This window comes from Parasteatoda tepidariorum, chromosome 1, assembly GCF_982258835.1.
Source record: "Parasteatoda tepidariorum strain Cologne lab strain chromosome 1, Ptep-v5.0, whole genome shotgun sequence".
Lineage (NCBI taxonomy): Eukaryota > Metazoa > Arthropoda > Arachnida > Araneae > Theridiidae > Parasteatoda > Parasteatoda tepidariorum.
Genome location: NC_141755.1, coordinates 83945890 through 84090068, shown reverse-complemented (window position 1 = coordinate 84090068; position 144179 = coordinate 83945890). Strand labels below are relative to the sequence as shown.

Genomic DNA, 144179 nt, shown 5'->3' with positions numbered 1-144179 from the left:
AAACCCCGTTTAATTCTCAAAAATGGAAAAAAAGCAAAAATACCAATTCAATTAGCTTTTTTGTAATTATTAGAATGAATAATGTGGCAGTAATTGGTGTCGACAAATTATCTTACCAAAGAGGAAAACAAACTGCCAATTAGCTAAATTACAGTAGCCACGAGGAAGGTTAATTTACGTACGCAAGAGAGTACTTTGAAAGATTTTTATCGTTTTTGAAATGTTACTTTTACAACAGTGTAATAATAATAAAACGAATCGCAACCAACCCGAAAAAAAGGGATTTTCGCTCTTATCTTTAAGATGTATTCATAATAGAACTCTTGTTAGAGCTGACTACTAAATAATGAATGCTAAATAATGAAAACAAAAAATTAAATGGTAAGAAAGAAAATGAAATAAAATTTTTAAAAACACTGTTTTTCTTAGGAAAAAAAAATATAGTGTTTAACGAAAAACAGTTCTTTTTTTGTGACACCTAAAACGAAGAACGTATGACGAATAGCAAAAGACGTGTCGGGAATTTTTTTTTTTTATGATAAAAGTTTATTACGAAAGTTATGTGCCATACTTTTTTTGCTTAGAGTGTGACAAAAAGTGAGTCATTTTCTCCTTTTTAAATGTTTTTGAAAAACGTTATTTAATTTTTTTTCTGTTTTATTCTATTATTATAATTTTTGTTTTGTTTTTGTGCCAGTCTGTTTGTTTATGTCAGAAAGTGCTCGAAATTTCGGTTAATAGAAAGACATTTTCTTGTTATATTCAGCAAACAGTTGCAACTTGAAGTTGTCATCAATCACAGGTCTTCAGTTATAACAGGGGCTTCCAACTTACATGAGGCCGGGGGCCGCAATTAAAAACACCAGTCAAATGACGGACCGCAACTTTATCAAAAATTTATATAGAACTCTTTTATGTTTGAAGGAACATTAAATATTACTGATAGATATTTATCAAGCTGTACAAAACAGAAGCATTGAATTACAAATTAAAATAAGAAGTAGATTTTTACCTGAGAAATAAATTTTTTTGCACCGTTGGTATGCTAAATTTCACAGAAACAAAGAAATTAGGTTTTTTTAACGAAAGAAAAGTATTTTAAAACCATATAGATTATTTACGAAAATTGTCCCTCAAAAAATGACAACTAATATATTTTAGTTCGCGGGCCGCAAAAAAGGCTTCACTGGCCGGATGTGGCCCGAGGGCCGTCAGTTAGTAACCACTAAGTTATAATTTATGCACTCTATTTAATGGGCAGGAATCGGCATAAATTTCAGTTATCGGTAATTTCTATTTAGCGGTAAAATAACGATATAAATTCTGGTCAAGATATGATTAAAATTTTTATCATCATTCACCGCATACATCCAGTTGAAATTTGAATACATTAATTACTAATTCGAAATAACTCGACATTTTGATAGAAAATAAACTTCTTTTTGGCAGTAATATAGAGATAAATTTTATTTATAATGATCACGGGACTATCAAAATGAATATTGATACAAGACACAGAGTTACAGATAAGAGATTTGAGTACTGATGTTAGTTGGAAAGTGGTCAGTATTTGGTCATCATCAAACAAAGAGATCCAGTAGAGATCTGTGAACTCTAGCTAATAGGAAAGTGATCAAAATTTTCATTGGGAGATTTCACCCTCACAGACATCAAAGTGAATTAATTAAAACTTAATTAAAAAAAAAGAATTATTGTTCCTTAATCCACCCTCTGTTTTGAGAATCTTGGAAATATGGGGAGGTCTAGGCCGAGTTCTCTCAAAACCTTATGATAAATCAGATAGTATTGTTGAAAAGTAATAAAACTTTAACTTAGCTGTTCTATATAAACAATTAACAGATATCTATTATTAAAAAATGAGCATTTATTACGTTTCCAAAGAAAATCTTACGTTGTAAGCGATTGAAAACAAAACAGTAGCTTACCTTGTGAGCAGTAAAACAAAACAAAGACTGAACTATATCAATTTTTAACTAGAATTCTATTAAAGATTAAGAATAATGCAAACAATATAATTATTGACATAAAAATAAAAAATAATAATTATGTTTAAAATATGCAAACGATAGTTTTTTGATGCAATATTTTACAAGCGTTCTCCAATTGCCTGCCTTGCTTAGGGTTAACAAACAATGCAAAAAAGGAGAATTATTCTTTGGATTAGGTATTTGAACTTCAAGAAGAAAAAGATCACGGATACCTACGCACGTGACCTATGACGACAGTACCAGTTGATTATTTATAAGCAAAATGGCTTACTAAAATTGAGCTAAATTTCTCCTCGTAAATTAGAAAGTTAATTAACGTAAAGTTAATAAAATGAAGCGCCGTTCAGCACATCGAATTTATTGAAATATAATTGGGTATTTACACTTCAAAAAGACGAAGCAGAAGAAGAAGTAGAAGAAGAAGAAGAAGTAGATGAAGAAGAAGAAGATATCATATACCCCCATGTGACCTATGAAGACAGCGCTATCTAATCTTTATCAGCAAAATGACGTATTAAAGTTGAGCTACGTTTCTCTACATAAGCTATAATGTTAATTAACGTTAAGTTAATAAAATACAGAACCGAGCATCGAATTTAATGAAATATAATTGGGTATTTACACTTCAAGAAGACGAAACAGAAGAAGAAGTAGATGAAGAAGAAGACGAAGAAGAAGATATCCTATATCCCCATGTGACCTATGACGACAGCGCTATCTAATCTTTATCAGCAAAATGACGTATTAAAGTTGAGCTACGTTTCTCTACATAAGTTATAATGTTAATTAACGTTAAGTCAATAAAATACAGAACCGAGCATCGAATTTAATGAAATATAATTGGGTATTTACACTTCAAGAAGACGAAACAGAAGAAGAAGTAGATGAAGAAGAAGACGAAGAAGAAGATATCCTATATCCCCATGTGACCTATGACGACAGCGCTATCTAATCTTTATCAGCAAAATGACGTATTAAAGTTGAGCTACGTTTCTCTACATAAGTTATAATGTTAATTAACGTTAAGTCAATAAAATACAGAACCGAGCATCGAATTTAATGAAATATAATTGGGTATTTACACTTCAAGAAGACGAAACAGAAGAAGAAGTAGATGAAGAAGAAGACGAAGAAGAAGATATCCTATATCCCCATGTGACCTATGACGACAGCGCTATCGAATCTTTATCAGCAAAATGACGTATTAAAGTTGAGCTAAGTTTCTCTACATAAGTTATAATGTTAATTAACGTTAAGTCAATAAAATACAGAACCGTATCGCACATCGAATTTAATGAAATATAATTCTTTCTCGTCTACTTAGTTTACTTAACTTAGATTTATTATTTGTTTATGTATTTTACTGTAACCGTGATAGATTTTTGTTTTGTGTACCTGGCAACTTCGATGCATAATTAGTTTGTTTATGTTCTACATGGCATCATTCCTGCCTTTGTGTCAAGTAAGAAATAAATAGTGAAAGATATTAGAAAAACTGTCAATTAAGAAAATTGACATTTAACGGGCTTGGCTTACTCGAAATGGAATGTGAAGAACAGTGACTAACGTAAACAAATGCTGCGTTTCAACAACCAATCAGGATCGAGATGCCCACACTACGTCACTTGCAGGTATTCTATTCAACTGTTTTCATCTAGGTGAAAAATGTCGCCAAATTTAATTAAGAAAAGAAAGAAATTAATATTTTTTTTAAGAACTTTCAACGCATTTCTTTCACTAATAGAGCATGCATAAAAATTGTGAAATTTAGGCTTCGATTCTAGTTTAAATGACGCAAAATGTAAAATTTTATTTAATTTAAAGAAATTGTTTTGAGCAATATAATTAAAGAATTCCATGTTATATTTTTTCATGCAATTTCGAAGACGAAATGTGACATTTACTTTAATATTCATAAACAAAAAGTGATTAAAACTATTAATGTATGAAAGGTTTTATCTCTAGATTTTTGTTTATCATTATAAAGTGTGTTAATTTGATTCCCAATAGAAAATGCATACAATAAACAGTCTACATCAAGTTTTAGTTTTTTAACTTGATTTTTCAAACGAAAGTAATATTTAAAAATTTAAACAGCCTGAATCAAATTTACAGTAAGAAAAGTCTTATTTCAAAATTTCATTTTATTTATTATTATTTTAATATGATGAGGCAGTATTTTTTATACGGAAAGAAATTCTATTGATGTTTAATAAAGCTTTTTCAAACTTAACGCTTTGGTAGTTTAGAGAAATAATTTCATAATTTTTCAAAATAATTCGAACTGACATAGAAAAATTTAAATATTTATGAGGCCTTCATCCTTTGATAATTTTATGAACTAATTTAAAATCAGACGCTTTTTTTTAAAACATTAAAGAATAAAACAAAATTAGGAGGAATAATTAATTATATTAGAGCTACTCCGTGTTTGGTGACAGATGTAGTTTTTTAGAAATTTGTTGCATAATTTAATATGATTTATTAGACAGAAGTGTTTAACGTGCTTCTTTTAACTTATTAGTTTTTAACTTTTCGCCTACGAAATTAGTTTTAAAACAGACTACTATTCATAAACTTTTAATATTTTGACGATTTATAAGAATAACTTCTTTTAAACTATTATTTCTTGTAATAGGGATTGGTGAAGTAAAATGGGCATGACGTTATATATAGTATCACAAAGTAAAATATTTTACTGAAATCTTTGGATTTAATAAGATAAGATTAGATACTTTTTCCTTAAGATTAGATACTTAAGATATGATTAGAAACCTTTAGCCATTTTTCTCGAGGAGCGAGAACAAATTCCGGCCTCCAGACATGAAGAAAAATTTTTCCGCGAAATAAAAATATTTTTTAACCCAGCCATTTGAGCATGGATCGGGTGTAATTTCAAAATTAACCAAATACATTCTCAGAACTTTTACAGAAGAAAACAAAAACAATTTATTATTGAATACTTGTAAATGCGATTGGCATCGAGGAGGAATATCAATGGTAAGATAAATCGATAAGTCAGTGCATACAAAAAAAAGTGCGGATATTCTTCTTCAGAATTGGAGCACATTTTTCAAGTAAAATGAAAAACACTTTCGAACCTGACAATTTCAGTAGAAATTATGTAGAAAAAAAAATGCGTTTAAATTCATTCGAATCTCAGCGATAGCTGGTCGATACGAATTCTACATTTGGCTTTTACCAACCAGAGTGCTGACGTAAAATATTCTCAGTGGTAGACGGTTCATGGATTGGAGTCCCCTTGTCGTCAGACTAACCGTGGGAGGTATTCGTAGTTTTCCTCGTCATTTAACGCAAATGTGGGTTAATTCCATCAAAAAGTCCTCCACAAAGACAAATTTCTTCCAATACTTTATCTAGGAGTTCCCTTGTTTTCCGGATTAGGTTCAAAATTACAAGACTACGGAGTGGAACTTAAACTCAAAATTGAATCTAATCCTAAACTCAAAATTGGATCGGCTGCTTAACGACTGTTATATATTAAAAAAAATACATACATTTTCAGAATTTCTCAGAAGAAAACAGAAACATTTATTATTTAATGCCAGTAAATGCCGTCGAGAATAAATATCAATGGTAAGATAAATCGGTAAGTCAATAGCTACAGGAAAAAAAGTGTACGGATACTCATCCCCAGAGTTAGAGCACATGTTGCAAATAAAATGAACGACAATTTCAGTAAAAATTAAATAGAAAAAATGGCGATTAAATTCAAATTCATCCCATTACAGTTTTACAATTTTTATAGAAGAAAACAAAGACATTTAGGGAAAAGAAATTTGAAACAAAAACATTATTTAAACATTAGAAAGTATTTATTTATGATTGGTAATAAAAAAAAAATTATTTTAATTCTCTTACACTTTCAAGAAAAACATTTTTTTCAGTGTCAAATGTATGAATACAAACGGTCACATACACGGAATAAACAGTGTAGGAATCTCGGACAAGTGTTTTCCAATGACCCTTAACCTTAAAGGCAATGACCCTTAACCTTAAAAGACATTAGTGCAGAAATGCCGGGTAATGTCTTATCTTTATCTAGGTATTTGTGGTGTATATTTTTAGATATACACAACATATTTTTGCATACACTAGAACTTTACATAGCATATTATTACATTTTTAGAGGTCCTGGACGAAACATTGAGGCATGTTATCAGAGTTGATCAAAATCATGTTTTATTTAAAAATGTATATACTAAGCATTGCATTTTTTTTTTATTTCAATCAATTTTTTTTAAAAACTTCTTTTATTTAATTCTTTTCTCATTTAACGATCAAAACTCTCATAAAGTGCAGAAATAATCTTTAATATAATTTGACAACAATATTATAACTAAAATTTTTTACATCACCAATAATAAAAAGGTTAATAATATTATTTAATGATGTCAAACTAATTACTGAATAAATGAAGTCAGTTACTTTTTTTCTCTCAAACTCAAAACCTTAGTGAATTGTAAAGACGGAGAACAAATTCGCCAAATGAAAAGTAAATTAATTTAGATCAGAAAGCATTTTTAAATTTAATTATTCTTGGCAGAACAAGTCTTTATTCTTTAATTACGAGTAGATACATGAACTATATATTTAATTAGATTTACAATTACTTGTATTGAAATAAATATGCATAAAACGATTAAAAGAACAGTAAGAAAGATTCTTAAAGCAATCACAAATTTTGGCATAGCATCAACAAAATTGCTTTTGTATTGTAAGGTTGTTTTACTATAGTATTCACTGTTCTTCTTGAAACTAGAATTCATTGACAGTAACTTAATAGCAAGATGAGTGAAGAGGACAATGGCAATGTCTTCTTCACAATCCTTAGTGGTAAGATCTACTAACGTGCTTACACAATACACATGCAACACAAAAACTGGCTATAAGATAAATAACCTTTTCTACTGGGAAAGATATAGAACTAGGAGTTTAATTTATAGAGTTAAAGTAATTTTCTCAAAGTGGTAAGAAAATGAAGAGAGAAAAGAAAAACTTCGATTTAACGAACTTCCATTTTGCGAATTCTACAATTTTTTTCCTTGGAAACCAAGGACATTTCTGAAATTCATTCGTAAAATAATTTCCAAATAGCGAAGTGAATTTTCTATTTAACGAACTTTTCTTCGAGATCCTCTTTCCCGATTTCCCAGAATATTTCAGAACATTTCAAACTTGTTAACGCATTTTATGGGGGTAATTACCTTGAATTGATTTTCGCAGTCACTTAACCTTTAGAGGAAAGGAATTAATTTATCACACTTTTACTGTTTAAAATTTTATCTTGTTACACACCATGTTCTTAACTCGACCCTTATACACCTTCTACTGTCTTGTTTTTAATCATTTTCGCTGTAAAATTTACAACTGGATCACTTTTGACCCAGTTGGTTTTAACTCACGGTTTTAACTATACTGGCTTCAGCGTTATATTTACCTTTTAGATTGTTTCAATTTTACATTTGTCTTCGTCAATCCTTTTACGGTTTTACTTTTTAATCATCTGCATCACGCTTTCGGCCAGTCCCAGCTCAGAAGTAGGGGTCCGACCAATATTTGTATTTACCCGTTCGTAACTAGGGCATGTGCCTGGTTTTTATTTGTTTCAAATCAAGGTTGAATTCCTGTGTTCTGTCAGTCTAACACTCATTCGGGTCCCTTTTTGGAGTTGTATAAGGTTGGTTTGTATAAGGGTCTGTTGCCCTGTTAATAAGAGTCTGTTGATCTAATCCAACCACCCAGTACCGTAAACCGGGGCGAGTCTACCCATCCAGGGGCGAGTCCACCCATTTTAGTTTTATTTAATTTTCACTATTTTAAATTGCAAATAAAAAAATTTTTACCGACGGAGGACTTAGTTCAGACTCTAAGGAAGATGGCGCTGTAGTAGTTTGATCCGTTTTTATTTATTTGGTGTCTTTTTAACCGACCTGTTCAAACGTCTTTTGAGAGATTTGTATTGAAAATCAGTAAACTTTTAGTTGGTGCTCCGTAAGTATATTATTATTATTACTATTTTCACTTTGGTTAAGTGATAAACTTATCTAAGACTAAGATTACATTAATTTTATATGAAAAAAAACAAAAAGAATGTAAGTTTTGCTGTTGTAAACAAAAAGCCAGAATTCGCGGGGCGAGTCTACCCATTCGTATTTAGTTTTAATAAAGCATAATAATATAATTTAGAACTTTGTTTATATTAAAATTAAGTCATTTTAAATGAGTTTGAGTATATTATTTTAATTCTGCATTGATAAATTTATCATTAATAAGAAAATTTATAGGTTAAATATAAATGTAAATATAAAATATGTTTATTTTACCTATTTTTTCAATTTTTATATTAAAAAATTAACTTCTCTTTATTTAGTGCAAGTTAAAAAAATTATTATTTATAAATTATTATTACATCCCAAAAGAATGGGAAAATGATTTTTCATGATTCCCAATGTTTGAATTTCGATTTTGTTAATAATCTTTTATTATTATTATTTATTAATTATTTAATTGTAAATTTATATTATTTTAATTTATTTTTATCAACAATTATCAGAAAAAAATGTTATTTTATAATGTAAATGATTATAAAAACAAAACTGTGATCAAAATGTGATAATCGATCAAATACTCAATTTGTGTTATTTTATGAATAAAAAAATGGAATATATAATAAAGTTATGAATTTTACTTCATAAATATCCTATATAGTAACTAAAATAACAATTTAGTAGTAAAATTTGCTTATTTACAATGTTAACATTCATTTTAGTAGAATGGGTAGACTCGCCCCATACGAGAGATTTGTCAGCAGTTCTATAAAAATATACAGTAACAGCGTTACTGTTAATATTTTCTAAAATAGATTTCACAGCTTTAAAGAGGGATAAATAGCGATTCCGAAACACCTATTAAAAGCCTTTTTTCTTTAATATTTACAAAAGTTTGACCACTTGAAAGTTGGCAAACTGAAAAAATGGGTAGACTCGCCCCGGTTTACGGTAATACTTTTATGCCCTTTTATTGTTCCTTTTTATTCTTTTGTTCAAACTGTGTAATAAGTTTTCTGTTCATGGCCTGTTGCCATCAATTTTTTTGTAATATTTTTGTGTTATTTTGTAATATTTTTGTGTTTTTAAATAGATGCCATGGGGGGACTTCGCCGGGTCCTTCGGCCGGCGCATGTGCCGGTTGATAACTGCTCCTCTCCTTCGCGGCGACGAGTCCATACACTCCATTTCACGCATACCCACATTTGGGGGGGGGCGGGATAAATTCCACCTTAACCTTTAAAGGAAGTAGTAAAATCTCTTTCCCTTTTTGTTTGCATTTCATACAGGAATCCATGCCAAAAATCAATTTGCGAGAAAGCATACCAGAAATTTCTAAAGCATGGAATTATGATGTTACAGATCGTGCTATTCGTAACAGTCTTGCTAAAGCTGGATTCTTAGCCAGAGCGGAGAATTTGGAAAGTGCGGAGGACTAGGATCATATTCCTTTAGATGAACTTAAAAAAAATGCTGGTGCAACTAAGAGAAAACCACGAAATGAACGATGATGCACTGATGAATGATTTTATTTTCATTGATTCTGAAGCTGCAACCACAGAAACATTAACTGAATCGGATATTTTGGACAGTGCGAAAAATAAAAACAGTACTGCAATAAATCGTGAGGAAGACGAAGAAGATGAAGACAGAAAAATTGAAGAAATCATCAAACCTTCAAATGATGAAATGCTAAAATCATTTGAAACAATTCGATAGTCGATAATAATTTACAAGATAAAGGTGTATCAATCGCTGTTACAATTATGTCAAGTGTTTATGAATTTAAAACCTGTTTTTATGTTGTTTAAGTATTTCAAATCATGATTTTTTATTCAACGAATTTTCCAGATGAGGAGCTTTTTATCGGGATTTAGCGATTTCGTTAAATAGAGGTCCGACTGTATATTAACAAGTTTTGATATTTTAATGGCCTGACTCTTAGCGGCCCTGAGATTTCACCCAGTTCTCCCACCCTTAAGCATGGCCCTATACAAAATAATAAAACGGTTTCTTTTAAAATTTAGGGGAGAAAATATTCAAACTGCGAATGGTGTTTAATATTTTTCTCCCTTCCTCACAGCATACTCTAATAAATTGAATGCTCCAAACAATGCACTAAAATCTTTAAACACTATCCAAAAGATCCGTATATTATTTGAAAGGTTCGTTTAAATTCAACTCATAAAATAGAGAGAATTGGGCATTCCAGTTTATTGGGTTACGCCCCTTACAGCATTAAATTCAATAGACGCTCTAAATATAAAAGAGAGGACTTCTAAATTCAATCTTTTGTTTGAATGGTTGGCGCATGTTTTACATCTCAATTTTGTTTGAGTAAGATGGATGATTTTCATCACATTAAGTTTAACGACTCGAAGAATTTTTTATTATCGATTATTTGGCATGGCATTATAATTTATTTATTTGGTATTTGGGAATTTAAAATTATCACGCGTACCTATTTAGTTCAATTTTTACACTAATAGGGGCAGCATCGAATCATAATATGGTTAATACGGCCCAGAAAATGTATCTTAATGTGCAATATTATTATTTTACAAAATTATTGGATTTTGCACCGAGTGTCCAATTTGAATCATTTTTCGTACAATGTTTGAAATAGATAACACGCTCGTAAAATGACCAACAAGATATGAGATATTCAATATAAAAAAAAAACTTAAGAAAAATGGATCGAAGTAAAAACAGACCAGCTTGCCACATTGGGTTCGTCCCGCAGTGGACTGATCGTTAAGACACGATTCCCAGCAGATCACCGAAGTCAAGCACCACTGCGGTCAGTGTGCGGGTGGGTGACCACTTGGATTAGTCTGCGTAGGGACCGAGGGTGTGCGATATTGGTCCTCGTTAAACTGTTCTACCGTAAAGTGCTCAACTTCACGTCGGGCTACCGAAGCGGGGGTGCCATTCCTTCTGCAGAGGATCAAATTACGATGGCATGTCATCGGATCATCCTCAGGGATGTTCCGAAGGATTACAACAACAAGATACATTCGGTTCAAATTTAGCTATCACTAATTTCCCCCAAATTTCAAATTTAGTTACAAAATTCGTTAAGAGATGACACAACTAACCTTGAAAAAAAGGGAAAATAATGTTTTTGAAATAACTTCTGCAACTTACTACTGATAGCAGTCTGAGAACAAATTCAACTGATCCTACTGCAAAAATTTAAGTTATGAGTTTGACATGCAGCAAAAAACGTTGTTTTATAGTTTTCTAAGTTCTATCGACGAATTTTTTAGCATAAATAACCCCATTTCCTAAGAAGAACGCAGTGATTGTACATCAGTGTGGTTCATGGTGTATATTTTGGGGCTATGGTTGCAACGATTTGAAAGATTTTAGTTGAAACAACTAAAAAAAAAAAAAATTTAGCATATAATAATATTTTTAGCAAAGATTATCAGTCATTTGAAAAGTAATTTTACAAATTATCGGACAATAAAATAAATTTTATATGTCACTACTATTTTCAATCAAATTTCAGACTTTTACGTTTATATATTTAAAAGTATATTCCCGGTGTAATATATAATCACCATTTCTAATATATATTTCTAAAATCTTTATCATAACTGAAATAATGAAGGGGGCGTAAATTAATATTCAAGCGAAGGGAAAAACGAAAACACTAATGAAATCTAACAATGAATGTTGATGGAAGCAAAAAGAAAAAAGAAACCAACAAACTTTTGATTTCTGAAAGAGATTTGTAGATATTTCTAATAATGCTTTTCGGCTCCCCTCTGTTTCCTCCGGCAATCAAGGAGATTTTGAGGTTTTTATTCACGTTTTCCTCATAAATAATCGATAGGTTTCAGTGCTTCTCTTTTATTCTTTTTTCGTTTTAAAAACCACAAAGGGTTTATTTTACTACATTTTCTTTTAACTTCATTTTTGACAAGGGTTCTAAAAATGTGTGTATTGAGAGTGGTGATTAGGTCTTGCGTAGTTAGATGCCTTGCCTAGGGTAAGACAGGATTTTATGCAGTATAAAGTCTAAAAATATTAAAGAAATAACGGGCTAGCAAAAGCATGAATAAAATAAACTAAACACATAAAAAGATAAATAAAAAAATAAAAGCAGGTGATAAATATAGAACATCAGAGAGTCGTTGTTTTTCAGAAGATAGTTTTTTTGGTTTTTGAATTTGAAGTTTATACTAACCCGTTACGGGTTTTTCTAAGTTTTTTTTTGTAAGTTTATTCTAACCCGTTACGGGATTTTCTATGTTTTTTTTTCGTAAGTTTATTCTAACCCGTTACGGGTTTTTCTATGTTTTTTTTGTAAGTTTATTCTAACCCGTTACGCGTTTTTCTATGTTTTTTCTGTAGCTTCATTCTAACCCGTTACGGGATTTTCTATATTTTATTGGAAGATTAATATTAACCCGTTACGGGTAATTTAATGTTGTTACTGTATTTGTTGTGGTGTGAAATAAATGTTTTTTTAAATAAAACAAGGAACTGTTTCTTAACATAGCTTGATACGTTACAGCAGTAATGATAAATAAACAAATGTCCCGTTATTTTTAATGAATATACACCATTATATTAGCAATGTTAAAAAATATTGTAATATAATAAACAATGTTAAAATATATAGTATAAATATTTCCTTTGTGAAGGATGTTGACCCACATTCCTTTCTTAAGGACGTTGACACGCGTTGCACACACTGAGAAAAAAAGTAAGATCAAAACTATGAGAATATTTTAAATTTTACCGTGCTCCTGGCTCTTTGAGAGCAGCAAAAAGCTCGAAAATTTTTACCGAAGCGCTCTGGTCCCAATCAACAGTAATTGATAATAATCTTGGCAAAATTAACAATAAAATTCTGGTTTTATAATAGGTGATAAAAACTGTTAAATGCCTTATCTTGATACTTTACAACAGTGGTTCCCAAATCATGGTCTGCGGAACCGTAGGGTTCCGCAGAAGGGTCCCATCGGTTCTGAATGCTTGAATTTTCAAATCAGTAATATTTTTTGAAACTTGTAATTATATTTATATTAAAACAATAAACCACAATTTCTTTGATGGTTTGGTTATTTTTATAAATTTATTTAAGTAAAATGCCAGTAAAAAAAAAGAAATGGCGAAATTTATAAAAGTTTTCTTCAGCATTTCTCGTCGAACTTTTCATTTTAAAATAAATTGACCAAATTCAAGAGTAACGAATTATGTCTCTCTGATAACTATTTGTAACGTTTATAAGAGTTCTTTTTCGAAAACTATGATTCAGCTTTATTAATTCATTTTCAGCTAATGTTATAGCTATAAAAATGATTCCAGAAGTAGACTATATACTACTCCAAGCCTGCAAATTCAACTGTTAGACATAAAATCTATTATTTTAAGAGTTCTATCGATAAAATGATTATTGAAAATTTTTTATTCCTCACTTTAAATATTATCAAAGTAATTAGTAGTCTTTTTTTGGTTAATATCTTCACGGCTGCTAATATATTTTATTTATATATTTGATGCCGCCGAAAGATGCTCGATCATTTAGGGTTCCGTAGTCGTAAAATACTGGGAACTGTTGCCTAAGAGCATGTCAAATAAAAACATTTATTTGGTTAAATTTAGTATGAAGGTATTTAATTTTTACTAACTGTGTGATAATAAGAACAACAGTTTTGAAAAACCAGAAATTTATGTTCACCATTACCATATAAAAAGAAAAATTACCAAATCATTGGTTTAAATACTGTGCATTTTGGTTTTATTGATCCAAATTGTGTATTCTTTTTTTTACTAAAAATGTCATTACCAGAAGTTAAATTTTACTTTAAAAGAAGCACTGTTAAAAAAAGTCGAGTATAATCACTTTTATTAAAGACGCTTCTTATTTCTTTACGACCGTACACATTAAAAGTGAATTGTGAAAGAAGAGGTTAATATTATTACTTTCTTTATTAAGAACGTTTCTTTATTTTTTACGACTATTCGCACTAAAGGAACCACTATGAAGAAATACGCGAGCATAACTACTTTATTTTTTATGACGTTTCTTTATTTTTTTACGGCTATTCGCATTAAAAGAACCACTATGAAGAAATACTCGAGCATAACTACTTTATTTTCATGACGTTTCTTTATTTTTTTACGATTATTCGTATTAAAAGACCACTATGAAGAAGTACTCGAGCATAACTACTTCATTTTTTTATGACGTTTCTTTATTTTTTTACGACTATTCGCATTAAAAGAACCACTATGAAGAAATACTCGAGCAAAACTACTTTATACTTTATGACGTTTTTTTTTATATTTTACAACTATTCGCATTAAAAGAAGCACTATGAAGAAATACTCGAGCATAACTACTTTATTTTTTATGACGTTTCTTTATATTTTACGTTTCTTTATTTTTATATTTTACAACTATTCGCATTAAAAGAAGCACTATGAAGAAATACTCGAGCATAACTACTTTATATTTTACAACTATTCACATTAAAAGAACCACTATGAAGAAATACTAGAGGATAACTACTTTATATTTTATGACGTTTTTTTATATTTTACAACTATTCGCATTAAAAGAAGCACTATGAAGAAATACTCGAGCATAACTGCTTTATATTTTACAACTATTCGCATTAAAAGAAGCACTATGAAGAAATACTCGAGCATAACTACTTTATTTTTTATGACGTTTCTTTATATTTTACGTTTCTTTATTTTTATATTTTACAACTATTCGCATTAAAAGAAGCACTATGAAGAAATACTCGAGCATAACTACTTTATTTTTTATGACGTTTCTTTATATTTTACGTTTCTTTATTTTTATATTTTACAACTATTCGCATTAAAAGAAGCACTATGAAGAAATACTCGAGCATAACTACTTTATATTTTACAACTATTCACATTAAAAGAACCACTATGAAGAAATACTAGAGGATAACTACTTTATATTTTATGAAGTTTTTTTATATTTTACAACTATTCGCATTAAAAGAAGCACTATGAAGAAATACTCGAGCATAACTGCTTTATATTTTACAACTATTCGCATTAAAAGAAGCACTATGAAGAAATACTCGAGCATAACTACTTTATTTTTTATGACGTTTCTTTATATTTTACGTTTCTTTATTTTTATATTTTACAACTATTCGCATTAAAAGAAGCACTATGAAGAAATACTCGAGCATAACTACTTTATTTTTTACAACTATTCACATTAAAAGAACCACTATGAAGAAATACTAGAGGATAACTACTTTATATTTTATGACGTTTTTTTATATTTTACAACTATTCGCATTAAAAGAAGCACTATGAAGAAATACTCGAGCATAACTGCTTTATATTTTACAACTATTCGCATTAAAAGAAGCACTATGAAGAAATACTCGAGCATAACTACTTTATTTTTTATGACGTTTCTTTATATTTTACGTTTCTTTATTTTTATATTTTACAACTATTCGCATTAAAAGAAGCACTATGAAGAAATACTCGAGCATAACTACTTTATTTTTTATGACGTTTCTTTATATTTTACGTTTCTTTATTTTTATATTTTACAACTATTCGCATTAAAAGAAGCACTATGAAGAAATACTCGAGCATAACTACTTTATTTTTTATGACGTTTCTTTATATTTTACGTTTCTTTATTTTTATATTTTACAACTATTCGCATTAAAAGAAGCACTATGAAGAAATACTCGAGCATAACTACTTTATTTTTTATGACGTTTCTTTATACTTTACGTTTCTTTATTTTTATATTTTACAACTATTCGCATTAAAAGAAGCACTATGAAGAAATACTCGAGCATAACTACTTTATTTTTTATGACGTTTCTTTATATTTTACGTTTCTTTATTTTTATATTTTACAACTATTCGCATTAAAAGAAGCACTATGAAGAAATACTCGAGCATAACTACTTTATTTTTTATGACGTTTCTTTATATTTTACGTTTCTTTATTTTTATATTTTACAACTATTCGCATTAAAAGAAGCACTATGAAGAAATACTCGAGCATAACTACTTTATTTTTTATGACGTTTCTTTATATTTTACGTTTCTTTATTTTTATATTTTACAACTATTCGCATTAAAAGAAGCACTATGAAGAAAAACTCGAGCATAACTACTTTATTTTTTATGACGTTTCTTTATATTTTACGTTTCTTTATTTTTATATTTTACAACTATTCGCATTAAAAGAAGCACTATGAAGAAATACTCGAGCATAACTACTTTATATTTTATGACGTTTCTTTATATTTTACGTTTCTTTATTTTTATATTTTACAACTATTCGCATTAAAAGAAGCACTATGAAGAAATACTCGAGCATAACTACTTTATTTTTTATGACGTTTCTTTATATTTTACGTTTCTTTATTTTTATATTTTACAACTATTCGCATTAAAAGAAGCACTATGAAGAAATACTCGAGCATAACTACTTTATTTTTTATGACGTTTCTTTATATTTTACGTTTCTTTATTTTTATATTTTACAACTATTCGCATTAAAAGAAGCACTATGAAGAAATACTCGAGCATAACTACTTTATTTTTTACAACTATTCGCATTAAAAGAAGCACTATGAAGAAATACTCGAGCATAACTACTTTATTTTTTATGACGTTTCTTTATATTTTACGTTTCTTTATTTTTATATTTTACAACTATTCGCATTAAAAGAAGCACTATGAAGAAATACTCGAGCATAACTACTTTATATTTTACAACTATTCGCATTAAAAGAAGCACTATGAAGAAATACTCGAGCATAACTACTTTATTTTTTATGACGTTTCTTTATATTTTACGTTTCTTTATTTTTATATTTTACAACTATTCGCATTAAAAGAAGCACTATGAAGAAATACTCGAGCATAACTACTTTATTTTTTATGACGTTTCTTTATATTTTACGTTTCTTTATTTTTATATTTTACAACTATTCGCATTAAAAGAAGCACTATGAAGAAATACTCGAGCATAACTACTTTATTTTTTATGACGTTTCTTTATATTTTACGTTTCTTTATTTTTATATTTTACAACTATTCGCATTAAAAGAAGCACTATGAAGAAATACTCGAGCATAACTACTTTATTTTTTATGACGTTTCTTTATATTTTACGTTTCTTTATTTTTATATTTTACAACTATTCGCATTAAAAGAAGCACTATGAAGAAATACTCGAGCATAACTACTTTATTTTTTATGACGTTTCTTTATATTTTACGTTTCTTTATTTTTATATTTTACAACTATTCGCATTAAAAGAAGCACTATGAAGAAATACTCGAGCATAACTACTTTATATTTTATGACGTTTCTTTATATTTTACGTTTCTTTATTTTTATATTTTACAACTATTCGCATTTAAAGAAGCACTATGAAGAAATACTCGAGCATAACTACTTTATTTTTTATGACGTTTCTTTATATTTTACGTTTCTTTATTTTTATATTTTACAACTATTCGCATTAAAAGAAGCACTATGAAGAAATACTCGAGCATAACTACTTTATTTTTTATGACGTTTCTTTATATTTTACGTTTCTTTATTTTTATATTTTACAACTATTCGCATTAAAAGAAGCACTATGAAGAAATACTCGAGCATAACTACTTTATTTTTTACAACTATTCGCATTAAAAGAAGCACTATGAAGAAATACTCGAGCATAACTACTTTATTTTTTATGACGTTTCTTTATATTTTACGTTTCTTTATTTTTATATTTTACAACTATTCGCATTAAAAGAAGCACTATGAAGAAATACTCGAGCATAACTACTTTATATTTTACAACTATTCGCATTAAAAGAAGCACTATGAAGAAATACTCGAGCATAACTACTTTATTTTTTATGACGTTTCTTTATATTTTACGTTTCTTTATTTTTATATTTTACAACTATTCGCATTAAAAGAAGCACTATGAAGAGATACTCGAGCATAACTACTTTATTTTTTATGACGTTTCTTTATATTTTACGTTTCTTTATTTTTATATTTTACAACTATTCGCATTAAAAGAAGCACTATGAAGAAATACTCGAGCATAACTACTTTATTTTTTATGACGTTTCTTTATATTTTACGTTTCTTTATTTTTATATTTTACAACTATTCGCATTAAAAGAAGCACTATGAAGAAATACTCGAGCATAACTACTTTATTTTTTATGACGTTTCTTTATATTTTACGTTTCTTTATTTTTATATTTTACAACTATTCGCATTAAAAGAAGCACTATGAAGAAATACTCGAGCATAACTACTTTATTTTTTATGACGTTTCTTTATATTTTACGTTTCTTTATTTTTATATTTTACAACTATTCGCATTAAAAGAAGCACTATGAAGAAATACTCGAGCATAACTACTTTATTTTTTATGACGTTTCTTTATATTTTACGTTTCTTTATTTTTATATTTTACAACTATTCGCATTAAAAGAAGCACTATGAAGAAATACTCGAGCATAACTACTTTATTTTTTATGACGTTTCTTTATATTTTACGTTTCTTTATTTTTATATTTTACAACTATTCGCATTAAAAGAAGCACTATGAAGAAATACTCGAGCATAACTACTTTATATTTTACAACTATTCGCATTAAAAGAACCACTATGAAGAAATACTAGAGGATAACTACTTTATATTTTATGACGTTTTTTTATATTTTACAACTATTCGCATTAAAAGAACCACTATGAAGAAATACTAGAGCATAACTACTTTATTTTTTATGACGTTTCTTTATTTTTTTACGGCTATTCGCATTAAAAGAAGCGCTATGAAGCATAACTACTTTATTTTTTATGACGCTTCTTAATTTTTTTTACTGCTATTCGCATTAAAAGAACCACTATGAAGAAATACTCGAGCATAAGTACTTTATCTTTTTATGGTGTTTCCTTATATTATTACGGCTATTCGCATTTAAAAAAGCACTATTAAGAAATAGTCAAGATTAAGTACTTTATTTTCTTATGACGTTTCTTTATGTTTTACGACTATTCGCATTTAAAAAACCACTATGAAGAAATAGTCAAGCTTAAATACTTTATTTTCTTATGACGTTTCTTTATGTTTTACGACTATTCGCATTAAAAGGACCACTATGAAGAAATACTCGAGCATAAGTACTTTATCTTTTTATGGTGTTTCCTTATATTATTACGGCTATTCGCATTTAAAAAAGCACTATTAAGAAATAGTCAAGATTAAGTACTTTATTTTCTTATGACGTTTCTTTATGTTTTACGACTATTCGCATTAAAAGAACCACTATGAAAAACACTCGAGCTTAACTACTTTGTATTTTATGACGTTTCTTTATATTTTACGACTATTCGCATTAAAAGAACCACTGTGAAGAAATACTCGAGCATAACTACTTTATTTTTTATGACGTTTCTTTATTTTTTTTACTGCTATTCGCATTAAAAGAAGCACTATGAAAAAATACTCGAGCATAAGAACTTTATCTTTTTATGGTGTTTCTTTATATTATTACGACTATTCGCATTAAAAAAAAAGCACTATTAAGAAACAGTCAAGGCTAAATACTTTATTTTCTTATGACGTTTCTTTATTTTATTATGACAGTAGTAATAGCCGATGTACGTGAGACGGAAGTGACGTCATCGCTCAAAGTCAACCGGAGCTTATTTCTGCCCCAACCGGAAGTTGCTTATTTCTGCCCGCCTATTAACCGGAAGTTGCTTATTTCTGCCCGTCTTAAATCGAAACTTCGTCTGCAGCGTCATGGGGAGCTTATTTCTTTTTTTCTTAAGCCTAAAATATTTTTAGTTTCGGTTTCTGTTTTTATATAGTTTCGTTTTTAAAATATTATTTTCATTTATTACTTTTTTGAGGGTGGCAACACATAATAATTTTAATATTAGTTTCTTGCGGTGGCAACACTTATAAACTTTGTTATTTGAGGTGAAATATTTTATATTATGAAGTAATGACGTCATCTTTTTATTACTTAATACATAAATGATATTATGATTTTCACTCTAGTGGCGCCATCTATGAGGGAATGTTAGAAATAAAATAACTTTAAATCTATTTTATTATTTAATTTAAATATAATTATTACTGAGGATTGAACTCATCATGTGGCGATAAGAGATAATGATAAGTAGAGATGACAAAAGGTTTATTACGAGAGGTTTATTAATACTATAAAATAGTATTCATCGAGTTTTTAAAAAATAATTAAGGAATATCTTCTTTTAATCTTACGAATATATTTATCCTAAAATTTATAAATGACGAATGTTAATGAGAGAAGAAAATCTTGTGCAGTTTCATAATAAAAATGAAGGAATCCTTTATATAGAACGGTTTCAAAATTATTTAATTATAATATTCGTATGTTAAGAGTATTATTTTATATTAGATATTTCTAACTTAACATAAATTGAATAAATAATTAAATTTATAAAAAATATTTTTCACAATTAGTTCTATTTTATAATATTTATATTTTAAGTTTTTGAATTGTATTTAACAGTATGAAATATGTTTAAAATTAAGCATTACGAATGGATTTACATTTTGTCCAGAGTGTGGGGATCGAACCCACGCCATCTAAAACTACCGGTGGGGTAGTTGTATCTGGCGCTTAGACAACTACCCCACCGATGGTTGATAATTTTAGTATTAATAAGTTTAACATTCATATTCTGAATACACGAATCGCTGATGCGAGCCATGAGGTATGATGGGTGGGGGGAGTACCGGTTTTAGCCCGACGTCACTTGGGTTGAGTCATCAACATGCTGGGATCGCACTCGGACAAGATTCATCTTGACCAGGGGGGGGGGAGTACCGGTTTTTAGCCCGACGTCACTTGGGTTGAGTCATCAACATGTTGGGATCGCACTCGGACAAGATTCATCTTGACCAGTGACGTATAGGTATTGAACTCCGTTCTCTTCACTTGCGCAGTTGCACGTGATGTAATTAATATTTTCTCATTGGTTGAACTGTCTTTTGAAGTAATTCCTTCCGAATTTTGGCAACGGCAAGGCATAGCTTATAATAAACTTTCTTGCATTTCTTTTCCTTGCTCTTACTTGAATGTGTTTTCGGTAGCGTTGCTCGCTTTTCTTATTTGCGGCTGCACGTGGTGTGTATTTATGAATATGGATAAACGACGAAGTTCTTCTTCAGAAAGCAATGTAAGTAACTTTAAAAAAGTTTATTATTATTATTATTAATTTGTAATAAGTTATATATTTCTAAAATATATTCTCCATATTTTTAGATTATTTTTGAGGATTCTGAAATACCTTTGCAAAATTCTGATGATGAGGTATTAATATAGCATAATTTATTCATTTTTATTGTTTTTCATAGTTTTATTTTGATTTTGTTAACGATTACTTTTTTTAATTTTAATTTTATTCTGTAGTGGTGTTCACGGGTATCGTGCGACGAATCTTCGTATACGTTATTTGACGATCCAGACATTCCACTCAATGATAGTGATGATTACCTTGTAGGTATTCTTTTTATAAATTTGAAAAACACTTTGATTTATTAATTACTTTATTCATTACTTAATATTAATTTTATTTCAATTATTAGTTTCGTGGAGCACTTACTCAGAGTTATGTAGACAGCTCACAATTTTTTGGGAGATTAAATTTTATTCAAGATGGGTTAGGTTTACAGGTAATTAAATTTTTTTCTTGCTTTAGATACAATTTATATTTTTAATAATGTTTTATTACAGTGATGATTATCTTTATTTTTATAGGATAACCCCGGACCGTCCGGAGTTCCGTCATTCAATGTATGTATGATACTTATTTATATTAGTAATTCAATTGAATAATTGCAACATTAATTGTTTTATTTTTCTTATTAGTTGAACGATGCCATTATATTGGTGCCACTTCGTCAGCGTGATTACAATACATACCGGGCGAATGAAATTACCTACCGTGCCAGAATCGATGATGATAGGATACCAGGATATTTAAGAGAAAGACCGTTGATAACAGCCGTGGAGATTGTTAGAGAACTATTCACGCTGTTAATAGAGCGCACTTTTGTTGGGTTGAGACCCACGGATCTAGTGAGATTCTGTATCCAGGCAGATGGATTGGATAAGCCAATATCATCCACTTTGCAACAAGTCAGAGATTTCACCCTAGAGAAGCTTCTTGGGATCGTTCTCAAAGTTTTGCAATCGAAGGACAAAATAAAATTGTCGGATGGATTTACCGTCGATGTGATAACAGTGAAACGGGATGTCGGAGCAGGAGGCGGTACTAGGAGAGTAATCAACGCTGAGATTGACCAGCTTCGAAAACGATCAATTATCTTCATACCAAGAGATGACATTGGGCTATGTTGTGCAAAGGCTATTGTCAGGGCAATTGCTTTGAATGATGGGGATACAAGATCCACAAATGCTTTTCGCAAAGCATGTCGTCCAGCGTTAATGATGAGGGCAAAACAATTGCATGAAGACGCCGATGTTCCACTAGGTCCATGCACATATTCTGAAATTGCAAGGTTTGAGGAATTTTTAGACACACAAATAGTGGTATTTTCCTCCACAAATGGAAACGGGGTAAGTTTTTTAAGTATAATTTAATCATATAAAATTGTTAGTTACATGCTTGTTTCTTCGTAATATTTATATATTGTTTTTTCTTCTTCTAAATTTGGTATCAAAAAAAAGAAAGATTAGCTTTTCTTTAAAATTTAAAGAATATAATTTATTATATTGATTTCTTCGATTTCGACTTCAATGAATTTAAACTGTTGTTTAAATAAAATAATGTTTTTTTTCTATTTTGACTGTTTTATGATCAACTTATTATTTTATTTATTTAATTAAAGAAAATAGACCTATTAGCATTAATTAACATTTAAAGGAGAAAAAAAGTAATTTTTTTTTTTTGCTGTGTTATTTTTTTTTAATGTTAACAATATATTTTTTTATGAGAAATAAATATTTTAACTGTTCTCATATAATTTTCAGCTATCGTACAAGAGTGATACTCCAAGGCGGAAACGAATTAACTTATGGTTACATAAGGAGCATTATAGTCCTATTACAACCATGACAGGGTTCTATGCGTCCAATTTTTATTGTATCGGATGCGAGAAGGCTTATGATCACGAGGAAAATCACGCTTGCAAATATGTTTGCCCCGTTTGCCGAAAACTAGAGTGCCAACCTACACAAAACCCTAAAAGATGCAAGGACTGCGACCGATTGTGTAGATCTGAACAGTGTTATGATTCGCACAAAGCGAAACAGAATAGGCAAAAATTTTCCATTTGCGATAAAGTAAGATTGATATTTTTTAATCTATTTTTTACCTACAATCTTAACACTTCATTTATTTTATTTATTTATTTATTTTAGTTATACCAATGCCCTCGTTGTTCCAAAGTTATTCTGAGGAAGTATTGCCCACGTGAGGCTCATCGCTGCGACACTTCAAAATGCGTCTCTTGTGGTAAATTTGAAAATGAACATCATCTTTGCTATTTGAAGAAAGTTGATGCTAAAAAGCAAACAGAAAAGTTAATATATTTCGACTTCGAAACAGACCAGAGTTCAGGCGAACACAGGGTGAATTTTGCTGTAGCTCAAGATTTTCAGGGAAACGAGAAAGTTTTTAAAGGTTACACAGCTCTCCAAGAATTTTGTGCTTGGTTGTTCTCACCAGACCACAAACAATATACAGCAATCGCCCATAATATGAAGGGGTAAATTGTATGTCTATTAAGTCATCTATGCAAATTTCATCATTAATTTTTTAAAAATATTAAATTTATGAGTATTGCTTTTGATTTTAGGTTCGACGGTCAATTCATTACAGCATGGCTTTTAGAGCAAGGCACTACTCCTGACGTTATTCCTTGCGGCTCAAAAGTCATGAGCATCACTCATCCGAATTTGCGAATCACAATTATTGAGTCATAAAATTTTTTACCGATGGCCTTAGCAAAATTACCCTCTTGTTTTGCGATTCCTGAGATTAAGAAAGGTTTTTTCCCCCACTTATTCAACACGGTGGAAAACCAAAGCTATGTAGGACCACTGCCGGACCGATCTTTTTTTTGCCCAGACACAATGTCTGCCAATAATCGAACTGAATTTTTAAAGTGGTATGATGATCACAAGGAAGATGAATTTGATTTTCAAAAAGAAATGAAGGAATATTGCAGGTAATTATTATCTTTTTTTAATTTCTTAAAGTGCAACCGTATTATGAATTGGTGTTTAAAAATTATTTCCTTCTTTTTAGTTCCGATGTAGACATATTAAGAAGATGTTGCAATGTATTCCGATCGGAGATGATACAAATTTCAGGGGTCGATCCTTTTCGGTAAGCTCTTTTAATTTTCTGAATAAAAAATCTGAAATGGTACTGCTTTTAAATAAAAATCTTAATTATGTTTTTTTTTTCTCCCAGTTATATTACAATTGCTTCGTCTTGCATGGCTGTCTATAGAAGCAAACACATTGTAGAAGGGACTATTGCTATGGTTCCAATGAATGGATATATCAATGCAACCAATTTCAGTGCAGACGCTGTTAGATGGTTGGATTTTGTAGCTCGTCAGGAGCATATCCAAATTCAACATGCTCTTACAGGATGTGGAGAAGTCAAAATCAATAATGTCAGTGTTGATGGGTTCTGTAGTGCTACAAATACAATTTATCAATACCATGTAAGTTTTATTCTTATGTATATACATATATATTTTAATTTTTTGTCGAGCGTTTTACGTCATTATAATTTTTTCAATGCTAGGGATGCTTCTACCATGGGTGCCTAGAGTGCTACGAAGGAGATGCTGTGCACCCTTTAAAGAAAATAACGATGTCAGCTCTAAGAAAAAAGACAAGAGAGTTAACCGAAAAGTTGTGCTCCTCAGGCTACAGAGTTATTGAGATGTGGGAGCATCAGTTTCAAAAAATGAAGAAGGATTGTCCAGAGCTGAACGAATTCATTAAGAATCATGAAGTGCAAGATAGACTGAAACCCAGAGATTCCTTCTTTGGCGGTAGGACTAATGCCATACGACTGTACTACGAAGGTGAAGCAAAATATGTCGACTTCACCTCGCTATACCCATGGGTAAGTAATTTTTTTTTTCAGGGGTGAAATTCCTGAGCAAATTTTATTAATATGTTATAAGTATTATGTTATTTGCTTAATATTATCGCCTCTTATTTTTCAGGTAAACAAATATTGTGACTACCCAGTTGGTCATCCGGAAATCATAACATCGGATTTTCAGGATGTAAATAATTACTTTGGGTTAATAAAATGCAAAGTCTTACCACCAAGAGGACTGTACTTACCTGTTCTGCCGTACAGATCTAATCAGAAACTGATGTTCCCGCTATGTAGAAAGTGCACTGACAATTTGGCTCAAACAGTCTGCCAGCACACAGATGAAGAACGCTCATTAATTGGAACCTGGGTATCCGAGGAGGTTAAACTTGCCATTAAGAAGGGATATAGAATCGTTAAGGTGGTTATTCAATTTTTTTAATTCTTATGTTTTCAAATAATCATAAAAATGTTGTGTATGTATATTTATCTTTATTATTTCTTGCTTTTTTAGATATACGAAGTGTATAACTTCAAGGAGAAATCCAACCGTCTCTTCCGTTCATATATCGATCTCTTCCTAAAGATCAAACAAGAGAGTAGTGGCTGGCCAGCAAATTGTGTGAGTCCAGAAGATAAACTACAATACATTCAAGATTATAAAAACAGAGAAGGAATAGATTTGGACCCAACAAGAATTGAAAAAAATCCTGGTCGACGGGCAGTATCCAAAGCATTTCTTAACAATTTTTGGGGAAGGTGGGTTGCTTTTTTCTTTTTTTCTTTAGTTAAAAGAATGTTTTGAATTGTTTTTTTCTCTTGTGTTACAAAAAAAAATTATTATTTTCAGATGGGCAATGAACCTCTTCAAACCCCATTTAACATACGTAAATGACCTACCGAAATTTAATAAGATGCTGGCTGATTCTACGAAAAAGGTATCTTTTTTGTGCGTATTTAAGTAAAATATATGTTTAATTTCAATATAATTTAACTCAAATATAATTTAAATTTTATTTTGCTTTAATTATAGGTTAAAGATATATATTTTCCAAGTTACGAAGTTGCTGCAATACAGTGGGAAGCTGTGAAGGAATTTATCGACCAAGACACAACAACAAACATATTTATAGCGTCTTTTACTACTGCGTGGGCCAGATTAAAACTCTATGAAGAGATGGATAAACTTGGTGATTCCGTCCTATACCATGACACGGATTCCATTATTTATGCAAGCACAGGAGATAATGACCCACCTTTGGGAAACTTCTTGGGCGAATTCACAGATGAGCTTGACGGAGATGTGATTACATCCTTTGTTTCTGGTAAATATATTTTTAATTTCATATTTTTCAGTTATTAATATAATTACTTAGAAATTTAAAGAAGCATTGCTTTTTTTTTCACAGGCGGAGCAAAAAACTACGCTTATAGAACAGCGTCGGGCAAAACATGCTGTAAAGTTAGAGGTTTCTCTTTGAATTTTAGAAACTCTGAAATCCTGAATTTCGATTCAGTTAAACATCTTGTGTGTTCTTTGGACAGAGAAACCACAATACCTCTCTGCAATCCTTCAAAAATTGTCCGCCAGCCAAAGAAGAGGAAGGTTGTGAACATGACGGAAACAAAGAAGTATCGTATGGTTTACGACAAGAGGATAATTAACGAGGCTGATTACACAACTCTCCCTTATGGATTTTAAAGGATCAAAATGTCTAGTGGATGCGACCCACTCATAAAAAAAGCGTGCCTAGTGGATGCGACCCACTCATAAAAAAGCGTGCCTAGTGGATGCGACCCACTCAAAAGAAAAAAGCGTGCCTAGTGGCGACGCCCACTTAAAAAACCGCGGAGTGCCATAGGAGAAGGGTCCTCGTCCCGCACTCTGGAAGGTCTCCTTGAGAGGGACCTACGGATGTCTCCTTGTTTGTATTGTGTGTGTGTGTGAATGAAAAAAGAATTTAATGAAAGTAGAAAAAATACAAGTTTATATTTTAAAATCATTTATTAATACGACTAATGGTTTACAGAATATTTTAGTATTTTAGCCATCTGTTTTTTCTAGCAAACAATACTGGTGCTGCAGAAGATGATACAGGTAACAGTTTTTTATTAATGACAAATTCTTCGGGAGTTTTCATTTCTTTTAAAGCTTCGAAGAATACTTTTTGTCCTTTGGGCTGTTTCTTTTCATTTCTCATTACACTATTTATCAGATGAAGAATATTGGTTCCAGGTAAGAGTTTATGTTTATACATTATTTCACCTTTTTCAGTCCACGATAACAGTTTTTTATGAGTTTGTAGGAATTGTAAAAACTCTTTCGCTCGTTCCTTTTGACCCTTAGGTACAATATTCATGAGCTGCGTTTCTATTAAATGGCTCGAAGCATTTTCTTCTTCTTTAATATCTTTAGTCTTTTCTTCCACTTCTTCAGATTTTTCTTCCACTTCTTCAGATTTTTCTTCCACTTTATTTGAGAGCTCATCCACTGGTTCGTTTTTATTCTCCATAAAAGTTGGAAATTTAACATACTTTTGGAGAATTTGTAAATATAAATCTGCTTTTTCATTTTCAGTAATATTTTTGTTTTTTAAAATATCATGCATTTGCTTGTCCAATTCAGATAGATATTCGACAGTATTATTTTGTAACCTATCTTCCGGTACAAGAATAAATTTTTTAGCGTGATCCATTGATTAAAGATGTTAAAGCTGTAATGGCTGCTGGTATCAGAAATCCTAAAAATCCGTCACCTCGTTGAACAAGAACTTTTCTCTTGCGGAATAAAGGTACTTTTTTGTCTGCAATTTTTCGTAAACTTCTTTTAAAGGGTGAAAGTTTTTTCTTCTGATTTTTATTAAGAGGAATATTACCTTTTAACAAATTAAGTACGCATTCACAAATATGCTTAATAGATTTAGATGAACAATGTTTCAAAAAGTGCCGCTTCGATTTGGATTTAGCCACAGCTTTTAAGACCTCGAGACAACAGTGCTTAGGGGAGAGTGGGGTCAATTGTAACATTTTTTACTTAACTATTTTTAACTAACAAAAAATCCCATATATTATTAGTATTAATTGACAGACGAGTCAAGTAGACTATCCTCTACTAGAAAAAAAAATAAATACCTGATTTTAAATGTTATTATATTAGTTATTAAAAATTTTTGACAGTCGTGCACTTGTTACAATTGTCCCCACTTACGGGGTCAATTGTAACAGTTCATAAATTCAACTAAAACATAGTTAATTATACATATTATCATAGTTGTGATATATTTTTTTATTGATCAAAATAGTAGTGATATTTTAGGAGTAAAAATAATAATGAGCAGAGACCTAAAGGGTTAAACTTTTAACTTTAAGGGGTTAAAAATTTTAATTTATGCTGTGAAGGTGACAAATAAAATAATGCACATGCAACATAATATGAATGATATAGGAAACTATTGGTGGTTCTTAAAGAGTTAAGTAATGGTTTGTAAACATAAGATTATTTATTTTCAGCTGTTACATTCGTCCCTTTACTTATTGTTACAATTGTCCCCAAGACGCCATTTCAGCTTCATTTGTTAAAAACAATGCTAGTTAATTAGCAAAACTAATCTTTTTTTTTATTGAAATGTTAATTAAGGTGTCCACTTACATATTCAGTTACTAATTTTTATTTGTTTAAACAAAATTACTTTGTTACAATATAATATTCTAATACCAAAAAAAGTACTTTCGGGGCGTGAAAATATCTTTTGTGATGTAACTCTTTCAAAAGTACATAAAAATGGTTGCCATCAGGGGTGTACATGTAGATTTATTAAATACACCTTGTGTGCCACCTAGGAACCAAATCTAGAACCCGATACTCGAAATTTTTGCTCTGTTACAATCGTACCCTGTTACAATTGACCCCACTCTCCCCTACTGTCCGACATTCTAATCGCATTTGATTGTTTCAATCGTTGTGAGATTTAATTTATACTTCAGGAAACGACCAAATGATTCAGCTTTGATAATGGTACAATGATTTCTATCCAAGTGTTTAAAGTTACAGTTAACGCGAAAAGGAGCCAAATCATTGATTTTTGGACATCCTATATTTTCTAAATTAATGCAAGAGGTAAAGTGTTGAATAAATTTTGTTTTTTCAACTCCTTTTATATAAATAATTTCATACTTCTGAAATATCTCTTCTAAAATATAATATAACGCACTATACGACATTTTACCTAAACACCAATTATATCCATGTGTATTATTTTTGATCCTAAAATATTGCCGTACTTCGTTAGGTTTATAAACTTAAAAGGTGATTGAAATGCCCAATGACTCAAAGATTCAGACTTTATATCAAAAATAGCAAGTTCTTTTATAATCATTCGATTTTGACTAAATAAAAATCCTTCGAAATCTAAAACGATACATCTTCACGGAGGTTAAAGAACAAATGATTAACGAGGCTGGTACACAATCATTTTATCAGTCGGAGTTATACCTGTGCGCAGGCGCATATTATTGTTAGTATCCGGTTTTAAATCAACTAATAAATACCCATAAGGCTTTGAAGTTGCATCCTGGTACACTTCTTGAAAAAACTTTACTTTTGCTGGATAGAGTTGTCTCCCCAAATGAGTGATTTGACTTTGATCTCTGAGATTTTTGAAAAGAATAAGATAATGAGAATTTAACGAAATTTCTCTCATTTCTCTTCCTTTATGAAAAATGTTCTGCACAATAAAAATGACGGAGACATTACGGTGATGACTATGTTTTGTAAATAATTGAGTTAATTTGGAATTGCTTCCTAATTCAGACATAAGATCATCTAGAATAATGAGTGCATTTGAAATATTATTTAAATCGGAGGGAACGCCCTCGTGAAATGTCACATTTGGTATGTGTTAAACACTGTTTAACAATTTTAATGTCTTTAAGAAAAGACATAGGTTGCAAAAATATAAGACTTTAAGTATTGCTTTGTACAAGGAAGAAATTGCATGGACTGATCCTATAGGAGCAGATTATCTCGAGGAGCAGCTTTTGAAACGCCATGGGATTAGGTTGAACTTTCCCCGCAGCGACACCTGTCAGCTGAGTTCCCGAAGTGCAACTGTATTCAACAAAAAGTAATGGCAACGTGGGAGTGAGGGACTCCTTTTCCCCCTTTTTCGAGAAGATTCATTCGATTTCTTTGTGGGCCCCCTGATGTACGTCTGTGCATCAGGGAGGCGTGGAGTCTGATTTTTAGAAGAAATTGATGACGATTTTTTGAGCATGAGACAAATCCATTTACATCTCTAAAATTGTTCTATAATTTTTAATTTGTGGCCTGTGTGGCTGTAGATAGTGATGTTTTGCATTTATACGTTTTTTAATTTTTTTAAAAAAAAGAGTGCTGTCTAACAAATAAAATGTGGTGAGTTTACAAATTTCTGTATTTTTGTTTTATCTGTCTCATGTGTTTTTTAACTCTAGGCAATCCATTCCTTTTCAGCTATTTATTTTTCTTTCAGGTTATTGCGACAACGCAAATCTTTTTAAATTATACTTTTGGCCATGTTTCGAATTAAGATGATACGTATCCGTTTACAGGATATTGTTATTCTAGTAATTTGTAATTGTTTATTCTAAATTAATTCTTAATGGTTCATTCTAAATTAATTATTTAATCTTTTGTTTTATTTTTTAAATCTTTTTCCCTAAGCCATTAAGAACACACGTTATTATTTGGTGCCTTAGTACCAGGTGTGAGCTTGAGGACTTTATTTTTTTAAATTTTCATTATAAATGATATATATTTTAAGTAAAATTAAATTTTGGAATGGATTGGACTAATTTTGATAATTTTTTTTTGATAAATATGCTGCAAAATTTATGGCACATGGCATATTAAAATAATACACGTGCATGATTCATATTTCTTCATTCTCTCTTCCTCTGCATTATTGTTGTGTCTCTCCAATGATTTTGATAATTTATTGATTGAAATATTTCATTGTTTGAAAAGTAATGCTTAATCGCAATAATTTTAATTAAATGAATGTCTTGTGTGGTTTCAAAAGTAATGAAAATTAAGTGTATATATGTTGAAAAATTAGTATTCTTGATTTTAAGGATTTGTAGTGGACAATTTTAAGCAATAGTTATATGAAAATAGTATTTTAAATGCAGTAGGGCTATACATTTTTAATGAGTGTAATACCATTGGTTATATATATATATATATACAGTTTTATGAATATTATATTGATAACAACTTGATTTTTTGTAATTTTATCTGTGATTTTTATCTTGAATATTTTTGAGAGTGTATTATATTTCTATAATTTAACACTTATCTAATTTAATGGCAAAATCTAATTTTTCTTTGGCGAATTCGCTGCAACCTTTCAGTGGCAGCAGGGATGCAAATTTAAATTTTTTTCTTAGCAATTTAGAGCAAATAGCTATATTAGAGAAATGGGACGACACAAAGAAATGTCTAATTCTTAAATTAAATTTAACAGGAGAGGCATTAAGAGTAGTCAGTGAAGCACACACTGAAAATAACAATGAATTTGAAATAATAGTAAAGATACTTAAAGATAAATTCTTAAAAAAGGCAAATTATGCTGAATTACAAAAAAAGTTTAACACACTTATGCAAGGTCCTAATCAAAGTATAAAAGATCTAATAGATGAGGTGGAGAAAGCTACCAATCAATATTTGGAAATAAATAATAAGAGTAGTGAGGAGACTTTGAATTTGGCTAAAAAAATGATGGCTCAAAAATTGTTAGATAGTATGAGACCCGATATTCGACTTGAAGTCATGAAAAGGGGAGCCACAAGATTTGAGGACATAGGCAAAATAGCTAATGATGTGGAAAATGCTCTCGCAATTAATGAAAATCATGTAAATAATTTAACGAAGACAACAGATGTAGATATTCTATTAAAACATCAGGTAGAAAGTAATCGCAGGATAGAGGAATTAACTCAAAAAATAGAGGATTTAACGAAGAATAAATCTGTAAATAATATTTCAAGAACTAGGAACTTTCTGCAACCTAAAATAACTTGCCATATATGTAATAAATATCACTTAACAACGGAATGTTGGTATTATCCAGGGAAAGATATGAATAATAGTAATAGAGTAACACCTTATGATAGGAGTCGCAGTAATTTCAGAAGAGGATTCAACAGAAATTTTAGGAATAGGGGTAACAACAGTAGGGACAGAAGACGAAATAATTTAAACTAGTTAATGGTTCTTGTAACAGGTGGAATGAAACAGGGTTTACAAGAACCAATAACAAATCAAATGAGTTAAAGCTGGATAAAAATTCAAAATTGAAAAAGAAGGAAATTTATAAACAAAATGTCAGTCCAAATTATAATAAAAAATATAAGAGTAGGATATTTATTAGTAGTAACATCAAACATAAAAATTTTAATTCAGATAATAATGATAAAAAAAATCAGGTAATAACAAATTCTAACTATAATTCAAATAACAATCAGAGATGTAGAAATGATATAAATAAAAATAATGATGAATTAAAAGACATAAATGAGGAAATAGAATTAGGAAATAAGCATGTTATGACATGTGGTGATATTAACAATTCAGATGCTCTTCCTATTATAATTTTAAAATTTGGAGATTTATTAATACCTGCTTTATTAGACACTGGTGCTAATTTGAGTTTAATTGATCCTGCAACTGTAAATGAAATAAAAGAAAAGACTAAAGTTAATTATTTATCTCGATCAGTAAGAATACATACCTTAGATAACAACACTATACCATACTTATCAGCTATATCCTCAAAATTTAAGATCAAGACTAAATGGTTTAATGGAACCTTCTTTGTAACTCAAAATTCTTGGCATTACAAACATAAAATTATCTTGGGTTATGATTTTATACAGCATAACAAAATTATTTTGGACACACCAAATAGGAAATTAATTATGGGGCATGAGTCATTTGAATTTTTTGAAGATACCCCTCGTGTGATAAATAATTTATGTAATAATGTGCAGATAGATAAAGATAATATTGCTTGTGCACCCGAGAAAATAGTAATTGAGCCTAATACCCAAAAATTAATTAAACTAACTGTATCTCAAAATATAAGCAATTGTAATCAAATATTATTTTCTCCTAATACTAATAAACTAAAGTATACAATTTATGAATCATTAATTGAAATTACTGATAAAAATTTTGCAACTATGATTGAAAATAATACTGACAAAAGAATAATTATAAATAAAGGAACAAAAATTGGTAAAGTATTCGAAATTGAGAAAAATGATATTATGATACCCACAGAGGATGAGCATTTACAAATAAATAATTTAAATTTGGAAGATATTCATAAACTTAGAAAAATAGAAATTAATACCAGTGATTTTGACTTAAAACATTTGAATAAGGATGATGCAGACAAGATGCTCAAAATTTTAATGAATAATGCTGAGGTTTTCTCTAAATCTTATGCTACTCTAGGCTCTACTAACGCAGTTATCCCTGAATTTAAATTATTACACCAATTTCCTATTCAGACTAGACCGTATCCAATTCCTAATATTGCCAAATCATTTGCTAAAAAAGAGATTCAAAAATTATTGGAAGCAGGCATTATTGAACCTTCATCTTCAAATTATTGTTTTCCGGTAATTTTTGTCAAGAAGAAACCTTTTGTTAATGACCCTAACTTACAAAAATTCCGCATGGTCATTGACTATCGCTTACTAAATTCTGTAACTGAGACTTTTAAAATTTGTTTACCTAAAATAAATGACATTTTACATGACATTTCTGGAAAAGCATTCTACACGGTTTTAGATTTAAAGAGTGCATTTTTTCAACTGCAATTGAAAAAGCAGGATAGAGCCAAACTTGCATTTTGTTGCGAAATTGGAAATTTTCAGCCCACTCGTCTTCCTTTTGGATCTCGTAACAGCACTTCTTATTTCCACAATTTAATTTCAAAGTGTTTAGATGATATAAAAGGGCCTAATGTACAATATTTTTTAGATGACATAGTGATTGCTGCTAATTCAATAGAAGAGATGATTAATTTTTTGATTAAAGTCTTTGACAGACTTAAGAAATTCAACTTAACTTTAGATCCTGCAAAAATTCAAATATGTAAATCTGAGATAGTTTATTTAGGTTTTAAACTTCATGCAAATGGTTTTTCCCCAGCTCCGGATAATGTAAAAAAAATTGTAAACTTTCCTATTCCTAAAGATGTCAAGCAAGTACAAACTTTTTTAGGCATGATTAATTATTTTCGTCATTTAATTTATAATTTTGCTGACATTGTTAAACCTATAGTAAATTTAACTAAAAAAAATGTTGAATACAATTGGAGTGAAGAATGCCAAAATGCTTTTAAATCTATTTCAGAGCAATTACTACTTACACCTACTTTAAAAAATATTGATGATAGCAAAAAATTTTATATTGTTACTGATGCCTCTAATAATTCTTTATGTGGTATTTTAATGCAAAGAATTGAGGAAAATTTTGTACCTATAGAATTTTACTCCAGACAACTGACTTTTGCAGAGTCCAAATATCCATCAATTAGGCGAGAACTTTTAGCTATTGTTGATTCAGTTAAACATTTCCATCAACATCTTTATGGTAAAGAATTCATTGTTTTAACTGATGCGAAAGCATTAACTTTTCATATTGATTTGCAAAAACAACCAGAGATTGTGAGGCTTATGTATTTACAGGAATTTAATTTTCAAATTAAGCATATAGAAGGTTTAAAAAATCCAGCTGATTATCTATCCAGAGTGCCCATTACTGATGTTGTTGTTAATAATGTAAATATATTTGAAGTGAATGAAAATCTTAAAATGGAGAATATAATTAAATTTCAACAAAATTGTAACAAAACTAAAGAAATATTGGCAAAACTTAGAATCAATGACAAATTCACTTAAAAAAAATTTTTTGTAAATGATAAAGGAATACTTATGATGAGAATTAAACCTCCTAAACATCCTCATAAAACTATTAGTAGAATTTTTATACCCGAATCTCTTAGAGGTGAGGTTCTTAAGGCAGCTCATGCTGCACATTTTGGTACTTTTAAAACATACAATTTAATGAAGAGAAATTATTCCTGGTATGGCATGTTAGCTGATACACAAAATTTTGTGGAATCATGTGATGCTTGTTTGGCAAATAAACCTAAACCAAAAATTACTGAAACTAAATTTATTGAGAAAAGTGATCTCAATGTGGGACAAAGATTGTCAATTGATATTGTAGGAAAATTGCCTAGGTCTATTGACAACAAATTTTTTATTTTAACAATTATTGATAATTATTCAAGATAATTAGAGACCATACCATTAACAAATATAAAATCATCAAACATAATCAGTAGCTTAAATGACTATTTTTCTAAATTTGGGTTAGCTCAAGAAATAATTAGCGATAATGGCACTAATTTCACTTCTGATGAGTTTATTAACTTTTTAAAATCATTAAATATTGAACATAGAAAAACTTCATTTTATTATCCTTTATCTAATGGTTTACTGGAGAGATCTCACAGAATTTTAAAAGAATCAATAGCTTCAATGTGTCACAATAGTTGGGAGTGGACAAATAAACTTTTATTTTTCAAATTGCATTATAATTCCTCAATAAATGTGGTTACAGGTTATACTCCTGCAGAATTGTTTTTTGGTCGAAATTTAAATCTCCCATTAAATGTAAGTGTTAATGTCAACAATGAAGAAAACCCATCTAATTACATTAAAAAATTAACAGAGCACATTGCAGAGACCAGAGAAATAGTGAGGCTTAATGAGAATAAATATTTTGAACTACATGAGAAATACATAAAGGGTAGACCAACTCCTAATTATGAGTGTAAGGATCTTGTTTATTTAAAAATAAATACTGATGTTCGTTCTTTAGATCCCAAATATGAAGGTCCTTTTGAGGTTACGAAAAAGTTTAGAAATAACAATTACCTAGTACATATAAAAGATGATAGAAGAGGCATGTACAAAAAATTTCATGTCAGTAAACTTTTCAAAAAAAAGTCATTAAGAGAGGAACTAAAGAATGACAACTCAAATGATCATGATATCAGCATTGAATATTAAGCTAAATAATGGTTAGAGTGTTTATCATATTTTTGTTAGGGTATTGATTTGACAATTTTAACTCAAGGTTTATTTAAATGTAAAAATATATAGTTAGCAAATTTTGTTTTGGTGGTTAGATTTTTGAATTGCATTTTTCCCCTTCGAGCTCAAAATTTTATATTTGATGAAAACTGGCTGGTACAATTATCATTAAATATGGAAACATCCCATTCAAAAATTAAACTTTATTTTTTTCTTGGTTTTCTCTTTCTGATAACCGTATTATTTTTTTAACTACTAAGGATTTTTACTGTCCTTGTGATGCAAATTTTTAGTTATATTGTCATTTCAATAACGTCTGATTAAGATAGGGAGTATAGTGAATTTAAGGAAAATTTTGATATAGTAAATAAAATGAAATATGAGCAGAATAAATAAGTAAATGTGCTGAATTGAGATAATAATCATTGCAAATACTAGTGTAGGATTCAAAATGTAAATAATTGCATAACATATGACAAAAAAAAAATAATGCAAACACTAGTATAGGAGTATGAGGTAGATCTAAAAGATTGTCCAATTAGTGTCATATGTTATTATATAAGTGCCAAACATGAAATTGATCAAAAAAAAGAAAGAGATCAATATCAAAAAATTTTTTAAAACTTATTGACAAAAGTTACTGTGCATTTTTAGATACTGTATGACAAAATGTTATTAGGTGACAGTATTGTTGGTATAATGAAGTTTTGTATGTAAAAATTTTTTTGTTTTACAAGAAAGAGAGAATGAAGGGATAAGATGAATACTTTAACAAATTTTTTTTGAGACAAGATAGAATAAATTCACCACCATTGTTTTGTAATTGTATATGTATGTTATATTATTCGGATACTCACCATTTTTTTTTATTCACTTAACCACATGCTTCCAAAGAAAGAAATGTGTAAGGCAGCTGAATTTTTTTTTCTTCATTTTTTTTTGCTATTTTAGTGAAGCAATGTTAAACACTGTTTAACAATTTTAATGTCTTTAAGAAAAGACATAGGTTGCAAAAATATAAGACTTTAAGTATTGCTTTGTACAAGGAAGAAATTGCATGGACTGATCCTATAGGAGCAGATTATCTCGAGGAGCAGCTTTTGAAACGCCATGGGATTAGGTTGAACTTTCCCCGCAGCGACACCTGTCAGCTGAGTTCCCGAAGTGCAACTGTATTCAACAAAAAGTAATGGCAACGTGGGAGTGAGGGACTCCTTTTCCCCCTTTTTCGAGAAGATTCATTCGATTTCTTTGTGGGCCCCCTGATGTACGTCTGTGCATCAGGGAGGCGTGGAGTCTGATTTTTAGAAGAAATTGATGACGATTTTTTGAGCATGAGACAAATCCATTTACATCTCTAAAATTGTTCTATAATTTTTAATTTGTGGCCTGTGTGGCTGTAGATAGTGATGTTTTGCATTTATACGTTTTTTAATTTTTTTAAAAAAAAGAGTGCTGTCTAACAAATAAAATGTGGTGAGTTTACAAATTTCTGTATTTTTGTTTTATCTGTCTCATGTGTTTTTTAACTCTAGGCAATCCATTCCTTTTCAGCTATTTATTTTTCTTTCAGGTTATTGCGACAACGCAAATCTTTTTAAATTATACTTTTGGCCATGTTTCGAATTAAGATGATACGTATCCGTTTACAGGATATTGTTATTCTAGTAATTTGTAATTGTTTATTCTAAATTAATTCTTAATGGTTCATTCTAAATTAATTATTTAATCTTTTGTTTTATTTTTTAAATCTTTTTCCCTAAGCCATTAAGAACACACGTTATTAGTATGGTTTCAAACATGGATTGATAAGCTCCATAACACCAAACTACCGTTTGCGGAAAAGGTTTTATAATCTTAAATTCAATTATTCTTTTAACTAGCTGATTTTTACCACAGCCTGTTGGACCGGCCAGCACAGAAGTAAATGGACTTTTAAGCATTGGAAACTCCATTGTTATTTAAGAAAAATCAAACAGGAATATTAATTAAAAAATAAATAATATTAAAAAAACGGTATGTAAAGAAAAACACAACCTTTTTAAAAATATAAATAATTTTATTGTTTGAAAGCAAAACGTACACCAAATTTCTTTTTGACAAATTGATACATAACAAAATCATTTTTTCTGTTTACATTGAGATGTCTTATAATGGATAACATAGAGTGATCGCGACAACGCTTATAAATGAAAAAAATACAATAGGCTCCACATACATTCGAAGTGAGAGATTGAAAAGAGATAGCATGCATTAGAAATGTTAAATAATTTATATACATCAAGTCCAAAAAAATCAGGCGAATGTCGAAAAATTCCAGTATTTTTCCTTCACCCATGTATAGAGCCTGGTCGAGTGGATTCATCCGTGTTGACGCTTCATTTTCTTGCAATAAGGGTATCTTGAATAAACACCTTTAAATCTGAATGCGGGATCTTTTGATAAAATGTCATAAATCTTTCTTCCATCCATTCTTTTTTTAATTTCCAAAGTCGTATATAATGTCTCTTGATTTGTTCATTTCTATAATGTTTTCAAATTCGGCAAACACAATGACACACACTGTTTTGTCTAACGGTTTCTCAAATTTCATTTCCACTCTTAAATTACTGTGTTTTATTAGATTAAAATGCTCGCCGTCACATAAATCCGGTGATAAATCAAATGCATACAAAGTATAACCCTCACAAAATTCTTCTCTCGAAATAAAGTTACCTTTGTCACTTCTCATGTGTTCAGTGCTCATAAATAAATTTTGATAAGCTCTGATATACTGTTTTTGAGGAAAGTTGAGTTCTAGTGGATTATGAGGGACTGGTTGTCCATCTACGTAGACTGCGATGAAATTTAAATTAAAGTGTTTAAAATCGTATGGGTTTTTCTCAAATGTTCCGTGAAATGCATCATTTTCGACACACCCTATGATGAGTCGCTTAGGAATTTGTCCCACAAACACATTGTCTTGCACAAATGACATATTTCCTTTCGGAATGGAATATACTTTACAAAGGACTCGGTTGATAGGATATTTTGCAGTATCTTTTTCTAAAGCTTTTGCATGGCCTAGAATAACACCGGGGCTCACGTGTACTTTTCTTATTAAAAGAGAAATTCTATCTAATATAACTTTATAACCTGTTTTTCCAATCAAACAAAACTCTGGTTTACTGCGACTCAGTTTAATTTTTATATCCACCATATTTAATAATAACCTATTTTGGTGAAATAGATCACTATGAATACATCCAATCATATCCACACTTGAACTTAGTTTAAAGTATTCAGATCTTTTTTTAAGTCCATCGTTAGAATCCTTATAGTAAAGCTCTGCAGTCAATTGTGAAGTTTTGCTATCATATCCATGGTTTAAAAGCGTTTCAATATAGGCTCTATAAGGATAAGTATTGCTCGAATTCGATATAATGCGGTCGTTTAAAGATACATCCACTTGAGAAAACAAGGAGTGCAAAAATAAATTAACTGGGCCAATGTTATCATCCGCTGCCGTCAAATTGGTATTATCGTCTTTTAAAATTTTTGCTTGCACATGAAGTTGAGTCTGACTTAAATCAATAAATTCATCACCTGACCCAGAAATGTGAAATTCGACGGGACCGCCATCAAACACATTCGATAACGGGTGAAATTCAACCCACTGTCCGCTTTGAATAACTGTCTGTGTGCCAGGCATCTGAAACAATTCCAATTCAGATTTCACACATTCCGGGGAACCTTTTAAAACAAACGTCATGATGAGTCGAAAATATCACGACCTCTCGCTTTCTGTTTCTTTGATGAAATGATCTCTTTCTTAGACTTGCGCTTTCTTTTATACCGTCCACTACCCACCATGGACTGTATTTTTCCAAGTGCCTTATTGGCTAGATTTTTTCCCGATTCTTTTGCTCTTTTTTTAGCTGATGTTTTCAAATCTTCACCTGCTAAGACATCAGACATAACACGTGATCCGGTGACTAATGCTTCTTTTCCAACTGTTTTGGATCCTCGAACAATGTACGGTAACGCGGCTCTAAATAGTCGTCTAAATATACCGCCCAGACCATAACCTTTCTGATAGGATATACCACGATAATATGGCAAACCATTTCCCGATTGAGAGGAATAATGGTCTTCCAATTTCTTGGAGCAGCAGATATAAGGTACTTTCATCTTGACAGTTAAACTTGAAATGAAACATTTTTGAAAAAGTTTGGGTATTTATAGAAAATGCCGCATTCGAAAATGCAATACGACCATCACTTTACCGCTTTCAAATGGAACAAAAGCACCTGAATTCAGTCTAAGTTCAACTTGAATTGTTTGAAATGAATGTCTCATTAAGGGTAAGTATTGAGGTCGATCATAATACTGACTGATTGTTTCTCCATCTTGTCCTTTGATTCGCACGATTCGCAATAAAGGAGCTTGGGTATCACCCACTATTTGAGGTGAAATAAGATCCGTGTAAACGTAGAAAACCGAAAATGTGGACCATGCATCAGCAACAAATTCACTTTTCATATTACCGGTGATAGTTGTATCAGAACGGAAACCTAACAATTCCCCTAACTTCTCTAAATGAAGACTGCAACCTTGAACTGTATTAATTTTAACTCGTTTCGTAGGTTTATTGTAACTTATTGTAAACCGACTGGGATTTTTAGGCAAAGCAAGTTGTATCGCTGAAACAATATCAAACATGGATTCATAACATCCCACATCAATTGTTTGCTTAACAGTCGAAACGATATTCCCATTACTAATCTTGTAATGAAAATAATTGTTAGTTTCATTGACGTTCAGCCAAGAATGGGGATATATGATTTCAGAGAGTCCCACTTCCCATTCACCTTTTAAATCCACTGGCATAGGTAATTGAGTTTTGAAATGAGAGATTTTGTTATCAGGAAAAAAACGCATCGAGCTATCGGAAGGTAACGTCACGTAGAAAGACATTTTTTAAAATGAACCTTTTAAGGAATGCGCTCTGCTATTTATACTTTTTGAACATCCGTCACCCAATCATTAAACTTATCCGAATAACCGAGAAACTTAACAAAATATTGCATCTTCCCATTCATTTTTTTCTTCTTAATGACTTTTTCAACAGGATAAAAACCAGAATTAACAACTTTTTGTAATTCTTCGGCATAAAAAGTACCTTCGATTGGCTCATTCATTAAATCTTTTAATTTATACACTATGGGATTTCGCGTGATTATTTTATCTATGACGAATAATTCACGCGTCCAATTATTTTCATAACCTTTCTCAAATGTAAGTTTTGATTTACTAATACGAACTATGTCGCCTAATTGAAAAACAGGTTTTTCATTATTTATCATATCCTTATATAAAGTATTCCATACTTGTTTCTGATTATCGATATTCACCGAAGTAGGTTCCATTTTTATACTTCGATGTTTAGTATGATTATAACTATGAACTAACTTTGAAATAACATTGATATATTTCTTTGTGTTAAATTCTGTAAAGTATTTCCACATCTTCGTTTTTAAAGTGCGATTAAATCTCTCCACGATACTTGATTTCGTTTCATTATTTGTAGTAAAAAAATGAACTCCTATCTTTTTAAGATATTGTTGCACAATCTTATTTGTAAATTCTGTTCCTTTATCTGACTGTAAATTTTCTGGTTTTCTTTCTTTAAAAATAGTTTTTAAAGCAGACAACATATTTTTGGCTGATTTGTCTTTTACAGGCACAGCCCAAGCAAATTTAGAGAAACAATCTATACACGTTAACAAATATTTATATCCATTATTAAATTTTGCTAATGATTGTAAATCGACCAAATCGATTTGAAATTGTTCATCTATACCACCAACAATCACTCGATTTCGCCTAAATTTATGTTTAACCGGTTTATGCAACGTATAAGAATCTTTAGTTTCTAACCATTTCTTAATGTCACTCTTCTTCACTCTACCTTTCACGGCATTATAAATTGCATCAACACCACCAAAACTTCCTGGGTGTTCAGGTTTCTTATAAACAGATGAAAGTAAACTATCCATAGCAAAATTCTATCAATAAGAAAAAGTTTACCTATAAAGTTAATTTAGTAAAGAATTAAAATTTAAATATATTGGTATGGAACAAAATACCACAAAAATTAATATTATCTCTTTTTTAAATAACAAACATCATGCAATAACTTTTAACAATAAAACTGTCTCTCTCTGAAAAGACGTGAAAGAAAGAAAATTCATGCCTGCTGAAAAAGAAAATTTCACAATCCTCTGAAAAATGAAAAGTCAGTAAACACATGGAAAGAAAAAAACAAAAATGTTTAACAAACTAATTACATTTATTCAAACAAATATATTTAAATACTTAAAAAAAATTAAAAATCATAACTACAAAAATCCTTCCTTGCAGCAGCAATGCATTCATCCAATCGAATATTTTTTAAATAGTTCTCACTTAAAAAGTCAGTTAATGGTTCTTGGTCTGGGAACAACTTGTGATTATCAACAAGTTCTAGTTCAAAGTCTCTGGCTAATGCCACAACATTGAGATACATACAAGACTCATTAAAGTCTCTGATGGAGACTAAGTCAGAGATTTCAATATCTTCGTCGCAAATTCGCATAGGTGGGCTAAGACCTTTCTTTTCACCTATGTGTTTGTATAACACTATGGCAAAACAACGATTCATATCACCCTCTGCTTCTTCATAGCGGGCACTGTTGGGTTTCTCCATTGGCAGTATACGTTTTGACACCATTTTAAAAGTTTTTAAAAAGTCTCTGTGCTTGTACTTCAAAGTTATGTAACTGGAGATCACATTTTCGTAAACTCTACGGATGGCGTGCCATTGGGCGTGGGTGATATCCAAGGGCCATTTATAAACTCGTCCACTACGACATGTTGTCTCACGTGTCAAAGATATTCTTCCGTCTTCTGCCATGAGGAGGTAAAATTCTCTTTTGTTGTCTGGATGAACTGCCTCTAATCGCATGTTGATATCACAAATGTCGAATATTGAAGTGGGCGCATCATTAGAAAAACAAACATTGAATTGATCCGGCTGTAGCGTCAACCCAACAGTCGATGGGTAGTAATTATCTCCATATCTGTTGAATTTCCTTATGTGTATAGCAGCTTTAGTTTGGTACAAACTTGCTAAAATGAAGTAATTTTCTCCGATAGGGTAGAAGTGCTCAGGGTAGCTACCCTCTTGGAAAAGACCTTTCCTCTTTGGTACATCCTAAAAAATAAATATTTTGAGTCACCAAGAAAAAACATTAATGATTGAACATTATTTTAAAAAAACTATTTCTAAGTAATATGAAAATCTAAAATACAGTTTAAGAGTAAAAAAATATATGATTAAGTTTACAAATAGGTAAGTTAAGAAATAAGTAGTTAAAGAATTTAAAATTATGTTTAGGATGAAAATCTATTAACATTAAATAAATAAATTATTATTTCACATAAACAGTCATAAAATAAGAGTGAAGAAAAGTAATAAGTACTTACTTGAATTTCAACGTGCTTTCTTTTTAATGAAGAATTGGCTTCCATAACTAAAACAAATTTAAGAAATAATACTTTCACAAAAGCAACAACACACACCAGAGCAAAGGAACTTGTGATAAACGGTGGTGGGAGAAGTTCAAAGTCCTCTCTAATCGTTGCCAAAACTCAAAAAAGTAACTCTAACAGCCAATGAGAAAAATAATACGCAGTCACGTGATTCACAACTCAACAGCATAAGTGAAGGGAACTGAATTCAGCATACATACGTCACAGATCAAGACCTATCTTGCTATATCTTGTCAGAATGACTCACTGCCATCTATCAACAGTAGTTGTGACGTCACACGAAACCTAGTGATGCAGGATTGGTATCGTTGCCACCACGAAAAAACGAAAACTAAATTAAAAAATACCCCCCCCCCCTCCCTACTATAGTACAGCAACCGGGGAGAAAGAAGCTCTCCTAAGAGTTGCCATCCTTTAAAAACTAATATTGAAATTATTATGTGTTGCCACCCTCAAAAAAGTAATAAATGAAAAATAATATTTAAAAAACGAAACAATATTAAAAACAGAAACCGAAACTAAAAAAATAATTTAGGCTTAAGAAAAAAAGAAATAAGCTCCCCATGACGCTGCAGACGAAGTTTCGATTTAAGACGGGCAGAAATAAGCAACTTCCGGTTAATAGGCGGGCAGAAATAAGCAACATCCGGTTTGGCAGAAATAAGCAACTTCCGGTTGGGGCAGAAATAAGCAACTTCCGGTTGGGGCAGAAATAAGCTCCGGTTGACTTTGAGCGATGACGTCACTTCCGTCTCACGTACATCGGCTATTACTACTTATGACTTCACATATTTAAAAAAAGGAACTGTGAAGAAAGAGTTAGGCTAGGACGTTTGATTTTTTAATGGCAAAACGCATTACGTTCAACGAAAAAAAAAATAGAGTATTACAATTACTACGCTATTCACATCACTTCATATTCTTCTATAACTATACCGAATGCTCAAATCGAAATGTAATCCGTTAGAATCTTAAGACTGCAGACTAGATTAAAAGTATTTTCTGTATGTTCACTTAATGGATCGGTGCCTATGCCAAGGCTAAGCAAACAAAGAGTGCCTTGTGTGTTAGATCCTAATGGACAATTATCGATTGTTACTTGATAGCCCTGAATATATATGCTCTCTTTAGTGGAAAGATCTAAAGAAATCTTTACTTTTTTATTTTTGTCCAAGACAATTTTCAGGCAATTTAAGTATCGGGAAATTAGTCCAATCAAGAAAATTTGTCGGAAATAATTGGTTTTCTTTCAAATCGCAAACGCAATTATATAAATCTTGGAAAATGTATCTTATGTCATATAATTATTAATATCTCTGTATCTTTTTGATTACTTGATTTTTTTTTGCTGGTTGATTAATGATTTCGATTTTGTTTATAAAGTTAGAAGTTCTAATGAGCATGATTAATTTTGAATTACTAACTCAAATAATGACTAATATTCTTTATTAACAACCCATGGTAATTTATTATTTATTGCAAAGCAATATACTCTTTATTTACAATACACGTAAGCAAATATTATGTATTAATCTTTTGACGGAATTTTCATGATTCATTGCAATGATTAATTTTGAACTACTAACGCAAATAATGGCTAATCTATATATTAATAGGCTAGCAATATTTTGTCTCGCTAAAAACTCCCAAACTACGCAACAGAATTAAACAAATAAGGTGTCGTTTTAAAGGTATTGTTATGTAGATGTGCAATTCGCGATCGCAACGAACTATAGGGGGCGTTGTTGTATGAGACGCATACCTGCGATTTCTACATGAACCGTCATTCAGTTACTCTAGAGACGTCGTTAATGTAGCATGTAGCATTGCAACGTTCCTTCTTTATTGTGACTAATTAAATTTAAAAAAGAAAAATGCTTGATATTCTTTCTTATGCAAACGAAAACAAAATGGTATCTCTTTTTATTAGAGAAGGAATATCCAAAACACATCGGAAAAATATTTGTACATTAACAGAAAAAAATATGCATATTCTTATAAGAGTTAAAACCTAATGCCCGAGAAATAGTTTTACTAAATTTAATGATATAACATGAAAGGCCCATTTAAACTTTACATTCTATAGTTTTAAGTTATTAAAACTTGTTAATAGTTATTACTTCAAAAATTAAAATGAACAAAAAGTATACATAAGCCTCATAATTTTATGAAATTTAATTTTGTAAACAAAGTTTTTTGACAACAATTTTTATCAAAAAATTTCAAGTTTCAATAAAAATCATTATTTAGAAACTAAGAAACGTAAAATAAAGAATGCTGACGAAACAAAAACAAATGAACAATTCTTTTTTGTCGCCATTTTTAGTGCTACAAAAATTCGTCTTTGGGATTTGCCAAAAACAAAACAAGATGCAATTGTATTTTTTTAGGAGGGAAATATTTTACCGAAAAAACGAAAATGTACCAATTCCCACAACATAAAACTTTATCTTGGTAAACGTTCGTTTTGGAAATGTTATTTCATTTGGAATCTTATTTATCAGAATTCATATGGCGATATGATTGTTTTGAATCTTTGCTAAACTCTATATCGGCTCATTTTCCACCGAAATCCGATTGACTATTTTGATTTTAAATAAAGTGTTTTATTTTATGAATTGTCGCAAAAATTTTAAGTGTAGATTAGCGGCACTTAAAAACCGCCAAATCTGTAGCGGCGGTGGCGTTAATAAGTAAGTACCGAATTTTTATTCCATACTTTTCTGAATCATATTACTTCAAACATTGGAATATACAAGAAGTATACATAAACACATAATGTTATACCATTTAATTTTTCAAAAAAAGTATTTTGAGAACAATTTTTATCAAAAAATTATAAACTAAAAAACGGAAAATAAAGAATTCTTAGGATAAAAAAACGATTTCAAGAATTCTTTACATTGAAATAAAAACTTTCATATTGTTTCTTTTTTTATTATTCTTATAGTTCTTAATCAGACGTAAAAAACCATTCTGTAGAGAACCATCATCAAATGAAAAAAAAATATTTACAGTCAAATTTTTTATTGTAAAAATCATTGCACTTACCTGATTTATAATTCCCGGAGAATTCCAAAATGATAAGTTCCTTGTTTGAAAACTTTATTCTCAAATAATAGATGCATAGTTTATCCCTTCATTACTTCTAGATAACATACTATACAGCAAAATTTTATAATAGATATGAAATTGAATATGTAGCTAAAAACAGAATAGCTGAATTCTAGTTGAACTTATTCTTTCAACACTAAAAAATACTTACCAAGAAAGCGATTAAAATTAATTAAGAATCAGCACAAATGGCACTATTTCAAGTAACTTGGATAATTTTTTATTGTTGTTTTCCGAATTATATGGATACAGAAATATATACTATTCTATAACGAAGAAGAATATGTTATAACTATTACAATTCTGTATGTTCTGAATTCATATTTATTCACTGGAATGACGAAAGCAATGTTGACTTCACTTTAATTCGTAATGAATTGAAGACAGAAGAAATTTATTTTACCTTAATACACACATCTGTAACAGTATCCGAAATCGGAAGTCATCAGTTGCAAGTTTGTTGATAATAGAAATAAAAAATTATTGCGGAATTTTTCTTCAAATGTTTGGCGTGTTCTGTTCCTGAAAGATTTACTAATATTCTGGAGATTTTTTTCAAGTTCTTCGGCCTTTTCCTTAGGGAAATTTTGTTTCTTATTTGCTGCTAAAAAATGGCGTCTGATTCAGTCAATGATTTCGATGGAACTAAATGAAAACGTGATAAATTAATGTCCGATATTTACAGGCTCCCGCTAGACGGCGTACTCGAGCGTTGCGATCGCGAATAAGGTCTTAAATTATGAAAATTTCCTTTAATTAATTAATAAAATTAATAATTTAGTTTCAACCAATGAGAATTCAGCAAATCATTTTTCCGGTGGTTCGCATAAGCATTGTTTCCGTAAGCATCGTTTGATTTAAAGCATTTCTGAATTAATAGATTGATAAACAAAAATAAGAGTGGATAAAAAAACGGAACTGAATTTCTTAAAAAAAGAATTCAATATCTTTAGTTCCTTTGATAAATTTTTAGTTTCATGATAAATTTTTTGTTTCGTTACAATAGAATGGCAATGGCATCGTGCGAATATTCAAACCAAAACAAACGTGCGAATATTCAAACCAAAACAAACTTTCTACAAACAATTATTTTGATTTGAGATTTAAAACGATATCTTAGTTATTTAGTTCTATTTTTATTTATTTAGTGCCTGCTGCCTAAATAAAATGCCTGCTATCAGGCGTCGAAATATCTCTGGCAGACGTCAGAGAAATGAATGGCGGAATTCTAAACGGGAAAGCATTTCTCGCCGAAGGGAATCGCCACCTCTACAAATTCGTGATTTTTACAAATCTGCATTGACTGTTCATGACGATTGTGACCCCTTTACTATTGGATCTATGACTTTTATTTGTAACTTTTGTCATGCTAAGCATTTTATGTTAGAGAAGACAGGAAGTATCAATGAATATGATATTTGCTGTCAGAAAGGCAAGGTTGATCTTCCTTTATTGTCGCATTCACAATATTTTGAGAATTTGATTATTGGTGTAACATCTTTAAACCATACTGCAAAGAAACGATCCCAAAATTATTTGGACAATATTCGCTCCTATAATTCTGCATTTGCCATGATAAGTTCTGAGAAACACTTAGATGAAAGTGTAACCGGTGGAATGTATCATTTTAAAATCCATGACACATTTTACCATCGTGTTGGTTCACTTATACCAAGTGAAGGTTGTCAGCCAAAGTACGCTCAGAATTACTTTTATGATGTAGATACAGCAGTTGAACACAGAATGCGTGAACAAGCTAATGTCAAATGTGATGCGAACATTATGCATGAAATAGCTGTATATTTGAACAGAGTGAATTCATATGTCCAATCTTTTCAAACAATGGGTAATCTCTGTAGGAATTCCAGTGATGGAAATGAAAAGGAAATATGCATGCACACTGTCAACGCGTCGTCTGATCAACGACGGTACAATGATGCCACAAGTACAGATGTTGCAGCAATCTTCAGATGCGTAGATGGAGTACCTCCTGGGGAACGAAACCTGGTGGTGATGTCAAAGTCAGGTGGCATTCGCACAGTTTCTGTTTTAGACTCATCGTTAGACCTATTGGCTTATCCGCTACTGTTTCCCCATGGTGATCCTGGATGGCATATTAATATTTCGCACACTGTTACAAGTAATCAACGAAACAAAACAACAATGAGACAGTATGCTGCCTATCGTCTTTCCATCAGAGAAACTTTCAGTTTATTGCATCGTTCACAAAAACTGTATCTTCAGTGGGTTGTGGATATGTATGTTCGAATTGAAGGCACACGCTTAAATTTTGTAAGGCACAATCAAAGTAATTTGCGTGCAGATATGTATTTAAATGTAGCTGATTACATACACCAGCGTGCAGCTGAAAACAATTTGAGAGTTGGGCATCAAGTCATTCTTCCCTTTTCTTTCATTGGTTCTCCCCGTAATATGCATCAATGTCCATTGTTTTTATAAGATTGCGAAGCAATATGCAATGGAACTGCGAAGCAGTTCTGGGGGTTGGCGAGCGTAGCGAGCAGGGGGCGGAGCCCCCTAGTAATCTTTATTAACATTCCATGGTAATTTACTTTTTATTGCATATTAATTTACTCTTTATTTACAATACACGTAAGCAAATATTATGTATTAATCTTTCGACGAAGTTTTCATGATTCATTGCGATGATTAATTTTGAACTACAAACGCAAATAATGGCTAATATTCTTTATTAACATTCCATGGTAATTTACTTTTATTGCATATTAATTTACCCTTTATTTACAATACACGTAAGCAAATATTATGTATTAATCTTTTGACGAAATTTTCATGATTCATTGCAATGATCAATTTTGAACTACTAACGCAAATGATGGCTAATATTCCTTATTAACATTCCATGGTTATTTACTTTTTATTGCATATTAATTTACTCTTTATTTACAATACTACACGTAAGCAAATATTATGTATTAATCTTTTGACGAAATTTTCATGATTCGTTGCAATGATTAATTTTGAATTACTAATGCAAGTAATGGCTGGTGTTCTTTATTAACAATTCCACGGTAAATTACTTTTTATTGCATAGTAGTTACTCTTTATTTACAATATACGTAAGCAAATATTATATTTTTTTATTAACCTTTTGACAAAATTTTCAGTAACCATTGAGATTTTTCTAACATCTGAATTTTAAAATTGTTACATCTTAATGTTTAAAAAACACTTCATTTTATGATTGTTAACTTAACTAATTAGTGTGTTTAATATCTATAAACTAAACTCAGTGGAACGACAGCCCAAAGAGGACCAAGACCTACTATGCCCATCTCATTTTGCTTGACCTTGGGCTCTGGGGTAGAAGGAGCAGTTGTCCGTGGTTAGCCGAACTCCCAAGCATGCTTGGTACTTATTTTTTCGACCCACTGAAGGAATGGAAGGTTCAGTCAACCTTGCCTGACCCGAGGATCGAACCAGGTGTCTTTTAATATATATAATTACAATTAATTAGCGCATTTAAGGTCTGATCCTCAATAAAATTAAGATTTACCGTAAAACGAGAAAATCTGGTCGTTGGATCGAAAGTTATTTAGAGTATTTTCTCTCATAAACACACTGTACTTATTTTTAATTTATTGATAAAAATTGAGACTTTTTTTTTACATATAAAAACATAAATTTCAGAAATAGATTTACTCTGAAACTCTATATGTGCCAGAAAATTGCCATATGCTTCACTTTCTCCAGTTTCTTGACACTTATTTTTTGATATTCAAAACTTCGTTCTTCGTAAACAAAATTGATTTTTGCTTTACACGGACACAATAGGATGAATCAATAATCTTATAAATATTCATTTTTCGTTGAATGTACATACATTATATTATTTCTTTCAACATTTTTTGTGTTTATGTTCATTCGATTAACTGTTTAAGGTACTCAGAGTACTCCTAAATTAAGAAAAGGAGTCAATAATTTAATATCTTTTATGTACTTGCAAAATTACATTACTTTTTTCCGTATTTCAACAAACTTAACAACAAACATTTTGAAAGATACAGTGTTCAGTTTTAGTGCTTTCCTTTGCATAAAAATAAAAAGTTTGAAAATAGTGGTTAATTTTCGACAAAGCGTTTCTTTGACACCTAATAATTACTTACTCAAAAGGGAAAGATAAAAAATAGGAACAGAGATATAATTTCGCATAGGTTGCAAATCTGATTACCAGTTTACTACGAGGAGTTTGTGATCCCCGTCATGATAAAACCACATAATTTTCGAACTTGTAAGTCCTTAGTGCGAGCACAACGGGGTTGAGGGTGGAGCTTCCTAGTTATTTCGAAATTCCAGAGGGAAAAAAATGAAAAAACTGATATTTAATATTTAATATACAAATGGCATTCAATCAATGATACTGAAAATGCAAAACAATTATTTGAAAATCTTTATAGCAATTCAAGAACGGGCATAACTTGTTTGAGATACTGTCTTGAATTTTACACAATATTTGATTAAGGATTAGTGTCTGAAAACTTATCTCTTCATTCTAATGGTTCATATCTGTATGCATACCTTACAGGGTGATGATTTTTTATAATTTGGGAAAAGTGTTTTTCAATCGACTAAAAATTAAATCGACTGGGCTGCATGGTGGTCAGGGAGCTGACCTATTGCCAGAAAGGCCCCGGGTACGAATTCCGCTTCTGGTATGGATGCAATCTCTCTTTATTCTATCTGTTTTTCTTAAGTAGTTGGGGTGACGCTCCACCTATATGGTGCCCATGAAAAAGACACCAATAGTACAGCCCGTGAAGCACCGCGACAGCATATTGTTGCCAAATGTGATGGACATTGAAAATAATAAAAATATCAACCAATTATGTGAAACTAAAACTAACCATTTCTCAAAAAACGAAGTATTGAATTTCAAGAATTGTGAAAGTGAAGAAATTGCAGTGATGAAACTTTCGACTTGGAAAAGTAAAAGTATTTCTCGATATTTTGCAATTTTGTTATTATTTTTTTCATATAAATTAATTTTTAAATCAAGCGCATTGCGCTTTTAAAAAAAGGACATAATCTGACTAACATTTGATTTGATAATCGTACTTGCAGGTACTAGAAAGCAATATTAATGGTTTAAAACAGGGGTTTCCAACTTACATGAGGCCGAGGGCCGCAATTGAGAACACCAGTCAAATGGCGGGCCGCAACTTTATAAAACATTTATCTAGGGCTCTTTTATGTTTGAAGGAACATTAAATATTACTGTCAGATTTTTATCAAGTTGTACAAAACAAACGTATTGAATTACAAATTAAAATTAGAAGTAGATTTTTAAGCAACATACTCGATTATTTTTGTATTTGAATAAATATTTTCTTGGATGCAAAACCTGAGAAATAAATTTCTCTGGGCCGTTGGTATGTTAAATTTCACAGAAACAAGAAATTGGGATTTTTTTTTTAATGAAAGAAAAGTATTTTAAACCCATATAGATTTTTTACGAAAATTGTCCTCAAAAAATGACAACCAATATATTTTAGCTCGTGGGCCACAAAAAAGGTTTCGTGGGCCTGGATGCGGCCCACGGGCCGCTAGTTGGTAGCCACTGGTTTAAAACATATTAAAAATTAAAGTATACTAATTAGTAAGTTGCTGACAATATCTAAATATACGAAATCAAACACAAAAACATATTTTTCTGAATAATGAATCCCTTTTTCAAAAAAAGTCTCTCTTGGAGAGTCAAAATATGGGAATCTGAAGGTGGTAATTTTTAGTATCGAATAGTTAGTCGCAATTTTAAATATAAAATTTTAGTCAGAAAGCTCTCGAAAATTTCAGTTCTTATACAGAAGAAATACGTTTTTGTGTTTGATCCTAAACTTAGCATATCTCTGCATTATATTATATTTAAGATCTAATCTTTTACGATTAAAATTGAACTTTAGTATACGGATCTATTCGACATGCTTTGTTTTTTCATGAAATGTACATACAGAGCACAAAAGAACAAGTAATATAATTTTTCTAAAAAGTCAATCTCTACTTAGGTCAACAAAGAAAGTTTTTGTTTTAGTTACCTTTTATTAAATAATTAACATTTTTCTCCCATCTAAAACTAAATTAATTAATTAAATTTAATTAATTAAATTTAATTAATGAACTAATATTTGAGAAAACGGTATTAACATCAAGTGTCATCCACTTCAAGTTTAAAAAAATGTATTTGAGCTTGAGTGGATGAATTAAAAGTATTTTATCGACTATTGAAAATTTGAACAAAATATAGGAAGAATGTAAACTAATAGTAGGAATTGAAAAAAGTGAGCATCTTGAATAGCATTTGATCTAATGATTGGATTAAAACTCACTAAGACCCAATATGAATGTATTTGATGTTTTGAGCATCTTACTTTAAACATGCTAATTAATTAGTACAGACGATTATTTAAGTTACAAATAAGACATAAGAACTTACTTTCTCTGAATAAATGTTCCTTTTATTCGACGGATTTGAATTGTTGACCTTTAAAATATGAAGAAAAGCTGCAATCTAGAGGATATGGTCGCAATAGTTTAGGCAGGAGAACAATCTAAAATCAGAATTCCTCTAAGTTAAAAGCTGCAATCTAGAGGATATGGTCCCAATAGTTTAGGCAGGAGAACAATCTAAAATCAGAATTCCTCTAAGTTAAAAGCTGCAATCTAGAGGATATGGTCCCAATAGTTTAGGCAGGAGAACAATCTAAAATCAGAATTCCTCTAAGTTAAAAGCTGCAATCTAGAGGATATGGTCCCAATAGTTTAGGCAGGAGAGCAATCTAAAATCAGAATTCCTCTAAGTTAAAAGCTGCAATCTAGAGGATATGGTCGCAATAGTTTAGGCAGGAGAACAATCTAAAATCAGAATTCCTCTAAGTTTAAAGCTGCAATCTAGAGGATATGGTCCCAATAGTTTAGGCAGGAGAACAATCTAAAATCAGAATTCCTCTAAGTTAAAAGCTGCAATCTAGAGGATATGGTCCCAATAGTTTAGGCAGGAGAACAATCTAAAATCAGAATTCCTCTAAGTTAAAAGCTGCAATCTAGAGGATATGGTCCCAATAGTTTAGGCAGGAGAACAATCTAAAATCAGAATTCCTCTAAGTTAAAAGCCGCAATCTAGAGGACATGGTCTCAATAGTTTAGGTAGGAGAACAATCGAAAATCAGAATTCCTCTAAGTTTAAAGTTGCAATCTAGAGGATATGGTTCCAATAGTTTAGGCAGGAGAGCAATCTAAAATCAGAATTCCTCTAAGTTAATTTCTCGCTATGTTCCCGGAACATTTAAGCGCATCAAAAAATGTCTGCATTATTTTTTTACAGGGAATTATCCGTGGTTAAACAAATTTTATCATTAAATACAAAAAATTTTCGATTCGCTTAAAAAATTCACTCGATACGGCAAAATATACGAATCGAGAAAATAAAATTTAGGGGACATAATTTTCGATCTCTCTCCTGTCTACCCTATTAGGACCAAATTTCGAGATTCTGGCAGTCCTTATTAGAAGAATTACTTGGAAGAATTTCTGGTGCAGTTTATGAGAATATCAAATGGTGCACCCTTTACAATCATGAGCTATATAAAAATTATAAACAACCAGAGATAGTTCATGTTATTAAGACCAATCGCATTCGATGGCTGGGACACCTTTATAGATCTGAGCATCAAAACCCCGCAAAAAGTAACTTTTTCTAAGCCAGAAGGTACAAGAAAAAGGGGTCGTCCACCGATTAGGTGGCTGGACGCAGTTGAGAGGAGCCTAAAGATAATAGGAATAACTGATTGGCACATAATAGATCAAGATGGCAAAAACTTATTGGGGCGGCCTTGACCTGTCATAGGCTGTAGTGCCCAAGAAGTAGAAGAACAAGGCTGTCCCTGATATTTTGAAGTTCAGGAATCTCTCTTCGGGAAAAAAGTATGTTTATAAAGCGAAAGTACGTTTTTGTGTCTTAAATAATCATCGATTCCGTAGCTTAAGATATCATCAACGCTAAATAATTACCATATTTTAGGTTAGGCCCTCTAACTTATAAAATTGAGTCTTATCCAATCATCAGATCAAAAGTTATTTAGGATGTTCTTTTTTTATTTTGTATATTGCAAAATGTTTTCCTACTTGTTTTGATTTCTTTTGCTGTAATGAATTCATTCGTAATTGAAATATAAAAATTTTTTATAGGTTTTTTGAAGAAAAAGAAAAAAATGATTTACTTCTGTTAGCTATTATTATTCAATTTTGAAAAAAGATTTATCCCATCTCATTTAAAATTACATAATTTTATTTACTGTTATTAATTTTAAACGTTTTAAGATAAATGTTCAGACAATTCTAATTCCGGCTTCAAAATTTTGTTTTTTTAACAGAAACTTAAAATTTTTCAATGCAAAGGTTTAAAAATTCCATTAGCTAGGTTTAAAAATCAAATTGCTTATTCTATTTAAAAATATTTAATTGTATCCTAGTTCAAAAGGTTGCAATAGTTTCAACTTTCAATTAAGTTTCATTTTATATTTTTGAAACCTAAACAATCGAATTTTTTTAAAATGTCATTTTGCCCTAATTTATTTATTTCAATGTTCATTAAAACAGCAGATAACGCGTTTTTCATTGAAAGCGAATGAAATAAAACTTTATATAAAAATATCTACTTATATAATAAAATTCTTGCTGCACCTGTTTCGGTTGTTAGATTTCATTTTGAATAATTTAAGGGAAATAAAAACTTTCTGAAAAGTGAGCAAAACGCGATTTACTTCCTACTTTTGAACACGATTCTTTGAATTGTAAATTTACGCTATTGAATTTGAAATTCCTGTTTTTAAAATCGACGGTATTCGGTGAATGTTTCCCAGAGGAATTCTAGCAAAATTCGTAAATTTATTGAAGAATGTTCAATAGTTATGATAAAATTGCTTTGTTCTTAATATAAACATAAAGGTTGTATATGAAATGTTTTTTTTTTCCGCTGAAAATCTGTAAAATTAAACAGAAAAAAATGTATATTTAATAATACTTATGGGCTATTCCCCTTCTCGCTGTGCTCCCCAACTCCTTTAAATGCTTCACAGAGATCTTTGTTTCTCGTTATGAAGCAGACATTCAAAAACAGACTTTATTCTAGTTTCCGATGACCTATTGACGGTAACTTCTTTATGATTTGTCATTTTAAATCCGACTGAAAATAATTATTTTCAAAGAATCAAACTCGTTTTCCAAGAATACGTTCTTAATTGAAATTTTTAAGACTTCTAGTTAAACAAATCTTTCGTATTTGCCACATTTTCTATGAAATTTCAAGACCAATCAAGAAGAAAACTTAGAAGAAAAAAGGCCTTCACGCGGAGCACTTTAGTTGTTCAATGAAACGGACATAAATTGTGCTGTAAATGAAAATAAGAAAGATGATACAACATTCGGACGACTAAACAGCGCAGTAGAGGAAAATAAGAAAAATGTAACAACGTTCGAACTACTAAAGGAACGGATTCTTAGTTTATAGCAATCCGCGCTAAATGATGTTGGTGCTTTTCGGAAGTGTTGATGCTACTCTGAAAAACAAATATTAAGACAAACTTATTTTCGGGGACAAGTGTTTGGAAGTTATGTAGCACGTCATGGTTACAAAAGGTAGAAAACTTAGAAAGCTTCTCATCGTTTTTGATTGGCAACATAGCTTTAATTTTCGATTATTAGCTGAAAATAGTCTTTGTATGTTGCGTGGTCTTACGCAAACTACTTTTTTTCCTATTTATATTAGACCAAATTTCTTGTAATTTAACTGAAAAAAAATGCATACTTAACTGCGATTAGCTATTTACACAATTAGAGTGCCTAACATCGGTTTTTATTTCACTTGCGTTGTTTTATTTCATAAAAAATTTCTTCATTTCGCAATCAAACCATCCTACCAACACAATTGAATTAGTCGACTCATAATTTATAATGGAAATTGATAAATATTACATTTTTCCCTGTTGGTTACATTACATTTTCCTTGTCAGTATATTAATTGACTGATCTGTAAAATCCTTAATATAAATTTTTTTAAAATGCAATTTTTACTTATTTTTTAAAATATTTATAATTATTTCTCGAATTTTTAATCCTGATATTATAGTTTTGAAAACAAATTACTCTTTTTTGTTATTTAACCATTGCAGTTTTTATAGTAATAGTACTAGCCAAACTATTTTTTTATTATTACTCAAGTGGAACGATAATAACTTGTAAATCTTTGTGATTTTATAGCAATTGATGCTTTTTCATTTTCAATTTCAGTTAAGAAATGAGAGCCTAAATAAAACTCTCTACAGCTTAATGAATTTTCCTACTTATCTTTACAACAGAGTTTATAAGGTCATTGTTTAATGTAAAAAGAGCTAAAAAAACCCTTCAAATTTTAATAACTTTAGAACAAATTGGAATCGCAAAACTCAATAGGCTATTTCACTTGATAGTTTTCACAAAAACAGCCATTTTCAAAATCTGAGTTTACTTTATATTTTTTACCTATGCACATTTTTTGGGATTGAAAATGTCTTTTAATGATATAGTAAAAATAAGATTATTATTTTTTTAAATCTTTTTTTAATCTATACAATTAAAATTTACCTATATGTCATTTCTTCGCCTGTCTCTATTGTTAAATTACATTAAGAAAAAATTGCTTTTAATAACTATAAGTAACTATAAGTTTACTGGAATACTAAAATATAAAATTCAGAAAATTAAATTCAATCAGAATAATCAATACAAATTTAATTCATAAATGCATAGAAACGCGAAAAAGCTGATTATAAAACATCTGTTTTCCATGTAAGTCTTTTTTATTTAAAAACTTATCCGCAAACGCAATTCACAAACTTTTAAATTCAGTAATAAAGGTATTAGAATGAAACTTTACATGTTATTTCATAAGAATTTCTGCGGTGTAATATTTTTCAATCAATAACTTCAACCTCTTATTTTCTTAACTTTTCAACAATAATTATTTCTAATCAGCGGTCACTGAAAGTTGCTGGAGAAATTTGTAATTATCATTGTTAATTTACTGTTTACCCGTTACTAAAACGTTGTATGATAATTTAATGCACCGTTTGTGTTTTTGAAAGGAGTTGCTAAACTAATTTAGGAACGGCTATTTTCTGTGAGTTAGTGAAATACGGTTCGAAGCACGATAAATACCTCAAAGCAAACGAAATTTTGATTAAACACATTCCCAAAACTTTTCAATTGTTCAAAATGGGCAGCAGAAAGATAATTAATTAAATAAATGGAATAGAAATACAACTCTTTCTTAATTAACTTCACGTGAAAGTGGTAGTTTAAAGAAAGCGGCTCTTTCAAAATGCAGATGCGAGATTTGCTCCGCATCTTCCGGTTTGTGATGATGGAGCAAAGGATGTCGGGAGAATAACCTTTGGAGTGACGTCACAGAGTAGCGTTCTTCACAACAAACAAGAGACGAGGATGAGGAACACTGATCACTCAGCATCTCTGACAAGTACGTAATCATTTTTGTTGTTATTTTTATCCCACTTGAGTTTTGTAAATTGCTGTAGTTGACAAGTAATGAATATGTTATGGCCTTTATTTAAATGCGAAAAAAGCTTTCAGAATTTTTGAAGAATAAAATATATTTCACGGAATGCGTTAAACTTTACGAATCAGACGCGCAAAGTGGAATCAGTTTAAATTATTATTAAAGCTCGTATGGAGTATGCAAAATATTTTTATTTTATTGATTAAACAAACGTTTTATTTATTGATTTTAAAACAGCCAGAAAGCTTATTTTATGTTATAGTTATGAAGAAATTGGCGAGTAAAAGTATTTAGAAAAAAAAAATCGGGCTTATTCAAAACGCGGAAACTTAGAACCAGATCCCTTTTTTTAATCAATTAATGTGAAATTTTATAACTGACTAAAAAATAGTAAACATACTATTGAAAAAGTTAATTACAATTAAGTATTTGGCAAATTTGATAGTTTGAAATTTACGGTATGCAACTTCTAAACTATTTTAAGACTCTAAAAAACTAATTAATAGTTTAATTATTAAAACCTTAATTTTTGATTAAAATTGTTTTGTTTAGTGCATTAATATATTTTTAATGCACCAAAGAATTTGAAGGTCTAACAAAATTTGTGCACTGAAATTTATTTAAGAAACAATGAAAGAAAGAATTTGAAATTCTTAAAAATTTTATGCAAGCTTCAAAATTTTATAGAAGTTTCAAAATCTTATGTTTGAAATTTTATAACTTGTTAGAATTAAAAAGTATACCTACACTTGAAAAAGTTTATTAAAACACGTGTTTGTCTAATTTGATGATTTGAAATTTGTGGTATGCAGCTCCAAGACTATTTTAAGACTGTAATAAACTAATTTATGGTTTAATTATTAAAGATTTTAATTTTTTATTATAATTGTTTTTTGTTGCTGTTGATGCATCAAAAAAATTTTTAAATTTTACAAAATCTAGCATTTATTTTTAGAAAAAAGGGAAAGAAGGAATTTTTAAAATAACTATGTAACTCACAAACTTTTCTCTTCTTAGAGGAATACAAAATAAATCATTCATCTTAGATCAAATGTTTTTTTACGATTTAGTCGACACATTTTCCATTTTGTTTTCTTTTCGATATTTTGGTATATTCTTTGACAAATGACAAACCTTTATATAACGTTACTGTATCTTGGGAATTGAGTACAACGTCAGAAATAAAAATACTTTTATTTGAACTGATTTAATTTCTATTTGTGCTGTGAGAATGATTATTTACACTTCAGTATTTGATTAAAACAATTAAACAAAAATTATAACTAAGTAAATAAAATAAAAATTATATCTATAAAAACAAAAATAACTAAACATATAAAATTCTGGAATTAAATAGTTTTCTATAGACAAGTTTAACTGTTTTATATTTCTTACAAGTGGCAATGTTCCCAAGTGCCTTAAGTATTTAGTTGAGGGGGGAACAATACAGCAGAAGCCTTTTAAAAAGAAGGAGTTAAGGAGTTTTTAATGAATTTCAAACAATTAGGATTAACTTAACTTTATTCATATTATTTTTTATCTTATTTCACGTTTTTTAATTTTCATTTTATCATGCAACAAATACAAAAATTTATTAAATCCGCTTATTATAATGCAATATTTATAATTGATTTTTTTAAAATTATCTATAGCTTACTATACTAAGTTTAAAAAACTATCCAAATTTGATTCCTTTTAAGTATTTTAAACTATATGAATGTTGTTTTTGTTGCACCTTGGATATTTAATTTTTTTTTCTTCTTTTAGAAAATATCCGTGTTTTGAAAAAAAAATGATATAAAATATGCTGCATTTTCTTGAATTATTTAAACCCAGTCAACTCAATTAAAAATATCCCTACGGGCGACGAAGGCTAATTCATTGTGTATGTGTCAAAACTTGAAGTAAATCGGTTGAAAAGTGAACTAGTTAAAGATACATCAATTACGAGAAGCATAGTTTAGAGTAAATTGCGTTTAAAGTTATATGGACTTAGTAATAATTTGAACCAAAAGATGATGAAATAAAACTTGAAGCACTAAAGAAATCTATAAATTTGAGGATACCTTAGCATCAGGGCTAGAAAAGACAAAATGCTCGTAATAAACTTATCTCAACGAATTGAATCAACTTCATTGAATGATATGATTTTGCATGTATTGTAATAATCCAGTTTAGTATGACTTGCTGCTGTCTTATGAAAGTTCTGTAATTCTTATCACTAAAAATTAATATTTTTACCTGTGCATTTTTTTTCTAGAATAAAGTAAAAGTATTGTTAATAATGACATAAATGTTGAAATATATTGTTATATATTCTTTCTTAAAAGTCCAATTCCCCCTGAGAAAGAAAATATGCTCAAAACTACCAGAATAGGGTCAAATTTACCGTATTTTTGGCTCTATGGCAGTGTTTCCCAAAGTGTGGTACGCGTACCCCCTGGGGTACGGGAACAGTTCAGAGGAGGTGCGCGTTCTTATGCGAAATATCTTACAACAAACGAAAATGTCAAAAACTTTTATTTAAAAACAAAGCTAGCCATGAAAATTTACAATTAAGTATTTTTTTATTGGCTATTTTTTGCTGAGTTAATAGTTAATAATTAGTGGTGTCAATAGCCAGTTGTGATTTTTAACTTTCATGTAATTTTTTTTTATCACAGCAAAAACAATATCATCCTTCTCACTGATGCAAATAAACTTATTAACAAAGCTCTGTACCGAAAAAGAAAAATAAACATATTTTTAAAAAAAATACATTCATTTTTTTATTAGTGGTACACAGCGTTACGAAAAATTTAGAAAAGGTGCACAAAAGTCATAAGCTTGGGAAACACTGCTCTATGGGAATACCAAAACGTAAGGTAATTTTTAACGAAGTGCTTTGGTAATGACTTTTCTGTAAAATTAACAATGAAATATGGTTGTTACTACCATGCTGTTTGTTAGTAAATGCTGTAAAATGAGGTAATTTTAAGAAAAAGTCGGAAATTTAATAGTGTTAGAATAATTTGAGATGACGTAAAAAGTTTATTTTGATAATCTTCTATTTTATTCAGCAAACACTAGTTAGCTTTGCTTCGCGCCGGTTATTTGTTTTTTTTTCTTCTCCGATGTAAGCTGTAAGTTAACATCTACTAACATTTAAAATTTAAAAAAAAAATGCATTCTTAAATTGCAAATACCTGGTCAAGGCTGAACTAAATCAGAAACTTAACCGTTTTTAAATAGATACTATTTAAGGGTAATTAAAATTACTGCATCAGGTTAAAAATGTATGCTTAGAGGTTACGGGTTCGAATCATTTCCTTATGATCATTTTAAACTTTCCTTATCTGATCTCCGACTTGACAAAGTCTTATAATATATCGTACTTTGTAATGAACACACAAGCTTGCATATGAATGCGTATCCAGAAATAGGAAAAAAAATCTTAGAATAGTAAGGACTTTTTTAAAGTGATTTTGCACCAGTCTCGTCTTACTGGATCGAGGCTTAATGCAAATAATTGCTTGTCTCTTGTCAAATTGCAGAAAAGATAGCATTAAAATGAGAAAAACAGCACAAGGATAGTGAACCTATTTCTTTTACATTTCTGGGCGTTTTGCAGAAGGAGAACATCCCGCGGCAATAAAGGACCCATTATTATACAGTTGTTTTACTTGAATCTCACCGTGCAATAATACTATTCCGCTAACTGAGCCGTGATGGCTCAGGGGATAGAGAGCGTTCGCCTACCAATGATGTGAACCGGGCTCGAATCCCAGCGATGGCTGGTTGATACGAGTTCCGCATCCGGCTTGCATCGACCACAGTGCTGACGTTAAATATCCTCCGTGGTAGACGGATCATGGATTAGAGTTCTCTTGTCGTACGGCTAACCGTTGGAAGTTTTCGTTGTTTTCCTCGCCACGTAACGCAAATGCAGGTTAGTTTCATCAAAAAGTCTTCTACGAAGGCAAATTTTTCCCAATACCTGATCCAGGTGTTCCTCTTGTCTTCTGGACTGGATTCAAAATTACAAGGCTACGAAGTTGAGCATTAGTTATCGTACACCCAAAAATTGGGTCGTCTGTTCAGCGATGGTTATAAAATAAAATAAAATATTCCGTTAAACACTCTGAAGCGTAAATGTAGTGGGTTTAAATTCAGCTATAACGTTCGATGCATATTTTTAATTTCTTTGTAAAATTTTGCTATCTGTTATTTCAAACTGAAAAGAATTAAGTCAACGAAACCTTCATAAGTACGTAAATAAATAAATCTGTAAATAAATGAATAAATAAATCTCACTACCTCAAAAAAGATTGATGAAATAGTCAGCAATATGATATTATCTCGAAAACGTTTTAATTAAACATTTGAAGCCATCATTCATCTCCCTTTAACCTTTGTTATTATAGAGAAATTATGTTAGAATAAGAAATAATTAACAGTCATCTAATTCTTGTCAACCATTTAAATATACTGCCATTCTAAATATACTGAAGGGGACGAAGGCATCAAAAGGTCAAAATTACCAAACAAATGGTAAAATGATTGATAGTTATGAAAATCATTTTAGTAATTTTGCCATGATACTTTATAGTATGACATAAAACCATTTATTTGGTTATATTTACTTTTGAGATATGTATTTGTTACTAACTGTATTGTAATAAGAACTATAATTTTGAAAAGCATAATTTACTGTAAGCTGTAATGACAGCAAACGGAAAAATTGCCATATAAATGGTTTAAATACCGTATATGTTGGTTTAATTCTTAGAATTGCGATGTCCATCATCAGAAATGTTTTTACCATACAAATATGGTGATTTTGGTTGAATTTTTTTTCTCGGTGAAAAAAATATTTGAAAACAATTCTTTTTTAAAAAATTTGTAGAGTATTTTTAATAAACGTAATTTCTTAAACATATATATCTCAATATTTCGATATTTTTCTAAATAACACTTGTAAATAATAATTAATGCGATTTTGATATCAACTTCATTGTATCAACAAAACCTAAAACCTTTTGTGATAGATTGCCTGCAGTAAAGGGTCTCAAATGGCACCCCAAAATAAATTGGATGTAACTGACAGTTGCTATTCTTCTCCTTTTAACGCTTTCGGTTACTTTCATTTTATTCTTTTTGAGCATTATAAAGATGTGGAATGAACAGGGAAGAATTTTATTCTGTTTATGGGGTTATAAGCGTAACTGGTCAAAAACTTGATGTCTCTAGGTTTTGCGTGAGTTACAGTGTACTGACACGACAGTAAACACGAAGGAAACAAATAACTTATAGATTAAAATAAAAATTATCCTTTATTCGTCAGGGAAGATTATTATGGCTTTCTCTTTGTACTACTTATTCCGTTCTATATATATATAGAACGGAATAAATAGTACAAAGGGAAAAGCATAATAATCTTCCACGAGGAATAAAGGATAATTCTAGGAATAATAATCATAGGATAATTTTAGGAAAGGATAATATATAGAGGAGAGTCGGGTACCCCCGCCCACTTAAGGAGTATTGCTTATATTTCTGTATAATATTGAGTAATAGTCAATATTTTTGTATGTTTCTATTGTTTTATCATCTAATTAAATAATGCAAAAAGAATAAACCAAAAAAAAAAAAGAATAGTTTAACTTAAAAAAATAGAAATTTAAAAAAACATGTTTTTCAGCTCTTTTCAAAATGTGTCGGGTAGACCCGCCCAGTTGCAAAAATTATGTTTTTTGACTGTTTTTTCAGGTGTAAATGAAAATGACCAATGTATTGACAGTAGATAAACCTTGTTTATCATTTTCATCACAAGATTATTTTATTTATTACATATTTATATACTTTTAGTGAATTCTATCATTTAATAGCAACAATATTTGTTGTTAAAAATGCATATAACATTCAAATTTGAAGCAATAAAATAATAATCTTTGTAACCGTACATTTATTGACGAAATAAAATTGGGCTGTAATACCCGACATTCATGTGAGCGGGACTACCCGAAATCCAATTTTTTTGTAAATTTGTAATTACTCGAACAATTTTTCGCAAATAAACTTCTTTCTTTGTGCAAATTAAACTTAAGACTACATACTTTAATGCTGTATGTATAAAAAAATTTATTTGCTTAGTATTAAAATGAAGTTTAATCGAAACATTCAACCAATTTTTTCTTAATTTCATGACTACTGTATTCAACATGTTTTCAAAACTATTGTTTACCATGTTAACAGCTGCATAAATACTTGAAACTTTGAAAATAATCTTTTTTTAATATAACAATTAATGTCCGATGGCCCATTGACTTGAAAAAATATTCTATACATATGAAATTGACAGTGGGCGGGGTTACCCGACTCTCCCCTATATATATATATATATATATATATATATATATATATATTAAAATAAAATCCATTATATTATTAATGTTAAACAGCTGTTAAATACGAGGCATGTTTTTAAAGTAAGAGCGGTTTGAAAATTAAAACAGGAAGTAAAAGCAGTTGAAAGAAAATTTTAAAGAAGCAACTTTATTTTCAGATTCTATACATGTTTTTTGTATTTTTCAACATAGTTGCTAAATTTGTTTAAGCACCTATCACACCTTACAACTAGATTTAGAATACCCTATTCTTAGAAATTTGCCGCCTGCTCCGATAACCAAACAATCACTGCCGTTTTCACTTCTTTGTCATCGCTGTAAAGGTTGCCACCAAAATGATTCTCGAAATATCGGAAAAGATGAGAAATCACTCGGCGCAAGGTATGGGCTGTAGGGAGGGGTAGTCCAAAACTTTTCAGCCAAAAGAATCCAATAAAGCCCGGGTCTAAGCTGCGGTGACAGTAATCGTCCCTGTCAGCAAAACAGTAGGTGGTTTCGTAAACTTCACAAATCTGACGGTAAGCGTCTGCAGATTTTTTGCAGACTAAAAACGAATCATTGACCGTACCTCGTACAGGGTGAGCGATTTGTAAATCTTGAACATTTTAAAGACACAGAACCAAGCGTACAGCTGCAACTGAGTACAATCGTTCCTAAGGAATACCAGGACATGACGCAAACACTCGTTGCGCAGTACGCATCCTCTATTAGTGCGCACAACAAAATGGCACTTACTTAACACCTCTCGTATTAATGTCTGCTTAAAATTTATAAAACTAATGCTTCACTTTTAGACTCTTAAGCTGTATTTGCTACTTTTTAACAGTAATGATATCCATGGAAAATTGATTTCGTTTTTCACGCTTTGCGTCACAATCTATCAAAGTACAGTCTGGGTTTTGTTTCCTTATCGAAGCCCTTTTCCTAGTTTCATTCAGCTATTGGAATTTAACATTCACACTCTTCAAATTTGATTTGAACTCTTATGCATCTAATTTCGGTAATTTCTGCTCAGTACACATTTTGCAAAATCTAGTCACATTTTAGAGGTGAGGAAAGTTGAAGCCCGCGAAATATGAGAGTATTTCTTTTCGCAAGAATTCCGAACTGGCATATCATTCTTATTCTTTGGTTCACTACTTTAGAAAGCTCTTTAAATAAGTTGGATTTTTTTTATTCAATTTTTTTTTACAAAACTCCAACTAAGTTGTCTATATTCACTTTCTTCGGATTATCCGTTTTTTATTCTCTTTCACTAAATCACTGGAATGAAATCCATCGGTTCGCTTTAGACTAACTTTGCAAGCACTTTTGTGTATATATATATATATACATATATATATATATATATATATATATATATATATATATATATATATATATATATATATATATATATATATATATACACACAACCGGTCAAAAGTTTAGACTCACCTGTATTAATTTCAAAATCTTTAAATATAGTTAACTGTTTCTGACTTAAACATACAATTTATTAACAAATTAAACAAATATCTCAAAACTCTGCTTTCGTTTAAAACTGTTCATTATTTTTTCATTTTGTATCTATTCTGTAGTTGATAATGAAATGAACGACAGTGCATGTAAGTACCTATTCTGAAACAAGTGCAATTTATTTAATTTTTTTTATTTATTTTTAGTTTATAAACAATTTACTTTTCATCTTCTTTTATGGGGTTAATTATAAGTTATGTTCACGTACATGACAAATTTTAAATATTGATATATGAGCCTTAATTAGCCAGAATAACTGGCATATATTAAGAACAAAAATTAAATTTTTTTCATACAATTTATTAAAGAAATATTGGTCAAAAACGAGAAATAAGTGTGGAAATACGTGCAGTTATTATTGCACTTCATGCAGAAGGCTATTCAAGTAGACAAATTGCCTCTAAAACTAATGTTTCTCAGACCACTGTTGCCAGAACTTTGCAATGGAAGAAAGAAACTGACCAAAATAAGAGCCGCCAACGATCAGGGAGACCAAGAATAACGTCCAAACGTGAGGATAAGTTTATCCGCATTCAAAGTAAGCGATAGAGTACTTGAACAGCACCAAAAATCCGTGAGAAATTGAATGCTACTCGGCAGAAAATTGTGTCAGTATCTACTGTACAACGTCGACTTCGTGATTATGGTTTAAAAGTTTGTATAGCTGCTAGAAAACCTCTTTTGAAAAAACAAAATAAAGTAAAATGACTGCAATGGGCTAAAAAACATGTTACCTGGTCTTTAGAACAGTGGTCAAAGGTTTTGTTTACGGACGAATCAAAATTTGAATTGTTTGGAAGCAAATGAAGGCAGTATGTTCGTCGTTTAGTTGGTGAACGTATGACAAGTCAATGTTTACTACCAGCTGTGAAGCATGGTGGAGGTTCAGTAATGATTTGGGGATGTTTTGCCGGTGATAAAGTTGGAGATCTTGTAAGAATAGAGGGTATTATGGACAAAAAATATTATCACAGAATATTGCAGCGTTATGCTTTTCTATGTGGACAGAGAATCGTTGGTCAAGGATTTGTTTTTCAGCAAGATAACGACCCAAAACATTCATCGAAAATGTGCGGAAACTACATTGCATCAAAAGAAAAGAAAAAAAAGTACTAAAATACATGGATTGGCTTCCTCAATCCCCTGATATTAATCATATTGAGCTATTGTGGGATGAACTCGATAGAAATGTGACAAAAATGAGATGTACCAATCAAAACAAGCTTTGGGAATCTTTACTTAGTTGCTGGAACCAGATATCAGCTATAACATTACAAAAACTAATAGAAAGAATGCCAAAAATATGTGTGGCTGCGATAAAAGCTAAAGCAGGATATTTCGAAGAATCCAAGATTGGACGAAATTCGCAAGTTATGCATATGATTAGAGTTCTTACCATATAAGCGTACCTACATTTCTCAAAATAAAGTTAATTCAATGTAATTTTCTGTTTAGAAGAAGTCATTTTTAAGAAAATCTTGCAAGTTCAATATGAGGATAAAACAAAGAAAAATTATAGACATAAGAAAAAAGGGAGGGGAAATAATAAGTAAAAAAATAACAAACAACAGTTTTTTAAAAAAATAGAAAAAAAAAGAAAAAGGGATGAAATTTTATTTAAAAAAACCGGCAAAAAAAGATATAGTCTTTTCATCAGCCCACACGATTATGAAACTTACTGTTTTTCTTAACTTTCTTCGTGTTTTCTTGTATTTATATATATATATATATATATATATATATATATATATATATATATATATATATATATATATATATATATATATATATATATATATATATATATATATATATATATATATATATATATATATATATATATATATATATATATATATATATATATATATATATATATATATATATATATATATGTATGTATAATAGTATAATATTTTTTTGTTTTACGATCGGCATCATGCAACAGGTTAAAATAAGAGTATAAGAAAACTTATTTTTAAATTAATTAGCATTATTTTGTACTAAGTATTAAAAGTGAAATTTAAAAAAAAATAGGATGTTATTAAAAATATACTCAAATGAAGCTACAAGCTTTCATTATGCAATGGGAAAAATAAATCTAAAAACCCACTGATATTTCATTATTTGATACAACATTTTTAATGAGTCTATTAAAAAAAGTCGAAACAATAATAGGCTTTAATGAACTTGAGATGGGAGAAGCGCAATCCGTATCTCTTTGATGTATTTTTTGTTTTTCTTTTATGAAAAACGTTTTTCCTCCTCAATTGGCTTTAATCAATTTTGATTAAATAATAATGAATACCATACAGAGTCAGAAGAAAGGAGCCCGTTAAAAAAAGTTAACATTAAGAAAAAAAAAGGCTTTTTCTTTTCTATGCAAGTCAACGAAAAAAGCGAAGTTAAATACTTAAAAATTCGTTTTACGAAAAAAAAAAGTTTTGAATTTGTATCTAGGAAAGAAAAATTTTGAAATCATCGTTCTGGAAAAGGTAAAGAATTTCAATTAGTTTTCAATAAAAATTTTCCGAAGGGATTCAGAAAATAAGTGATGGAGCACATCAGGAGATATTTGATGAAAAAAGATCGTAAAAAAGTTTGGCGCATAATACAATATTTACAAAAATATTTTTATAATTCGAAGCATCGCTACCATGTTATTTTATGCATGAAAAAGTATATATAGATATATTTATCTGAAAAGCATAATAAAATATTTCTTGTTTGTTCTCCATATTTGGATATTATCTTACATTATAAGTAATACTTATTTAATCATATTTCTTCGCCATTTATATACTATGCAAACTTCTTGAAGTTTTTTAATCTAAGTAATTAAGCGAAATTTAATTTTTTAATACCCTTTCGAAAAATAGACGTAAAGTTTAAAACAGTTAAATAACGTGAAAAAATTAGTAGAACAGTTTTCAATTGAGTTTAGTGTGCACTGTAAAAAATTCCGGATCAAATTACGATAATAACCGTAATTTGATTTTAGATTTTACCAGCTTTGATTTTAGATTTTAATTTGATTTAGATTCTACCGGCATTTTTGATGCATCATCCGTAAATCATTGTACCGTAATTTTTACAATAATATTTATTTAATTAGAGTGATTCAGTAATTTTACGGTGGTTATTACTGCGAAAATTACGATACACCAGATTTGTCTTCCATAAAATGTTCTAGTGAAAATGGATTTTGCGGTAAAGTGTAACAGCACCTGAGTGACAGTACTTTTTACCTTAATTTATTCTGGAATTTTTTGCATTGTGAGTGGTTTCCTAAATGGGCCAGGTTACAGTGCTGTAACGTATCAAGCTATATAAATAACAGTTCTGTTTCTTATAAAAACTTTTATTCACGAACAACACAAACAGTAACAAATATGAAGTACCCGTAACGCGGGATAGTTAAAATATTATAAAACAAAATAGAAAAACACGTAACGGGTTATATGAAAACTCAAATTCCAAAACAAAACTAATCTCTAAAAAAAAACAACAACTTTCTGTTTGATTATAAATGAATAAAATGAATGTCGAAATATGATTAAAAAGTCTTCCAATTTTATCGTCTGCTTTTATTCTTTTGTTTATCTCTTTATGTGTTTATTTTATTTTATTCTTGCTTTTGCTAACCCATTATTTTTTAATATTTTAACTTTTATTCATGTTTTTGCTAGCCAAATTTTTTTTATTATTTGTAGACTTTATAGTGCTAATAATAAATAGAAACGTTTAGACGTAATGTTTTTCATTTCAACACGTTCTCAAATGCATGTTTAAATGAAACGACGCTTGCTTACATATGCATGTGACAATATGCACATTTGAACATGTTATTTCTGAAGAAGCGTAAGTCCGTGTGTGTAAGTATGTTACCCCAGAACTTGCAAAGGACGGCCTACACATATTAGTAAACAAAATTTGATTGCTAATATAATAGAGACTTAAGCATTAAAGTGTTCAAATAATTCTCAATGAATTTTTAAATTTTTCTTTTAATTCTTATTCGGAAAAGATTGAAGGGGAACATATCTGATATTGAAATTATCGGTCATTCTCTGAGATTCAAAATCAGATAAAGCAGTATCAACTTTTTGAATTATAATGAAAGAATTATCCCTATATATGACACGATAAGAATAAAGGAAAAGAAAAGAACAGACAGAATAGACAAAAAATTTGTCTAGGTTAGAGACCAGATAATTAAAAAGGTTACAATAAAAAGAAAATGGCAAAGTGTTAATGCCCCCAAATACTGAATTTAATATCATTTCAAATTTAAACCACATTGCAATATCTTATAAACCTTGCATTATTTTTTTTCGTAGAAATTCACATTATTATGCTTTTTAAGAAATACTTTCTAGTCTGAACAATTGATGAAATCAATAATATTCTTCTTAAATGACTCGCAGCACTATTTTCTCAACAAGAGTTTCTCCAAAACTGTTTTCTGGAAAGAATGAAAAATTTCACCTTTCTCTTATATTCACAACATTTGGTTCAGTAGTTCATTTCAGATTATAGATTGGAATCTTTTTTTGTTTTGTTTTTGAAATTAAAAGTCATTCCACACAACAATGACTGGTATAGTTCGATAGCACAGAGGCATTGCGGATATATATATATATATATATATATATATATATATATATATATATATATACACACAAATTAACATGAAAAACATGAATAAAATAAAAATAAAAAACTAAATGGTAGAGAAACAAGAATGGTATAAGCAAATAGTCGTTGTCAAGACACATCTAATTGCCATAAATAATGCGATATTTCTGAATAAAGAATAATTATCCTAAGATAAAAATTATTCTTTATATGTGTCGATATCGCAAAAAACCTTATTTTGAAAAAAATCATGAAATAAAAGAAAAATGTAATAGGAAATCAAACTTACCGGCGTGAATTAAAACGCGGTTTAGGTTTAAAAGTACAATAATAAAACAGTTAACAAAAATCGCGAAGATGTAAAATATTGCTTATAGCTTGAATCGAATATAATAAAATTAAAAAAACATTTGATCGAAGAAGAAGAAAAAATGTTTAGGTAAAATATTAGTGCTGCCATCTATGAGAAACAATTAGTAAAAAGGTAATAAAATTGAAATAATAATAAAAATGTTTAACGGATTGAATAAATTAGCAGTCTTAAAAAAATAAAAAAAATAAATAAATAAAAATATAAAAATAAAAATAAAAAATTTAAAAAAATTAAAAAAATCATTAATAGGGAAATTAATTTAAAAGTCAGTCTGTCAGGATAGAAAGCCGTTTATAGACTCATCCATCATTCATAATTTTACAGAATACACATATCCATCTTTCATAGGGTGACTTATTTAAAAATCAGAGCCTGCATACAGGAATAGAAAACCGTTTATAGGTTTTATTCTTCATTCATACAACCTTACATAATTTTAAAGTATACACGTATCACCTGCATTCATTTGGGGTGGTTCTTTATGAACCAGAGCCCATTCCACTTATACAAAAATAAAAAATTATTAAATAAATTAATAAATAAATAAATAAATAAATAAACTGTTTATTATACTGGACAATTAAAATTAAATTAATTTTAAGAGGCTACAAATATTAAAAAGTAACTAAAAAATATTTAACTAATCCAGTATAAAAGGTCATACATCCAAACTATTCCGTCCAGTGGCTTTAGGAATAGTTTATCATAGTTAGTTCCTACCTTGAAAAAATCAGAGCTTATTCTTAAAACAGAAAAATTAAATAAAAATTAAAAATTAATGTACCAAGTTTTTTAAGATTTTTTTAAAATAGAAATTAAGAAATGAACTAGGAAAATGGCTATTAATTAAATCGTTTTTATATATATCAGTATCTAATAAAAACTCGTTATAGTTAGAATTATTCCTGTAAAATCTATGAATTTGATTGGCAATAATATTAGAAAAAACCTTATTGGCTAAGTTAGAGTTGAAATCTATGCATTTTTTAACTGGAAATTTAAATTCATTTCTTTTGTCAAAAAGTTTAAATGTAATATTTTTATCTGCATTAATATCAAGAGTCAAATCTAAAAAATTTGCTGAAGAATTACTATTATTTGTTTTATTAAGAATTAATTCATTTGGATAAATATGTTTTGCTAGAATATCGAAATCATTAAAATTAATAACTAATAGATCATCAATGAATCTGAGAAAGAGAGAATCAATTGGAAGATTAACATGTGATTTTACAAATCTATATTCTTGTAGAAAAAGAAAAATATTGCAGATGTTAGTACTAAAATTATTTCCCATGGGAATACCATTAATTTGTTGAAAAAGGTGGTCATTGAAAAGAATATAATTGTTGTTAAGGTTAATATGTACTAGGACTGTATCTATCTATCTATCTATATATATATATATATAGATAGATAGATACAGTCCGACCTCTACTTAACAAAGTTGCTAAATACAGATTAAAAGTTCGTTATATGACGAATTCGTTAAACAGAAAATCACTATTTGAAATACTTAAGCAACACAAAACAGGTTTTAAATTCATAAACACTAGACATAATAAAAATAGCAATTGATACACCGTTATCTCGTAAATTATTATCTACCAAATATTTATTAATATATTAAACAGCACAAAACAGGTTTTAAATTCATAAACACTAGACATAATTAAAATAGCAATTGATACACCTTTATCTTGTAAATTATTATCTACTAAATACTTATGAAAAGAAATCAAAATATTTACTCAGAAATAAAAAAATTAAATAAGATTAAAAAAGATTAAAAAGGTTAAAACATCCAAATGGAATAATGCGCTTAGCAGCAAAGAATCCAGGAGGAATTAAACAAATGAGACATTGAAGAAAAATTAGTAAAAGATTGGAAAAAGCATGACAATCAAAGCTGACGTCATCATTGGGTACCAGCCTTGAATTGTCATAAAATGCAAAACTTTTTCTATCGAGAAAAGCTAAGACAAAAGTCAAAAAATTCGCTTTCTCTGTACCCCAAAAGTTTTGCCCAGGTCCAGAAAAATACAAGAATAAATAGAAAAATATGCTATACAATACAGTAAATTACAGAAGCATAAAACAGTAGAATAAACGACAAGACAAATACAGAAGGAAAGAAAGAAAGAAAATTTACTAGTATAATACAGATTAAAATACGTTTAAAACACGGAAGCATATACAATCATTAGAATAAAACTAGACAAATACGGAAAGAAACTTACTTGGAATAACAAGAATCCAATTAACTGAAAAATTCACGTATGACTGCAAGATACAAATGAGAAAGACTATTCTTGTATCTTTATCTTGTAAATTATTATCTACTTAATACTTATTAATATATTAAACAACACAAAACAGGTTTTAAATTCATAAACACTAGACGTAATTAAAATAGCAATTGATGCACTTTAATCTTGTGAATTATTATCTACTATCGAATTGTTTCAAATGATTTTAACAATTCATCCTATGAAGGTTTGCTGATTTCATCATTTCGGTTTTCATCCTCTTCGTCTTCCTTCACAATTTATTGCTGTATTGTTTTAATTTTTCACACTGCCCAAAATAGCCGATTCAGTTCATGTTTCTCTGGATACAGCTTCAGAATCAATAACATGAAAATTATTAATGAGTACACCATCGTTAATTTCGTGGTTCTCTTTTAGCTGTACTCAACAACACAAAACAGGTTTTAAATTCATAAACACTAGACGTAATTAAAATAGCAATTGATGCACTTTAATCTTGTGAATTATTATCTACTATCGAATTGTTTCAAATGATTTTAACAATTCATCCTATGAAGGTTTGCTGATTTCATCATTTCTGTCTTCATCCTCTTCGTCTTCCTTCACAATTTATTGCTGTATTGTTTTAATTTTTCACACTGTCCAAAGTATCCGATTCAGTTCATGTTTCTCTGGATACAGCTTCAGAATCAATAACATGAAAATTATTAATGAGTACACCATCGTTAATTTCGTGGTTCTCTTTTAGCTGTACTCAACAACACAAAACAGGTTTTAAATTCATAAACACTAGACGTAATTAAAATAGCAATTGATGCACTTTAATCTTGTGAATTATTATCTACTATCGAATTGTTTCAAATGATTTTAACAATTCATCCTATGAAGGTTTGCTGATTTCATCATTTCTGTCTTCATCCTCTTCGTCTTCCTTCACAATTTATTGCTGTATTGTTTTAATTTTTCACACTGCCCAAAATATCCGATTCAGTTCATGTTTCTCTGGATACAGCTTCAGAATCAATAACATGAAAATTATTAATGAGTACATCATCGTTAATTTCGTGGTTCTCTTTTAGCTGTATTCATATTTTTTTAATTTCTTCTAAAGGATCATCATCCTCGTCCTCCACACTTTCTAAATTCTCCGCGCTGACTAAGAATCCAGCTTGAGCAAAACCTGCTACGAATAGTATAATCCGTGACACCATAGTTTCATGCTTTAGAAATTTCTGTTATGCTTCCTCGTAAATTGATTTTTGGCATGGATTCCTGCATGAAATGTAAGCAAAATGGAAAGGGATTTTACTGCTTTCTCTAAAAGTTAAGTGGCTGCGAAAATCAAGTCAAGGTAATTACCCCCGTAAAATGCGTAAACAAATTTGAAATGTTCTGAAAAATCATTAAAAAACTAAGATTAATTAAAGTTTTGCTTCAAAGTGTTAAGCTGCTGTTCCCCTGATACTACATTTCGAGCAAGTACGTAACTGTACTTTTAAACCATAATCTTGCGCAAATTTTCTTCTACCTAAACAAGGTGTTAAATTCGAACATGTTTTGATTAAGATTTAACCGTAGCACAATATTATCATGTTTAAGGAGAAGTTTTGTTCAGTTTTATAATTTGGTTCAAATCGGTTGCAGCTAAGGTTATAGTGAGCAAAATGAAAACCTGAACAACCTGATTAGATTTGATCAAATTATCAAATTGCTGCTATTCCCCCATTTTTTCCAGATTGCTGCTATTATTAATTAAAGAATCAAATGTATGAATTGTCAGAAAAAAAGTATGATCATTCAGATAAGATACGTCTTTATGTCAGATATCGTAACTTGAAATATCCTCCGCTCTAACTACTTAGCAAGGTTAGGCTCTCGTCGTGCTAAGGCTAAGATTGATTCTTAGCACGTGTAAATCTGATCATTAGATCAGAAGTTATTCATGATGTTCATTTTTTACTCAGTTCGCTTTATTTTTACAACGAAATAAACTCTATTGTTTTATTCTGTTAACTTTATACTACAAAAATAAAAGAGGCTATTTTTCTATTGAACAATATCTTCCTATGTATCAGCTATTACAAATAGACATTTCATTTTAGATATGTCAATAAAGTAAGTGCGCTAGCGCTGCCACACCCCTTGAGGCACTGCCACAAGTTTCGAAGATAAATGAGCAAACAAAATGTCTGGGAAGCATAGATATGAATTAGTTTTTGTTTTTTTCTTTGTGTCGGAGACCAATTACTACTACCTCAAGGTCGATACAACATTGTTTAGCGATTTTGGGAATATTTATCTTATCTAAGTACGTCTTTTTCGACTGAATTTTCGGTTTATGACTACAAAGTCAAGCCGTTTTATTTATTTATAGCTAACTCATTTACGCGTACCATTTTCCCGCCTGAAAACGTCCACCATTTTTCTCTCAAAAATGAGGTGCTTCCTTGCTTCTAAACTCCATTTAAATATGGAGTACTGCTCTGAAATATATTTTGGTTAAGAGATGGAATTAATTTTTTTTTTTAAATTTTACGCAATGAAAATCTGTTTAGTTTGATTTGCTAATTGTTGCATTATATTTGAAAAATGGCATCAATAGTATTTTTTTAGTGCACTATCGTATACTAATTTACTAAAATATATAACATTATACTATCAATTTAATCGAGCAATTTTACAAGATTTAAATAAGTTTTAGGCTTTTAGCTATTTTTATGGATTAGTTAATTCTCTAAGAAATACCATTAAAATGTTTTTAAAGTTTCTTAATGTACTGGACGGGCAACTAAAGAAAGTGATTCACAGATCGGGAAAAGAAGATCACTGATAAATTGATGTTTATTTATTTGACATAAACCATAACGAAAACACCTTAATAATAATATAAGAGAATCCGATGCTTAGTGTTGTTATTGTTTGTGATTAAAAAAACGAATATTAGCTGGCTTATCGGTTTTTTTCTCATCAAATTTTTTTATATAGCCATGCAGTGCATGTATAGTGAGCCAAAAAAAAATGGACCACCCTGAATAACTTTTGATCCAATGATCGGATCTTCACGTTCTAGAACTCATTCTTAATGGTTCGAGGGGGTGACCTCAAATATGCTAATTATTTAATACAGACGATATATTAAGTTACGAAATCAGACTCAAAAAAGTACTTCCTCTGAATAAGCATACCCTTTTCTTTCAACGGATTCAGATTTCTGACCCCCCAAATATATATATATATATATATATATATATATATATATATATATATATATATATATATATATATATATATATATATATATATATATATATATATATATATATATATATATATATATATATATATATATATATATAATAAATAAATAAATACAAGAAAACACGAAGAAAGTTAAGGAAAACAATTTTAAACAAAAATAAATTTATAAAATTTTCCATGTGCAAATCCATTTCAGGCAAATCCGTGGCTAAAATTATATACTAAACTTTTTTTCTTTGTTAATTTTTCCATGTGCAAATCCATATCGGGCAAATCCGTGTTAAAATCATCTATTGAAAAGAATTTTTTTCTTTGATAATTTAAATAATTTTTCTATGTGCTAATCCATATCGTGCAAATCCGCGGCTAAAGTTATTTGCAAAACAGGCATTTTATGTTTCTCTTTTCTACTTTATATTTTTTTTAAAATAAACATCTATCTACTGAAACTATTTATGATCAATTTTTAAAATTATCCAGTATAATATTACCTTGCGCACATCCATTTCAGGCAAATCTTTGGTAACTAACAAATCAAAGCTCAGAATAACAAATCACTTCAGCAGTGCAGTAAGAACGACACTTTAAAACCCTCTTGTTACACTCAATTTGCGCTTTTGTTTTCATCTTTTGTTTTCATATTTTGTAATCTGGCAATCTTTTTGCGAAAACATTTTTAAATCATTCTTGAAAAATATTCTGTAAGTTGATCTGATTTTGCTACTCGCTTTATAGTCCCCCTTTTTAATGTTTTTTCCTTTTATTTTATTTTATTATCTGTTTTCACATGTTATTTTTACTTTTTGTGATCTATTTTATTTGTTGTTATTTTTATAAAAATTTTTTTGGGTGCTCCTCACACTATTGTATTATTATATTTTGCTTTGGCTTTATTGATACAATATCAGAAAGCACTCTGTTTTGCGGATATAATCGTGTGGGCTGAAGAAAAGATTATATCTTTTTTTCCCGGCTTTTTTTCCGGTTTTTTAATTAACATTTCATTTTTTTTATAATAAACTGTTGTTTGTTATTTTTTTTTACTTATTATTTCCCACCCCCGTTTTTTCATATGTCTATAATTCTTCTTTGTTTTGTTCTTCATTTTGAACTTTGAACTTGTATATATATATATATATATATATATATATATATATATATATATATATATATATATATATATATATATATATATATATATATATATATATATATATATATATATATATATATATATATATATATATATATATATATATATATATATATATATATAATATATATAATATATATATATATATATATATATATATATATATATATATATATATATATATATATATATATATATATATATATATTTTGGTCAGGTTAGCGAACCAAAATTTGGACCCCTTAAAGTTAGTTTTACTTTTTGTGCATTTCGCCATATTTCAAGAACTTTTTAGCGAATTGAAAAATATTTGAAAATATAAAATTCGTTTATCCAAAGCTAATTCTATGCAAAATAAATTTAGTAAATATTCATTATTTTTCATTATTTCATTAAATAATGGCCGAATAAGTTTTGAATTTTAAGGTATACAATATTTTATATCATTTTAAAGTGTGTAATTTCAAATGGCAAAACACAGAACTTGAGCGAAATCGGTTGAATAGTCCCTGAGAAATCGAATTTTAAATTTACGACTTCTTTAAAATTCGATTTCTCAGGAATTATTCAAGCAATTTCGCTTAAATCTTGTATTTTGCCGTGTAAAATTACACACTTTGAAATGATGTAAAAAATTTTATGCCTTACAATTCAAAATCTGTTCGAGCATTATTTAATAAAATAATAAAAAATAATGAATATTTACTAAAATTTATTTTTTGCATTGAGTTATCTTTTGAAAAACGAATTTTATAATTGTATGCAAAAATTTCTCAATTCGCTTAAAATTTCTCGAGATATGGTGGAATACTCAAAAAATAAAATTAACTTTAAGGGATCCAAACTTTGGATTGCTCTTCTGGCCAAACTATGGAGACCATAATTCTCAGTTTGTGACTACCCCCTATATTTTAGGGATTAGAGACCGGAATCCGTCAAAAAAAAGGTATGCTTATTCAGAGAAAGTATGTTTTTGAGTCTGACTTCGTAATTTGAAATATCGTTTGCTCTAATTCAGAAGCATATTTAAAGTCATCCCCTCGAACCATTAAGAATGAGTCTTAGAACGCGAATATCCGATCATTAGTTTCAACGTAATTAAGCGTGGTCTGTTTTTTTTGAGCACTGTCCAACAATATTTCATGTTTTTACCAAAAGTTAAACAGGTTGAAGATAAATAATGCAAAAAAAAGTTTACCAAGTTTTCGAATACATTTTACAACTATATGTTCACTGGTAAAAAATGAGCTGTAATTTTTTTATTGTATTTTTTTCAACTAGCATTTTTTTGAAAATATTTCACAATGATGATACATCGAATCATGTAAACAATATAGACACCGATATCCAGAAGATTTAACAGATGTGTTTTTTCTGAATACCATTCTTTCGCAATATTTTTTCTGAGATAAAGAAACGCCAGAACTCCTGCTGGAATAGCTCCCTTGAGCCTATTTCCTTTAAAAATCAAGTGAAATGTTTAGAGGCAAATTGTTATTCAACGGAAAGTGAAAATCAGTACATTAAGGAAATAATTTTCGAAATTGTTTTATCCATGCAATGTTCCCACCCTCTGCGTGTTCGAAGAAATTAGATTCCCAAGAGCGCGTTTTTTGATAAAATATTCATTTTCTAATGTTATAAGAAAAATATTATTCGTCCATTTTCCATTCCTTAAAACCACTTTATAACGAAAACTAACGACAAAAAATTTCTGATTGCTACGTGCTTTTTTATTTGTAAGGTCAAAGAAAATTCGATACATTGTATCTTTTCATCCTGCGCTGAAAAACTTTGTTTTATTATTCTGATCATTATTAAAAAAGACAAATGTCGTGAAAAATTGTCAAATAATAAAAAGAAATATCATTTTTTTAAATTAAATGGGATACTCTTGTTATTTGTGTCATGGTTTGCTTTAAGGCGAAAAATCGATATTCCACTATTTGAAGCTATCTTATTTAGACCGTAGAACGTTAAAAGAATATATAAAAAAGATAATGATTGTTTATATAATTTATCTAAACTTTTTCTTTTGATACAAAAAATTCTGTCATGTGTTCTTGGAAGGAAAGTGAAAGCATGAATAATTAAGAGTCAAAGATGCCGCCATTGATTATTATTTTAAAAGATTTAATCTTTTGAAACTTCAGAAGGTATACCAACATAATTTTTAAATCAGTGTTTTTTATTATCAGTAGTCTATAAGATGGGCTGCTGAAGTTTCACAAAAAATAAAAATTAAAATTTTTGGTACTTAATATTTGATAAAAAAAATACTACTTTATTTTCTTAAATAATATTTCTCTCACAAGGTTTCCCAGTAGCTTTTTTTTTAATGTAAGGACACAAATCTTCAACAAATTGTCAATTTCGTATTTTTTTTAATTATTCTCTATTATTATTACTATATGTTTCTTAATTACTATGCTTTATATTACTATGTTTTTATTATTACTATTTTCATACTTTATTTTATAACTGTCGTTGAACAGCCGACCCAATTTTTTGAGTTTATGACTACTATTATTAAACTCCGTAGACTTGTAATTTTGAACCCAATCCAGAAGGCAAAGTCAAGTATTGAGAGAAATTTGCCTTCGTGGAGGTCTTTTTCATGGAACTTACCCGCATTTGCGTCACATGGAGAGGAAAACCACGAAAATCTTCCACTGCTAGACTGACGGCAAAGGGACTCTAACTCGTGACCCATCTACTACTGAGGATATTTTTACGCCAGCACTATGGTAGGGTCAAGTAGGATGCGAAAATCGAATCGACCAGCCCTCGCTGGGATTCGAACCCGGTTCACCTAATTGAAAGGCAATGCTCTATCCCCTGGGCCGTCACGGCTCTAAATTTATAATTAAATGTGTACTTACGAAATACAGAAATCGAACACAGGAACTCCCAATTGCGAGGGCAGCTTCGTAACCATTACACACTTTTTCTCAATATTTCCTCACTATATTATTATTTGTTCATTGCTTTTATTTTTATGACTAGTATCGTACTACATTACGTGGGTCATTCTTAAAGTGAGAACCGATTGTGCATCGTGTCCGCGCATACTGTCAAGTGACGTCAGTTCAAGATCGGCAACTCTTGTCAAGTCTCCTTCTGCGCCACCATTTTGTTTCAAGTCTCTGCCGGTGTTGGTTGTATGATTATAATGATTCGTTTGTCATCATGTCAATTAGCTATCCCGCAATTGTTAATAACGTTCAGTTAATCGGTTTTTGAATGAGAAAAAAGTTCCTCCTGCAAAAGTGTAATAAATGATGGAAACGTACGCAAATGGAGTAGGCTTTTTAATGAAGGAAGAACAAATGTTCATGATGAAGAAAAATCTGGATGGCCTATTGTCATGAATGAGAAGTGCTGGTCATCCACCATACAGTCCTGATTTAGCATCTTCAGACTTTCATCTACTTCCAAAATTTAATTAGGAATTTATTGGTGGAAAAGGCTTGGAAAACGACAGCATGTGGAAAGAAACTGTTACTAATTGGTTTAACGGTCAGACAGTAGAGTGCTTAGATGATGGATCAGTGTCTCGACTTTACAAATGTTTCAATGTTAATGGTGACTATGTTAAAAAGTGAATAAATATTCATATGTTAGTTTATAATACAATTTTTGTCTATTTATGAAATTTCTCTTAGTCTTATTACAAAAAAGTTCTTACTTAAATAACCTTCGTATTATCTTCACAATCCTAGATTTTAAATAACTTTCCCGTTAATCCTTTTTTACAACTTCTAAACCGTAAAAAGTTTACTGCATTTTATGCGACATTGAAAGTGATTTATACCAAAATGGTTCAAGTTGTGGCGAAAATGGCGAGGAATAAATTTCCCCTTGCATTTGTGCAAATACTTGCATTTATTTGGTATACTTTTATTTGGGAGGGAGAATTTCAAATCTGAAATTAGTTTTACTCCTAAAGCTACAGACTTTTAGGTCGCATTATCAGGATTGATATTTCATAGAAAACCATACCCAAAGATGTCGTCATACGCTGCTAGGGGGACTTATTCATTATGATTTGATAAGAAGTGCACGAGAAAATATCTCATAATAGGGAAGAGATCCTAGTCGTCTATGAAGACATATACGAGTATGGGTTCCAATGCAAATTTAATCCTAATGATGTGACCTAACAAACCTAAAATTTGTCATGACATTTACGCGACCCCCCCTCCCGTTATATAGAACGTTTTTGAACTTTTACATTTCAATAAAAATAACCTAAAAATATTATTTAAAAAGTTGTATCTCGGAGAGTACCTATTGTATATATGAAATTAGCGGTTCGAAAGTTTCAAAGATCTGTTAAAAAAAATTCATGAAACTGAAAAATAAAATGTTCTCCAATGTTGCGGATTAAGAAAAAGAAAACTATTAAGAATACTTATCCTTAGTAATAATTAAACTTTAGAGACAGACTTTAAGTGTTAGAGCTTTTTACAAAATTATTTCCCCTTTCTTTGTACATTTATAAAATAGAAAATTAACTTAAAAGTCATTTACTTTTCTATTCAATTCAAACTGTTGATCAATTCTCAAGTACTAAATAACGACAAATGATGCCCATTGCGACAAATGATGCAATCGCTACATCGTCAATACTACAAATCATCGTTAATACTAGAAATAGGGTTTGCATACAGACAAATAATTTACATAGATGAACTGAATTGACAGATAACTACATTGTGAAAGATGACTGTATAAAGTACCCGCACTTTGGGAGCATCATCCGTAAAATCCAATTTTAATGTAAAATCCATTTTTACGGTAAAATATTATGCCGTCATTTTCACAGTAATATTTATTTAATTAGAGTGATTCATTGACTTTAAGGTAATTATTAGTATATAAATTGAATACTATTCATTTGATAAGGGGAATAGTTCTTAAATATTATTCGAAAATATTTTTAAGATGTGGTAAAATTATTAAGTATTTAACTTTACTCTCTTTAACTATAGAAACATTAATTAATTAAATTAAAAAAAATATATAGTTAAAATAGCTTGTACTTATAATTTTATATAATAGCTATTCACAATATTTTAGCAAACCTTTTTTTACTTTAATTATAAAAACCTTTATGCCATTCTTTAATTTATCATTTTTTTCACCCCTCTTGCTTTCTTTCATACTTAATCTTCTTATGTAGTGAATTTTTTTTATAAATTCTTAACTCTTTGTCAATGCTTCTTTAAAATGGCTAGTAACATATTTCCATAGTGCGTATAAAATAGATTAAATTAATCAGATATTTATGTAAATGCATTACGTTTTCTGTAAGTCAGAAAAATTAATTTTATCTTTTTAAATCAAAAATTTCTATTATATTAATTGAGTTAAAAACCAGAAAAGAAGCGAATTTCCTTTTAAATTGTCTATAACATCATTTAAAATAACTGCGCACTAAGTATTATTATACGTCGTAAGTTAATTTTGAAAAATGAAATAACGCTTGAATAAAATATTTCCTATTTGGATGTGATTTTTCGATTTGGAATAAAAATTGAAAATTTTTTCATTTTCAATTTTATCTAGAAGAAGAAAAAATATTTAAACTGTATTTTAAAATAAAATCTTCATTAGGTTAAAAAATGCAAGACACATTTTCATTTTTCCAGAATTTTTTTTATACGTAATCGCAGAAACTCGAAAGCCGTAGATATGCATTTTGCCTAGCTAATTTGATGGCTATCTGAACAATGGCATAATCTGTTAAAGGGCAGAATCAAAGGGTTTCCACTATTTATGTAGGTAATTTTATGCACATTAAAGGTTTCCCTCTTGTCAAAGTTTAAAAGCTTGTCTTTCTCCATTCCATCAAATTATATGTTGACTCTTTGATGTTTATTTATTGAAATGAACCCTTAGATCTTGAAAAATAAATAAATGACATTATGTTAATTTCTTTAATTATAACAATATTTTGAACGTCTGATTCTTTGCATTGTAGTTTTGAAAGTGTTTGAAGATTTATTGTTTGATTGTGTGCGTGAACGATGATTGTTTGTCGTTATCAACTTGATTTTTTAGGTAGTGAACAATAAATAAATAACATTATGCCAATAAGAAATGTTGCTATTGTTGCACCAAAAATTTTATTTTCATTTTAACGAACACCTTTCTAAGTGTTGTGCAGTTTATCTACACGGAGAAAACAATGTAGGTAAAATTACAGCGCTGTATGTCAATGACATTTCTGATGAAAAAACCCCCGTAATTATGGTTATGAAACCAAATTTGTTGTATTTAAACCATTCAGTTTGCTAATTTTTTCGTTCATATAGTAACGGTTTACCGAAAATTCTAGCTTTCAAAATGATAGTTCTTATAACTACAAATGTGGTAAAGAAATACAAAACTGAAAAGTGAATGGTCTTTATGCAATGATTTATGGTATAATGATAAAAATCCGAATTTCACCAAATTTACCAAATTTTACGCACACATTATAAAACCATATTTTAGTGCTTAAGTTTACTAAAATAATTGCCCAAGCGCTTGGTAAAAATTACCGCGTTTCTTGGTGTTCCCATAGAGCAAAAAAAAAAAAGAAATTTAAATAAAATAAAACGGCAAATTGTACCATATTCTGGTAGATTTGATCATACTTCTTTTTTCTTAGTGCAATTAGTGTAAAGATCACCTTGTAAATAGAAAAAGGAAACAATTCTTGGGCACTCAAAGTTACTTACATAATTTTCACATTAGATACAAAATCTATAGATATAAAGCACATTAGATATAGAATAACTTAGTTCTACACTTTATAGGTAACATTATACACAAGAAAACGACTTAGCTCTGATTGGTTGCCTACTTTGAGCAAATATAATTGCACACAGTGCATACTATTTAAAACATATTATCTCTGAAGTTGAGCTGTTTAGTGCACTGTTAGAATTTTCTTTCTAAAGTTACGGTATAATAACTGGTTGCAGTCTATCCATACAATTAACCGTAAAGTTTATGGTAAGGAATATTTATTTATCTTTACGGGCTTGAAACCGTTCACGCCTGGTATGTATGATTGATCATTCGTGCCACGTATTCCGTTGGAACTAATAATATATAAAATTACGTTACGTAATAGAATTGATAATATTCAAGTTATCAAATTCGTGAATAAAGCAGATACAATTTGAATAATTTGCAGAGCTCGCATATAAGAGAGGAGTTTTATGTCATCAAATTAAATTAAAATCAGTTGCGTGGTAGTCTACGGAGGGCCAAGGCCTTCTGTATCTATCTCAGTTTTCTTGACCTTAACTCTCAAGTGCAGGATCGAATGAGGAGCAAGAGCGATGCCGAACTTGGAACCTCCAGTGTTAAGTTCCCACACGGAGAAAAAAAATTGGTAAAATTACCGTAATGTGTGCTAATGGCATTTCTTGTAAAAAAAATCTAGTTCTGGTTTATGAAATCAAAATTTACGGTATTTAAACCATTTATTTGGTAAATTCTCCGTTAATATGGTAATGGTTTACCGGAAATTCGGGGTTTCAAAACTATGGCTCTTATCACCGCGCATTTAGTAGAAAAATACAAAATTGAAAAGTATATCTTGCCTCAAAAAATGGTTTTTATGCCATGCTTTGAGGTATCATGATAAAATTACCAAATTTTATCACATATTGTAAAACCATATTTTATTGTTAATTTTACCAAAATCATTACCAAAACGATTTGGTAAAAGTTACAGAGCTTTTTTGGTGTTCTTTTAAGATCCAGAAACACGGCAAATTTTACAATATTCTGGTAATTTTTACCATACTTTTTTCCTAGAGCCAGTATACTCGGTACTCTTAGTATGCTTGTAGAAAGCCCTGAACTTTTTCACGAGAACGTGAAGCTCTACCATTCAGGCACCTGGCCTCTTTACATTGTCAATCATACCCAAGTTTAAATTTTATATGAACTATTTTAAGTATAGGATGATTAGAGTAATTTGAAATATAAAGATAATTTAAATGTAATTAAAAAACCAATCGTTTTTTGAAACAATCGACTGGGGCTGTATCCTTTTAACACAAAAGGTAAGTAAACAGTATAAATTGTAGTACCAAATGCTATTTTGAAATGAGTTTTTCCCGAATTCATTTACCTTTTCTATCGTGCATTAATAAACGACCGCATCGAAAAGACTCCTGCATAATTCACTCTGCATCAACAACATCAGTTTCATAACTCATTGTATTTCGAGAGTAAAATCATGAAAACTCGTTAGTTTCGGAAAAAATTAGTTTTCATTATCCCTTTGCAAAAAGCATTTCATCAACACCAAATTCGATTAAGGCGAGAAGTGAGAGGTTTTTGTTTTTTTTCTCCAACAAATGTTAAAGTGTTAGTTCGCAAATGAAAAATTTCGAGACGTTAATGAGTTTTCATGAATTAAAAGGACGAGCGCAGTTATATAAAAAAAAAATGAATTGATTGAAAGTCAAATGAACGGTTAAAAAAGTTTTTTTCTTTTCTTTTGTTAGACGACTTAATTGACTGATTTGTTTATTCTTTTCGATCAAGGACCATTCAGAGGCTATTTATAGACAATAGCCATTATTTCCAATTAGTTTAATATAGCTTGTTTTATACTTTTTTGGCTAATTGTTAAGAATAAAGGTCTGGTCCGATGCAACAAAGGACCTAATTGCTTTCAAAATTTCTGATTTCGTTTTTTCCTTATTTTTCTAAACATTTTCTTTGCTTATCCCTGGAAAATAAAGCATAATGCTTTAACTTCTGCTTAACATTTCTAATTATGGAAAAATATTTGTGTATGCGGAATTAGAAAGCAATTAATTGCAGTAAAGAAAAATAAAATTACATTTCAATATGAAAAAAAATTGTATTTGAAAAGTTTAATTTATTTCCAGTAATATCATTCATTACAGAAGTAGACTATAAATTCCTGTCTGACAGCAGAAGCACTTTTCCAAAAAGCATAAAGTGGGCGATAATTCAGGAAGGGCAATTATTTTATTTTATTTTATTTTATAACCGTCTTTGAACAGCCGACCCAATTTTATGGGTTTACGACTACTAATGTTCAACTTCGTAGCCTTGCAATTTTGAACTCAATCCAGAAGACAAGGGAACTCCTGGATCGCGTATTGGGAGAAATTAGCCTTCATGGAGGACTTTTTGATGGAGCTAACCTGCATTTGTGTTACATGGAGTGGAAGACCACAAAAACCTCACACGGTTAGCCTGACTGCAAAGGGACTCTAACCCATGATCCGTCTACCACTGAGGATATTTCACGTAAGCACTGTGGTCTGTGCAAGCCGGATGCGGAATTCGCATCGATCAGCCATCGCCGGGATCGAACCCCGGTTCACCTCATTGAAAGGCGAACGCTCTATCCCCTGAGACATCGCGGCTCAAGGGCAATTATTAACAAATTGGAACATATTTCGGGAGGTGCACTTCCAATGGATCCCACCTTGATATAATGAGACACCAGATATTTTGGCAAGCCATTGGACACACCTGATTCGCTAACTTATTTGAAGCTGTTCTCAAGAGATAAAAAAGCTGAAAATGCTTCTTGGACCATCCCACTTGTTCACCTTTGTTAAGACTGACTTTATAAGGCGGATCTAGTTGGCGCATATAGAATCCCGGTTGTTTAAGCGTATTAGGAAGAAACAATAAAAAAGGGTTGTTTTTTCCTCACGCTTAACATATGGAATATCATCTTTTTTATGGTTATGTTACCAGCGAAAGGGCCCTAGGGGTGCTCTATCACTCTAATTTTGTTGACTGGGTCAGACGGCCATCACCAGGCATGTCAGTGGGCATAGAGATCTCTGACTTATTGCAATGAAAAAAAAGGTATTTTCTCAACCTTTGTGAAGCGTACTGACTCCCAAGTAACAATTTTATCGTAGCCCCAGTTGGGTTCAAAATTGGCTCGATATGGGCCTTATAAAAAATGGACCGATAGACCAATATTGGGATGCCTAGATTTTTTAATATTGGTCCTAGAATGGCCCATATAGAGCCTACATTGGGCAGTATGGAACCTACATTGCCTAAATAATGGTTATAAAATATCGGGTGAATCTTACAATTCTGTATAGGACCGATATTGGTTGTAAAGTAGCCGCAAAATATCAGGTGAATCGGAAAATTCTATATAGGGCCAATATCGGAAAAATAAGGGCCCTTTGAATCCTTACTTAGCCAAGATTCATGAATATTGTCCCAATAAGGGCCCAAGCTATTTTGCTGCTAGGGATATCAGGCCACCTCTGACCATATACTAGATTGCCTGCGACTTTTCTTTTTTCTCCTTCGCAAATCCAATTCTAGGGTTAGACTTTCTTAGAGCGACAGATTTCATAGACCTGATTTAGCGTTGCTAAACAGCGGAGATATGCAACAACAACAACAACAACAGACTATAAATGTTTAAACGTGGCAATAAGAAAATATTACATTTAGTAACTTTTTATGCCATGATGGAATTTTTGTGCACCAAAATGCAATCTTTATGGTTTGAGGAGATTATTAAGCTATGGCATATAGTTAGAGGATTTTATTTTATTTTATAACCGTCATCGAACAGCCGACCCAATTTTATGGGTTTACGACTACTAATGTTCTACTCCGTAGCCTTGTAATTTTGAACCCAATCCCGAAGACAAGGGAACTCCTGGATCAAATATTGAGAGAAATTTGCCTTCGTGGAGACTTTTTGATGGAGCTAACCCGCATTTGCGTTACATGGAGAGGAAGACCACGAAAACCTCCTACGGTTAGCCTGATGGCAAGGGGACTCTAACCCATGATCCGTCTACCACTGAGGATGCTTCACGTCAGCACTGGGGTAGGTGCAAGCCGGATGCGGAATTCGTATCAACTGGGATTCGAACCCGGTTCGCCGCATTAGAAGGCGAACGCTCCATCCCCCTAACCATCGCGGCTCTAGTTAGATGATTATGTTAAAAAATTAGACACAAGGCACATAATTTCTGAATGAACAAATCTTTTTATTTTTTTTATTTTTTTTAACAGATTCGGAAAATTGATATAGCCAAGCAAAATGTAATTTGGAATCAATAGTGAAATCAAGATACTAGTCAAAAAACTTTAACGCCTTTTACTTTTAGTGTATTTTGTTACCAGAAACTTATTTGAGCGAATTAAATAAATCTTTGCGTTTATTTTTGAAACTCGCTTACTCAGAGATACTAAATTGGTTTCACAAAAATATCCAATAATTATTTATTGTGATACTTATATAAATCCCTTGTCAACCATTTCCGAAAATGCCAAAGGTAGGTGCCAAACAACACGATTTTTGCCAACAATTGAAAAATATAAATCAAATACATAGTTATTGACTCTTCTATGTTTTAAACGAAGTTTTCTTAAAATGTAAAGAAAAAATTTAGTAAATTAATTTAAAATTACTCTAAAAATTTTGTTTAATCTCACTGAATATTTTTAAAGCTATAGCAAAAAAACGTTATAAAAATGTCCATATCTCAATAAATATTTAAGCAAGGCTTACGAAATTTGTTGTAATTAGTACATATAAGTACCAAAATAACTGTCACAAGTTACAAGTCTATTGCTGCGTTTTTTTGGCATAGGGGGTTCAAGAAGATAATTTTCCGTTTGTAATTTGTCGTCGGTCCCTCTAAAACTTTTAAACTTCATTGATATGTATGAGAAATCGCAGGATCTAAAAACTTCTGAAGTTATGCAATGATTCTCTTATTATTTCTTTAAAAATATGAAAAAATGTATTAGCATTGAAAAAATGTATAAGCAAAAATGTCTTCATTATTTTGTCCACCCCCGTTCTTTAGTGAAGCTTCATAGTTTATAGATTATTTAAAAATCCTCTAAGGTAAACTAAGGAAGTTCTGCATGCATAATTCTGACATGCTTACTTAAATGTCAGACTGCGCGAGTAAGATAGGAAAGTTATACTCGCAATTAATTGAAAATAATTAGATTTAAATTCCCAAAGGAATTGGATTTCGCTTAGCAATTCAAAAATAATGAAATGAAATTTTAGACAAGAGCATAACTTTTTAAAAATGATTAAATTTTGAAGTTTCAAATTTATTAAAATTTGATTTTATGCATTTTGAAGCATGAAATTGGAAATTTTTATTAAGTATTTAAAAAATTAATCTCGGCTTTTTTGAATTAAAATGCTCTAGACAGTCATGATTAAATTACGTGATACATATATTATAGACTAGTTCTTATGCTTCTCATTTCATCATTTCATTAAGATAAAAAGAAGAGAAAAAATATATAGGAATTAATTTAGAACTTAAAATTGAAGAATAGGAGATAACAGGAAAATAAAAATTACATGAATAATTCAAGGAATAAAAGATGGAGCATTTGTAAGTTTAAATTTGTGTTCTGAGACTCTGTTAAGATCATTTTTAAAGACGAAAAGAACAAAAATCTTTACAAAAAATTATTTAAAAGCATTCAAATGCATTAGATAGGAATTAGCATGCATTGGATAATTGATTTTAGGCTGTATTTCACTATGAATTTTGATTTCACGTGCAACTCTCGGAGAAATAGTTCTGGTAAAATTACCGTACTGTAATGACATTTCTGGTTAAAAAAGAGCATAATTCTAATTAATCGAACCAAAGAATACGGAATTTAAACCATTCATTTGGTAATTTTTCCATTCATATTGTAATAGAGCACCAGAAATTCCGGTTTTAGAAATTATAGTTTTTATTACCACTTGTTTAGTAAATTTAGTAGCTGCAAATTTAATTTAACTGAACAAATGGTTTTTATACGATGATGTAAGGTATGATAAAACTACTAATTTTTTCGATTTTTCGATTTCAAGTGTAACTTTCGGAGAAATAGTTCTGGTAAAATTATAGTATGTATGGTAATGGTATTTCTGGTAAAAAAAAAACATAATTCTAATTAATAGAACCAAAGAATACGGAATTTCAACCATTCATTTGGTAATTTTTCCACTCATGTAACTGAGAACCAGAAATTCTGATTTTAGAAATTATAATTTTTATTACCACATGTTTAGTAAATTTTAGTACATGTTTAGTAAATTTAGCCACATGTTTAGTAAATTTAGCACATGTTTAGTAAATTTAGTAATAGCTGAAAATAAATTTAACTGAATAAATGGTTTTCATACGATGATGTAAGGCATGATAAAACTACTAATTTTTTTTGATTTTTCGATTTCAAGTGTAACTCTCGGAGAAATAGTTCTGGTAAAATTACCGAATGTATGGTAATGCCATTTGTTGTAAAAAAAAACATAATTCTAATTAATAGAACCAAAGAATACGGAATTTCAACCTTTATTTGGTAATTTTCCATTCATATGGTAACTGAGAACCAGAAATTCTGGTTTTAGAAATTATAGTTTTTATTACCATATGTTTAGTAAATTTTAGTAGTAGCTGAAAATTAAATTTAACTGAATAAATGGTTTTTATACGATGATGTAGGGTATGATAAAACTACTAATTTTTATCACATATAAAATTTTTTATCGCATGTAATAAAACGATATTTTCTTGTTAATTTTACCAAAATCATTACCAAAGCGCTTCGGTAAAAACTCCCGAGCATTTTGGTGCTTCTACAAAGCTAGAAGCACGGTAAATGTTCCCTTTTCCTGGTCGTACCATACTTATTTCCTCAGTGTACTGGTAAAATGGATCTTATGGATGCACACAATAGTGTCGTTACTTTGTACTGTAATTTGATCCGGAGTTCGTTACAGTTTAAATTGCAAAATATATTGGAAAAGATTCAAGTCGAGGGATAGATAAGAAAGATATATATGTTGCAGACTTTATTTAATGAAACAAAATCCTGATTCTAATATCATTTAAGAAATAAAAATCGATTCAGACACTTAAGTGAGATAAATTTTTTTTTTAAAGAAGTCAATTTTCTGTTATGCTTTATGATTTGTGTTTCAATAACTCTTAAAATATTTTTTTAATGAAGTTTTGAAATTTTTACATGAAATTTATGTCTACTAAGTTTCCACCTAAAATCGATAGCTAATTAGTTGCTGTCACTAACTCGTGAGTTGCTCACGATACGCCACTCTCTTAATTGGGTATTTGTGCTTCAAGAAGAAGAAGAAGAAGATCACAAATACTCACACATGTGATCTATGACGTCAGCTCCAGCTGATCGTTTATGTGCAAAATGGCGTGTTAAAGTTGAGCTAAGTTTCTCTACATTAGTTAGAATGGTATTTAACGTGAAGCTAATTATAGTGCCGTATCGCACATGGAATTTGTTGAAATATATTTCTTTCTCGTCTATTTCTTTCACTTTACTTAGATTTATTATTTGTGCACGTCTTTTATTGTAACCGTGGTATATTTTTGCTTTGTGTACCTGGAAACTTCGATGAAAAATTAATTTGTTTATGTTCTACATGGTTTCGTGACTGTCTTTGCGTTAAGTAAGGAATCTATAGTGAAAGAGCTGAAATCTTTTTGTAAGAATATAGAAGGAGTCACTTAAGGGAATTGATGCTTGACAAGCTCGGCTTACTCGAAATAGAATGGAAAAAAATAGTTGATAACTTAAACAAATGCCGAATTTAAATAACCAATCAGGAATGGAATATCCACACTACGGTCACTTTTAGGTATTCCATTGTATCAATTTTCAGTTAATTAGTCAGAAACGTAGGAGAAATTAGTTTTTTTATGTCTAGTTTATACAATTTCATAGTTTTTTACCAGGAAAATCAATAAATGCTGCATCTTTGTTTCTTTTGTCATTCATAGAAGTTTAGTAATTTTTTTATATTACGAATGTCAAGTTTGTTAAATTACTCCATCATATTATTTCAGCGTGTGTAGCGCTTTCAGAAAGCATTCGTGATATCATTCAGCGATAAAAGCATATTAAGATAATATAATTATGAAAAAAAATTGTAATACTGGCTGAAATATATAAATTGTTTAGTTGTAATATATATTTACTTTATAACATACTTCATGCATATTTATTAAAAGATCATTATTGTATGTTATGCATTTTTCTAATTTTCGGGCAGTCTCATTTTTTTCAATGTTTTATACTATTAATGTGACGGAGGAAGCAAATTAAGAACAACCTCAAAAAAAATAAATTAAGATTTCGCAATTTATTTCTATTTGTTAAGTTTGTTAATGTATGACATAATTCATATTTACTTACTGTAAATCATTATTATGATACATATATTAAAATGTTGTTCTGCCTGAATTTTGAACAAAAGCTCTACTCGCAGTCACGATAGCTCCCTCCAGGGAAAACCTTAGGTCCATCGAGGTGAGTGGTAGAGCTGCAAGTTAACTCGGCCACCACCCGTTTATTTATTTAAAGTCGAAATCTTGGATGATATAATGGCAACATGTCAAAAACAACACATCAGAATTACAAACTAATAAATTCTAAAAACAAAAGGTCCCAACATCTGTTTCATAGTAGGCTATTCTACACGTACATTGGCACTTCCTCCGATGAGAGGAGTTTTTAGGCAATAGAATTTCATTTTAATACAGCTTGTATGAGGATTTATACCTATACAGCTAGATATTAAATTTTGATATGTTGATTTAAAATGATTTGTAACTCAAAACATGTCGTGACGCATCTTATTTTTTTATTCTGCAATGAAAGTTTAAAATGAATTGGAAAACGATAAGTTAAAGTAACGTTTTTAGATATAGTTCTGTAATTTTCCAACTTTGTTTCTAAAGGAAATAATGCAAATAAAGATATTGTTTGGATCCTGCAATTTAACTTAACGTCATACAATTTAACATTTCAATATTATAATCACCCATGTGTTCTTGACATTAAAATTCTGCTATCACGATTTTCATTATGAAAGATTTCCATTCAAAATATGGATAAGTTTTCAAGGATGAATTGAAACAGAAAAGTTATTAAAATAAATATTATTGTCTTATGTTTTATTTCATGTTAATATTATGAATGTTGAATTCCTGACAACTTGTGAAATCACTAAAATATCTTATTTGGTTGTTTTGATGAATAATTTATTAACACAAAGACGAATTACTTTTCGAAAAGTAATCGTGATTTAAAATCTTGAGTCACAAAATTCAGGTTTATGTTGAGTTAATGAGTTTTCTGTCAGACATAATTCATCGTTTGGGAATAGTAATATTGACTGGCGTTTTAATTAACTGGAAAAGATTTCTTCCCTTTGGCATTTCTCGAAAAATTAAATTTATTTTTCAACTATTAAAAATTCTTAAAAATTTGACAATAACAAGTTAAGAAATGATTTATTGTATTCTAAAAGTTAGAGTTATTTACTCATTTCTTCACCAAAAATAAAAATCATGTTCCAAAATCAATCCAAATAATTTGAAAAGTCTTGCCAAGTCTATTAATGCCATTTCTTAATTTCTTAAAATTTTTATTTTCAAAGCATTTAAATAGCTTCTAACTGCATATATTCAAAAGTATTTATTTTTTTACGCATCATTATGTATATCAGTTTTACAGAGATAATCAATTTGGAAAGTGAAGCATTCGTTTATTGCAAAGAAAATTATGTATAATTATCACAGCTATACTACAGTGTTGATAATCCTATGCCTATTTGTATAGATATAGTATTCCATGATTAATTTTACATAATTTAAATTTTTTTTATCTAAAATTTAATCCGAAGAATGAATTTAAGGTATTACTGTTATGAAAATTGTTCTTGCGTTTATATGCACAAACTTTATTTCATGACGCCACTAAATGGCGAAACTTCGTCTAAATAAGTCAAAAAGTGAAAATAATGGTTCAAGCACAATTCAAAAAGTCCCGATCTCTTTTTTATTTTGTTCTTAATCCTTTTGTTCCTGTTTATTTTGTTCCAACCAGCAATTAAGTAATTTTAAAATGATTCTGACATGCTTGAAATAACTCTGAAAAGTTGCTAATATTTCAGAAATGTTTCTTATATGTTCGAAATATTTCTGATCTGTTTTATATATTTCGGAAAGGTCCCAGAATTATCCCAATAAATATCCCAATTTTTGTAATCATAATAAAACTTTTACATGATTATTTTTCAAAAATAATTTTACGAATATTATTTTCCATGAACTGTTTAACTCTTCTGAAACTTATAATTGCAAGATTTTGTGATGAAGAAGCTATTGAGAAAACTACGTAGTTTCATTTTTTTAATAATGAAACCATCAAATACTTTAACAAAGCTTTGTTGTCTGCTAACTGTAATAAACTGACTTTCGCAATTTTTACTTTCATGTTTAATTTATTTAGACAGCTGATATATTTCATTGTCAAATATAAGCTTTTCTTCGAATAATATTTTCCGCTAGCTCCTAAACTCCAGTAAAAATTATAATCACAATATTTTGTGTCAAATGCACTATTGAGCAAACTAGTTCTTTTTAATAATGAAACCATCAAATACTTTAAGAAAGTTTTATCATCTTTTAATATCATCTTTTGTAATAAACTGACTATCATAATCTTTAATATTTTAGCTGAATTAAACATCAGGTTTTGTTTCTTTTCAAATTTTTATTATTGCCTTTCCCTAAATAAACCTTATCTTTATAATAATAATAACATTAAAATGATTCGTTTTTCGGTTATATTGCTTTATAAAGTATCCAAAGTGTGAGAGTAAACGGAGTCATCAATAAATTGAAATATACGTATTTTGTAACTTTTACACATTAAAAGTTACACATTAAAAGTTAAACGATAAAGAAAAAAAAGCCAAAAAGGCAGAATATAATTTGTTTTCATAGTTAAAGCGGTAATATAGCTTTATTATGGTCTAAGACAATAAACACATCGTAAAGTAAGCGATTTGATCTTTTCTGCAATATATTATATGACCTACTTACCAAATAGTTGCTACTAGAGAACATCATTAAGGATTTAGGATTTTTACTAATGTTAACGCAATTTTTCACGTAAAAGGCCAGTATATTGCGAATTATTTTCCATTATATCCATTGATAAACAGCAAAAATACCTGAAAAATAAAGAATAATTTAGATTGTTTAATGTTCAGTAACATTATTTCAAATGAAGTATAAAAAGTATGTATAACAATAAAATGTTAGCATCATCCATTGAATAAACTAGATTGAATAATTTTCAAATGCCTTACAAGCAGTAATAATAAGACTTTGTAAACTTATTGTAAAATGCCCTTTTGCAAATTGGTTCCTTTGATACGCTTTCCAAAGATAGGTTGTTACATACAAGGTTACAAAGTGCAGTTAAGATAAGTGTTGCAATAAGGATAAGTTATAAAACCCTTGAAATTCACCGAGCTAGAATTTCGTCATCTTAATTAATCGTTATTAATTAACAGTTGAAATTACTGTTTCCAACTGTTTGAGGATATGGATTTCGTCAAAAATAATGCTAAGACATAATTTACACAATTGATTATGGAATATAGAAAAAGGACATTCGTAAATGGGTGTGCAGTCATATTCAGAGATCGAATCTAGGAATCTACTTTTCAACAGAGCGCACTAACCACTGTATCATTCGGTTATTCAGTGTTATTGTTAATTAAATTTACACCGAATGAAATATTAGGTAAATAAAGAAGGCTGGAAAACCTGCACTGAAATAAGATACTGTGGTAGCAGTTTCGTCCAAAAATCACGTAATTTTGTGACGTAATGATTGTCAAAAATATTCCTGAATTTTTTTTCCTTCTAAAATTGTATTATTTGAGTAATGTCATATTATTTTTTTTACATAAATTGTGTTTCATTGCGTCAAAAAATATCATTAAATTGTATTCACCGTCAATTTCAATGTCCATTTCATTTGAAAAATTTTAAAGATTGAAAAGCATTTATTATGTAATATAAATGGTGTAACTACAGCTCTTTTGAAATGGAAAATTCAATTCAATATTGAACACATAAGCACTTTAAACGATGAAATAATGCCCAACATAATCTAATTTTTAACACAACTATATATTTAACGTTTAACAGGCTTTGATTCATACAGCAATTTGTTTAACCAATCACTTAAGCGACGAAACTATTCATGTTATTACTTTTCCTTTAATACGCCAACCAAGAGCGTAGAATTTTCTCAAAGAGCATCGAATAATTTCTTAATTCATGCAATATTCCGTTCAGATCGTTTCAAGCAACTTTACCCACGTGGTTATAAATTTCGATATTCAATTCACGCTTCTTCAATCAATATTTATCCATGGAGAATTGAGGTTAGGCATTCAGTTTTATGTTGCCGACCTACATTAATCGATAATCCTGTCTTTATTACCTTAATCATATTAAATTAGGATATGATAAAATAAAATTTATCTAACACTTTTAAACAAGATTTTTTTATATGAGAAAAAAAACATTTATATTTTTATTTTTATATTTTGTTCACGTTAAAAATTGCATGACTCCCATTCTGTTTCGTTTTCTACTCGTTCTTCCTCAAATAATTTACACGTTTCGTTTCGTTTTTTATTTACTTATTTTTATAAATTAATACAGTAGTTTTATCTCCTTTGAAATTAAACATTTTTTCTCATGTTTTTAATAACTAATGAACAATAAAGGTTAATGCGACAAAAAAATAAAAAAATATTAAAAAAAAATGCATAAAGACTTCTGCTAATGCAAATATACTAAATAACTAACAAATGACAATTACCAAAGTAACCTCTAAACGACTATTAAAACATAAATATTTTTTACTAGCTGTGAAAATGACTGAGAAAATAAGGTTATCTATGACTGTTATTGCTGCTTAGAAGAAACATTAACTGCAAAAATTTCCCAATTGCTGTTTTCTTGTTTATAATTAAAACTAAATGAATAAAAAAATTTACTAAAATGAAATTTAATAAAATATAAACAATTGTTTTATAGAAACAATCTTGTTTTTATTTAGGATTCTCCTTTACACTCACTATATATTTTTATAATATGCTTCCATGCTATTTTAATTAATACTTTAAAAACTAATTATTTAAAAAATGTATTAAGTTTTAATGCGATAATTAGCAATAAAACTGAACACACTGTAAAAAATTCTGGATCAAGTTCCGGCATTTAGGGTGCTGGCACTTTTTACTGTAAAATCAATTTTTTAAAAATCTATTTCGATTTTTCAAAGTCCAGCAGTGGTCTGATCGTAAAGACACGGTTCCCAGAAGAACGCCGAAGTCCAGCATCTCTAGTTTCTGTCAGAGAGCGGGTGTGTGACCACTTTGATCAGCCTGTGTTATGACCGAAGGTGCGTGGTATCGGTCCTCGCTAAACTGTTTTACTGTTAAGTGTTCGACTCCGCGCGTAGGTCGTCGGGCTACCAAAGCAGGGCAGCCACCCCCCCCCCTGCAGAGGATCAAAATTGCATTGGCATGTCTTCGGATCATCCTCAGGGATGTTTCCCAAACTGTCACCAATAGCCTATTGTGCAGCTCTAGAGCGACGTTAATGAAGTACCTAATCATTTTTACTGGCACATGTTACGAAATCGATCCTGAAAATAGACCGATAGACTGTAATTTTTACAGTAATAATTACCATAAAATCTCTGAATCAGTCTAATCAAATAAATATTACGGCATAATATTTTATGGTAAAAATGGATTATACGGTAAAATGGATTTGACCAATGATGCACTCAAAGTGCTGGTGCTTTATACCTTAGTTTGATCCGCAATTTTCTTGCAGTGCACCTATGTGAAAATTGAAAATATATTTTTTGTTTGCAAGTGTTTCTAAAGATTTTCCTTTTTCTTTTCAAAAGATAATATACATTAAATTTTTATTTATAAAGAAACAAGCATTTTTATTTTATTACGAAAAAGTAAATTTCAAGGACGGAAATAATCTCTTAAAAGGGATGTAGTGAAAATTGTTATACTTTAATTTAAGACTTCATACTTTCAGAAAAAAAGATGTTAGTTAATGCAACTAAACTATATAATACTAAGAAGGAATAGTTCAGCGCTATTTAATCCTAACAGACAAGTTTTATACATCTTGTCATTACATAATGATGGAAATATTATAACTTATCGCAACCTTTCTAAACATAGTAGGATTATGATATGATTATAACTATGGTGTAAGTAAGATTATTGTGTAGATGGATTTTATTATTGATTACTTAGAATTCAAAATTATTTCGTATATATTAAACATGATTTACTTCATTTTAAATATTATAGTCAAACGACAGAAACTAAATGTATTCAACTATATAAAAAAATCAATTTTCTTAAAAATTAATATTCTGAAATAAAAGTAGTGTGAATTAGCATTTTTTGTCATTTTGTTTAAATTTTTTGCGTAACTCTAGAGAAATTGATTTGATTCTAAAATTATAGGATTCATTATACTGTTCTTTTTTTAACAAAATTATTTTCAAGACGATTAAATTACTTTTCATGAATAATGACTTGTAAAAAATATTATTATTATGAATAATGACTAAATTTGTTATGAATTATGTTATTACTATTATGAATAATGAATGGCTAGTTTCAGTCTATTATGATCGATCATGGGACAGAGATAACCTGGTTGTTAGTGAGTTGGGTCTATGGTCTAGAGCAGGGATGGGCAAACTACGGTCCGCGGGCCAACTGTGGCCCTCTGGAAGATTTTATCCGGTCCGCGGATAGAATTTTTATTTGCCGATCAGTGGCAAATATAAACAATATACATCCATTTTCTTGTCGACTATGTTTAAAATTATTTCTGTTTTTCCTTTTTCAACCAAGTACTGATGAAGCCTTTGCTTTCTCTATTTTTGTTCTACAAAACATAAATTGAGGGAAATAGTTAGCTCAGACAGCTTCAATTGGTAAAATGTTGAAAGCAGAAGTTCTTTATAGAATAGCCGTAGATTGGCTCCAACTAGCGCTTGTCTCTCTCGAGGAGCTGACTTATGGAATCTAATATAGGTAAATTGCACTTCACATTTGGCAGACTGCGCATTTTACGCTCCAAAGAGCGGACTATTTAACAATCATCTGAAGCAGTCGTTTTTAAATACTATTCCAAAGTTTTACAAATCATTATCAAGGGCCGGGATAGTCTGGTCGGTAGGGCGCTGGGCCCATGTCCAAGACGTCGTGGGTTCGATCCTCGCCGGCCGAAGACTCCCCGTGTAGTAAATAGTGACTGATGCACGTTAAATCTGTCGAGTCTCAAAGTCCTCCATGTTCCCATAACACATCAATACCTCTGGGGGTACTGATCCAGGAGTTTCCTTGTCTTCTGGATTGGTTCAAAATTACAAGGCTACGGAGTTGAACATCAGTAGTCGTAAACTCATGAAATTGGGTCGGCTGTTCGGTTATAAAATAAAATAAAATCATTACCAAAAGCTAGTTTCCGAAACTTAATATTTTATGCCCAGAAAATCAGTGCATGTTTGCTTAATCTTATATATGTGAGCAAGAGTTTTCAACTATGAACCTTAGAAAAAACCATTTCAGAAGTAGACTAACAACAAAACATTTAGCCTTGTTCCTTAAAACAAGCACATTTCACTTCCAACCTTAATGTAAGGAACTTTTAAAAATAAAATCGCAATTTCCTTCATCTCACTAAATATTTAAATTAAAACTTGTATATCACCTTTTTTTCTTAAATTTTGAAGTTTTTACTTGGCCCACCAAACAATTTTTTTCTTGATTTTTGGCCCCTCGATCAAAAAAGTTTGCCCACCCCTGGTCTAGAGGTTGTGAGTTCGATCTCCACCAGCTGAAGACTCCCTGTATAGTAAATAGTGACTGATGCACGGTAAATCTGTCTGGTCACAAAGTCCTCAATGTTCTCATAACAAATCAAATCTCTGAGGATACTGATCTGGGGATAGATCGTTCTCTGGTTCAGGTCAAAATTAAGATATGTGGATGAATAAATGATTGCATGAATGAGCCCTCTCTATAAATGGGCTGTGACGTGTGTGCGGATGAAGTTGTATTCCTGGCTAATAGATAGCGCCGTTGAAAAAAAATGCACCCTATGCCTTAAAATTGCTTGGTTTCACCAAGTAGGCTTGCTGGTATATGGCAGTGGCATTAGAAACAACAACAACAACAACATGATAGATCGACAGCATGATCGCTTGAGTTCATTCAAAAGGTTCATTTTTTTACTTTGAATATGTTTTAAAGTTCTCGCAGACGTAGAGCACTTCTATAGAGTGGCTAGTTGTAGCAAATTTTCATTGGAATTTTTTCAAAACTTTTCTGTTTATTTAGAAATTTTAATATTTGCGTTTTAAAATGTCGAAACTGAAAGTTCAAATTTAGAAATTAGATTAAAAAATCTCCTTTTTTGAATGATAAATTAAAAATAAAGCCCATTTTAAAAGTATTTTTAGTCAGCAATTTGTTATCTGATTTCGAACTCCGATGAGAAATCATCCGTAAAATTATTATCTTTTAAATGCGCAAAAGATTATTATCTATTAAAATCTGAAATATTTTATATTTTGGTTTTATTATACAGAATTATGGTTATTTTTTGTTATTACCATACAAAAATGGTAATTTTGCCAGAATGTTTTTCTCTGTGCAACAAATAGCACACGTGACTAAAGGGAAATTTCCCCACAGCACCGCAGAGTGTTCTATTGTTAGCCATTTTTTTTCTGCTGCTACAAATGTGTTGAAACAGGACTTATTTCTTTCTTTATTTTTAGGAGCAACATTAATCTGTTCGCTGTATGGTGTACTTCGGATACTTCTAAATTCATCAATAAAAGATACCTCTTCCTTAATGACATTCCATCACATAGTCTATGTATCGACAATAAGCTTGTTAACACTCGCAACTTCCGTCACTGGTGGATCAGTGGCTGTGTAAGTATGACTTTTATGATTTCATTGCGTTTCGAATTAATTTTCGTTCCTAAATTTTAATTTTTATTGTGAATCGAAAATAAGATTATATTACTCTATGTGCAATGCCAATATTGCAAATTGAGCCGCGATGTTTCAGGGGATAGAGCGTTCGCCTTCCAACAGGGTTCGAATCCCAGTCGATACGAATTCCGCATCCAGCTTGCACCGACCACAGAGCTGACGTGAAATATCCTCAATGGTAGACGGATCATGGGTTAGCGTCCCCTTGCTGTCAGGTTAACCGTGGGAGGTTCTCGTGGTCTTCCTCTCCATGTAACGCAAATGCAGGTTAGCTCCATCAAAAAGTCATCCGCGAGGGCGAAATTTCTTCCAAAACTCGATCCAGGAGTTCCCTTGTCTTCTGGATAGGGCTCAAAATTATTAGGTTACGGAGTTGCATATCGGTAGTCGTAAACCCATAAAATTGGTTCAACGACGGTTATGAAATATGAAATTATGAAATATTGGCAAATTATGCTACAGGCGGAAAAATTTTTTAATGCGAGCGTAAGTTTAAGAGAATTTTTTTTATTAATATTGAATTTTATAAGGTGTGATAAAGTTTGACAAGCTTATCATGATACTTCAGAGCATGGTACAAAATGTTAAACAACTATACACATCATGCGTAACAACTATACATAATGTTTATAATTAATATTATAATAATTGTTTTTACTAATTGTTATATTATGATTTAAGGATCATCATAAGCTTAAAAAAATTTAAATTGCCAAGAACGTATTCTTTTATCGTCTGTTTATTTTACTTTTTGCAAGCAAATATCCTTTCGCTTAGTATTACTCTTTTTATTTTTAAATAAAAAAAATGGAGAAACTAGAAAAAAAGTGAACATTAACCTGACGTGTTGTGATTCGGTTAATTAAAGATTTTCTAATACTTTTTGGAAAATATACATCGATCTCGATAAAAAAGTTATGTTAAAGCACAAAAGTTGAATTTTATTAACAATTTTAAAATATCATTGGCGTCAAAAATATTTTTAAGAAAAAAAGGAGTTTTTTTTTACAATGTAACTATTACTGCAGTTACATATTGCTTTCCCAAAATCTCGAGGCAATGTTTAAAAGTAACATAAAATTTTTTTTTTGGGTAGTTAGTTAGTAATAGGTTGTCCACTTGCAGTAGTATTCTTTTATGTCTCGTTTGAAACTTTTCAAAACTTAGTTAGGCAGGTCTTACTTTTCTTTACAACCAGACACATCCATGAACTATAAAAGATTTCACCCCCTTTTCAGTTTGAATGCATGATCTGCTGAAAAAAGCGTGAGAAGCCAAAACAAATAATCAAAGCCGATGCAAATATTTTCAAAAAACTATGTAAAATTGACGAAATAAAATCGCGGAGAATCTCTATATATATTTCTCTTACACGGCGACAAAAAAAGTCTCATTACAACTCCCCGAATGACAACTCTAAAAAATTGACCAATGATTGCAGCTAATCATGTCACATGCTAAATCTAGCTGAGGTGGCTCAACATATAGCGCTTTTAAAAACGGAAACTGAAATAACCAGAGAGAGCATTCTCAACAATGTGATCTTCTCCGATATTCACCCTATCAACTGCGGCAATCTCATACTATTAAGCTAGGTAGAAGTGAGTAGTCTTTGTCGATAGATCTCTATTTTAGTATTTTGTCGAAAGCGCTTTTTTCACGAATTTATATATTACGAATTTATTTGACGATTAATTATAACCAAAATTTTAACCTTTTTAAAGAGATATCAGTTTTAGAAATTTTATTTCAAGATTTTATACTATAGCACATTTCTAATAGGTTTAAAGAATTACATGTCATTTATTTGAATTCAAATTTATTTTAATGGCTTAGTATTTACTAAAACGATGTAATTTTTTATTAAAAAAAATTGTTATATGGATTTGAATGATTGTTTTGAATTCTTAGAATATTGTGCATTTGCAATGTACCTAAGGTAGTAGCGAGCGAAGCGAGCTTGGTTTGCGAAGTAAACCACATAAGATTGCGTAGCAATTTTCGGTGGTTGGTGAGCGTTAGCGAGCATGGCAGCCCACTAGTTAATAATAATACTAATAATGGACATTCTTAAAATATGCAGAAAAATACTCTAATAAAACAATTGAAAGTTATAAAAACATAAAAAGACTTTAAGACTTTTTTTTAAAGTGCTTAATGTTAAAAAAAAATAAAAAAATAAAAATTATTAATGTTATTGAATTTTGATTAACTGAAACACGTAAGTATCATGTAGATACTGAAAAAAAATTATAAATTTTGTTTGGAGATTACTTTGGTTTCCATGCAGATCAGTAGTGAATTTGAAAATAAAAAAAATCACTTAAGATAACAAAAGAAATTTGGTGATTAGCAAAATCAGAGTAAAAATGTAACATGTTGACTTACAAAAATGAGAAAAGGTATTTAGAATTATATAATACAAAAGGGAAAGATTAAGAACCAAAAATTAAGTAGTTTTTTAGAACACAAGGAAACAAACGAGAATGACAAATTAAGTTGATGTGCAATTAGTCGAAATATTAACATCTGTCCATTACTCTTTATAAATTTTAGCAGATTTTTGATTTTAGTTTCTAACATAGAGTTTTTAAGTTTTTCTCCAATTGATGTTATGTTCTGGGGATGGTACTCAGAACCAAGAACTTGTAAGTGGACAGTCTATTAGGTAATGATCCGGAGAGCCTATTTTTTTTTCTTCACAGGCGCAGTTTTCTTCTTCAATTTGGTTAAAACGTTTAAGGTACTTAGCGAAAGGTCCGTGACCGGTATGAAAAAATATTTCCTCTTTTGAAAGATTTAAGTCTTTTACTTTCTGGAATTCCTGTATATATTTCAAGCAACAACCTGCAAGTATTCTTTTAGTCCATTTTCGATGCCATCTTTCTAATGTAATTCTTTTGAAGTCATTTTTTATTCTTGTTGCTGGAAAAAAGGATAAAAACGTGTGGTAACTTCTGCTGTGGATTCCTTGGGTAATTTATCTCCGAACTCGTTACCAACGATACGGTTTGTGTGCTTTGATTCAGTTTGAATTGATATTGCCATTCGTTTGAAGTTCTATTTGAATTTCTCTGACGATTGGATTCGGCGATTGGAAGTTATAACGTTTGATAGCATTGAAGGGCAGATTTGCTGTCAGACCAAATATTTACAGCTTTTGATTAAAGGGGTGAATTGACATACGTTAATGCTTCGGAAATGGCTAACAATTCGGCTTCGGAAGATGGAATTTCCAATTCCTCATGTTCATTTTATTTTAATTATGTCATTGCGAAAAACATATTCTGCTTTATTGTCTTGTTCTGACCCATTCTATGAATAAATTACCTCCGGGGAGGGATGGACTGCTTTGTTTCGTTGTTCTTTCCATCTTTATTCTGTTTGAAAAATGAATGGATGGATGTCGTTGAAAACCTTTTACACGTTTACTTGTGTCCTTTGAATACAAATTTTTACCATTCAAAAAAATATCTTGATTCATTTTCAGGAGAATGTTGAATTTTTTAGCGGCTTGTAAAGTGAGGTGCAAGAGAGGGATATTGAAAATAATATTTAAGACCATTGTAGGAGTCGTATGATAAGCGCCAGTAGTTAATAATAGAATTTTCCTTTGGAGGGATGTTAGTGTCCTTACTGGTTTAGGTGATGTTTCACTTCCCCTGACTATATTTCCGTGTGAGATTACTGTCATTGCTACGGTGTTACATAATAGAGTGCTTTCGTCTGGGGTTATGCCTCAGTTTGTGCTGAAAATTCGACAGAACATTCCTATGATATTGATTGTTTTCGTTTAAATGTAGTCTAAGTAAGCATTTCAGGATAGTTTTTTTTGTGGATCATTATGCTTAAATACTTAAAAGCGTTCTTTCTTAGAATTACGCTATTTAATTTAATAGTTGGGCTTCTTCTTAAGTTTTTGATTACTGTATAAGAAGTGTTTTAGGTTGGGAGCTGTAAATTGCGCTTCTTAAACCAATCATGTACTAGTACTAATGCTATAGAATTATTTGCCTTCATTTCAGTCTCCTTTCGAGATTTCTCAGTTTGCAAAATTATTAGATCGTCTGCCAACGCTTGGATATGTTCGAGTTGTGATTCTTGTGTTTCAAGCAAAACATTTAGTTCCAGATCCCATTGTGTTGGACCGCTGCAAGGACTTAGAGAGCAGCCCTTGAAAATCCTTTTGATTACAGGTCCATTTTGAGTATATATAATAGCGCATTTGTTTGCGTTAATGTTCTGAAGCATCTTACAGAGATTGTAAGGGAGTTTTGGTATTTGAAAAAGCTTGATGGACGATACGTATTCAATATTGTCCAAAAGCGCCTTCAATACCAATGAATATCGCGACGACATATTTTTTTGTTTAGCCTTAAATGTTTAATCGTTTTCCGTTAATGTAAAAATGGTTTTATCGACAAACTTTTCCCTTATAAAACCAAATTGGTTTGGGTTAAGAGAGTTATCGGATTCAAGATAAAAACTTAGTTTATTAGCGCAAATTTTTTCTAGAAGTTAAAAAAAAAATACTAAGAAGAGATGTTGTTGTTGTTGTTCTTTATGCTCTAATTATCTGAGGAAGTCAGACAAGATCCAATAGGTTGTTGACCCTCAAAAATTCGATGACAAGAAGTGGAGTAGCATATAAGTCCTCCTTGGAAAGGCCCAAGCAGTCAAGGATATGTTCGGCTGAGGCCTGCTGGGCTTCGCAAGAAGCTATGTGATGTGCGTAAGTGAATAGATGTCGTTGGTAGGTTTATTTGGTTTTTGAAATAACATCACTTGAACTCGCTTTAAATTGGTCCGGAAAAAATTAATTTTTGACACTTATTATAGAATTTTAGTAAAAAATATCCTGCTTCTTCGACAATTTGTTTCAGGATGATATTGTCTATGCCGTTGACTCCTGGAGCTTGACTATTTATAAAATTTCTTCCATTATGAATAGTGGATCTATTGAATTACGGTAATTACTATAGTTAGGAAGGTCTACATGAAATGTTCATGAAATATTCTTCAGGACCAGCCTAAGATATCCTATATGAAACGGGCCTTTCTGATTCCAGCGGCCCAAGATCAAACGACGCAATCTCAATACGGTACTCTTGTCACTGCCTGTTCGTATGTATAAACTCGGAGCGCGCGATCCTGGGGAAGTGCTTCTTTTTCCTACCTCCGGTCTTGAAAGGGTTAATGCTAAAAATGGTGAGGCGAGTTGTAGCAAAAATTTCTAAATCACGATTAGTAAGTGAATTAACTATTTTAGAATAATACTTATGCAACACTTTTATTTGAATTGTGATCTTACATATTTTTATTATTAAGATGTAACATGCTAAACTTATCAAGTGCTACAATGGAAAGATAATATAATTACCCGTTTCTTTTTTCCTTTTTAAACTAAAACATAAAGTATTCTGAACTAAGGAAAAAAATCAAACACGTTTTGGTCATAAAAGTTGATAGTTCACATTTTCAGCTTTTAAAAAAATGTACACATATTTGCTTTGAAAGTCGTAAAGAACGTAGCAAATTTTTATGGTATTCTCTTTAATTTATTTAAGCCAGATCACATGTTTTGAAAAATGGAAGTTCTATTTTATTGGCAGGATAAAAATATTTTTAAGGGGCAAATGTAAACTCAATTTTCTATTGCGGTAGATTGATTGTGATTGGTCCTTTCTGTTTTCTCCTTTTCCCCCTACAGGTCTTACTTTTCTTTCAAAATTTTGAATTTAAATCACATCTAAACTAAAATGATGAACCATAAATCTTTTTTGCTCCATAAACCATTTTATCTCAATTTATTCGAGTCGACTACTATAACAATTGAATTTCGATTTTTGTTCTTTATTTCTTTATTTCCCTATCTTTTTCGTTCTTTTATTATAGTAAAAAAGTATTTCTTTCAAATTGTAACTCAGTTAAGAATGTCATATGAAGATTAATTTCCGAAATTCAACTTTAAAGTTTTATCTTTTATTTGTACAGCTGATTGATATTTTACGCAACATATACTTTTGTTGTGCCGTAGCATTCCATAGCTAGTTGTGTAACATGTTATTTCTAAAAGCGTATTACAAAATTGCAGTCGAAATTTTAACTGTAAGAAATAACAGTAAATTCTACAGAAAACAACATATAGTTTTTACAGAAAAACTGTTCAAATATAAATACAAATAAATTTTCTAATTCATTCCCTTCAAAAATATGCAATGTAATAAAAAAATATGTAATATGTTGATTTTTTTGTGACTCATGAAACATATCGACTGTTATTTCCTTTTCATACATTTTTGAAACGAATGAAGTTTTTAATCAGGCAATATCTTACTGCTTCCGTTTTTTTGGGATTATTTATTTAGCATATATATTCTGTTTTTAATCGTTTTCTACGCGTTGCAAAAAAATTACCGTTTTTTTACAGTCTTTCTTTGTATAACTGACAGTTTAAAGCAGTATTTTACAAAACAGTCTTTTACTACTTTTTACCTAATCATTAACAGATTAAAACTGTCAATTAAAATTCGAGTTTTTGCCACACAATTCGACTTTTGTATTATAACTGTACATTTTTTCAAATCATTTTACGGTTATTTTCTATACTTTTACTTTTCAAAAATTATTTTATGGTTTTGAACATCGTATAAATAAAATTGCATTTTAACTTCATTGCCGAATTGATTTTCTACCTGATTATTATTTGTCTTTAGATTATAATAGATTAATATTTATATTACAATAAATTAATTCACCACACATTCTTATAAGGGTGGGCCAATATAGCTTTAAACGTTTTTACACTTAAATATTATTTCAATAAGTAAGGCTTTTAAGATTTAGACAGTGTAAGATTTTTCTGCACAATCAAAACCTGGTGCTGCCGTGATTCAGGAGACAAAATGTTCACCTCCAAATCAGGTGATTCTGGGTTGAATCTCGGCGCTGACTGATCATGCGAATTCTGCTCTGCGCTTGCAGCTACCACAATGCTGACAAAGCTATTTGTAAAGTTTTTTTTTAAAATTTTTTAATCAAAATAACAATGTTTGCTTTTTAAAATAACAGCATTCATCTGCTTCTTTTTCATAACTCCTCCTCGTTCTCGAGCCAGTGCAATTTCCTCAAAATTGAGTATATGCTGTTTCAATTTTAAATACACGAGGTTTTTAAATTCAACTGTTTGTTTCGGAGCTATTTTAAAACATTTTTTTCTCAATTTTGAGAAACCTTTTTTTTACAGTGTAAAAGGGGAGCTTTGAGCCAGCCTCTCTGTTCAACAGTGAGTTTACAATAAGGAATAGTATTTACTTTATAATAACGGATTTGACTTTATAAAAATATGGTTTACTGAATAAAATAACTCATTATATAAAATAGTTCACTTTTTGTTTTCTTTCCTCCAAGCCCTGAGCATGTACCCAGGTTATGAAAACCCTTAACCATATAGCCCAGGGCTTGGCAGCTGGTCCAGCTCCACTCCAGCCTAAATAACATAATATTTAAAAAAATTAAAAAATTAAAAAAAAAGAACAGATTTCACTGAAAGTGTGGAATTTAAGAAGAAATAAGACAAAAAAATATTATACATGTGAAATGGGAAGTTATTAAAATTTTAATAGATAGTCATTATCCGCTAAGAAGTTCATTACTGTTATTAATCTTTTGTTTAAAGTATTGCTTGTAATAAAAGTTTTCTGCCAAAATTCTAAATTTGTTGGGCTAGGTTGACGACTATGCCAGGACACAGTGTAGGAACAACTAGTGAAATAATGTTCAGGCGAACCTTGTTGGCCGCAGGTGCAAAGATCAGTATCTGTTATATGCAGGTAATTAAAGAAGGTTGGAAATGGTCCATGACCCGTCAAGAACCAGATGACTTGTTTTGGAGGAATTGTTTTGAAAAAAAGTAACATTGTTAATAATTTTGAATAGACGTCTGCCTCTGTCTGAATTATTCCATTGAAATTGCCATTTTGTTAGAAGAGAATCTTTAATACGTCGTTTAAGATATGAAACTGGAAGTGGGTATACATAATTTTTCGGTTGTCTCGTAGATTGTTTAGCTAAATCATCTGCTTTTTCATTACCTACTCTATTGCTGTGTGCTTTAATCCAGGAAATGTGTGTTGTAGTTCTTGTTGAATATCAAAAGAAATTCTATTACTTGTGCCAAAATCAAGTATTGATGATATTGATGATTTTGAGTCTGACCAGATTAATAGTTCACTACAGAGCTCGAAAAACCACCCGTCCTCGGCGGTCAAAAATTCCCCGCGGACAACAAATTTCTCGAATTCAACGTCCGCTCGGACGGCCATTTTCCCGTTAATGTTCGTGATACATTTTCAATTTTTGTTACCTTACAAGAGTTTAGCTCCTCACTTCTGAAATGACCCTCTAATCTAGAAATACAGTAACATACTGCGCATGGTAGAATTGATGTTTTCTCTGTCTGGGAGTACTGCAGCGGTTGAAAGGGGCTTTTCAGCAATGAACTTACAAAAAAACACATTACGTTCTGGTCTTAAACAAGAAGCGTTAAACGCAATTATGAACATCTACCTAAATGAAAAACTCCTTTCAGATTTCTGTGCAGAAACCTCTGTTAATCATTGGCTTGATTGTGGAACTGGCAAACGTCGTATTCGATCCATTTAGAAAACGCAGTACCCTCGGATAAATTGACATTCCAGATAGCTTGACCTTTGTCAGTTAAATTATTTCATAAAAGAAAATACTAGGTTTTGCTATTAGTAACCTAGTACTGTATAATGTAATCCTAGTAACTACTAATTCATTGAACAATTTATATAAATGTTAGTAATAAATAAGAGAAAATTATATTTTTAAGCTACGGGTTAGTTTCAAAGGAGGACGGGTACATTGTTGGACAAGCCGTCCTCTGGGACGGATAAAATTTCTGAGTTTCTTCAAGCCCTGGTTCACTATATAAAAAAGTTTCTATAAGAGTTTATTTAACAAGAAATTTCGACTATAATGTGTAAAAGAAAAACATAATGAATAAATAGATTGAATCCGAATTAAATCTTTTATGAAAGAATTGAATGAATTCGTCATTTAGGTGGATAGCTAGTTCATGTAATTCACGTTATCATGCAATATTTATAACAGTATTATATTTCACAGTCCTGACTCCTAAAAACAAGTCTTTTGCTTCTAATATTGGTTTCAGGTTAATTTGTTTCCACAAAAATTAGCCAGAGAACTTTTTTTTATTTCTTTGTAAAACATATGAAATTGCGCAATATAAAATTTTACAATTCAAAAATACATTTCGTTTCCTGGAGAAGGAATTTAACCAATAGAAACATCAGCACAGAGTTAAAGTTCATACAACTTATCTTTCCATTTCGATTCTAATATATTTAATGGAATGGAATTCCGCGAATTCCATTCGATTTAGCGGAATTCCGTGTTCTGATAGATAAAAAGAGAAAAGAGTTGAACATATGAAAGAGGATTGAAGAAATAATTCCTCTGATATGACAAGCCAGTCACAAATGTGAATTCTACAAATAGAAAAAGACAATGATAAAGGAATTATTATTTTATTATTTTATATGAATCAAAAAAAGTACTAAAAAATTGTTAGCTTCGCAAAACGATTGGCGCTCATATTTGTTGTAATGAATAAGGACATTTCATTAAAAAAATTAATTTTTCACGAGAATCGAGACCTTTTTTTATTTTTTCGTAAATATATTAAATTGCACAATATAAAATTTCCAATTCCAAATACATTTCGTTTCCTAGAGAAGAAATTCAACCAATAGAAACATCAGTACAGAGTTAAAGTTTATACAACTTATCTTTCCATTTCGATTCTAATATATTTAATGGAATGGAATTCCGCGAATTCCATTCGATTTAGCGGAATTCCGTGTTTTGATGATAAAAAGAGAAAAGAGTTGGACATATGAAAGAGGATTGAAGAAATAATTCTTCTGATGAGATAAGCCAGTCATATATGTGAATTCTATAAATAGAAAAAGAAGACTCATTAAAACTCATTAAATAAGAACTCATTAAATAAGTTCAAAATGCAAACATGAGAAAAATTACAGAACATTGAAAAAAAGGGAGAAAAGAGAAATAATAAAAATAAAAATAACAAGAAACAGGAGAAAAAAAATCTAAAAAAAGGGAAAAAATTAATAAAATTCCGGAAAATAAAAGATATAATCTTTTCATTAGCTCACACGATTATATCAGCAAAAAGGAGTGCTTTCTAATATTGTATCAATATAGCCAAAGCAAAATATATCAATACAATTGTGTGAGAAGCACTGAAAAAAAATTGCAACAAATAAAATAGAACACAATAAGTAAAAATATCACGCAAAAACATAAAATAAAGAAAAAACAGAATAAAACATGAAACATAATCTATAAAGCGAGTAGCGAATTCAAATGAACTTACATGAACGGGAAATTTTTCAAGAATGATTTGAAATATTTTCGTAATAAGATTGCAAAATTGCAAAATATAAAACCATAAGCGCAAATTGAGGTAAAAGCGTAAATAGAGGGGTTTTGAAAACCCCTCTATTTACGCTTATATATATAAATTTGAATTTTTGCAGAGAATATGATATCAACAAATCATTTACTCGAAATTTATATACTGCTATTCATTTTAAGAAACGCTGAACTGAATCTACGCATTTGTCATAGAATAAAAGGGCTTGAAATCTTAAAAAGAAATAAGTTGAAACCTGAACCACACTTTTTATTAGAGCTGTCAAAATTACTGTTTTTTTTTCCGGATCTGCACAGGAGGTTAGATTTAGGAACTTTTACTTTTTTTGGATATTTCGGAAATCTTGTATCTTGTTTCATTAATTTCATTTTGTTTAACTAACTATACTTTCTTTCTTATTTTCTCGTGCTCCCCCCCTTATACTATTTTGTGGTAACTATCAAGCATAGTAAGGCAAGACCGAATTCTATCAGAAGAAGTTAAATGATTGCTGAGAAAAATTATTTTAAAAGAATGCTTGAATAAGCCTCAAAAATCCTTTTTAAAAAAAGGAGTGTTAAAGAAAAAGATTTGAAAGGAAAAATTCTTTTATGTGATTTTTGTGTAAATTTAAATAAATTTTAAAGCCAGTATCTAATTTTTAGAATTAGATTAAGTAATATACAATTTTCAAACTTAAAATTCAATATTACTGAGTTGTAAGGATTTATAAATGTTCCTTCAAATAAATGGCGTTGTTGTTAAAAGATTAAACAAGCTTTCAATAATGCAAAATTAAAAAAGTTGAAGATTAGAAATAAAGCTTATTGAACAAAGATTATTAATTCAAAAGCAATGCATACAAAATTTTCAAAATAATTCTTTTGAGACTAATTCTTTTGGAAGAAATTTCTCTTCTTTCTTATGCTCTTAGAAACGATTACTCAATAAATATGTTAACTTGTCAAATCAAAAATATTTTAACTTTTAATTCAATGTATTGTTCGATTTATCTATAATTTCAATCCTAAAACTAAATTCCGTCTTACTATTTATGCGTATTTCTTCTTGTTTGTTTTTCACAAAGATTAAATTATTTTCATTCTATAGAAATTAACTGTGTGATTTATTCATAAGCTAAGTAAACGTATTAGTTTAAGAATTTTTGCGTTAAATAAGTGAGCAAAATAAATATTTCCGGAAAATTTCTAGTTTGCGTTTTTAATAAACAATTTATCATATAAGAAGAGTTCAGTCATTATTTTTCATTAAATTAGTCTTTGGCGTATTTTATAAAATAGTGTTTTTGTGCAAGTTATTTTTTTCAGTAAATTATTTTTCAGAGTCAGTAGTTTTAAACGTCTTTCGCAAATTGTTTGTCAGCATAATTAGCTTAGAATGAATTTAATCTGGTTATTTGCGTAAATAGTGTTTACTTAGTAATTAAGCAGTTTAGTTCCGCATACAAGCAGTTTCATTTGTCTTCGAAATCATATTATACACAAACATTTATGCTTATATCATTAATTGCTTTCCTTATGACAGTTGCACTATGCATACATAATAAATTTTTAAAAATACTTTAGTTACAGTTGTTTTTGATAAACTAAATATTTGTTTAAACTGATTTAGTTATGCATTTCTAAACAAATATTTGTATTTATCCCGCTCTGATGTATAATATTTGTTATTTATTAAAAGTGAAAATTGCATTAAATAAATATTTTTAATGTTATATTATCAAAGAAAATTGTTCATTTTATGAAAATGATATAAAAATATTCTATTATAATAATAACGTAGATTTAATATGACCGTGTCAATACAGTTAATACAATAAGCAATAAAAAATTAAATATTGCAAAAATTAATGTACTACGCGTTTCTTATGAAGTTCATCTTGAATTAAAACTCTTTTTAAGTCTTTATACACTTCAATGAGCTTTATCTTTTTCTTACATAAATTTATGATTAAGCATCATCTTTTGTTGTTTTATTTATCTTAACTCTTATAAAAAGTATATTCATGTTGCAGTCATTTGCTGGAAACACTCCTAATAACGATAAGAAATAATTCTTTCTGCGTAAAAAAAACTATAGTGAAAAGATTTCTGCATTTAAAACAGTCTAACTCATTTAAATGACCTAATAAGAGATAAAAGCATGAAGTATTGATAAAACATAAGAGATATATATCGTAATCATATTAAAAAAAATGAGGAATGATTTGATGCGGAAAATCATCTATTGTTTTTACACTGACCAGGTTTGACTATTGTTTTAAAATGACCAGTATATTTTGCTACAATAACCTTACAAAACGTTAATGTTATTGCTAGTTATTAAACGTTAAACGTAAAATGTTATTGCTAGTTTCTGTTTCTCTCTTAGAGAGCTTATGTCCTTTGAAACGTTATCTCAGTTCAAATAAAATAAGCTTTAAAGGTATTTATATCTAGATTTGCTGACATATCGACATGAGATATTATTTTTCTATTAATAAAATGATCAGGACGTTTTGCTAAAATAACATAAAGAATGATTAATCGTCATTAATGGTTTAATCTCCCTAGAGAAAACTTATATATTTTGAATTTTATTCTCAGGTCAAATGAGAAAGCATATCGACACTGGTAATGTGGTTATACCATCAACAAAAACAAACATAGCATCAACTACCTTATCATATAAAGTTGAGCAGTTTAAATTTTTTTCATTAAATACCGCATGCTAATAAAACAATTAAGGTTGATTAAATTACGTTCCATCATTAAACCTTTAATTTTGTACGCAGAAATCACCATAACAGATAAAAATAATTAGCTCAAAGTGCATGCATAGACAAGGGAATTTATCTCCCCGAATGAATGAATTATGAAATTCCTGTAGTTTTAAGCTATCTACAACACAGCGAATATGGACATTAGTGAAAAACGATACCCTATCAAGTGAGAACATAAACGAGAGATATTAATTAGGTAATGAACAAGTTAGTGAGACTTTTAAACATATATTATATCATTAATCATTATTATAAGTCAAAGGTGAAAAGATGCGAGCCAGATAACAAAAGAATATTGGATGATAATAATATTAGAGGTAATAGGTCTACAATAAGTGAACCTTATGGACTTAGCATACAGAGTAAAACGGTGTAAAATGAAATACGTTTTTAAAGCATCTTTTATGATATGTAACACATTTAAGATACATAAAATGCTATCGTTCATAACACATGTGTGATACATAAAACATTTATCACGCTTAGAATATTGTATTACATATTTAAACGTTAATAAAAGTTAAAAGAAAAATTTAAATTTATGATTTCATAAACAATGTATTATGAGCCATTAGCCTTTTAACTACATTTTCAAGTGAAATTAACGACTTTCAAATAAGTCTTGAATATTGAACTACTTAGTCAAAAAATAAAAAAAAAAACGAAATGTATACTCCTACTTAAAACAAATTTTTATAATTACATTTAGCCAAAAATTTTTGATAAAGGCTAAGTTCGTAATGACAAAAATATCAAATGTACAGTATTAAAATGGTAACTGTTTGGAAAAATAATGATTTAATTAAGAAAAAGGTGAATTTTTTTAAAAAGCAAATTTATTTAAGTGACATTAAGTTATATTTAGATGAGAATGACATATTATTGTTAAAATAATCAATAACTATTCAATAAAATTAAACGCAAATTTACCCATTGGTTTGTTAATTATATCGGCCAATTTTGAAAATGTTGCAAGTTATTTGTTGTCTAAAGGAAATTTGCTGTTACAATTAAATTATCTGATTACTTTCAGAAATTCAATCACCTTATTTCAGTATGTGCTCTTTTGAGGTATATGAACGAAAATAAATTTTTCTTTTTTAATCATTCTTGGAAGACCTAATAAATTTTAAAAAAAAGTAGTAAATATGTTTGTCCTATAACTTTTGTTTTAAAGGTTTGATTAAATTTTTTTTTATTTGTTGATTCTATTGTTTTCTAAAATTGCTTGTTTGAAACTGTTTAAGGAGAAGAATTTTCCGTGACAAATAAGAAAAAAAAAGAGTTCGGAAAATTACGCAGTTATTGCATTGCCTGAACGTTAACTCAGGAAAACAACATTGGCTACTTTATTGACGTTGACAGTAATGGATATCCATTAAGCTAATTTTCTCGTTGTTATCAGGTGTTTCATGAATCACTATTAAAATTAAATTCGTTTTTTTGGTCCAAAAAGCTTTCTCTTAAGTTAAGAAAGTTTTATATTGAAAAAGAAATTGCTTCAAAATGTCTCAGTTTGCTTAAAAAAATTATGTTATATATATATATATATATATATATATATATATATATATATATATATATATATATATATATATATATATATAGAGAGAGAGAGAGAGAGAGAGAGAGAGAGAGATACAACAAATTATATTAAACATAGCACTTTAAAGCATTTGAAATGCTTACAAAATATTTATAATATGTTTCAGAAACATATATGAAAAATTTATTTTAACAGCAGGATCTGAAAAAACGAATATTCCTTGCCTTTTCCACAATTGATAACCATAGTCATGAAAATGTAAAATTTTTCGCATATTTTTTTAAATATCTTTAGATAAGTTCTTTATCAAATCCCTTGTGAAATGTAAAACAGCTTCGAACCAACAGACACATTTTAGCCAATAAATTTAAAATATGTAAATGCAACACGAAATTAAATAATAATATTTTAATTATGTGGCATTTTTCCCTAACAATTTTCAAATAACAGTTCCGCCAAGTAATATTTATTCTAACAAATTTAAAATTTCGTTTGACTTTTATCGTATTTTTTTTTATCGCTTTACAGTTCTCACAAAATAATAAAACGATATTTTTCTTTGCTGTTCACAACTTTTCTCAACTTTTCACTTATTCAAACGAATCTTTAAGTGTGTTCATAAATTTGTGCGCACGATAAGAATACAATAAGACAGATAAGAATATTTAATTGCAAAATTAATGCATTTTTTTAAACTTTTAAAGCGTCGATGAAGAAGTGTTTAATTTAATTATTATCGTCTGCAAATATTTTTTCCTTTCCATAAATAAAAATTCTTCTCTATAGATTCCCCTCTGCATTTCATCCCCACTACTGTTTCTAAATATGACTGTTAATCAAAATAATTAATTTTGATTTTATTAATAATAATTTCGATTGTTCAACTTGTAAACGTCATTCATATTCCTTGATATAAAATACAAGTGTTCTTTTTCTCATTGTCTGATAAATCTTTTGCGCAATGTAATATAATCAGTTATTTAATTTTATAACTTAATTAGGAAGTTTCGTAAATATTTCCAAACTTCTTAAATTAAATGAAACCAAACTTTATCGATAAATAAGATTATTACAACACTCTCAGTAGGATTTCAATATCAAAATAAGTCATAAAGTTAGCCTGCTTTCAAGTTAAACGAAAAGGTTCGGTTATCATCATATATCATTTCGTCTTTCATATCAGAAACTGGCTTCGCATTCATTCAACGAATTGAAGTTGCCACAGTATTTCGTTCAATTTTTAATGGTTATTTATGATGAGTATTTTCACCAACTTTTCATAATAAAAAGATATTATTTAAAGCTTATCCTCTACTAAAGTAAATAATTTGGTCGTTAATATAATTCCAACCGTAGCAGTTGTATCAGCGCTTTAATTTACCATTTCAATTTTGATCTTACACTTATCTTAAATGCAGGGTATAAAAAAATACAAGTAAATTTTTTAAACTTAAAAGAAGCCTTTTTTAGAGAAAAAAATTTGGTTTGAATTTAGTTTTAAGCGATACAAATAGTAAACAAAAGAATCTTCAATATTACTTTAAAATGCAACGAAAATTTTTTAATTAAAAAGAATTCTTTTGTACTGAAAATTTGGTAGGGATTAACCGTTGAACAATATGAATAGTAAACAAAAGAAAGCTTTTTTTATTCATTTTACGGCGTATTTGTTTAATTATAGCAAAATTCTCTTATATTTAGGTATAAAAAAGACCATATTAAGTGAATATGTTTATAATTTAGAAATGAACTAGATTTTCAGAATTCCGTATCTTCATAATTTTTGTTAAATTCAGTTTTAAACAATATGCATAAGAGAAAAAAAGAAAGATTTAATATCATAATTTATTTTTTATCCATTTTGCAACAAAATTATTTGGCTATAACAAAATTTTTTATAAATCTGCATGCAAATAGATCAATATTGGTCATGCTAAATGCACATGTTTGTATTTAAGTAATTAAATAGACTTTTAGAATTTTGTGTATTTTTTGAGTGAAACTATTTTCTTTGGGAATAAAAATTACAAAGTTACATTGCATTGAATATGATTAAAAAATTATTTGCCTTTTTCATTTCTTATTTGAGCATTTGATAAATAGAGCAACGGACAAGTAGAGGAAATTTTGATACCTAGATGGTTTTTTTAAAGTGCCTGAATATTTATTTATAAATTAAAATATTATTTTTAAAATATTTGAGGAAATTACAATTTGAGAAACAGTGGTGTAAAGTAATTAATAGCTACATTAGTTGATAGCGTGTGTTAATTCTGTTTTGGTTGGGTATGAAATTATTAGCTTTGTTTTTGGCTTTTTGCATATTAAAGAGTTGAGTTTTGCGGTGCAATAATAAAAATTTTACCCCGAATAAAAAATTTCATGATTGTTTCGTGATGTTGTTAAATTTTCTAATTAATTTTGATTATATTTTTATGAATTTCGAAGCGGTATTTCCATATGATTTGATGTCAATTTTGAAGAAAGTTTAAGAATATAAAAATATTTCGTCATGTTAAAATCATTTTAAAAAGTTAAAAGTTAAGTTATTTATTTAAGAGTTTGCTTAGAATAAAAATATTTTATCGTGTCATTTGTCATGTCAATAATTTGTCATTATATTAAGTATTGTTTGTCGTTTTTTTTGCCCCATATCCTATATTTGCTTAAGATGCAATAATCAACGAGACATTAATATTTCTAATATAATTATTAATAATATATTAATATTTCTAGCTGAGAGATATTAATATTTCTTATCATCGTTTTGATTTTAATATACCTTTTGCTTAAACTTTTTATTTCTTAAACTAGAATAATTAAAGGAAGTCTTGAAAAAGATTCTATTTAAATAATGAAGAGGTAAATCTTTCAAAATTAATTAGTGATAAACCTAAGTATAGACAAAACGAGTTCTCATCTTAGGTGTCAATATATTGTATTAAGTTAATGGTGTTTTATCTTTTTAAGAATCAACTGAAGAGATTTAATTAACTTGGTTATTTACATGCAAATCATTAAATATTGTTAGAAGTTCATTTTTGAGTATGAAAAGATTTTAACAAGTTCAAAATCATTGCACGTTCTCACAGTTTACGTCAAGAATTACGAATAAGATTTCCCTTTAGAATTTTTATGAAAAGATGGATAACTCATTAGTGACAAATTATAGGTTTACTTATCGTCGGATTATTTCAAAACGATTATGACAAAATTAAATTTTATCTGAATTTTAATTTGACAATGTTAAACAATTTAAACAGACTTCTCCATTATGTAAAACAATTTTTGCATTTGCAATAGTGTTTCTTAATCATTTGTCTTAATAAAAAGGAAATGATGGAGAAGTGCAAACTTATCTTAAAAGTCTTCTGTGTTAAAAAATTTTTGAAAAAAATTGTCAAATAACAAATTATTTAATTTTTATTTAACTATGTTCAATAAAAATAGTCAAATAACCATAAAAAAGATGGTATTCAAACTACGAGAAAAATTGTTTATAGACTGCTTTCCCCTAATATGGTTAAGCAACCAAAATTTCATCCGCAGCAATTTCTTTTTTTGTCGTATGCCTGTTTAGGCAGTGGGGGTGCGATTGTACCTATTTTTCAGTGGCGCCATCTACGGCCAGGAATTCGACTTCTACCGCGCCATTCACACAACCACAACCCGTTTATAAGGCGGGTCACATTCACACACATAGGATAAAGGACATAGAACACACAGAGAGAGAAAGAAACATCCATGCCTTGCCCGGGATTCGAACCCAGGACCTTTCTGATGCAAGGACAGTTCCCTGCCCCCTACACAGGCCGGTCGGCATCCGCAGAAATTGTGCCCACCTTTTGAGGCTACTTAGTTCCTTGTAGTTAGGTACATACTGGAGCTAAACTGATGACCGTCTGAATGGGGTTTCGATTCCTAGCGTTGACACTAGAAAATTTCTCTTACTCCTTCAGCCCACGAAGAGTTTCCAGTGTCCCGCACTTCTCAATTGGTGTCTCTGGACTTTTAGAATATGAAATTCTCATCCACACATAGATAACTGCATTTTCTTTACACAAAAAGAAGTTGAGTAAATCCCATCTCTCACGATAGATAGATCTTTCAAACAAACTAACTAAGCCACGTTCCACAATACGACACAAAGCAATGTCAGCCTAACTCCAAAGTCCAAACGAAAAGAACCAAACCAAACAAAAAATTAACTCTAGTGTCCAAATAAACTTCATTTTCATGGTTTTGAAACCATGCTAGTTGTAATTAGTTACAACTCTGTATAATTTTGCATTAATGGCTTTTTGATCATACAAGTTGAAAACGGTTTCAAAGCCGTAAGGTAAATAAACGTCTTAGGTAATGAATAAGTAAAGGTAAAAAAATATCCCTAACCGTAAAATTTATGGTTAATTAGATGAACAGACTGCTGTCAGTTATTTTACCATAATTTTGGAATGGTAATTCTAACAGGGGTTTTTATCTGTAGATCATGCTGCTGTAAAACTGCACGCTGATTAAAATTACCACTGATCACAAGATATACTTGTTTGTGACTTATGTTTCTGATAGATTCGTAAAAACCAGAATAATTCCCAGAAATTGTGAGCTGATAATTCTTTAACTTAAAAGGAAATCCGAAATAATATTACAGCAACAATAAGCAAAAAGACGTAACAATCGCAAACTTTATTAAAGATTGTGGAATGTTATAGGAAGTGTTGAAATTATTTGGTAAACATTATTTTGCGTTTGAAATCAGAATTGATTTCAAATTATCTTATAATATCGTCAGCTTATTAATTGGGTCTAATTCGGAATTTTTCTAAATTTCATAATTTTAATTTTAAAATTAATTTCTAATTTTACACTTTACGTTACTTTTGGAACCATTTCAATCATGTTTCGTGATTTTTCAGAACGAAAAACAGAATTACTTCGCTAAAAATTAAAAATAAAAGATAATTAATTTTTCTATGAATTTCATTATGATTAATGAATGTAGTCAATTAAAAAAATTAGAAAATTCTGTTTCAAATTAATTAGTAGTTCTATTTAAGGTTCAAGTGTAAGTTTTTAGGTATCTACCTATTCTAATTTTAATCTACGAGGCAATTTTTTTTATACATGCTTGCAATATAATTACGAATGAAATGGACTGTCAAGAAGTGTTAAATAACAAAAATAAAAAGAATTATAAAATTAGATAAAATAAATTAAACATGCAAATGAGGTTCATAAAATACAGCATCAGCAACAGCTTTAATGATTTTTGGCGACCAGGGCAGTTACTGGAAATTTACGTTATTCTTCCGGAATAAAAGATTTAGAGATTATTTTTTAATATTCATTTGCAAAATAATTTAGTGTTGGCAGTACTAAATAGCAAAAGTCTTTCATCAGCATAATAAAAGCCTATAATAAGTTAAGCACTCCAATGACTTCTGTAAAATACAACATCAGCGACAAGTTTAAAGAATTTTGGTAACCATAACATTTACAGAAAGTTTACGGTGTTCTTTTGGAGTGAAAGTTTTAGGTTATTTATTGTATTTATTTGCAAAATAATTTAGGGCAGTACTAACAAAAGTCTTATGTTAGTATTATAAAATTGGGTATAATAATTAAAACACTCCAATAATATACGTAAAATACAACATCAGTGACAACTTTAATGACTTTCGGTTACCATGACGCTTACAGAAAGTTTACGGTATTTTTCTGGAGTGACAATTTTGGAGATTATTTTACTGTATTTATCGGCAAAATAGTTTAGGGCAGTACTATGTAACGAAAGACTTTTGTAAACATTATAAAATCGTGCATAATAATTTAAACAATCCAATAACATGCGTTAAATACAACGTCAGTAGCAAGTTTAATGACTTTTGCTAACCATATTTACAGGAAGTTTACGGTATTTTTCTGGAGTGACAGTTTTAGAGATTATTTTATTGTATTTATTGGCAAAGTAAGTTATGACAATACTAAATAAAAGATGTCTTTTGTCAGCATTATTAAATTATGTATAATAATTAAACACTCCAATAACATGCGTTAAATACAACTTTAGTGGTAAGTTTAATGACTTTTGGTAATCATAACATTTACAGGAAGTTTACGCTATTCTTCTGGAGTGAATGATTTAGAGATTGTACTGTATTGTTTTACTGTATTTATTTGCAAAGTAATTTATGACAGTACTAAATAAAATATGTATTTTGCCAGCATTATAAAATTGTGCATAATAATTTAACTACTCCAATAACATGCATAAAATACAACATCAGTGATAACTTTTATGACTTTTGGTAACCATAACATTTACAGTAAATTTACGCTATTCTTCTGGAGTGACAGTTATAGAGATTATTTTATTGTATTTATTGGCAAAATAATTTATGGCAGTACTATGTAACGAAAGTCTTTTGTCAGCATTATAGAATTGCGCATAATAATTTAAACAATCCAATCCAGTAACATGTGTAAAATACAACGTCAGTGACAACTTTAATGACTTTCGGTTACCATGACGCTTACAGAAAGTTAGCGCTATTCTTCTGGAGTGAAAGATTTAGAGATTATTTTATAGTATTTATTGGCAAAATAGTTTAGGGCAGTACTATGTAACGAAAGTCTTTAGTAAACATTATAAAATTGTGCACAATAATTTAAACAATCCAATAACATGCGTTAAATACAACGTCAGTAGCAAGTTTAATGACTTTTGGTAACCATAACATTTACAGGAAGTTTACGGTATTTTTCTGGAGTGAAAGATTTAGAGATTATTTTATAGTATTTATTGGCAAGATAATTTATGGCAGTTCTATGCAACGAAAGTCTTTTGTAAACATTATAAAATTGTACATAATAATTTAAACAATCCAATAACATGAGTTAAATACAACTTTAGTGGTAAGTTTAATGGCTTTTGGTAACCATAACATTTACAGGAAGTTTACGCTATTCTTCTGGAGTGAATGATTTAGAAATTATACTGTATTTATGATTTAGAGATTATACTGTATTATTTTACTGTATTTATTTTCAAAGTAATTTATGACAGTACTAAATAAAAGATGTCTTTTGTCAGCATTATAAAATTGTGCATAATAATTTAACTACTCCAATAACATGCATAAAATACAACATCAGTGATAACTTTTATGACTTTTGGTAACCATAACATTTACAGTAAATTTACGCTATTCTTCTGGAGTGACAGTTATAGAGATTATTTTATTGTATTTATTGGCAAAATAATTTATGGCAGTACTATGTAACGAAAGTCTTTTGTCAGCATTATAGAATTGCGCATAATAATTTAAACAATCCAATCCAGTAACATGTGTAAAATACAACGTCAGTGACAACTTTAATGACTTTCGGTTACCATGACGCTTACAGAAAGTTAGCGCTATTCTTCTGGAGTGAAAGATTTAGAGATTATTTTATAGTATTTATTGGCAAAATAGTTTAGGGCAGTACTATGTAACGAAAGTCTTTAGTAAACATTATAAAATTGTGCACAATAATTTAAACAATCCAATAACATGCGTTAAATACAACGTCAGTAGCAAGTTTAATGACTTTTGGTAACCATAACATTTACAGGAAGTTTACGGTATTTTTCTGGAGTGAAAGATTTAGAGATTATTTTATAGTATTTATTGGCAAGATAATTTATGGCAGTTCTATGCAACGAAAGTCTTTTGTAAACATTATAAAATTGTACATAATAATTTAAACAATCCAATAACATGAGTTAAATACAACTTTAGTGGTAAGTTTAATGGCTTTTGGTAACCATAACATTTACAGGAAGTTTACGCTATTCTTCTGGAGTGAATGATTTAGAAATTATACTGTATTTATGATTTAGAGATTATACTGTATTATTTTACTGTATTTATTTTCAAAGTAATTTATGACAGTACTAAATAAAAGATGTCTTTTGTCAGCATTATAAAATTGTGCATAATAATTTAACTACTCCAATAACATGCATAAAATACAACATCAGTGATAACTTTTATGACTTTTGGTAACCATAACATTTACAGTAAATTTACGCTATTCTTCTGGAGTGACAGTTTTAGAGATTATTTTATTGTATTTATTGGCAAAATAATTTATGGCGGTACTATGCAACGAAAGTCTTTTGTCAGCATTATAAAATTGCGCATAATAATTTAAACAATCCAATCCAGTAACATGTGTAAAATACAACGTCAGTGACAACTTTAATGACTTTTGATAACCATAACATTTACCGGAAGTTTACGCTATTCTTCTGGAGTGAACGATTTAGAGATTATTTTACTGTATTTATTTGCAAAGTAATTTATGACAATACTAAATAAAAGATATCTTTTGTCAGCATTATAAAATTGTGCATAATAATTTAACTACTCCAATAACATGCATAAAATACAACATCAGTGATAACTTTGATGACTTTTGGTAACCATAACATTTACAGTAAATTTATGCTATTCTTCAGGAGTGACAGTTTTAGAGATTATTTTATTGTATTTATTGGCAAAATAATTTATGGCAGTACTATGCAACGAAAGTCTTTTGTCAGCATTATAAAATTGCGCATAATAATTTAAGCAATCCAATCCAGTAACATGTGTAAAATACAACATACGTGATAACTTTAATGACTTTTGGTTACCATGGCGCTTACAGAAAGTTAGCGCTATTCTTCTGGAGTGAAAGATATAGAGATTATTTTACTGTATTTATTTTCAAAGTAATTTATGACAGTACTAAATAAAAGATGTCTTTTGTCAGCATTATAAAATTGTGCATAATAATTGAACTACTCCAATGCATAAAATACAACATACGTGATAACTTTAATGACATTTGGTTACCATGACGCTTACAGAAAGTTAGCGCTATTCCTCTGGAGTGAAAGATATAAAGATTATTTTACTGTATTCATTTTCAAAGTAATTTATGACAGTACTAAATAAAAGATGTCTTTTGTCAGCATTATAAAATTGTGCATAATAATTGAACTACTCCAATGCGTAAAATACAACATACGTGATAACTTTAATGACTTCTGGTTACCATGACGCTTACAGAAAGTTAGCGCTATTCCTCTGGAGTGAAAGATATAGAGATTATTTTACTGTATTCATTTGCAAAGTAATTTATGACAGTACTAAATAACAAAAGTCTTTTGTCAACATTATAAAATTAAGCATTATAATTGAAACTCTTATAAAATGTGTAAAATACAACATGAGTGACTCCTGGTATGTATATCCACTTTTGGTTGCCATGGCATTTATAGGAGGTGAATATATGAAAGCTCTTTAAGTTGTACTTTTAAGTTATTCGCCTGGAGTAAAAGACTTAGTGAAAGTTTGACAAGATTATTCTTTTAAACTTTGGTGTTGTCGAATGTATCAGGAGATTCGAGTGCGCATTCCTAAAATCTTAGACGTTAAAGTGGAATCAATAGTTTTAAAGGCAACACCTTTTAGCTGAAATTATTCAACTGACTCGGGGGAATTCTTGGAATGTTCTCAGTTGTCGCGCAAGGGATAATATAAAAATTTACTTTATTTCATTACAGGTTTGGAAATCGTGGAGGTGGTGGATATGGTAAAACATCAGACAACTGGGCAGGTAAATATTTGATGCGCATATTTCCTTTTTATTTACTATTTATTGAACATGTTGAAAAAAAATATTGGAAAATTGAGGAGTTATTAAAATTGAGTTAGGTAACAAAATATTCCTTTCTTTGGCATTAAAACAGATTTATGATAAAATCACTGTTGAAAAAGACTGTTAACACGTTGAATGCCACCCTAATTTTACATGGCCTGCTCGTCTGGTCACAGCGGTAAATAATTACAAACTAAATTTGCAAATTTGACAGATTTTGCTAGTTTTTTAAAAGGTTCAGCATACCTATCTGAAAAAAGTGGAGAATTATATAAGCCTACGAATTGTTTAGAAACAGTGGTGGATAAAAATTTACTAAGTTGAATTTATTAAACCAAGAATCACAATTAATAAAATACCACTTGAAAATATTTATTCGCTGTCCGGAGCAAGTTGGCATCTCTGTGTATATAAATAAAACTATTTTTGTGTGTTCTATATTGCATTAATTTCTTCAAACCATTTTAGTAACGATAATAATATAAAAATATTAAAAATTTACTCGAATTATGTGTTTCTAATAATCTTGGCTTTGCCGGTCACCGGTGACCCCCATGGCATTCAACGTGTTAAGGAGTTGAAAAGAAAGTAAAATGCGTACACTGTACAAAATTCTGGATCAAATTTCGGTATAAGGAACAGACAATTTGGGTGCCTCATTCGTAAAATCCCATTTTAAAGTAAAATACTACACAGTATTTTTTAAATATAATATGCATTTAATGAGAGTGATTTAGTGATTTTATAGTGATTATTACTGAAAAAAAAATCAAATTTTTTTAACATGTTTCGGCACCCTGAGTACCGGTACATCATACTGTAATTTGATACGGAATTATTTACAGTGTGGAATGTTTCGTTTAGTTTCGGAGTGCAAGCAAAAATTCGCAGCCTTTTCAACAATAGTTCTTCCTTCTCCTGTAAAATTTTGGTTTTGTCACTTAATTCTTTTTAAATGTCAATTATGGTAAACATTTGTGATAGAATCTGTAAAGTAGAAGTCTCATGCATTGTCGGAATACCATATAAAAAATGAGAAATTCTTTTTTTGAATTTTGATCTTTCCGTGCTAAATTGGTTAAATTACCATCATAATTCTGAGCTTAACATGCCAGAAAAGAAAAGGAGAAGTTTGTTAAATGCAGTGATTCCATCATTACATTTTGATTATTTTAGAAAATAAAAACTTATTTGACATTTCTATTATTTTAATCAAAAATTTAAGTGGCACTGATAATATAACTTCTTACAGTGACTTACACTGACAATGACTAGTCAAATTTTAGTAAATTTTCTTAATTTAGTTTAAGAAAATGCAAAAAACAAACAAAACATTTGAGTCAAAATTTTATAAAGTTTGTTCCTTTATTATTTTTACAATAATTTAATAATTGCACTGGGAAACAATTTTTTTTGTGTTTTCAGTTGCATGAGATTTTCTCTACAAGCGGCAGTTTTTATGCAATTCTCTGATAAAACTGGGAGTTTTAAAATTCACTCGAATGAATTTTAAGTGTTTTCACTTTTTTGTTACGTCGAGAATGGTAGGAAGGTGATAATACATTTCAGCTTATGATGAGATTTAAGGTTATTTTTCAATCTTAAGTGCTATTTTCAAAGGAGCACATAAGAGTATAGGTATTTATGTAAATCTATACGTTTTATTATAAACTTGTACATTCAGACAAAAAATAAACTAAGCTAAAAGTATTATTTTGAAAGGAAAATCTATTGTTTTCTGAACAAAATTACTATCAGATTCGAAATTACCTCATCTGAATCAGGTAAAATCAAGTACTTATAAAAATGCAGCAAAACATTAGTTCCCTAGTATTATTCATTAAACCAGTGATTCTCAACCACAGTGCCGCGGCACTTTTGTGTACCGCCAAATTCTTAAAATGTGCCGCTAAATATTGGAAATGATACAATAAAAATTAAAATGCTTTTTTTATTACGAGTGAAGTTTAAATTAAAGAAAAGTATATATATATATATATATATATATATATATATATTATTTTTGTATAAGTGGAATGGGCTCTGGTTCATAAAGAACCACCCCAAATAAATGCAGGTGATACGTGCATACTTTAAAATTATGTAAGGTTGTATGAATGAAGAATAAAACCTATAAACGGTTTTCTATTCCTGTATGCAGGCTCTGATTTTTAAATAAGTCACCCTATGAAAGATGGATATGTGTATTCTGTAATATTATGAATGAAGGATGAGTCTATAAACGGCTTTCTATCCTGACAGACTGACTTTTAAATTAATTTCCCTATTAATGTTTTTTTTTTTTTAATTATTTTTTTTTTTTTTTAAATTTCTATTTATTTATTTATTTATTTATTTTTTATTTATTTATTTTTATTTTTTAAGACTGCTAATTTATTCAATCCGTTAAACATTTTTATTATTTTTTCAATTTTATTACCTTTTTACTAATTGTTTCTCATAGATGGCAGCACTAATATTTTACCTAAGCATTTTTTTCTTCTTCGATCAAATGTTTTTTTAATTTTATTATATTCGATTCAAGCTATAAGCAATATTTTACATCTTCGCGATTTTTGTTAACTGTTTTATTATTGTACTTTTAACCTAAACCGCGTTTTAATTCACGCCGGTAAGTTTGATTTCCTTTTACATTTTTCTTTTATTTCATGATTTTTTTCAAAATAAGGTTTTTTGCGATATCGACACATATAAAGAATAATTTTTATCTTAGGATAATTATTCTTTATTCAGAAATATCGCATTATTTATGGCAATTAGATGTGTCTTGACAACGACTATTTGCCTATACCATTCTTGTTTCTCTACCATTTAGTTTTTTATTTTTATTTTATTCATGTTTTTCATGTTAATTTGTGTTTATATATATATATATATATATATATATATATATATATATATATATATATATATATATATATATATATATATATATATATATATATATATATATATATATATATATATATATATATATATATATATATATATATATATATATATAATATTATATATACATACATAATATTATGTATGCAACTATATACTTTTAACAATTTTTCCAGGCTTTAACCGCCTGAACATCTTTGTCGCTATTGTTTTGTCTCTGACAATCTTAAAACAAGTTAAAATAAGAAGGAAGCGTTTAAATTGTCTCTCTGGCAATTTAAAAAAATGTTGAAATAAGTAGAAAATTTAATGACTATTAAAATTCTTAATTAACAAAAGAAAGAAAGAAAGCTAAATATTAACTTTCAAACGGAATTAAAAGCTAATCATTAAAGAAGGCTATGCAATTCATAGTTATAAAAGCAAATTAACAAAGGATAACTAACAAAAAAATAAGCTAACGATTAATAATTAGAAAAAAAACTAGTTAACAAGAAATCACAAAAAATAGCATTGTAAAAAAACTAACAGTTAATAACTATAGAAAACAAGCTAACAATTAATAACTAGCAAAAAAAAATAATTGTTACTAACTAATAAAAAATTAGTCGATGGAAATAATTAATCCCTTAATAAACGTGCTTTTGTAGTACATATTATTTTGTTTCACATTCAAAATTATTATCACAGACTATTAACACAGTGTATTATAGGTAAGTAAACAAGTTTTAAACTAATTTTTTTTTTGTGTGCCGTCAAATTTCGAAATCGTTAAAAGTGTGCCGCCACAAAGAAAAGGTTGAGAATCACTGCATTAAAATGTACTATAAAAACTTAATTTACAACGAACAAAGATTCTAACGAGCTCAGAAAATTTTCTTCTGATCGATTATAAGGATATAAATTATTATTCACACAAAAAAGTCAATGTTTAGAGAGGTATTAAAAATATATAATCTGTAAAGTATTTATTTGCCTTTAATGAACTCCTTTAGTAATTCACGAAGAAGGGAATTTTTATCGTGATTTTAATCTGCGTAGTTGATTAAAATCATGTAATAAAATCATGTTATCAAAATAATGATGATTTATGAACATTCATTAGCTAAATTAAATCTCAAACATTATTGAAATTTTGGAGTATATTTAGCCGTAATATTCTTCACTCTAACGTTTACATTTCAAAACTGCATAATAGCATTCATAAGCTTGATGATACTGGGATAGAGTTTTTATGAAAATCTATATATATATTTCCCTTACACGGCAACAAAAAAAGCCTCATTACAACTCCCCGAATGGCAACGCTAGAAAATCGACCAATGATTGCCGCTAAAAATGTCACATGCCAAATCTAGCTGAGGTGACTCAACATATAGCGCTTTTAAAAACGGAAACTGAAATAACCAGAGAGAGCATGAGCTAGGCAGAAGTGAGTACTCACTGTCGATAGATCTCTATTTTAGTATTTTGTCGAAGGCGCTTTTTTTCACGAATTTATATATTACGAATTTATTTGACAATTTTTGATTTATATCACGAATTTATTTGTTTTACTAGAATTTATTTGTTTATGCAGGTTTTTCCATTGCAGTTCACTTATTTCAATTTTTAATAGACTTAATTATAGCCAAAATTTTAACCTTTTTAAAAAGATATCAGTTTCAGAAATTTTATCTTAAGATTTTATACTACAGTACATTTCTAATAGGTTTAACGAATTACATGTCATTTATTTGAATTCAAATTTATTTTAATGACTTAGTATTTACTTAAAAGATGTAATTTTTTTTTTAAAGAAAAGTTGTTATATGGATTTGAATGATTGTTTTGAATTCTTAGAATTTTGTGCATTTGCAATGTACCTAAGTTAGTAGCGAGCGGAGCGAGCTTGGTTTGCGAAGCAAACCATATAAGATTGCGTAGCAATTTTCGGGGGTTGGCGAGCGCCAGCGAGCAGTGGGTGCAGCCCACTAGTATGGTATAATTTAACATCTTGTTAAGAATACAGCAAATTAACACCGTATTAAGTTTCAATGTACAGATATTATGGTTCGATGTGGAACTTATTTACCAGAGAGAAGTGAGCACATTTAAACTGAATTAACTTAGGTCATCGAAGTTATTTGAGAATGACGTTATAAAAATATAGAAGCACAATTAGACATTTCAGACTGCATATTTACCATTAATAAAAAACTTTTATTGATTAAATGCTTGGCAGATATTTTTGTTTTTAGGCAATGCACGTCCAATAATGTTCGAACAATCAATAGTTTTTTCAACCATTTCATTTAAAATAAAAGTTTAAAAAATGATGTATTTATTTAAATTATCTTTATAAAAACTGCTTTTAAAACAAAGTTTTATTATTTTTGAGTGTTTGAAAAGAATATTAACAAATAAAAATAAGATCTATGTTTCTAAATACTAATGGATTGATTGCTTTGTATTTTATCTTACAATCTTACTATGTTACCAACTTTCAACTGAAAACAAAAAAAAAACAGGTTTCCACGCTTTCCTCGTTGGTGATTCGTCAGGTTTTGATAACTTATTTTATATTCACAAAGTGTTTGCATAAATTGCGGCAAATTTAATAACCTCTTAAGTAATGCTGCCAAAGGACAATTTAATTACAACCAGAAGTCAACAAAATTAAAACAACGATTTAATCTGATATTTTAAATGGTGAGCTATTAATTTTCGATTTTATGTTTCATTCACGGTTCGAATCATCACTTCATCAATCACTTCATCGGTATAAACCCTCAACGTGAAAAAAAAATTTGTTTTGGATAAGTTTTGATCCTATTCTTTTTTTTAATTTTTTTTTTTTAAATTCATTTCTTTGTATTTTTTTTTGTCGTGACGATGGAGAAGAAAGCTGTCATTTCACCGTTATCGATTTATTATCAAGAAAAAGAATAGTTGAAAGCTGAGAAGAGAGTTTTATTATTTTTTCTCACATAACTGTATAAATACATTTCTTTTAAAAATATTCTCTATTTTCGAAGTAAAAAAAAGTAACTTCAATTAATCTTGTTTCATGTCTAAAAGTAAGCGTCACCTTGTCCGAAAGCACTCCAGTATGTTAAAAATATTTATGGAAAATTTATTAAAAAAAAAGTTTCCTTACACGTTAAGGACGGTGCATGAAAATAGCTAAGATAAGATTGGACATTTTGTGAAATTTCTGCAATTTATTGCATTGCGGAAATCTTGTGAATCTGGTTTCAGATTAAAAATTAAGCTTCAATTACGTTGGGAACATCCATATATGTCAAAACGTGTTTAAAGAAACTTATAAAAAAAGAGCTTATTTTGTTCAGTGTACGCTAAAGTACTGTTTATGAAAATCGTTAACGTAAGGGTAGACACTTCGTGAAATTTTTTCAATTTATTGCAATGCAGAATTCATTTGAAGATGGCTTAATCTTAAGAAGTAAGCGTAAATTACATTGAAAATATTTTAAAATTAAAATAAACAAGAAACATTTTAAAATTTAAAAAAAAAATATTTTTTTTTAATTCGAGCTAAATACAGTTCACGAAAATCGCTTACATAAGGATAGACATTTTGCAATTTTTTTTACAATTTATTGCAACGCGGAATTCATTTGAATCTGATTTCATAATAGAAATTGAGAATCTTCCTGTTTTATTACACTTTAATATGTAAATATTTGTTGATAGAAAACTTCTAAAAAACGAGCTTCTTTCCTCCATTACACGTTAAGTACTATGTATGAAAATCGCTACCACAAAAGTTTGGACACAGCGAATTTTTTGCAATTTATTACAATGCGGAATCCATTTGAAACTGGTTTCATATTATAAAGTGAGTGGCAATTACTTCATCCACATATATCAAGAGATATTTATAAAAATTATTGAAAAAAAAAAACTTGCTCTCTTCACTACATGCTTAAATTCATAACATGAAAATTTCTACCATAAAGATGGACAATCTGCAAATTTTTTAAAATTTTATGAGAAGCGAAATTTTATTTATTAAAACATATTTTATGTTTAAAAACGAGCGTCACTCTGGTTGAAAACACACAAATATGTTAATAAATATTTATATAAACTTTATAATAAGAGCTTTTTTGTTCATTACAAAGTTCAGTACAATTTATTAAAATCGCTATTATATTAAAAAGTGAGATTTATATTATAAAAGTGAGTTTTATATTAAAAAGTGAGAGACAAAGTGTTATAAAGCATCCTGTTCCTTTACGAGAGATAATAACAATAAAAAAGAAGTACTTTAAACCATTACACGTTTAAGTTTTGAGTATCAAAATCACTGCCATATGTGTGGATATTTTTCCCAAATTTCTGACTTAATTGAAATTAATGCTTTACGAAAATCTGGTAAATGCTGATTGACGTTTTTCAATCCCTCCAAAAAATTATTATTAAACTCATTTCTACAGTGATTGTAACGTTATTATTGCTCGCATCTTTCACAGAAAATGTTAGGTTTTCGACCTAGCACAGATTTGGTTAATAAATAATAATCAAGTTATAAAGGTTTTCTTCTTCTGGAGCCCTATTGCTCCCATCTCCTTCATCTACACTGTTAGAAATTTATAGGAAAAAATGGTTAAATAACAATTTATTGAATGGTTACTTTACCATATTTAATCAAAACAGTCAAATAACCATAAACAAAATGGTAATCAAACTGTTATGTTTGAGAAAAACTGTTTCTTAACTGCTCTCACCTAATACGGTTAAAAAACCAGAATTTTATCGCATGAGCTAGAACCACCTAATGAAGCTACTTAGTTCTTCGCAATTGCGTACATATCATAGCCAAGTTGGCTTATCTGTCAATCTCATGACCGGCTGAAATGGAGTTCGAGTCCTAGTGTTGACACCACAATATTTCCTCCATTCCCTTCAACGCATGAAGAATTTTCACTGTCCGCCACTCTCCAAAACTCATTACCTGACGAAAAGCCGAGCTCCTATGTCTAGTTAAATGACTAATTCTTTTTTTACGTTTTTGAAAAATGCTAGTTGTAAATGGTTAAAAAACCGTATAGTTTTGTATTCATGGTTTTAGAACCATAATTTTTGTAAATGGTTTCAAAACCGTAAAGGAAAAAAAAAGTTCTTTACCGGTAACTTTACGGTTAATTGGATGGACAGACAGCTGCCAGTTATTTTGCCTTAATTTTAGACTGAAAATTTTAACAGTGTATATTCTATCAGCATCTTGTCCATAATATGATTTCTTACGAGAGAGTCTTTTTTAACTTCTTTCCTCCCCCACAACAGGGGAATGGCACTCTCCATGTCCCTCACTCACTGACCCGCGGGTCAGGGGTCGTTTAGATGCATAGGAGTGGAATCAGATTCCTGACAGACAAGTTTAGCAGACGAATGAAACATGCAATGAAAATTAAAAACTTCTTTTAAAAGGAATGAAAATGCGACAGTTTTGGTAGTAAAAAAAGCTAACCATCTTAAAAAAATAAAGTAAATGTTTATAGAATAATTTGAAGTTCCTAAACTTTATCGTTTAATATTTTATTACTATTTTAGCAACTCTGTTTACGCATGAGCCTAGCGAGATTACTTCACATTGAACTCTTTCACCTTACTAGCAATAATAAAAGAACTGTGCTTTGGCGCCATAATAAAGATTTCATTCATGAATTTATAACAATCTAAATTTACTGTCTTCCATCACGAGAAGTTCCCCTGACACCAGACTCCAGTTACTCTAAATACGGATAAGCCAGTTTGATTAGGGGTTTAACGATGTTTCTCGAAGCTCTGTCGCCAAGGAAAATAAAAAAGCCCTAGTTTCGGTGCCTTACACTTGAAGCAAATCGATGACTTTAAACTGTATAAACAATCTTGCCTTGAAGAATTATCTGGGCTTTAGAACATACTTAACTTAAATATTTTAAAAGCTATAAACTATTTTCAAAAATCCCTGATTTGGCTACATTTTCCCACCTAAATGAAAAAAATTACTGTCTTATTCTCAGTTTTTGCAAATTTTCATCAGCCCAAGTAGTGCAGCATTGGTGTATGTTTTTATCTATTAAGATTCACAGTTCTTTTTTTTAGGGATGATTCTAAAAATGCACATTTAGTTCTTAAGCATTTGATATAAATAATTTATAAGAATTCTTTGCAATCAAACTTTATTAATGCCATGTAAGTGTTTAATGAAAAATAATGATTTTTTCTTCGACAAATAATGTTTCCTTTTATACTTAAGTTCGATTTTAAAACAATTTTTCGTATGATGTTTTTATACATACAAATTTCTGAAATGAAATAAAATACAAAACCATTGTTATAATTTATTTATAATATTCACCAAACACTTGATTCGTGCTGGTTTTATAATATTTAAATATCAAAGAACTTCAACAAAGAGCACTTAAAAATCATTTATGTCAAATTTGTTTGTTATATGCACATGGAAATGTTGATAAGATATTCTCTATTTATAGAAAAGATTGATTGATAGGGTAAACTATTGATAAAATGTAATTAGTTATAAGTTTTGAGAAACTGTTGCATATTTTCGCATTATAACTCGCAATCTAATTGTGCTTCTTCTGCTCTATAAACGCCATAGAAATAAATTATTCGTCAGTTTTTCTTATTACCTTTATCCCTAAGGAAATGAGTTAGGATAAACTGTCCTGTTTTTCTCCCCACTATAAATAAATAAAAAAAAAATCTGATTAATTTCTTTCTCAGTGTATTCATAAGAGACACGGTAATAGACATTTTATCTTTCCCTAAGGAAAAAGTTGAGATAAAATATCTTTTTGTTTTGTTAGGGTAGCTTGTGTTCCAATGTTAAATTATAGAAGGGCTCTTCATCTATATTTTCAATAAGAAGTATATAACTATGTTTCAAATTTTGAGAAAACTGCAATTAATTGCAATAATCTTGAATACCTTTTGATTTATTGATCAGATTTTAAGACACTAAGAAGCAATCACAATGATTCGCGGGATATATCTTATGTAAGCTAATTATTTATGCAAATGATGTTTTGAATTAAAAATTTAAGCCCAGAAATTTACAATGTACAGTGTCTGAAAAAAGCACCAGTGGTTTTTTTGTGCTCAAAATATAGGAGAAGGTAAATACAATAGGCAAAATATTCTTTTGGATTCTTCGAGGGAAATATAATTCTATGTAACATAATTTTGAGTATTTATTTATTATTTTCTAATTTTTTAGTTAATAATTCTTTTCTAATAATTCAGTTACTATTTAATTTAGTTAATAATTATCTATTAATGTTTCAGTCACTAAGTTTTATCACCTTATTAAATACGCATTTTCGTATGAAAAAAATCTAAAAAGTGAAAGAAATATGTCGAAAAATTCTCGAAAATGAAAGTTTAAAATGTATGTTTTAAGAACTTTTATTGTTCAAGAACTACTGGAATGATTTCTTTAAAATTTTGGAATTTGCTTCTTTAAAAGTTACATTGTTAAAAATTTAGTAAAAATTTTTATTCTTAAATATTCTGATTTTTTTAAATCATAATTGAACTAAAAAGTATAAATAACGGCATCCATTCGGTAATTTTCCCAAATAATTTTGCTGTTTTCTCACACTATTAAGAATTATTTGTGATTATTTAATTTCTCTCTCTCTCTCTGTATATATATATATATATATATATATATATATATATATATAATTTTTTTTTTTACTAAAGTGGCCGGAAAGTAGTGTTAACTTTTAAGGCTTATTTTACTACAGTTCTTCCCTGAGAGATTCGCATTTGTATTGGATAACCGTTCTTTTTAAACAATTATTGCGGTTTAATTAATCTCTTTATTATTTTTAAGCACGATAAAGCGAATGCTTGTGCGGTAACGGCTGAAAATACATGGACAATTTTAAAGTTTATTTTATGTTATTTTTTTCAGGAAAGAAGATTCTTATTTGTTTTAATGAATAATAGTTTTCTTAAACAATTAAGCTGTTTTTCTCCCTTATGTAAAGTGTTAAAAATACATATTAATAAAAAAGTTTGTGCAAGGTAATGTAGTAACCTTTTACAATTAATACTATATGAAGAAAAAAAATTATAATTAGCTTTTTTTTTTTTTTTTTTTTTTTTTTTTTTAGTATTGTCACCTGGGACGCAAATATTTCTCATGATTCTTGGCGTCATTTTGGGATTGTTCGGCCTTTATGGATTGTACAGATTTCTTAAATGGTGTGGAATAAAGCCAAGGAAGATTAATGGATGAATTATCGCCAATAGATCCCAGTGCACTAATTTGGAACAACATAAATCCTTTGTTTTTTCTCTTTCTTCAGGTCGCAAGTACAAAACAGTAATAGAATTACGTCTTTGTCACCAATTAAATGTAGTTACCCCAGATGTCTTTCATCTTCATATAAGAGACATTTTTGATGGAATTTGTTATACTTTGGTGTTAACATTCAATTCCGAATTTGAAATGATTAAAACGTAATTGTTTTCTTTAAAGTCTCTGTAAATATTCCAATGTATATAAAAATATTTTTTATGAATTTCAAATATCTTGAAATTGTTGCATGATTCAATAGATAAAGAATTATTCCTATTGTTTTTAAAGGCTTTGGGGGGAATGATCTATCAAAGTCTTATATGAACTATTGTCAAAAGAATTTTTTTTGAAAGTGAAATACTATTAGTTATTTACAAGTAGTATCGTGATTTATATTTACCATTACCGTTTTTCCGGTAGCAGAATTTGCAGCAAATTTCTGAATTGCATAATTGCATTTCTTAATTGCATTCTGCAGCATGTTTATTGTAACACTATTATTGTAAATTATCCATTAATTTAATTAATAGATGATTTAATTAATTAATTAATTAAATTATCTATTCATTAGACTAAATTATTTATTTAAGTCCATTAATTAAATAATAGACTTAATGTAGCATGTTTACAATGAAACTAGAAAATATAAGGTGGATAAAAATTATACAGAAAAAATGTTGTTAAAAATGCATTATTTGGATTAAAATTTTTATACACTTTTAAATAAATGAAATAATTGAAACTTGAAAAATGGAATTAGTCTATATTAAGTTTATAAATAAACGCTTAGAGTTTACGAAAATGTGGAATTTATATTGTATTTTAAATTTTTTATTTTTCACCTTCTCAGCTATTTAAAGAACATTATTTGGATTTTTTGAAGGACAGTCATCAATTTTCTTTTGCTTATATATATATGCAGAAGGACAACCATTTTTTTAAGAACCTGTAACAAGTAGTCAGTCATTGAGTTAGTTTAGGAATTAAAAATGAATTACAGGTTCTCGTCTCAGTAATATTTTCGGCTTGTTTAAAAAAAAATCTTATATAATAAATAATCTCCAGTCTCTGCGATAAACGTTTCAATTCTAAATGAAAAATAATACTCTGCAGATGCCCTGATAATCAGCAGAGCCCGTTGCCGGTCTGGAAGATTTCTGCTACCGGGGCCATGTACCCCACTGATGTTATCTTAAACAATGACATGAAACTAGTATGTTCACAGCACTTGTTAACATGCTACACTGGAAGTAATAAAGTAACTGATAATGTAGGCAGTTCCTAAAGTGACCAGTGGTTTAAAAAATAAAGAAGAATCAGAAGGATATGAAAATGTACGTTTTGCTGCTTGCTGTGTTCTGCTTAGAAAAGCTGTTCCTTAATTCTCACTCAAAGTTAATTATAAGAGTCGTCTGGTACTGATTCTCAAGTTTTAAATTTAGTTATAAAACTAGTTATAAAATTCCTCAACATTGTTTCAATAAAATGTTTTCACAATAATAATTAAATTAATGCAGTTCAGTCTAATTACAAAATACACAGTTGATCCAGCAAATCTTTCGGTTGGAATAATCTTACATGCATTAGAGAACCAAGCTTCATAATTTTTCAAATAAGAAGCGCCATCTGTTGAGGGACTTTGTCTCTAATTTTCAAATTTTGAGAAAAGAAAAATGGCTGATTTACTAAGCAGAATCCTGAAACTATTTTTATTTGGCTGATTTTTAAAACCACCGGTCATTTTTGGGGTTTCGGTAAAAATATATTGTAAATCAGTGAACATGTTAAATGAAGTTAGTAGTTATTTTTTTGTGCAGTTATTTTTATTGTAGTTACTATTTTTTATTGTAGTTACTACTTTTTATTGTGGTTATTTTTTAAATGTGTCACTTACGTTCAATTTCATAGTTTATTTATTTTCAGTACTAATAATTCACTCGTTTCTAATGCCATAACGTAGCTTTATATTTATTAAACTAACGGGTGTTAATCGGATACCACAAATATTAAAATGGTGGATTTTAAATAAAAGAGCTCCTTGTTGTTGCTGTAAAACGTTACGATATATAACTGCATAATAAACAACTAATATATTAAGATGTTTAAAAATAAACATTGCATTTAATTTATGAAGTCAATACAGTTTGTTTTAGTGCAATATGGGGTTCTTAAAATTAACAGGATAAATTATAATTGTACAGTATAAGAAATACGACAAAAATAGTGGACCGAAAAGGAATGTAGCATAAAATATAGACCTCAAGCAAAACTTTTCTAGATTTTGAGGGTTTGAATACGAATATCTTACTGATTTTGAGGCAACTTAAATGGTTTCTTACAAAAATTTTTCTTAATGTCAAAGTGGGTGGTGAAATGTTAAAGTATGTGCCTCTTTCATGAAATCCCAGGCTCAAAATCGACGGTTGACATTGTGGCGTAACTACCACTATAAATATTAAATACCGATTCACTAGTATATAAGACAGGTTAACTTGATTCCATCTTGAGGTACCTTTTGATGGATGAAGGTTGACACAGTCGATAATAGAATCCCCTTATTGGTGACCTCCGGACGTGATAAGAACATGCCAACACTGATGGATAGTCCACATAAAAGACAGTTGATTTGCTTAAAAATATACTGCTCAAAGAAAAAGAAAAAAGAAAAGAAATCCGGTGAAGTAAATAAAGTCTTCCGGTCAATAAACAAAAATGAAGAAAAAAATAATGAGCTAAATGCTATCAGCAAAAATGAAGAAAAAAAAACAATGAGCGAAATGCTATAAACCAAAAAAAAAAAAAAAAAAGTGAAGAAAAAATATGAGCAAAATGAAATATATAAAAAAAGAAGAAAAAATACAGTATGAATCAACTAGTGGTATCCGTTCATCGAATTCCATCACAGATAAAATTCTGGAAGGGGAGTAATGTGGCGTAACTACCACTATAAATATAAAATACCAATGCAATAGTATATAAGACATGTTAACTTGATTCTATCTTGAGGTACCTTTTGATAGATGAAGGTTGGCATAGTCTATAATTAAATCCCCACAATATAACCACATCAATCATCACCACGTCAACCAAGAAATACATTTTGCTGATTATTTAATTTGTTTTCTTAATTTTTGTTGTTTATACTTGTTAGTTTTTCTTTCTACCTTATAAAATGCTCTTAAATTCATGTTTTGTATCATATTTTTACGAAATAGTTGATTTCCTCATAAACTTAACGTAAAAGTTAAAATTGTTACTGACCAAAAGAAGTACACCTTCATGGATCAGTAGTTAATTTTGAAATTACTTCAATATTCTATTCTTTATCGGAAACTAAAAAATATGATTGGCAAAAATTTTAAAGATTCGATTTCATTTATTAAGTATCCTTAATGCGCATGTCTAGTTTTCTGAATTAAATTAAGGAGCAGGTGGAAAATGAACAGAAAGAAAGAGAAACCACGAAAATAAATATTCCGACTAAAATCAATATGATAGTTAATACCTCACAAAACAAATCGCGCATCGCAACAGCACGTTTTTCCTAATGAGCCACCGGGACTCACGAATGTGGTAAGCTTTTTTTTTCTATTTTATGCATCAAATTGTTTTAAGGAGGGGGATAACTTACGTGATCTCAATTTAAGTAACTTACTTGAATATTTCAAAATATGTAAAAAAAGTTTCGTTTGATACTAAGATTTTTTGTTACACTAGGAGCCATTTTTTTATGAAATGGTTTAAATATTAGTTTAAAAAGCACATATTGTGTAGTAAACAGTTATCTTATTCTAAGCATCTAAGTTTAACAGTTAAAACAGTTAATTCCAAACAGTTAAAGTTACAAACAAAAATAATTTATGAGTTTAGGGGTTATTTGCTGTTGTTTGTAAAATGTGTAAATAAATATGTTAAACTGTATGTATATTGCTATGCGAATGGAAATTTATACTTCTAATTATGTTATTATGCAGATGAATTGATGCATTTAGTCTTATTGGAAATTATTATTACTATATGGTAGCGGAAATTGTTCTGCATAATATATATATATTTACAGAACAATTTCTTTTAAATAATGTTGCCTAGTTTTGATACATTAGTTGACTCTCTAAGAAATGGAAGGTAGCAAAATTATGTACAACATGTAGCACTTTAAATCACTTGAATTGTTTAAAAAATATTTATAATATGTTTAAGAAACACATATGAAAAAGTTTTACCACAGGATCTGAAAAAACGAATATTACTTGCCTTTTTCGCGATTGATAGCCATATCATGAAAATGTAAAAATGTTTCGCGTGACTTTTATATATCTTTAGATAAGTTCTTTATCAAATCCCTTGTGATGTTCTATTTATGCAAAATAGTTTCTAATCAACAGACAAATTTTAACTAATAAATTTAAAATATGTAAATTCAACACGAAGTAAAATAATAATTATTTTAATTATGTGGCATTTTTCCTCTATCAACCTTCAAACAACAGTTCTGCTGATACTAATAGATATTTATAAAAACTAAAATAAACTGCATTTTGTTAAAAATTATATAAGTTAAGAAATAATTGAAGATTAAAAATTATTTTTATGCCATAAGATAAAACTAAAACTCTCAAATAAACTAGAGATAAAATTATAAAACAAAATGATTATGTTTTGCACTGGTTTTTTCATGAACTTGCCAAAGAAGTCTATGGTAAATCTAACATAAATCTAGACATTCCTAATTACGTCACATTTAGCTCAAATTTCGAATTGATGTTGTTTCTAACTTTCTTATACCAATCTGCTAATTGTACCAAAATGTTTTTATAGAAATTTGTTCATTTTCTCTTACTAAATGAACCGAGCTTCCTTAACGAAAAGGAAACTTTAAAAACTTTTAAGTTCCGATTGTAGTAAATGCTTCTTTAAATGTCATAAATTTTAGAGCTAACACAAAAATGAATGGACATTTAGCATTCAGAATGCTTTAAATGTAAGAGAACATTTCACAACGTTTAAAACACGTCTTTATTTACAAAAACTTCCTCATTTCCTCATTAGTTATTCTAAGAGCTTTTAAAGTGTGACACAATAAAACGTTTCAAATCGTCAAATGAAAAGTATGAAAACGTTTTCAAAGGTCCCTGAAACGTTTTTATCTACACTAGAAAGCTTAGAAATGGTTATTTTTATATAGTTAGTATAATGCCGTTTTTTTCCTTTAAAACGTAGCACGTTTAAAATAGTTTTAAATGAAATGCACTAAAATGTCTCTTTACAGTACAGAAATGCTCAAGTTATGAGGCCATTTCAAATTCTTTTAGTTGAGTTTTTAAAACATAAAATGGAGAAAACGTTTCAAATTATTGCATTTGCTATGGCGTTGATGCGTCAAAAATACTGTACAGCAATTTATTTATTAGAAAGTTAAGATTGGTCAACTTATTTGTAAAGCAATTAATTTTTTGTTTCGTTTCACAATTCAAAGATTAAAAAGGAATGGATATCTTAACATGAAACTCACAATATTATTTTACTATTTTGCTCTTCCTACAGTTTTTGAAATGGTCTTATTTGTTTTAAAATGTTAAAAACAATTATTAAAAGTTAATTACATTCTAATCAATCCTTTGCTTTGAAATTTAAATAAATCTAATACTTTTTAAATTTTATCTTTCAATAACCAAAGAAAAACACACAAAAAATGTTTACGGATAATTAATTATATCTTCAAAGTTTTGGCGAAAATAAATACTCTTCAGCTTTGTTGGAGAGTAACATTTAAAGCACCTTTCTTCCTAGCTACAATTGAAGAAGACTTTCTTTTGGACAAAGAATGTGTTTGTAAGATTTAATTTCCCATAATATAACAACGAAACAATATTTTAATAAAATAAAAAAAAAATGCACAACCTTCATCTACGAATTATCTAACGAATTATTTAGGCGTGGGTAGATAACTATGATTTCTCAGAAGTATTGATGTCAAATGCATTTAAATATCGTATTGATGTTTCTTTGAAGTGGTATTATATATTTCTTAATTATTCTTGGGAATTTATAGCAACAGATTTGTTAGAACTATTTAAATGTAGTTAATTGTTTGTTAGTCATCTGAATTTTCTAGTTTAGCTGGAAATGTAGAAAATTGAGCCACTAACTATAGTAAGAGAAGAATTTTTAATAGCTATATTAAATTTCCTCTAAAAGCTACAGAAGATTAAACGTTTTAACG

General features: G+C 29.5%; 6 protein-coding genes across 6 annotated transcripts; 4 read left to right on the top strand and 2 right to left on the bottom strand.

Moving 5' to 3' along the window:
- The first annotated feature begins 21280 nt into the window (after positions 1 to 21280).
- On the top strand, positions 21281 to 23586 carry LOC147816574 (uncharacterized). The gene is made up of 7 exons (XM_087156876.1): positions 21281 to 21316; positions 21403 to 21450; positions 21550 to 21636; positions 21726 to 21812; positions 21898 to 21933; positions 22009 to 22719; positions 23134 to 23586. The coding sequence occupies exons 1-7, from the start codon at positions 21281 to 21283 to the stop codon at positions 23521 to 23523; spliced, it is 1395 nt and encodes a 464-aa protein (XP_087013002.1). The 3' UTR covers positions 23524 to 23586.
- Positions 23587 to 23623: 37 nt separating this feature from the next.
- LOC122271927 (uncharacterized) lies at positions 23624 to 26643 on the top strand. Its single transcript, XM_087167875.1, has 6 exons — positions 23624 to 24332; positions 24413 to 24493; positions 24581 to 24839; positions 24923 to 25249; positions 25353 to 25987; positions 26079 to 26643. The coding sequence occupies exons 1-5, from the start codon at positions 24100 to 24102 to the stop codon at positions 25668 to 25670; spliced, it is 1218 nt and encodes a 405-aa protein (XP_087024001.1). The 5' UTR covers positions 23624 to 24099; the 3' UTR covers positions 25671 to 25987; positions 26079 to 26643.
- Positions 26644 to 38861: 12218 nt separating this feature from the next.
- On the bottom strand, positions 38862 to 40133 carry LOC147816573 (uncharacterized protein F54H12.2-like). The gene has a single exon (XM_087156870.1). It carries the CDS (start codon positions 40131 to 40133, stop codon positions 38862 to 38864), a length of 1272 nt encoding a protein of 423 aa, XP_087012996.1.
- A 1348-nt stretch (positions 40134 to 41481) lies between these two features.
- LOC147816572 (uncharacterized) lies at positions 41482 to 44291 on the bottom strand. Its single transcript, XM_087167872.1, has 2 exons — positions 43889 to 44291; positions 41482 to 43616 (listed from the first exon to the last, which is right to left on the bottom strand). Exons 1-2 carry the CDS (start codon positions 43931 to 43933, stop codon positions 42750 to 42752), a joined length of 912 nt encoding a protein of 303 aa, XP_087023998.1. The 5' UTR covers positions 43934 to 44291; the 3' UTR covers positions 41482 to 42749.
- A 3944-nt stretch (positions 44292 to 48235) lies between these two features.
- On the top strand, positions 48236 to 49528 carry LOC147816571 (uncharacterized). The gene has a single exon (XM_087156868.1). The coding sequence runs from the start codon at positions 48236 to 48238 to the stop codon at positions 49526 to 49528; it is 1293 nt and encodes a 430-aa protein (XP_087012994.1).
- Positions 49529 to 58513: 8985 nt separating this feature from the next.
- Positions 58514 to 140681, top strand: LOC107454030 (uncharacterized). The gene is made up of 4 exons (XM_087167912.1): positions 58514 to 58616; positions 101997 to 102156; positions 126629 to 126681; positions 137769 to 140681. Exons 1-4 carry the CDS (start codon positions 58583 to 58585, stop codon positions 137891 to 137893), a joined length of 372 nt encoding a protein of 123 aa, XP_087024038.1. The 5' UTR covers positions 58514 to 58582; the 3' UTR covers positions 137894 to 140681.
- Positions 140682 to 144179: the final 3498 nt, after the last annotated feature.

Excerpts from the sequence above, each read along its gene's own strand:
- LOC147816571 (XM_087156868.1), top strand. The coding sequence starts at position 48,236 with ATGCCTGCTATCAGGCGTCGAAATATCTCTGGCAGACGTCAGAGAAAT.
- LOC147816574 (XM_087156876.1), top strand. The coding sequence starts at position 21,281 with ATGGATAAACGACGAAGTTCTTCTTCAGAAAGCAAT. Across the intron at positions 21,637-21,725 it reads ATGATAGTGATGATTACCTT|TTTCGTGGAGCACTTACTCA; the intron begins GTAGGTATTCTT and ends TTCAATTATTAG. Across the intron at positions 21,813-21,897 it reads AAGATGGGTTAGGTTTACAG|GATAACCCCGGACCGTCCGG; the intron begins GTAATTAAATTT and ends TTATTTTTATAG.
- LOC147816572 (XM_087167872.1), bottom strand. The coding sequence starts at position 43,933 with ATGGAAGCCAATTCTTCATTAAAAAGAAAGCACGTTGAAATTCAA. Across the intron at positions 43,617-43,888 it reads GAAAGCACGTTGAAATTCAA|GATGTACCAAAGAGGAAAGG; the intron begins GTAAGTACTTAT and ends TTTATTTTTTAG.
- LOC122271927 (XM_087167875.1), top strand. The coding sequence starts at position 24,100 with ATGGCCTTAGCAAAATTACCCTCTTGTTTTGCGATTCCTGAGATTAAG. Across the intron at positions 24,333-24,412 it reads GAAATGAAGGAATATTGCAG|TTCCGATGTAGACATATTAA; the intron begins GTAATTATTATC and ends CCTTCTTTTTAG. Across the intron at positions 24,494-24,580 it reads TCAGGGGTCGATCCTTTTCG|TTATATTACAATTGCTTCGT; the intron begins GTAAGCTCTTTT and ends TTTTTCTCCCAG.
- LOC107454030 (XM_087167912.1), top strand. The coding sequence starts at position 58,583 with ATGAGGAACACTGATCACTCAGCATCTCTGACAA. Across the intron at positions 102,157-126,628 it reads ACTGGTGGATCAGTGGCTGT|GTTTGGAAATCGTGGAGGTG; the intron begins GTAAGTATGACT and ends ATTTCATTACAG. Across the intron at positions 126,682-137,768 it reads AACATCAGACAACTGGGCAG|TATTGTCACCTGGGACGCAA; the intron begins GTAAATATTTGA and ends TTTTTTTTTTAG.
- LOC147816573 (XM_087156870.1), bottom strand. The coding sequence starts at position 40,133 with ATGACGTTTGTTTTAAAAGGTTCCCCGGAATGTGTGAAATCTGAATTG.